At 44.9% G+C, this 109,856-nt stretch overlaps 3 protein-coding genes across 8 annotated transcripts; 1 reads left to right on the forward strand and 2 right to left on the reverse strand.

The window, feature by feature from the left end:
- Window positions 1–649: 649 nt before the first annotated feature.
- ADAM20 (ADAM metallopeptidase domain 20) lies at window positions 650–66,644 on the reverse strand. The gene is made up of 3 exons (XM_075151953.1): window positions 66,634–66,644; window positions 6,267–7,042; window positions 650–3,988 (listed from the first exon to the last, which is right to left on the reverse strand). Exon 3 carries the CDS (start codon window positions 3,901–3,903, stop codon window positions 1,546–1,548), a length of 2,358 nt encoding a protein of 785 aa, XP_075008054.1. The 5' UTR covers window positions 3,904–3,988; window positions 6,267–7,042; window positions 66,634–66,644; the 3' UTR covers window positions 650–1,545.
- On the reverse strand, window positions 4,241–21,128 carry MED6 (mediator complex subunit 6). Of its 6 annotated transcripts, none has more exons than XM_075151957.1 (9): window positions 20,992–21,124; window positions 17,085–17,244; window positions 15,947–16,038; window positions 13,298–13,380; window positions 12,467–12,575; window positions 11,899–12,014; window positions 11,111–11,138; window positions 9,395–9,433; window positions 4,241–8,492 (listed from the first exon to the last, which is right to left on the reverse strand). In XM_075151957.1, the coding sequence occupies exons 1-9, from the start codon at window positions 21,011–21,013 to the stop codon at window positions 8,380–8,382; spliced, it is 762 nt and encodes a 253-aa protein (XP_075008058.1). In that variant the 5' UTR covers window positions 21,014–21,124; the 3' UTR covers window positions 4,241–8,379. The 6 variants fall into 6 exon arrangements, with proteins under 6 accessions (XP_075008058.1, XP_075008060.1, XP_075008057.1 ...); XM_075151959.1 differs by lacking the exon at window positions 4,241–8,492 and adding an exon at window positions 18,674–18,790 and having other exon boundaries at window positions 9,258–9,433; window positions 20,992–21,024; XM_075151956.1 differs by lacking the exon at window positions 4,241–8,492 and having other exon boundaries at window positions 9,258–9,433.
- TTC9 (tetratricopeptide repeat domain 9) lies at window positions 41,455–70,423 on the forward strand. The gene is made up of 3 exons (XM_075151962.1): window positions 41,455–41,818; window positions 64,059–64,241; window positions 69,281–70,423. The coding sequence occupies exons 1-3, from the start codon at window positions 41,455–41,457 to the stop codon at window positions 69,358–69,360; spliced, it is 627 nt and encodes a 208-aa protein (XP_075008063.1). The 3' UTR covers window positions 69,361–70,423.
- Window positions 70,424–109,856: the final 39,433 nt, after the last annotated feature.

Genomic DNA, 109,856 nt, shown 5'->3' on the forward strand with positions numbered 1-109,856 from the left:
GTGAATCACATCCTTTGTATTTCACATCCAATCACAATGTAACCTGCCCTTTTTGGATGCAGAACACAATAATTTTAAAAAAACATACAGGAAAATGTCTATTCTAAAAACATAAATGTCATACTTGGGAGGCAGCAAGAGTTTACTGTCACCGTTTGCAGAGTCACAAACATCTTTCTTCCCAAATGTTCCAAGTGTCGGGGTACTTATCCTGCCTTTATAGAATGTTTGCTAAAAATGTGGTCTTTGCTTTCCAAATACAAATAATTCTTTTGACAGCAAAAAGTGCATTACAGCCCTTAACCCAGAAACACCAGTCCCTTAAAATAAAGTTTTCACTGTAAATCTGGACTACAGACTCCTTTTTATGCTGATCTAGTCTCTGCTATAATATAAAGAATAAAAATTAAATGTATTGAATGGTATTTCCACATCCCTCGTGCTTTTTCCATAAGTTAGACACATTTTATCTCCTCTTAAAAAAAGAAAAATACAATGCTTCTGCATGGCATTCCATAGAGCTGCAAGGACACATTCAGTAATAGCTTACGAAGCAATGACACAGTAAACCAAGAGAATTGCCCCCCCCACCCCATCCCCGAGATAGTTAGATAAAACATCTATCAAATATTGCAGGAATTCTGGTTGGGGAAAACTTGCAGAGAAGTGTCAAATATTTTAGAAATCCAGTTAACTTGTGCAGCCTCACAGACAGCTCCTCTTAGCGACAATAAAATACATAGCACTTCTCAGAAGAACCCAGCAGTCAAGGCATTGGAAAGTTTGCAGAAAAGAAAGACAATTTCTTCTTGTGAAACGTCAGGTTTGGTGTCACTACACTCTTGACCTGTATCTGATGGTTCAGAAATGTAATGCTTACTGGCATGATCTGGATAATACTTCTCTACCGTCTCACAAGATGAAGACCCTGTTCCCTGTGATCTACCTCCCTCCTCAAGGGCTACTCCCTGGGAACAGCTGGAAGGGCTACGCCACAGACACCTGCAGTCTCACTGCAATCCCTGTTTCTTGCCTGCTTGCGTGTCACAGATGTGAATTAAATGGAGACTGCACGAGCAATTTTTTCTCCTTGGTTATTAATGAATGACAGAAGCAAGATGTTCACAAACATCCCTCTCTTTGAATTTGAGAAAACATCAGATGAAGGAGTAACTTGGAGCAAATAATTTATTTACACCTGTTTCAAGAAGTTTACATTTGTAAACTGTTGATATGAAGCATAAAAGCTATACCTACAGTTTATCTAACTACTTCAGTTTAAGAGCTCAAGGTGCAAAGAAAAAAAAAGAACAGCATGCCTTACTGTCTGCATTTATTAACTTAAAATAAACAAAAATAACATTTACTCTGCATTTAATGGTATCACATGAGATTAGAACTATTCAGAATGTGTTGAATTATTTTGATGAGTTATCAGCTGGCTCTGCTTAAGGGAGATTTCCCCAGGAGCATCCAAAACTACTGCTTGTTGGTCTTTGGCAAGTGCTTTGTGGTGGATTTTGACTCACCAGCAGGTGTTCCCTTTTAGGAACCGCTGGGGTTTCCAGTATTTGAAACAACTGCTCTTTTTCTCTGAAATTGGGCCTTTTTCCTCCTAAGCCATTGCACTATTTCCCATTTATAATACATGGTAAGGGTTACTCCAAGCATACAGAGAAAAAGAAGACTAAATAGTGTCACTCCTATTTTTGCTCTCTGAAAAATCTCCCTGGCTGGAGGGGGTCCACTGTCAATGCTACCTCCAAATCCTTCGCATTCACAATACGGAGGAGCCCAGCCACGCCTGCAGTGACAGTTCTTACGATTGTTACACACTCCTCTGTCATGACACTTTGTCACATTACAGTCGTAGTTCAGCAGTGATACGCTGCTACATGTCCTGTTGATACAAAGCATATCACTACCACATGGCGTGCCATCTTCCACAGCCCCTGCGTCAGCTATTGGCATCCCTACGTGATAGTCGAGACCCCAACACTTTTTACCTCCAACAGGGGTTTGGACTAGCGTTACGTGGTTCTGCAAGGCAGGCAATTTGTCTATGTTTTCACACTGGATCCTACCACATAAGATATTCTCAATACTGCATTTTGTATATTGGATATTGTTACGAATACCACAGTTCCCAAACCGGTCACCTCGAGTATTCACTGCTTTGAAGCAATCTAAAGGAGCGGCCCTGGCTTGCTTGCCAAAGAGACGCTGGCACTGTTGACTGTGGGAAGAACATTTTCCTCGATAGCAATAAGCATTGTCTTTACAAGGGGTTCCATCTTGTACGTACACGTCTGGCGGGCACCGAGGGGAAGTCCCACTGCAATACTCTGGCAGGTCACAGTCGCCAGTACTTGCTCTGCAGAGCGTTCCTGCTGGAAGGACCTGACAGCTCTTACAGCATTTTCCAGAAGCACAGACTGAACCTGCAGTAAATGTACAGTTCGGGTGACAACAAGGATCCTTTCTGCAGTTTGATTCTGAACCACAGTCACATTGCTCTCTGCTTTCTACTCTCTTATTCCCACAGTATTCACGCCTCATGGTGTAGAAAGTCCCGGGTGCTGGTGGTTGACGAATGCAGCCGGCGCCATGCCCAAGCATGTCAAAGTAGTCTTTGTAACTGCAGTCACTGAACGCATTGGTGTCGACATCGCTTTCATACATAATGCATTTCTTTCGTCTGCATTTACAGCCCCGTTCATCATGGCGCATCCCAAGAGTATGGCCCAGCTCGTGGACAAATGTGGTAATAAATGAGGACAACTTCCTATCAGTGAAGGAAGCAACTGCTGATGACCACTGGTTATCACATATGGACCCTAGAAACGCTAATCCCAGGCTCCTTCCAAAGCTCTGAAATGCAAATAAGTGAGCAGTATCATGGCGCATCCGTGGAGACAGGTCTGACTTCCGCCATTTGTTAAAGTCATCAAGTACCTTGCCAACAGACTTAGTAATGTTTATAAGGTTGCTTTTGGTCCAGATCTCCAATCCCACAAGAAACAGCCGAACAGAAAGCTGTTGGTACAGAGAGTCCCCAATGTTGATGATTTCTATGACTTGCCTCAAGACTTCGGATTCGTTCCTGCCCGACTTCACAAACCGCACATTGTCCACGACCACTACTATCTTCACGTACCTGACGTGCGTCCACCAGTCCTTCAGCACCTCCTCCTCCTCCTCCTCCTCCTCTGCCGCCCGGGGGACCTTGAACCAGGGCAGCAAAGCCTTTTGGTGCTGCAGCTCCTCTGGGGTCAGCCCGCAGGTGGGGCCCGCAGAGTTGTTGGCCTCCTCCATGCGGTAGAGGATGTGCCGGAAGGCCGGATCGTCGGGGATGGGCTCAATCTCGTAGGTGCCATCCTCCACCCAGAGCACGCCGTGGAGGCCCCTGCCGCAGGTGCCGAGGGCCACCAGGGAGCCGGGGCTCCCCTGCACCTCGCCCTGGTAGAAGCAGTTGTCCTGCACGAAGGGGTGCTCCTCCCAGCGGGCCCCGTCCTTGCCGTAGGTGACCAAGGAGAAGGGGTGGGAGACCAGGCCCCGCCTGGGCCGCAGGCGCAGCACCCGCGGCCGCCCCTCCACCTCCAGCCAGTAGGAGACGGCCAGGGGGTTGGTGTTGGCCCGGGGTCTCAACTGCCGCGGCACCGTCACCCACGTGGCAGTGACGCGCAGCTCCCCGGACAGGTCCCCTGAGGCGGCAGGGCACCCCGCCAGGCCCAGCAGCACCAGCAGCCCCAGCAGCACCCCCATGGCCGCTGCCCGCTGCCGCCCCACGCCCCGCTTTGTGAGGGGATGGAGCCCGGAAGGGCCCTGCCTGGCGAGAACCACCCCGAGGCCTCCAACTGCCCCTCGGTGGGAAGGGCCGCAGCTGGGGAGGAGCGGCGGCATCGCGGCCCCCTTCGCCCTCCCCCTGCGGAAATGGCACCCCGCTGCCAGGGCAGCTCCCCTGCTCTCTGACCATGTACGGAGGCTCCTGGGGGGAGGAACAAATAAACTAGCCTACCACAAGCATATTCCCAGCTTTTTATAATCTTCGTTTTCAAATTAATGGGCGTTTCTCCTTCTGAGCAGACATAGCGAGGAGGGCCCCCAGCTCAGCTTCACACTCCTTGTCACGGAGGTTTGTGTTGAGCAAAGGGATCATTTGGTTAGAGCACAAGGGGGAAAATCTGTTTTAATAGCTCAAAGGATGGCTTTTGCTTTGTTCACTTTTTTTATTAAAGGATAATTTGTGAGTGGAGATCAGGAACAGACTATTTCAGCTCAAAAGAATATTTGGAAAAGCTTAGGGTCTGAAATGCAAAAGTGCAGAAGTACTAGTCTCCGCGCTGGTTACTAGGACATAGCACTCCTTGGTGCCCTTTCTTAGCATGTGCCTTACTATAGCTACTAAAGCTATATACGCACACCAAGAAAAAGGGTGGATCCAGGGAGGAATTCACTTCCACTACATTCAGTAATATAGAGGCAAACTAGTAGCACCAAGTATAAAAGCATAAAGCCTATCTACGCCACAGCTGCTATATATCTACAGCAACGTGCCTTAATTACAGACATCACTGATGCAACAGACATTGCCTTTCTAAAGGTTTGTGTTTGCAGAGCACTGGGAGGAGAGAGCTTACAGCTACACCTACCACTTGGCTGCCATCCCTGTTTTAGGGAACAGCTCCACCAAGACACAGCTGTAAGACAGTGATCTGGATTGTGGTAAGACAGGGTGCCCTGTGCAGCACAGCCATGCACGCTGGTTTTTTGGCACGTACTGCTGGGATTCAACATAGCCACAGCTGTTGTCTTTTGGGAACTCTTCACAACTTTCTTTTCAGCACTGAAAGCATGTCTGGGATGGAGTCCAACCTCCTATGGTCCTTACCTTTCTCAGCTGCAGGAAGATGCACTCTCCCACCACCCCATCTCCATCTCAGGGATCCTGCCTTTCGGCACCAACTTCTGGGTGCTGACCATCACCCTGGCACAGGCAGCAACACTTAACATTTCAAACTGCCCGAGCCGGGCACTGCCCCGCAGGAGGCCGAGCAGTGAGAGAAGCAGCTGGCAGAGTGCTCAGAGCCTCCCTCTGCTGCCTCATGCCCCAGGGTCCCGAGCCAGCTGGCACCTTGAGCTGGGCGCACGGCAGACCGATCCAACAGCTCTGGAGGTTACCAACAGCTGTCCAAAGGGGCTTCAGATTCTGTGAAATGGCATCTTGCACATCCATTGCAAGCGTGGCCAGCATTAGTAGCGTACAAGTTGTAATACAGTACCTCAGATTAAAGGAATAAAAACAGGAGGATACCTGCTTCTATTAGGATCTTCCTAGATACCCATCTAGAAAGATCTTTCTAGATATCTGCAATTGTATATTGAAATTTATTACTGCTTTACCTAAAAGTGAACAAACTTGTGACCTGTGTTAGCCTTAGATTTATTTTCTTGTTAGTTTTAATTTTAAAATTATAGAAACTATTTTCTGTGAATTCTTTTATGTGCAGTTAGTTGTTGAGTAATTGTCCACTACTTTTCAAGTATCAGTTTTGCATTCCAGGGCTGTGAATTACATCAGATTATGTCCTTTGAAATAAATATAACTCAGACCACAATAACAGAAAAATCCTGTTACATAATCTTTGTGTGCACTGTGCTATTTTTAAATGCATACTTCTGCTGTGTGATCACTCCTTAAGTTATAGAAAAGGTCCTACACTCTGCCAACTTGCTAGAGATGTCTTACCTGCCCCTCCCTGAAGTTGCCTACTACTTTCTTTCTCTTTTAATATAAACATAACTATATAGTTAGGACTAGAAAGTACTCATTCCGTTGTTGAACTCATGGCAGGTTATTCTTGGGGGGAAGTGTCAACGTAAGTTTGCAATACTGCGCTGAGCACCTAGGCAAGCCCTTCAGCATCGAAGTTACATAAAAAGGGATGATGCTGTTGTGTTCAGGTTACCAGTGCCTCGTACTTCTGTACTCTGACCAGGTAAAGGTCAAAGGGGAGAGACGGAAAGATTCCCATTATATGACAATGAACTGACTGACCCTACAGTAGAGCAGGGAAAAAATATTGCAGCAATCCGTAACTACTTCAACTGCAGAAACATTTGTTTGGCAGGTGTAATTGGCCTTCTCATGATTCATCAGTGTTTTTCAAGTTTTTTTTCAGTCTTGTAGCCCCCTAAAGTTTCCAGTGAAGGCGCAAGTTCCTATGGAATTGAGTCCTACCAGCAAGTTTACTTTTCTCACTTACCTTCTGTTGAGTCTTTAGGAACAGGTCACAGACCCCCAGCAGCCTTGTGGACCACAGGTTGAAATCCACTTTCCTGGCAGAAAGAAATGAAGCCTTCTGATTGTTGGGAGATCAATAATACATCATAACTCATCCCACTGGGAAAATTTCTCCTCACCACCCATCCATCTATGATCCACATTAGGCTACAGAAGGACACTTGTCACGTAAGTGACCATTTGTTTATTCTGTGCATGATTACAGGACCAAAGCAACACTTTATCAAAAATTCACCTTCTTCTCCAAGAAAAAATAAAAACTGTCTTGAACCTTGAATGCCTAGTTATCATCATTTGCTTTGCCATTGAAAAAATACTGAAAAAAATTGAAAAAGTGTATCAAACCAGCTTTTGTTCAGAAGCCATCTGTTGGTTCAGTGAAGCCACAATCTATTTGCATAACATATCTTTACCATTTTTCTCATAGGGAACCTCCATGTCCCAAAATAAAGCTAATCTCTCCCCTTTGCCTTGTCCCTCCTATTGCCTATACCCTTCTAACTTTGCTCCAAGTACAGCTTGCTTTAGCAAACACCACGTACTGACTGTCCAGACGGTATCTAACTTTCTTTGCTAGGAAAAGGTTACCAAAATAAGCAGCATGGGGGCCGAGCAGCAAAGAGGAATGGGCGAGAATAACACATAGCCAGGTCAGACCTTCCTTAGTGAAGAGTTGAAAAAGACAGTATTTCTGCTGCATCTGAGTCACCGTTAGCTTTACACAGTGAACTGAGGTAGCTAGACTGCTCCTCTTCCTACAATCTGGCTGGATTTTTGTATGTATGTGTATATATATGCACATGTATATACATGTATGCATATCTATTCGTGTGTATACACACATTTATACGTACATTCAGGCTGTCAGGAGAATGTTTTTATTAGAGTTCTAGGTAATTTTTAGCTCCTGCTACCCCATGATTTAGGCCAAGAAAAGCCCTTCTGAAGTCTGAACGGTTATTATCTAAGAGCAAAAGTAGAGATAGCTCTCCTGTACAACCAAATACCTCCTTTACGCAAAAGAAAGTGACGCACAGGGCAAATTTCAGAACTGCTTGTTTCGTTCCCTTTCATCTATAAGCTTTACAAATACTGAAGGTCCTTTGAAGGACTTTGGACTTCGGCGCTCAGGCTCCAAACCAAGAGACAATGTATAAATACCAGCGAGAAAAGGCTTAGATCCTCATACACTGAAAAACATTACTGATTAGAAATAGCTGCTTAACAGCTTTTTGACAGTAAATTACTTGGAGTTTAACAGTAATATCTGACATAATGTCACTTGAGTGAGTTAATAGCAAAGCTCACTTAACTGATAAAATTATTTTAGAAAATCTTGTCAGCAAGTAACAGGATCAGAAGATATTTCAGTCCCTCATATGGCAAACCTTCAGCATTGAAGGACAGCTACTAAGAAATCGACACACTCATTGGCAACATCCCTGCTTTATAATGTAAGTCTCTCAGGAAAAGATCATTCCCCTGGAAGAGGCTTATCACATTCGAATGCATTGTTTCATGCATGGAAACCTTTTTCTATCCTTTCAATAGCTTAGATGCTGGCACTTTAATTCAGATGGGATCAGACCAGACGTCCATCCTTTTAATGCCCTCCGACACCAGCCAATACCAGACATTCCCGCAGAAAGCAAAAAAGGCTGTTAAGAGATGCAGACGTGAGGACAGTCTGCCCCTTCAAGCTCCACCCTCATCTCTGAATCAGCTCAGTTTCTGAGCATGGAGTATAACAATTCAGTCTAAATGTAACTCCAATTCAGCTTCATTAACTTGTCTCTCTATTCTTGTATTATAAGACAGAACAAGAGTTCTCCACTTTCCTACTTGCTTCGCAGTACTCAAGTTTTATAAAGACTCAATATTTGTCTTTTCTTTCCTAAGGAACTAAAGTCTTGGTCCTCCCAGTGGCTTCATAGGAGAAACTTTCTCCGACTCATTTTACTGCCCTTCTTCAAACCCCTCTACTTCAGAATTCTTTTTCAGATATTGAGCTGTACAACACACTATTTCAGGTGAAGTCCAGTGACTGATAGAATACTTTGCTCATACTATGTGTTCTAGCATCCATTTTTGACCACAGCTGTATGTGCCTTCAGCAAAAAGCAACATACCTTTCTTCTGCTAGTAATGTTAAATCTTTCCTTGCTGTATAAGTGGTTAACTTTTCTCACTCAAAAAAAAAAAAGCCACCACTAGATCTTCATTACATGCAGTCTAGTCATCTTTCTTGCTTAAGTTTTTCCAAATGACATACAGGTTCTTAATAATGTGAGTAACTGCAGAAAAATTCAGCTCCTTTAATGGCCACTTCCAAGGACTTTATTCTGAACATCAAAAATCCAGCAAGGACTCTTGAGGTTCCTCACCACTCATGCCTCATTTCTGGAGATCCCCCTTTCCATCATGCGGATGGATGAGATAATGGCTTTGGTGCTTCTTGAGCTCCTTGCTTTCAGAGGAATTTCTTTAATACAAGAAAGAATCAAAACCCTTTTGTTCTAAGTGTATTCACACTACCTTGTAATTATTCAATGCTGAATAATAAGCTCCGTCTTGTTTTGAGCATCCCAGAATAACTGCTTTCTATATCTTCACTTGATTTAAGAGTTCACACTAGCTTATTATCTAGTTCTATCAACATTTGGAGAAACAGCTGTTCAAACTTGACCCACATGGTATGAAATAAAGCCAATACACACTTAAGTACACTGATATATGAATTTTAGGTCTGTATCTGCATCAACAGCAAACAGCTATTGGCTTACCTACATCTGTAATGTTACAGCTTTGGATTACAGGACAAAAACTACATGGGTCTTTCCACCATTCAATAGCTACCCAGAGCTGTTTATTAGTTACTGAAACTGAAAAAGAGTCTCTTATAACCTCAAAACAAATTTGACACAGCTATCTAAGCATATCTTAGTCTTCCTATCTACATTTTGTTTGCTATGTACAGACCTTTTTCTTGCTTACTACAGTTTACTATAAGAAAGCAGGTAACAGTTGTGAAAAGAAAGCAAGCTATTTTAAGGATTGCTCCATTACTCCAATGAAAAAACAAAACCAAACCAATAGTCATTTCTTTGCAATGGATGACTTCTAGTTTTTCTGCAAAAAAAAAAAAAAAAAAAGAAATCGTTTCTGTAAGCAACATGCTTAAATAGCAAAGTGTATAGCTGTCAGCTTTCTCTTCCACTGCCCTACCTCCTCAGGCAGGTGACTAATCAAGGTGATCAGGTGCAGCAAGAAAGTGCTAGAAGCGCAGAGGAAGAGATGTAATTGATATATTTGAGTTACAGTGAAAAAAGGAGAAATATAAACAGCTTCACTGAGTGTGCAACAGCAAGATATTTTAGCCTGTTTTATGCCATCATAAATCTCTCTCGCAGAACACTAGCTTTTATAAGAAAAAACCAGCTTAGCCATTAAGTAAAATGAGTGCCTAAGAACATTTAGAGACTGAGAGCAATGTGACATCTAATTACATGGATTTCATCCTCCAGTTATCAAATCTTTTATCTGTATCCCAAGCATACTAAAGGCACAGCAATTTATAGCAGGCAGCCAAAATCCTTTAGTTGAACTTTTTTTCCTCAAAATAGCACACAATATATTCCGATATCCAAGCAAAAAAATGCTGCTAGCACATATGGCATATTTGCTACTAACAAAGTAAGCACTTAAGAAAGGCATTCCAGCAGCCAGGAGTTTTATTTGCCAAGAATTCGGATCATTTTTTTTTTAATATAGCAAAGTTTTTCTTTTTACATAAGAAACAAAGACACAAGGGATGCAAGAGTTTGTAAAGATTTCAGGAGGCTGCAAAATATGTCCATGTAAAAACCATTCTCAGAAGCCAACGTTCAAAATAAGATGAAGACTGAAAACACCTTCTTCGAGGCAGCTCACATCCTGACATTAACATTCGCGTGACAGGTTTCTACAGGAAAAGCTCTTACAGGGACTTCAGTCCCCGAATCGTCAGTCTCAGTTGAAGAGCTGAAGAAAGGGGAGCAAGAATCTCCTGTTTTCCAGGTGCTGACTAATCCAGATGTGTAACAAAACTCCCTTCACTGGAGTCTCATCCGTTTTTCAGGTGGTCCTTTAGCACCAGCACTCTGCTGAGCATTCTTTACAGTCTCTTTTTCCTCTGGCTTGACAGCTTCCGGGGCTGGTTCTGGTTCCTTCTTGATTTGATCCACTTAAGAAGTAACAGCAAAAGAAAGTTAAGCTTCCAATTTTTATTCCTAAAATACTGTTCAGAATACTTAGAAAATATTGTTGATGCCAAAGGGGCAAAATTAATTTCAAAAGTATAACAATAACTAAGGACTAAATTCATACCTATACGGGTAAAAAAGTGGAATAGATTGAAGAGATACAGTTCATGATTTTCCTGTTCTGAGGTTGCTTACGATCAACTCAAGGCCTTCACATGCTTTCTCGAGCTTGTAGCACCATGCAAAATCACTAAGATGCTGGACTGACCAAACTATTCCCTCGTTCACCCTTTTACCCTCCTCCTGCTTTCAAAGACCATTTCCTGCAATTGGACCGTCAGGCAATACAGTTTTACAGACAGACAGGGCAGGAGTAGAATACACTTTTTTTTCCAATTTCACTCTGGCTGTCTTAGAGAACTCCTACCTAGTACTTTGCACAATTCGGCAATGCCACAATTCCTAACCACCTCAGTAGCAGCAGCAAGGAGCTTCTATGGCAACTGGAAGACACTGCTATATAGAGCCTATTTTTTTAAGTCTTGTGAGAATACTAGTGTTTTACCTGGGATAGGCTTTTCTCCAGGCTTTTGCTGTGGGGGAGGAAGAAAAAAGGATAAAACAACATATCAGTGGAACCAAAGTCATATTTCTTAACCCTTCCCACTATTCACTTAGGAATATAAACCAAGCAATGCACCCTTATACGTAAGAGGTGAGGGTAGAAGGGATCACTAAATACACTTTCAACAAAATCCAATTAACATTTTATAACATCCAGTTTTTCCTCTGACAGCTGAAAAGCACTAAAACAAAAAATACGCAGTTAGCCAGTCTTTCCCACATCTGAGGAGTTTACAGCATCTCACAAAACTGTTTACAGTATTTCCTCTGCTCCCAAGCAGAAGACCTGGTGGAACAAATGGCTATGAGAGACAATCAGAGGTAATCACAACAACTTCACAGAATGCCAAGAATTTCCACACTAATTAATAAGCCTCCAGAACAATGGAGTAACTGAAACGAAATAGCTGTGGTGGCTTGATTGAGCTTACAAAGCAGGAAACTGGAAGCAGCAGCAAAATCTGATAGCTGACAAGAACAGACCCTCTGTGATTAGATAAGGAATTTGTATAATAAAATTCACCCTCATAGTTTTGCCAAGGTCTTAATGACTCCTGCAATTACAAAGGGGAATCCTACATTCCAATCAGAGCCTTCCATTTCAAATTTATTATCTAATCCACGTTACCATTGCAGAAAGCACACAAAATTCCCATTCAGTTTCAGCTGTTCAAGTACTTACGACTGCTTTAAGTTCTAAGTTACAGTAATGGCTTATAAGTGTCATACCTGAACAAATCTGGGTGGAAACTTTTGTCTTAGGTCTAAAAGCAAAGCATCTACCCGTTGCCTTTGGAAAATAGAACTTGGTTCTTCTTTCTTCTTGGCTTTTGGTTTAGCTTTCTCTGCAAGTCACAGAAACGTAAAAGGAAGCTGTATTAAAAATTCTGTTCTCTTAGCAGCTCTTTGTTGTATGACAAGCTGGTATTCGTCTCTCCTCTAAACTTCACCTACATCTTCCCTTTGACATCAGTTATTTTTTTTGTGGAAGACAGATTAAGGACAATTCTTACCTCCTGACAAACTGGTTTGGCTTCTAAAAAGGTACTTTGGTGTCCAGTGGGTTGAAGAGTTGCCCACTTTGTTGACACACGGCTCACCATTTTCATTTCCCACCCACGCCTTGATGTTCATCCCCACCAGCAGAAGAGCAAGATTCCTGATCGGGAGCACTAACTTACCCTTCAGACAGAAAGACACTTAACCTCATCTCTACACTATCACTATGCATTGCCTCAAGCTTTTCCTACATTACCTTCCCTCTCCCAAAGTACGCAGGAGCAACTAGGAATCGTACCTCGTTCTTCTTGATCTTTGAAATGCCACCAGTAGCCCTTGGACGGGTGATAGCGACAGTACGACATAGCTTCTTCAAAAGCAGACTGAATTCCATGCACTGCAGTCAGCTTTCAGAACAAGAACATAAGGCAGTGTTCAGAATTTAAGGAGAAAATACAGTATAAATTTTTGAAAGCAAAAATTTTTGCTTTCAAATTTTTGAAAGCAGGGATTTTAAAGTTAGTATTCCATATTCATTTTTGTTCTGGGAAGGGAACTTGGGACATCTAGTTTTGGAGCAAGAATGTAATCTTTTTAACAGACCTTTTCTGAAGTGCTTTTCTAAACAGAAAGAGAAAAACTTGCAAAACTAGTAGCTTACTAGAGCAGAAGAAATCAAAACAAACCCGAGTATCCAATTTAAAAAGAAATACCACATTAAGTTAAAAACATAAGCCTCATTTAAAGACAAATATTACATTACTTTAACATTCCAAAGCAAACTTCACTGAATATGTGTTTAATTGCTATTTCATATGTATTTGTCATTCAATTTTTCCTTTGATTATTTGAACCTCATGTTGTTCCGGCAATTGTGTAGCTTCAGTTATTCTGATTGTTCATCCTTAAACAATGTCTCCTACTTTTTCAACCATGTTGCACTCTCCCAGGATCTTTCATTTCCATGTGGGATGCACACCATATTCATCAGAGGGGTTTGTTTTAAGTTACTGTATATTACACACGATCTTTCCTCAAAACAGTGAGGAAGGGATTGAAACAGCCTGAAGAATAACTAAAAGTAAAAACAGATACAAACTGGTATACATCAAATGTACAGAACACTTACAACTCTGGAGTTAATGACAGACCCTAAGTCAGGTGCCTGATAAATCACTCCAGCAATAATATAGTAGTCGGCCAATGGAATAACTGTGGGGAGGGAAAAAAAAAAAAGCAGGATCAGTTTAAAGCTCTGGCTGAAAACTCCGTATTTGTTGCTGAATTTCAGTAGTAACAGCAGAAATTGCAAAATTAATCTCATCACCAAATTTTCTCTTTTTTACTTTTTCCTTCAAGGTGCTTTATTTGCACCCTAGCCACAGACCGATAAGGGGAAAAAAATCAAGGTCTACTTTGCAGATAGAAAAGCATCAGCTTTAAGTCCTGTCCTACTGCAAACAAATAATTGACCTTACAAGAGTTGGGGTTTTAAGAGCTACACAAGAGGAGTCAAGTGAACTGCACTGGAAGTAATTCCATTTGCCTTTGCTACCGGTAGAAACCCACAATAACGTAAGATCTCATTCTTCTGGCCTCAGCTTTCTTCAACTTGTACAGTCCTCTTAGCTAGATTTCCCAGACCCAATGGCAGCTAAGCACACAGAGTATGCCTTTCTAAATTAATAACATCCTGCCAAAAAAAGACGACCTTCCAAAGGCATTTGCTAAATCAGATGACCCATCAAAAATTCTTGTTCATTAGAGCTGCACTGCAGAGTAACATCACAATTGCCTCCGTAATACTCTGCCAAACATTCTTCAGTTGAGAAACTACAGCGATGCTATCAGCTTCACATTCCTAAGGATCTTACCTGCGCACACATTTGTTCCAGTTCCTCCATCTGCATTAACACATTCTGTCTCAACCTTTTTACTCACAGGACCCAATTCATCCAGTACTTGCATTTTATGAAGCTTGGACACCTGCCTAAATTAACAGACCAAGACAGCTGGGTGCATATTACAGCCAGTACCCACTTCTCAAAAGAAAGAGGATTCTCAGCATTTCCTTAGAAGTGGAGCAAGACACAGAACAGCAGCTTTACTGTCTCACAGCTCTGTTCCGGAGCAGCCTACTTTCCTAGACAGGTAACTCTCCCTAATCATTGGATCTAAAGATTTTTCCAAAACCACTTCAAACAGGCAAAAACTTGGCTTAAAGAATTTAAAATATAAATATACTTTTTTAAAAAAACGTACAGCAGTCATAAGACAGGCCTGCACCAGTTCTACCTGAGTACTCAACAAACACTTGCTGTGAACTCATTGAATTTTAGTTTTCCATCCCCATTCTTGTGTCTCAAATACACTAATATTTGTACCATGATAAAATGAAACACATGGGTAACATCTGAGCTAGGGAACTATGTGACTCAAGCAAGGTATCTAGCACAAACTGTACAGTCACAATGGGAAAAATGTTAATAAACAAGTCCCAGTTAAGTTCCACCAAACATACATTTGCATTAGAGCGAAAGTCTGAACACACACATCGTGGATGCCCCAACTCTACTCTTGATTTTAAAAGTGTCAAAACAGGAAATTAAGGACTGCATAGTATTTCCACACTCACCTTTTGAAAGCTAGATTCAAAACCTTTAATAAAGAAACAACTCGAAAACCTATTAAAAGGAGGAATCATATATGTTCTTTTTCAGTATGAAACTGCAATATAGAGAGGCCATTACCTGATATAAGCAAAGAAGAAGCATTGCTAGACAAGGCAAAGTCCTGCACAAGACCAAAATGCATATGCAGAGCCTAAGTCACTAAAAAAAAAAAGTTAAGAAATAACTAGCATTAGCCCTGCCTTTCTTTTCTGTAAGGCTTACTCTGAAATAATCAGATTATTTTACATATACACGCACTAAACACAGAAGACAGTCCAATAACTATTGAAATGTGGTTACTTTTTTAATTAATCACACGCACAAACAAATTTAAGGTTAAAAAGGAATAATGAAGCCAGTTGCATGCAATTGGAAAAAAAAAGCTCAGGTATTTCATTTAAAACTTGGCAAAGTCACCAGTGACACTGTAAGAAGGAGTGGTGCTGTTGTCACAAGATTCCCTCGTGATTCCAAAATACTCAGTTCTCAGAGGAATAACCAAAACAACATGTATTTGCAGTATCTCATGGTCATTCTTCACATGGGTCATTGTCTTCTACTGACAAGATCCTACTCAGCAGTATAACCAATCCACAGTTGGAAGGTGGAAATAGCGCAAAATAAGAGAGTGACGTGACACAAAGAGAAGCATGAATGATCCTTCTCCCTGACTAATGGAAATCATGGTTCGGCAAAATAAAAACATAAATCACATACTAGCACTCCAGATGATTTTAAGCTTATCAGGATATCGTTAGCCTTATATTCAAATAATTAAAATGAAAACTCTTTTTCCTAACAGATAAATACAACATGGCATAAATGCTATTATCAATTTCCCATGGCAAAATATACCACAGAGCAGCATTTTCTCACTGCACTCTTCACATTTCACCACAAGATGGCAATCCCTGCTATTAGCACACTAGAGGTCACTCTGCTAGACAAAATATCTCCATCCCACCACAAAGCTTCATACCCTTTTATTTAGATTTAAGATAAAGACAGAAAAGGGGAACCAGAAGTGTTTAAACACAAATTAGAAACAGATAAAAGCGACTAACTGATCGGCCTTCTCAACAGTGACAAGAACTGCATGGCCTTACCTTGTGTTGGAGATTGCCTCTGCTGCTTCCGGATAATGAAGAGAATGGGCTCTTGAGCATGAAGAAGGATGTACTCCACTCCAACCATCTGGCTGAAAAAGAAGTAACCAGAATAAATATCTTCCTCAAAGTAAGATCCGTAGGATGTGAAGAGCCACCAAATGGCCTGGCAGTAAAGGGATGAAGTTCTGATGCTTTGGAAGCTCTTCTCTATAATGTGCAGTAAATAAAGGCATAGGATTTCCTGAGCTAGCCATCAAAACCTAGCTGCACGTACAAAGGGAGTTACAACAATCTGACACACATCTAAGTAGAACACGTTAGCAAACAAATAAATAGCAAGAAAGACAACATAATCTATCATCATGGAGATGTCATTTCAACACAGAAACAAAGGACCAGTGTATGATGTGACCATCTGCGTGTCTGATGTGAAAGCCTCTCCACAGCCACATCTGAGCGCAAGTGACTTCCCCCAATGAACCTTTAGCTCAGCTTGCACACTCCCTATCATATTGTGGAGTCTTTAAGTAGTTCTCAAATACCTCACTTGTGCTCAGTGTAGCAGATGGGGAACTGCAAAGGAAGTTAACTTGCGCATACTGCAATCTCATTACACAACCATCTGTGATCAGTTTATTTACAACACTCACTACTTTTATTATCCATACTAAAAAGCCATCTCTTTAGAGAAATTATGTACTAATTATGGCACATAGCCAGCAGGATATGGAAACACAAACTATTTATGAACTCTAAGTATCCCCTAACATAAGCCCTACTCACCATAGAAAAACATTTAACTACATTACCATTACTCAGGTTCTGTTGAGCTGGGAAGATGAGAGAAGACAGCTTCTCTAATTCAGAGAAATATCTAAAAGGTGATTTAGTGGTATCTCAGGATATATATAGAATCCTTCATGCTTAACACCTCCTTGAAATGGCTTAAGAGGAAGTAAAAGACATCCAAACACAAAAAAAGCTGGGCTCCCTGGCAAGGGAGGGACTAAAAAGCACAGAACAGAAGAGGTTTCCAGCATGCTTTCATTCAACCATCAAAACCTCTGGATGGAGGGACAAAGGACACAGGAAGCAGTTCCAACTGCACAGGAAGCAGTTCCAAATTACAACTTACTTCAAATGGTCCAAGGTCATCCGCTGCATTTTGACGACTTCATTGTTACATGTTCGGTCATAGAACGGGTTACTTCGCTCCGAGAAATAGTCCAACACACTCCCATTGTTTAATATTGGAATCCAGGAGCTGTCAACCCAGGAAATTCCCAAGAGATTATCTGAGAAGAGAAATCTACACTGAGTACCAAAGCAGCCAGAAACACTACAAATACCTCCAAGAGTAAATTGCCATCAGTCAATGATTATTGGAGGGTAAGGAGGTGGAACACAGCCTCACACAAACCAGTTTTAATTAAAAATGTGTTTCACAGAATTGAAATAATAATTTATATCCTCTAACCTTCTGCAGTTCTGTAGTAGGTACACAATTATTGCACTTTTCTTTCCTTGACCACTAGATGCTGGTATACCTTTATGTCTCAAGAATGTGAGGAGGGTCTGTGTGCATCTGTGTGTGCGCTCTGTTGGTGGGAGTTAATTAGCTCTGATACCGTATATAATATTATCATACTACATCTACTCAGTAGTATTATATACAGTTTATTTTATGAACCACATCATCAGCTGAGTAGAAAGACAATCCAAACTATGGTTCCTTTTGAAAGCTAGGTCTTTGGCAAGTAAGTTGAATTTACTAAACTAAGTTAGGATCAGTTACAGGGGGAGTGGGGGGGAAGTGATACACCCCACACTAAATCTGAGCCTGGTCATGTTTAAAACAGTTTAATTCTTACAAAAATAGTTTCCAAGCTGTAAACTATGATACTGAAAATAGGTAAAACACTGCAGAGATCTATTAATTAAGCCGAGAGTTTTCTTTTGTTAAAGCCAATGAGTAAACTACTGAGTGAAACAAAATAGTGGCATTGTTAACATTTCTAAGGTGTTCTGTTATTAAAATACGTATCTGTATGATATCATAGCAGCTGACACTGTTGTGTTTCAAAGTTAATTATTTTTGATGCGGGTGAAATCTGTAACAAACAAAAAAACCCGAAACAGCAGACACAAAGATGCTATCTGTGGGCAGATGTTTCCCAGTAGTCTTGAACAACAGATTCTATTCCTGACTCTACAATTAATCCACCAAATTGCCTGCAGCAATTCCTCATTCCATAACTCAAGTGGATATTACAGAAATCTAACTACAGAGTATTAACAATTACATAAAATTGCAAACTTTTAAAATGAAAAATACTCTACAACCTGCAAATCATTATATGCCAGATAAGTTCCTACAGATTTGGGGACATTTTAATTAAAATCCCTGGATTTTATATTCACACTACAGCAAAATGACACTCCTCAAGCAGACCAAAGAAACCAGTGTCAACAATTGGTTTCACAGTCAACAAATATGCTAATGTTGAATATCCATGAGGCACCTTGAAAAGCACCCTGAAATTCATCCATTTTAAATTGCGGCAGCAGCAAATAGAATTCCCAAGACATGAGAAAGCAGGAATCAAAGGCATGCATTGTTTAGAATTAAAAAATGATGATGAGAAGTCATTGAAGACTGAATGAAGAACTGAAATTCCCTTCTCACAGGAACCATTCCCTTACGTTCACGCATTATATACATACCCAGAACTGGCACTTATCATTCCACTGTGAATATTTTGCTTCTGTGACAACTCTGCATGCTCAAGGATGACTGGATCAGTTCCAAAAATGTCAGCTCATATACTATTAGCAGCTTCTCTGAGGAACAGTTAATAAAGTAACACTAGCTGCCCAGCAAACCAGGAAAAATGCAGCATAAATAGTCATGCGTAAATCATTTTGCCTCGTTAATCTCAGAACTGCCAGCCTCTCTTTCATAGAATGGGGGAAAAAAACATAAGTCTAGAGGCATTCATGTTATTTTACATACATTATTCTCTCTCCTCACTATAAAAGAGGAAGTCTCAGAAACACAGCACTAAGATCCATTATTAAGCACTTAAGTTGTGGTAGCGCTGATTATCCTAAATGCCTTTCAAAACCAAAAGACAAGCTTTCCTTCCCTGCAAAACCAAAATCTTACGTGCTTGCATTCTTGCCATAATAAATTCTCATATTACATTTCAAATACAAACTTTTCTTGCTTGTACGACTAACAATAACTACATTTCTCAAGAGGAATGTCAGGCAATCTTCATATATATATAGCTATAATGCTGTATATAGACTGATAAATGTATTGTAAAACGGAATATAAAGTTGGGCTCTGAGGCTCAATTATGCATAGCTGCTTAGTGCCAATATTTATAACTGCCTTTATAATTAGCAAGATTGTTCTCTTAAACTATTTTTGGAAAAAAGGTGAGGAAGAACAAAACCAACCATGAACCTGACATGCCTGTTATTCCCACTAAGAAGGGAGCACTTCTGTTTATTTTGGGTATGAGAAAGAAAGGATGGCGCTCCTGCTTCTCTGTTCCTTTCCAAAACAGGACATCTTGTTCAAAGCATTTTTTGTGGACTTTGCATCGCAGATGCAAACGTAAAGTGCTTGTGACAATACTGCCAATCTGCCATGAATGTCAGGACAATTTCGGAGACAAGCCAGCAAACCATGGCAAAAAATAAGAGGAGAGCAACTCACACAACGTGCTGTACCTGGCCTTACGGATGGATAGCCCAACACTAGGCTTTGACAAACAGAGGAACTGTAAAATAGTTTGATAGCTTAAAAATAGAAGTATGCTTTAAACTCAACCTAATATACAGAACCATGTTAAATACAAGACTTTGAGGGAGCTTAAATGATCTGGATTAAGGCAGAAGGTTCTCACACCAGCTAATAATTTACTACAGCACTCCTGTCATTAATTGTCCACATAGTTCCTTGCTACAATCTGAAACAAGGCAGTCAGAAAAGCAGTCAGGACTGCAGACATCATTAAGTAAGAATTTGGGAAAAATAAAAAAAGGAGAAAACGTCCGTGGCATTGTCGAAATTAATCCCTCACGAACTCTCCCTAAATATCTGCTCTTGGTCATTCCCTGAGACTCCACCACACAGGCTTTTGGTGTGATTCCATTCACACACTCTTATGGAGAAAAATAATTTCCTTTCTCACGCCCTCTCAACCCCCTCCTCCTCTCTCAAAGTTCAAACTCTTCACAGTAATTTAACCTGTATTTTGCTTACAATGTAAACCTTCTTTAATACTTCATTCAAATACCACCCCTTCTTCTTGAAAACATTCTCTCTTTCTATTCATATCCCTGAACTCTCACCAAACCTTTCTCGTTCGCAGTTACTTCAGCTTTCTTTCTGGCTTTTCTAACACCTGGCCTGCCTCATGAGATCCACCCGAAGCCCTGTTAAGATTACCAGCCTAACTCACTGCTTTGGTCTCGTGCAAGTCCAACACACACCAGTGTTTCCCACCTTCCGCCGCACTTCAGAACTAAAACTCTCTTTTTTAGCTGTTCCCTCCCGTCACCGTCTCACGCCAGGACCTCCTTATTCCACCTGAAAAGGCAGAAGCGTACCAGAAGGGAGGCCTGGCAAGGCCACTGAGCTCTCGTGTGCAGAGTTCTCAAAGACACGCCAGCAAACTCAGCAACTCCACTGAGCACTCACACAGGCGGCAGCTCTGCGTTACCCTCGCACCTGTGGCCACACCTCGTCGTCCGGTAACTCGGACGCTCCTTGGAGCGAATACTATCAGCACAGCAACCCCCAGCCAGCCAGGACGGTGGCCATCACGCCAACCTCCTCCTTCAGCCGCAGCTGCCCCGGGGCGGCCAGGCCCGCCGCGCTCTGCCCCACGGAGGAGCTCACCCCTTCGCGCTCCCGGCGGGGCTAGGCCCAGGGCGGTGGGCAGGGCCCACCGCTAGACACGGAGGCGCCCCGCCCGCCTGGGCCGCTAGCGGGGAGCCCCGACCGCCCACATACGCCCCGGCCCTACCTCGGATATCCACGGCCGCCATGGCCGCGCCGCTCACTTCCGCCCGGCGCCCTGACGGGGGGGAGGCGGCGAGGACAGGAAGCGGGGCAGAGCGGCGCCGGCAAGCGAGACGGCGGCGAGAGCGGCGCCACGCCCGGCGGGGCGGGGGGCGGGGCGGGGGCGGGGCCTCCGGCAGCGGGGCGGGGTCAGGTGAGGTGAAGGCGGTCCTCGGCCAGCCCTGTCGTGCGCTGGGCTGCGCTGGGCGGGGCTGCGCTGGGCGGGGCTGCGCTGGGCGGGGCTGCGCTGGGCGGGGCTGCGCTGGGCGGGGCTGCGCTGGGCGGGGCTGCGCTGGGCGGGGCGGAGCGAGGCGGGGCGGGGCTGGGCTGGGCGGAGGAGCGTCGTCCCAGCACGCAGCCGCTGGCCAGGGAAACACAAGCGTGAATCGCAGGGTTGTGCTGCCCCAGCCTTCCAACGCAACGGCGAGGTGACCTGCTCGTTACCCATGAGTGATGCATAACCAGAATGACGGCATTAATGACGAAAACTAAATGTATTTTTAGTGGTAATGCTGAGCTGTTTGTTCAAAAACAGAGATACAGGCGTTTTGCAATCATTTTCACCTCATCTTGGCCCTCTGGTAGTTGCCAGTCACTTTCAAAGCGAAAGAGCTGTGGGCCACAGGTTCCTGCGGAGCGTCACACCACCCTGGCCCAGCTGGGTGGGGTGGCCCTGATTACATGTGGGAATAATACATGGGGGATGTTTGAGATCACACCATCAGAACCCTGCACGGTCCCTTGTCCTGAGGTTTGCTCCTTGGCATTTTGACTCTGAAGTGATACCACCGGTTATTTACAGGGTGAAGAACACCCTTCAGTGGGTGGAAGAGTATCCATACACTGAAGATTAACAAGCTTTTTATCTAGACTGACAACCACAATTTACCACTCTGCTGTACAGAGCACCCAATACCCCCATGTCCCGCTAGTGTGGCTCCACCGCTCGTCTCACCCCAGCCCTTCTGGAGGGCTGCCGAGATCAGCCGTCCCCTCGGTGGAGCCCAGGGTCTGTGAACGGAGCCTGGGGGTTATCACCTCCCTGATGGCATGTCGGAGCGGTAACTGGTGATGGAATTTCTTCCCCTTCTGTTAGAGAGACGTGTGTAGAGTGTATAAAGTACAGGAAAGGAATATCATTATTATTGTACAAGAGCAATCAAAAAGTTAGGACAAACCACAGCTGATGCTGCTTATTTGCTCTTTATTCAGTCCTCTTGTACCGATGCATTACGAGATGGACTTTAATTGCATAACCACATACTCTTTTTTTTTTTCCCCAGGATTCCTGTCTCGTTCAGTATGTTAGAGTTGCTATATGACTCGCAGCCATACTGGGTTTGTTTTCTGTGAAGGAGAGCTGCCTGCAGAACACTTGCTTTATGTGTTTCAGCCGTTGAAAGATGGCAAGTATCAAATGAAGGTTACAGAAAGTGACAAGATCAAATAGTTAAGGCAGAAGAATGCTGCTTTGGAGAACTGGACTCTGTTCTTGCCGGTGATATAGGCATACGTTATATTAATGAAGCTTTTTCAACGAAACACTTCACAGTTGTCCAGTAATTTCAGTCCCTCATTTGTTGGAGACGGACACCAGGGATCTGATCTATAGATGTGCTGAGCCCTCGCTGCAAATGAAGTTATGGTGGTCGTGCTTTGTGTGTTTCATAATTGTCTGCACTCTAAGAAGTCGAGTTCTCTGAAATCCCTCTCAGATTAAGCACCCAAAAAAAGATTTTTGGAATCTCTGTGCCTCAAGACTGCATCTCTAAAACAGGGGTGATAACAGGTCCCTTAGCTCAGAGTGGTTTGTGAAAATAAATTTAATAATGTCTGCAAAAATATAATGATGGTGGTTAGCGTCATGAGCAAATTAATAATCCCTGCTTCAAACCAGGATTTGCTTAATGCACAAAAAATAAGTAAACAAGATTGAACAGCGTGGAAGAAGACAAAGTACTGAACAGGTGAGCACTGTCCACCCTTAACGCTGAATACCGAAGAAAGCCATGAAAACATGGCACTTGATAGTCTTTAATGGCACAACTACATTAAAAATTAAAGCTAACCTTAATTTTTCCATTTTCTCATTTCTGAGTGCTTGTCTATGCTACTGAGATAATATTCTGTATGACATACTTTTCCACCGGGTAATTCACGCTGCAGATCCCCATTCGTTAGTTAACTGCTACTTGTTAGCAGTTTCTACCTTTGCCAAACACACGTCTCTAGCGTTATCCACAGCAGAGTGTTTCCAAATCAAATTATGATAGGCTGCCATTCTAAACCCAATATTTAAATATCCCTGTCATGAACAATCCTCCCGGAGAGCAGAAATGCCGACAGACGTAACAGCCACCCTTCTGGAGCATCTCTGACGCTCTGTCTCATTCTATTTTTGTGCAAACCATTTCTCTCCAGTAGCAAATGGGAACTCAACCTCCATTTTAATTATTCATGTTGTCCATCTTTCCTGCTGACTCTGCACCTCTCCTCAGCAAGTATGTCTTCGGACGAGTGAGGGGCTGAAAAGCAAAGACTCCTGGATGGGAAATAACGGGGTTTGATGGCTTACAATAAATCTTCAATTACATGGTGAGACTAGCCGAAGCACTGCTGGAAAGAATTGTTCATCTGGTAACATTTTCACCTCTACTGCAGCATAAAAGTCTAGGGCTTTTTCACTCGGCTTCCCCTAAAGGGAGAGTCCTAATGAGCATTGCGGTTCCGTCCCTGTTAGCAGGAGGTGTGGATTACACACGGAGAGCTAATGAAAGCTGCCAGGTAAAATGAGGAATTTATGCACGCTGCTTTTAATGTCAAAGAAAGGCACCTTAAGCAATGAATATTTAGATGTATTCATTCCATTTGTGTGTTTTAAAAATGCATAAAACACTTGGATAAAAACTGGTACCTTTTCATGCCCTGGTGTTTAGACGTCATTTAGTGTCACCCTCCCCCCAGTGGAATTATTTTTATGTATTTCTTTGATCAGAGCTAATAAGGAATCTCATCCTACTATGCCCCCCTCTGCTAGGCACTACACATACATATACCAAAAGAGACTGCTCCTAATTACTATGTTCATTATCTCCAGTGGATGCAGGATTGGTAGCGCTGAGCACTCCAATCACGTTATGGGTACAGTGGGGACACTACCAAGGACTCCCTTTATAGTCTCAAATAAACAGCTAAATTGAGAGAACTACATCTACAAATGGAAGGAAAACCGTCTCTGTGCGCATCTCTAGCGGTCCGCGGAGACAGAACAAATAAACTAGCTATACGCCATCAGGTGAAAGGTATTGTTTACGCATCCTTACCATTATACCCTGGGCAGTTTCCAAAACATATTAGAGGCTGCTGAACAAGGAGATCATCACAGCTTTGGAGTCTGCCAACATGAGTTTGAACTCACAGATTAGTAGTAAAAAGCTCCAAGTCCCCTTCCGTGTTCTGGGCAAATCTAGTTCTGCAGTGAAGCACAGGAGATTTAAATTCCTATGCTAATGCAAAATTAGCTGGGCTTGAATTACTTATGAAATGAGCGATTTGCTACTGGTTTTATAGTAAATAGGAATGGGAAAATGTTCTTTTAAATGCTTATCTTCTGGTTTGGGGAAAGATATCAAAAAATGAACCAACCAGTGATAGAAAATTATGGGCAATGAAAGGAAAACACTGAAATCACAAAATTTTAAAGGGGGGAAAAGGAAGGTTTGAGTGGGCTGCTATGAGTTCATCCCCCTTATTTTAACATTTTTGCTGGTGAAGTTTCCTTCTTTCCACCCTGAAAACAGTGACGACGTTACCAGTATCTTCAGATGGCACTACACACGCAGTCATGTACAGAATAGCTTCCAGTAGGCCTCAAAAGCCATCGTTGAATCGTGCTTTAGAAACCCATAGCATGGCCAAATTGCAAGATTCGGGTTTTTAAATCCTTAATCAGGCATTTTTGCTGACTTCAAAGTCTGTTAATTTCTCCTTTCGTTCAGCGCATCTGCCTGTACTTTTCCTTTTCCTGAGATGCTGTTTTCTGCACAGTTTTTATAAATACCGCTAATCACATGCATTGACTATAGAAAAAAATAGCCAGGCTTGTGTGCTCTTTTTTTCTCCTGGAAAAATGCCACGGGGAAGATCTAACTAAAGCGACTGCAACGACGGCTGCAGCTGGTGCCCTCTTCAAAACTGGGTCCCCCCTCGTTGCTCTCAGCTCTGGGCTGCAAAGAGCAGAGAAGCTGGGGGACAGTGAGGAGAGTGATGCTCCCGGCGTCCTCAGAGCATTTCCATACATCTCATAGTGCTTTATTAGAGTCGCCTGTTCGAAGGGATGGGGAAAAAAAAAGAGAAAACCTTGCTAACAGTCTAAAAGCTTCCTGAAAACAATTAATCTCCCAATAAACTCCCAAAGGCTCTCTGTCAAGAAGTTAATAAAGACGAAATGTCAGGATGCCACATGGCTGCTAACAGCTGCAGGCAGGAGGGGAAATGAGCTCCCAAGCAAAGAAGCACCAGCTATGTCATCTCACGTAGTAAAACCACACCGAAGCTCCGGGTGCTGGCTTTTGTGTTTCTGCAGGCACCTCTGATCTTAGCATCTCTGCGGCTGCGTTGGCATTATCAACGCAAAAGCCCACGACAGAGAAGGATGCAACAAGTCCAATCTGCAGGTGTTGGATCACCCAGAGGGGACTGGTGGCAGAAGCAGAAGCTGCCCCGTGTCCCGAGAGTCAGGTAACCCCGGGCACGGCCTCCATCCCGCACGGCTCTGCTCGTCTGCATTTGTTTGCTGGATTGGGAGTCAACTGGTGTTTTATTTCCACCCGGTTTCCAAAGGGAAGATCGGGGCCCTGGAGCAGAGGGCCAGCACGCCCTGGAGCCAGCGAGCAGGCGGTGAGCGACCGCTTACAGCCAAGGCTTGCCCAGGAGAAGGAAGGGAAGAAAAGCAAAGCAGTCGCCTCCCCGTGCATCCTCTGTATTGCACATGCCTAACAATCCAATAATCCCCATCTCCAGACCGCACTACAGATGTAGCGTTTGTAGAATACCTCTCAGTAAGCTTTGAATGCCATCATTTTACCGTGCGTTATAAACCCTAATATGGCCAAATTGCAAAGTCCTTGATTTTTATGCCCTTAGTCAGGCACTTGGCTGATCTGAAAGAAGGTTTTAATAAAATAAGAGTCTCTCTAGTCTGATGAATGAAATCAGTATTTGCTTTCCTGGTTTACCGTATTTTCTATTAAAAAACAGGGCTTTGGCTTGGCAGTAAACCCCATGCTACCCAGAGGGAGGATGAAAAACATGGACAGGCTGACCAGATCAAGAAGTGAAAAAGAAACACTTCATTTCATTTTTTCGAGATTGGAGGGAGCTGCAAAATCCAACGAGCAGCGTTGGTGGCAGAACATGAACAAAACCTCTAAAAATCTCTCTGCTTGAACAACCCCAGGCCTTATAATGCTTAAAATAAAGGCGTTTATTTCATTTCAGTGAAGAATTTTCAGCTCTGCTCTGTCCATTTAGTCACACACCGTTTTTTTCTGCACCTTCTGTCTACCTAGAACAGATTTCCTCACCTATTATGGAATCTTAATGATCTCACTCCATCACTGTCTCAGGCATCTAATTGGCCAGGCAGGTCCTTGATTGGATCCCTTCTTCCCCGCTCTCTTTTCACATTATTTTTTCCTACTTCTGGTTGCCTGGTAACCCTAACACCTCTGCTTCCTTCCCAGGAATTTTACATGTTCCCCTCCAACAGGTAGCGATAAAAAAACATTATTTCCATCCTGACTGCTATGTCCCTTCTTCATCTGTGCCTCCACACTACGCGACATTGAAGGCAGACAGGCCACCCAAGCACTGACCCCAGGCTGGCTACCTCCGCAAAGCCGAGGCTGCTCACCCCCGGGCCCAGAGAAAGAGAATTAATGCTAACGACTGAGCTAGCCTCAGGTGGGGAACTTGGTGCATTTGCTGGGCCTGTGACAAATGAGCTGTAGCAAAGTGTTCCTTCTCTGCCTGGTAATTCTGTATTATCGAAGGTTATTTGCGAGGCATTGGGCAGAGGCAAGTTCCAGTTCGGTAGCGGCGGCAGGAGTTTATGGGGGCCTTTCAGATCAACAGCTACATGGGGCTTTTGCCTGCTTAGTCCGCACAAGGTATTTTCAGAGAGGGGATTTACTCGGTCACTGCAAGTGTGGCTGAGAAGGTATGGGTTCCTCTTTCTTTCCATTCAGAAGCTGCTGCAGAGAACATCACTATAGGCTTCACCTCGTTGCCCTGCAGCCTCTAAGCTACAGGGTCCTCTACATGGTAGGAAACTGCTAGTGAATCAGCGCTCAGCATGGGCTCTGGGAACGAATACAGGTGCGTAAGTCTGCTCAAATAGTTCTGGGCTGCAATTTGCAGAGGAATTCCATTCTCAGGAGCATCCACCCCTTCTCCTGCAGGAGTAGCAAAATTCCTATCACAGGCTGCATTAAAAAATGATTGGTTTTCCTCCCCAAATAGAGATTATCTCATCTTTGGCTTCAGTACGGTCCCATAGAAGCAAGGTTGATCCTTTATGTATCAGAAAAATATCAGCCCATCATGTTGGTGCTGCACTCTTCATCACCAGAGACTGAGATGAGTCTTGCTCTGCCACGTCACAGAAACGTGTGACCCTGCCCTCACAACGTACAAAGCTGGAAACAATCTACAGTCCGTCGTGCACATGAGAGAAATCTCCATCTGGGGATATTCTCTCGACCAGATCAGCCAACAGTGGGTCAGTTGTGAGTATTTTACATCAGACTTTGACAGGAAAGAGTAGGTTAAATTAATTAAGCTCACATCACAGAGATTCAGCATGTGCTTCAAACAAGTGACAAACCTGCACTGATACCAGAGCTTCATCTGTATAATTGAAAGTGCCACAGCACCACTCTGCTTTGCAGATCATACTGAAATCAGTAGGTATGTGGCAACTAACAGAATATGCTGGGATGGTTGCACGTCCAGCAAAGAACTAGTCATGTTTTTTTGTCGGTGCAATGGAGACCGGAGCAAGGACACTTACAGATTAACAAGCAAAATATATTATGTGATCATTCCCCCCACCCGCCTCTCCCCAGTGTTCTAAATATCCCTTTTGTTGAACAGGAAAAAATCAGGATAGCGAGGCAGGAGATACACGATCTACTGGAGAGAAGCCAAAACAGCAAAGCCAGGCATGTGTTTCTATAGTACTTAGCACAGTGGGCCTCCACTGGGACTCAGAAGCTATCATGATCCAGTGATAAATAATGATAATAGGAACATCAGGAGATGAATACAGACAAGCTATACATCCTACAAATCTGTCAAAAATTAACATTTACCATCAGCAATACACCACATGACTGACCTTCATAGCTTGATTCAGTGCCATGAAGTGCAGACTGCTGTCTGAGGGAACAGAAAGTAAGGCAGGGCAGGGAGCACCCTCCATCAATAGGGCTGTTTCTCCAGCACAGGCTTCCCCAGTATGGGACAAATCAGCAGCAAAGTGTTTCATTCACATATTGAACATTGCATCTGTAAAAAATTGCACCTGTAAGAAACTGCATTTCTGCCCAGCAGAAAATGCCCTTAACATAATCAGCCTGGGCTCCGTACTGACAAAGGGCATCATGAGCCTTACCAACCTATGTGGTCTTGTTCACCCAGCCCCAAAATACATCATTAACCCTTGTTTAGTCTCTGCCGCTTTACCAAATCTCTCCATCATGTTAAATTTTTTTTTATTCCAAGTTATAACAAGATTTGGATTTAAGGAAGGTTGAGCTAAATGAGTTTCCTTGCCTTTGTAAATCCACTATCAGAGCTGTGGCGAAAGCAGTATCCTTCAGACTTAAGCTCCAGGTTGACTGGAGTATCTTTTCCATCCATATTATCCATCTATGCAACTCAGGATGGTTGTTCCTTCCTAAAAGGGAAAGGTGAATGGAGAGGAACATTTTATGACTCCTGACTTACTAGCCTTTGAGACGAAACCTTGGACTCCATTTTGGGCAGAATAACTGGTCATTTCAAACTGTATCTCAGGTGAGTATCAAGGATACAGAAGCTGTAGCTTGAATTTTTGTATTGCTCATGGGTTTTCTACTTTGTCATCCACAATTACTTTTATGGCAGATCAAACGCCTCCTCTGTCTTTGAACATTTACAATAGTGGATGTGGAAAGTTGTATTCATCACACATTTCTCTCTCTGTATGAGTATCATTTGTTAAAATTCATATGCCTACCTATGTTTTATAGTCATTATTTATCAGATTTATCAGTATATTTTAAAATCTCTCTCAGTCTGTCTACAGGAAAAATACAGAATGTATTAAATGTTGTAAATTCTTAGTTTCACCCCAAAGATCTCAGGCCCTTCAGGTCAGGAGACATTGACTTTCCCATTTGTGAATACTATGTTTCTGAAGCCTGACTACCTTTCACTGCTGATGGAGTGGAAGTGACTATATACGGCATTTGTTTTCCAGATACTAACTGTATCATATCCCATACCAATTTTCAATGCAACAGCTTGTCTCAATGACATCCAGAACCTAGTTCTTTTTAGCAGCTGTGTTTCTCATTTCTGTAACCCGGAGACCTCAGTAAGTTGAGCAGATAAACACTGGATTTATGAGGGCAAGGGTATGTCAGAATATCACCTCTCAAACAGAAGAAAAGAAATCGTCTATGAAGCTACAAAGATGTTGCTGCTTATCCAGTCTGTCTACATAAATCAACCTTTTCATAAAACATTTGCTGTGATGTAAAAGTGACCTACTTCCTTCCAATCTATACAAGACTGTGTTGTACAATGATCTGATTTGTAACGTAAGCATGACAGTGAGTGATTGTATCAACTCCTATATCCTTAATGCAGCTCAAATATCTCATTTCAGCATCTATACTAATTTTAAAGCACTCTTAATGCATATGGTAAATATTTAGCAGCGAGTTTCTAAGTACTTTGTCCATGCCTGTCATCTCTTCATCCCCTCACTTACTAGTAAAACGCTAAAAACACATCATACATTGATAAGGTGGCTTCAAATGTACACTGACATTGGCCCTAATCCCCAGAAGTCTCATCCCAGCAGTCGGTGCTGCGGGACGTGGCAGAGGGGTTGGGTCACTGGGAGACGTGGGAGAGACGCAGGGGAGAGAGATGGGGAGGTAATTCGGCTGAGATGCACAAAGGTGTTGCTAAGAGGTTGGACTTTAACCTCGGGCCCCTGTCACCTGTCCTGGATCACACTCCCAAAGGTTTCTGCCCTGCCACGCCGCAGGGCTCGGTCGCCGAAGTCAGCAGCTTCGAGAGCTCTGTGCTGCTCGTCAGTGTGTGTTCGTCAGCTGCTGGGTTTGTGGCAGGGTCTCCTGTTCGCAGGGGTACCCATCTACAGAGGGCAACTCCTAAGAACAACGTGAGTAATCTGTGTGGCTTACGCGGAGCCCTTCGTATTTAGTAACGTAAGATATCTATATGAGCTACTGTAGGAGGAACTCTTAAACATAAAGAAAAAAGTGTAATCAATAAACTAAACCAAATACCAAATGGGTTAGTAAGTAAACAATACGAGGACAATTGCGACATACCCCATTACTCCCAGCAGACTGGCCCAATTCCCACCATCCCCAAAGCCTCCCAAAACAGAACGAGAGATCTTGCTAATAAGGTGAAGCATAGCTTATTCTTCTAACTGACGAGAGATCTTGCTAATAAGGTGAAGCATAGCTTATTCTTCTAACTGACGAGAGATCTTGCTAATAAGGTGAAGCATAGCTTATTCTTCTAACTGCTCTGCGTTTCTCAGTACTGGGGGTTCTCAGCTCAGCACTGTGGTGACAACACTCAAATAACTGTGCAAGTCCGTGAAGGAAGGCAACAGCCCAGTGAGAGATTTTTCTAGGCTGATCCTCATGAGCAAACCGTTCTTAATCGTAAACCAATGGACTAAGAATTAAATGAAATCTGGATGCTGAAGTCAGTGGGTAGTTGACGGGAGATGCAATCAGAGAAGCAAACACAGGCATGGTCAATGAGTAATTTCATGAATCTATATTAATAAAGATATTTTTGTTTTGGAGGAAAAGTGTCCATTTTCTTTCTGTTCAGTCAGTGTAGATTTGGTTAATATAAATTATGAGAATAATGAGGGCATTAAAAGATCGCATTTTAGTGCCAGGCCTGTTCTTGGCTTGCTGTCTGGTTTCAGATGAATTCCTCATATGCTGCATCTGACCTCGGCATGAGAAAAGCCTAGAGAGCTGCAAAGTCTGCTATCTACTGTAGATTTGGCAGGTTTACAGACAGGCTCTCAGAAAGTCTGTCCTACATGCCCACGTACTTCACTGGTATATGCACAGACCTCTGAATTTATGCAACAGGGATTTTGCAAGTCCATCTTCTGTGGAAGAAGTGGTGTCTTACTGACTTCAGCTGGACCAGATCAAGCCCCTACAACATTTTGTCCCTGTTTAGAAAATGAGTTTTCTCCTTAAGCACCTTTCTCCACTGTGCCCATCTTGGTAGGTTTGGTTACTCGTTTGGGAATAGTATCTCCTTTTTTTATTTGTAGAGATCCACGCCTTTGGAGTCTTGACTGCAGTCCACCTCTGGTATAATCTGGAAAACAATTAATGCATGTCACTTCACAGATTTGTCTGAAGAAACAGTGAGTCAGGGCTCAGACAAATTCTGTTTGCTATTCCTGTCACAGGCACTACTAAAAAAAGCCTGGCCATTTTTTAAATTAATTTAGGATTAAATTGGCTTTTCCAGAAAACAGTCATCTGGATAGCAAATGCTACCTGTAGGGTGATGACAGATAAAAGGGTTTTGCACATTTTGCCTGTTTATGCCTCAACATGGATTTTTCACTGCCACCGACATTTAGCCTTGCTTCCTCGCTCCTGTGCTGCTGTGGCCTCTGTTTGTCCCTGCTCCAGAAATCCTGATTCCTACAGGAGTCCCAGCCACCAGCTCATCTTTCAAGAAGTTGCACCAGCTCCACCTTCAAACATCCATTGCTTCTTCACTGAAGTGCAAAGGTACTGCTTTTATTGTAGTATTTTCCATTTTCTTCCTCATCCACGACATCCTTTTAGTTCATCGTTTCCTCTTCCCACTCTGTCTTTGTTCTTTCATATTCTCACTACCTCTGATTTCAAAGCTCCTGTTCAGCTCCTTCTCTGGAGTATCCACCCAATGCTCTAGACCACTGATTCTCCATTTTTCAAATCCCTGCCAGAAATATATTTTCTCCTTTCCCTAACTAGTATTTAACTGCTATCTGCCTTGAAACCACGTAGTATTTTAAAGAAACATTGGACTGGAATAAAAAATTATTTTTATTAAATAATAAAAATTATTTCCAGCCTCCATATCCAACATGTATCAGGACTATATCTCTGTTTGTAGTAAATACTATATATTGTATATACTGAAATTTTTAAATAAGACATTATGAGGGAGAAAACACATTATTGATGTATCAAGACAGGAGGCTCATAGCTGCAGTCCAAGACGAAGGAATTTCCAGCTTGAAATGCTCAAAGCAGCAATTTCCCATAGTTCTCTGACAACATGTGCTATATTTTTTAATGATTTTCATACTCTGATCCTCTAAGGCAAGTGCAGGGTAGGGAAAGAGGACCATGAATAGAGCTTACAGTGGCCCTCTGTTTTCAGAAATTTGGAAGCACTGCATTGAAACTACCTTTTTTCACCTGGTGTATTCTGACAAAATGTATTTTATGTTCCCCTAACAGTCATACACAAAGTATTTCAAATTTTCTCTCATATAACCTTCTATTATCTGAGGGAGACAACTTGTACAAGATACTTTCTCCAGAGCAAAACTGACCCATGTTACAGCTTGCCCACATTTCAGATGGCCTAATTTAGAAATAGCCCAAATCGAGCTGCATGAGAGTAATGCTGAAAATGATACTTTATAATGGCAGCTGTTTATTTTAAGAACCAAAGTCTTCGGATTGTATTCCCATCGCTGCTGATTTAGCTAAGGACTCTAATTCCTGCGTGTGTAAGTACACGTACACGTATACATATGCAGAACTTGCATTTTTGCATGCACCAAGGACATTTCATCAAAAGTCTTCACCTATTGCCTGTCAGTGATGTTTGGGAGCCAAGCCACCGGGCCAAGGATTATTTCACTGTCACACAAAATGCAGAAGTGAATTAGGAAATCATAAAAAAGGCACAGAGAAGGCCCAAGGCAGGCAGCAACAAGGAAAAAATCTCGAAACGTTAGAGAAAACTCAAATGCCAAGACGGCAGCCAAAACCTCCTCAGCACTAGGAAGGCTTCCTTCCCTGAGCTGCCGGGAGACTCCTGCTCAGGGCTAAGAAATGACTGTGGCAGTGTGTGCAGGCAAGCAGGGCCGTGGAGGCTGCTCTTCGGACTCTCCTCGGGGCGATCCTGCTGATATAAGCGGGGCCCAACAGCTTATAGGGAAAAACCTTTTCAAACAGTGTAACAGTGCAGCAACAGCGTGTTGCAGGAACCATTAAATCAACACTAATTTTCTGCAGTGAAATCCTCAGTGAGCTTCGATTAAATAGTGATAGTGGTACTCTCTACATGTCCACGCTTGGGACCTTACATTTGCAATATCACGCAGCCCCTCTAAATGAGTTTGAAAGGCTTTCAGAGATCAAGTCCATTAGAATTTCTCTTCTCTTTGCAGGATGAAGCAATGATGTTTCCTCACTTAAGGTTCACTTAAGCTCCCGGTATACACAGAGTTATACCAATACCAGACTGTACTGGCCACCTTCCATCACTGCAGTGTCCTGGGAGATGAGGTCTGGCCTGGAAAGCTGCCCGGGTGGGGAACAGAACCATTTTTGCAACAGAAGAAGAAAGCCGAGAACCTCACATGTGAACTGCAGGCCTGATGCTACCGGGATCACGCACAGACGGTAAGCCCGTGACCACGCTGCCTGGGGCTCTGCGCTCACCAGACCTCACAAATTTGTTTCTAGCAAATCTGGGATTGCATGTCCTCAGGAAAACGCCACGTGCTTCAGGATGATGAATGTTGGGGATGCAGCAAGAAGCATTCCTCTTGCAGAGCTTTTCTCTCTTTTTCTGCTTTCTTGTGAGCAGATCACCCATACACGTGGTAAATGACCTTAGAGATCTCCAGTTTCCACTGCAGCTTTCACTCAAGTGGTTTCACTCAAGCACTTCTTTAGAAACAAGAATGCCCATACTCAGAAATGGATCCGTCTCTAGGATGAAGTGAGCCATCTGCTTAGCTGCGCACTGCAGCACCCTCAAGCACATTAGGAGAGAGAGAAAAGCAAGCAGAATAACTATATCCAACTGGAAAAGCAAGTGGGAATGCATTTACACAGAAATCTGACCTAGGCCCTGCAGCTTACACTTCAAACTCAGTAACAGCACGAGCACATTAAAGGTCAGGAGCATAAAACACCTTCATCTCGCCTCTCTTCCAAAGACAGCAGAGCTAACCGCGCGGCAGGGCCTGCTGGTGGCGAAGGGCTCTCTTAGGGGAGAGCACCATTTACTGCATCATCAGCCGCACTCTCTGAAATAGCCTGTTTCTCCTTGGAGGCCACTCAGCTGATCACCACCTACAACTTGCAGGGACTTTTGAGACAAGGCAGGAAAACAGCAGAAGCTTTCCCTCTGACATCAGCCCAGGCAGGTACGTCTAGCAAGAGCCTTTCCAGAGGCCAGGGTTTGGCCACCCGTCAGGCACGACAAAGTTGGTAGGCACTGAATCTTCACCTTAGCAAAGATTGCCCCGTGACGTAAGACAATAAAAACAGATGCCACGTCCGTAAGCCCTGGTTTTCAAAGACGTAGCCGAACTAGGGACTTTCCAGACAACTCTGCTTGTGGTGAGATCTTAACTCCTTCGCACGTCACTGGGACAGATATGAAAAAGGCAGCCGCTTCTCTAGTAGGTCTGCTTGCTTGTAAAATTAGTGCTCAGTTTTCCTCTTGCAGTTCAGCTGTCAGATGGGTTGGAAATAGCTGTGCCTCGCACTACCCGGCTGTCGCACAAGGCAAGCAATTAGAAGCACAAGCGTCCCCATTTGCTCCCGCGCTTCATTTTTAATCTCATAAACAGAGCTTGAGCCACAAAACTGAGAGAGGGAGACGTTTTTTCAAGCTTAGGGGTAGTTAGATGCACATTTGGTGCGTGTCTGTATGTTACCATGGAAGGATTCAGCTGAATGAGAGTTACAGCCATATGCGTGAGTTCAACCCAGTGGTGCTGGTGTTAGTTCTGTGGGTAATGGGCAAGTAGGGATACATGCGCACATATCCCGGAGTGCGGTTGCAATCACGGCTCGATCCTGAAAGCGTAAGCATGACGTAAAGACTAGGTAACAGTCCTAATGTGGACATATGAACTGAGCAGGCTTTACTGCTGGTGGTCACTGGATGGCGTTTCTCTTCTGAATGCCAGCAATTCAAGATGTAGGGGGAGTCAGTGCATTTTAGGATTCTTTTTATGTTGTTCAGTAATTCAATCTCCAGTTACACTCACATACTGTCTGATTAGACTCAAACTCGAGTGACTCACTCCACACACCTGTACAGATCTGAACGCCAAGCGTCACCTGGTCCACCTCTTGGAGTTAAGCGATCTTTACTACCTTGAACTACCTGCCATTTACCTGGGCCGTAAGAGGATGCCAGACACCAGCAGCCCTGCAGTAACTGCTTCCGTGCAGTTACTTATTCCCCGCTAATGCTGCACAATATGCAGCCTTTCAGCGTTACAGGAATGAGTGTCTTCAACTTCATGAAGGGTCAGAGCAGGCACCCTGCCAGTCGTGGTGGAGCCGCTGATGCACAGTAACTCGAGTCCATACTGCCATGGCATAGCATTAAGCAGTTCTGCAGGTCTCCCTGGGGCAGTGGTAACTGGGACGATGGAGCGAGGATCTGCTTCCTTAGGGTCTCAGCAAAAGCATTGTTCGTAAGTCAGATCTAGGTCACTGCTATCTCAAAAACCTCACACCGTGCTCCTTCGCCTGGCGTAGATGTGCCTTCAGAATTAGGACAGCCTTGGATGCTGGTAGATAAGATAGAGGAAAAATGAGGGCTGAAAGATACAGGAGTGCCTACTTGGCGATTCTCAATGTCTGCCTGATAAGAGAGATGTGGGCGGGTTTTTTTCCAAATCTGCGCTTTTCACACACAACAGAGGAATCAACCTCGCTGCTCTCCAGTCCAGTCTGAGTAAAGTGCAAGAGCTTTCCCAGAACACCGGGGTTCACTTGAGAGATTGTAGCTGCAGCCTGCAGATGGGCTGTCAACAACTGATATTAAGAGATTAAAAGTGTTTCTCAAAGTTTGTCGGCAGCATTCCCTTCTAGTGCGACCGTTCTGCAAATTGGAGTACTCATTTTTAATTAAAGTGCAAAAAGAAACACTGGGAATGATGATAAATAGTTTTGATTTGGCCCATCCTGGCTCCGTTAGCCTCCATGGCTAAGCCTCTTAGTTAGCAATTTGCTATTGTCTTTATGAAAAAGAAAGAAAGAATCCAGTATGTTGAAAACAGAATTTGGAACAGTCATTTTAATTCTGAACAGCTGTTCTGTTTAACCATCTACCTCTTAATATTCTTTATCAGCAAACATTTCTGTGACCAAGATGCTGCTCATACACACGCCCAAGGAATGGCTTGTCACTGAGACACTCTTATTTGCCTGCAAACATTTCTGTTGACTATTCTTCCTTGATTGTATACTATTCCTGGGAAAGTCATTGTAGTCCTGATTAACCATTCTCAACCAGGCAAGCAGCAGGCATCAAACAGCCCAGCAGGATCGACTGATCACACAACCCAGACTGTGGACGAAGACACACGCACAATACTCTCTAAGTGAAGCATGTTGCATCTGATGAACCCTTGTCAACAAAGGATCTCTTGCGCTAAAAGAAAATGTTGACTGCTACAAATGATATGGAGAGATCGAAGGAATTTGTTCCAAGGTGGCAACCTTTTCTTGCATATGATTTTATTTCCCTTTCCTCCCTTCCTTGGATATAACTACATAAGACAATCTCCCAAGCAAAGGATTTCAGAGGCTTCTCTGCTTTTGTTTTCCCAGGTCTTTCAGAAGCTCTGTCTCTTCTTTCCCTGTACATGGACTAAAGGCTACGGTGCAGAGCTTTACATACAATTTGGAAATAAATAATGGATGATTGACTAAGCTGGTGACAGACTGTAGCAGCAGCAGCTGTGTATGCTGGAAGTGCGCTGCAGCTTGGGAATTCTCCTTCCAGCTGAATGGAGGCAGTGAGGGATCTCTTCTCCCGTTCACAAAGGCTTGACACCATTTTCATCACAATCTGGTTTTGGCCCGTTTAGAAAGGGGTGAGGCTTCTGGTTTGCCTCTATAAGTATTCATAAAGGACTTGATGAAACAGTTCTCATACGGCCAACAGTCCCATCAACGCCAATGAATGCACAAGAAGAGCTGGACCGAGGCCTTACAGCCTACACTGCTTTACAAATTGATATCTGTTTTTGAATGTATACAGACTTGAGTCCTCATAGCGGCCCTTAAATTTTCAATTTGTAAAAATCTCACCCAACGGCATAAACGCTGCAGCAAATTCACATCCAGCTAGAAAAATGCATCACCAGAGCCCAAGTACCCAGCCTCCTTAGCTCTCCTCGGAAGCCCTTCCAGTTTCCTTACAGCATTGTCCTGAAATGCGACGAATCTGTCCCACATCTATCTGTAAATTTATCATCCCATTGGGCAGAAACAAACGATCGCAGCTAGGGGAAGGTCTGAAGCTCTCACAGATACGTGTCCAATATCTTCCTCAATATTTACAGTTTCACCCAAGAACACATCTCCCCACCACGAAGAGGACCCAACAAAGACAATTTTCTTCAGGTAATCTGTGAGGAAGTTATGGTTTAGTGAGTCACAGATCCTAAAATATCACTAGGAAGCATGTGACCGCTGCATCATAATAATAATACTACTACTAACAATAATAATAATAATAATAATTATAATTGAGCAATGCAAGTGTACGCTTTTGGAACGTGCTAAGGAAACCTCAGTGTGGAGGAGGAGAGACAGGCACACCCAGGCAGTTTTAGACACTCACAGCACCTAGGGGCACCCAGACAGACAGGCACGCCCCATCTATTGCAGAATGAGACAGATAAGCACGTTCTGCTTCTACGGACAAAAAACCTCACCGTTGGACAAAAGACAGGCACGACAGCTAATACTGACCAATACCATGACCTCATCTCATGGCATACAGATACTGACTGCAAACTGGCTTCATTTTATCTGAATGTATGCCTTATTTCACAGTCCAGTGTACCTATATAATATATAAACCTACTCTTTCTGATGCTTTCGGGTTCCTGTCAGGTTTTCAAGCTGGATATCATGTTGACCATCTGCAAGGGGAGTCTAGTGGGCCCCAGGCAGCTGAAATCTAGATCTGGACATCACGTCATATGTTAATTGAAATGTGAGGTCTCTCTCAAGTACAAATCGTGCCTGACTTGGAAAAGCGATAGCTTCTCATGTTTTCCCTCAAGCACCATGTTCCCCTTGAAAAAGAAACAAACAAAAGCGGTCCCTTACAGGAACGGTCAATATGGTGACCCTATGACTGACATTGTGATGTTTCCTAAATATTTTAGTGCAGCCAGCACATCGCTTAGCTTCTTTCTAGGAGGAAGGAGCTGATGGGCTAAACTGACCTTTGCCAGTCATCCTGCACAAATCTTACGGCAGCTTTAAATTCTCTGGCTGAGGGATCCAGCTCTCAGCTGAGGGATACTGTTTGGTATCAACATAGAGTCGAAGTTGGCCAACAAACAGCAATCATTTAGACACTTCTGCTATCGTCTATTTTGGGATTTACACAGTTGTGACATTCCTCTTCATATTCACCAGCAATCTGTCAGGAAGAGAGCTTGGACATTTCTGGAAGAACTACAAGATGGAAAACTCATTTGGGTGCTTAGGCAACATTCAGGACTAAGCCACAGTTCGGTATGTTCAGTATAGTTCATAGTGCAAGGAGCACCCAGTTTTGTCAATATTTTGTGACCTTTTCTGACCACACCTACACCCATATCAGCAGTGACCACTGCCAGACACTTCTGTAAGAAAACTTCAGCTTTGCATAGCTTGTTTCAGGCATCCACTGTTGACCCCTAACCAAAGGAAGAAATCTCAAAGATTTCCTTAAGGTTAATGCATGGGGGGGAGAGAAGGAAAGTCACCTATGTCTCAGCGCCCCCTATACCATGTATGTCCATGGGCTCAGGCAAACTCGGAAAGAGGGAAGCAACATCAACTCCCAATGTCACTTTGCTGCACCACCCTCCAAGAAACCAGTCCCTTCTTCGATTGCTTCTGCAGCTGCTCAGATCTGAGGAATTAAACCTCTGTGGCAAGCTCCTTTCCTCTGGCAAAGTCAGTGTTCCGGCACAAGAGACGTACATTGTCCTTGTGAATTCTCCTGAACAGCAATCAATAACGGTAGGACAAAACCTCTGAAGTTACTTAAACTTACTTTGTGCAATATGACTAGCAGACAGATTAAAAAATGACCCAGCAGGAATTTTCCTTTCTTAATATTTAGGTTCCACACGTCAATTCCACTCTAGCTACTGTGACAAATACCCACCACACCCGCCCCCCAGGATTTCCTGATTCTAGATCACGCATACTTTGAGCAAGATTTGTAAGTAACTTATCTTATTCTTGGCTTGAGGTACCTGAAAATGCTGAGCATCCATTTTCATAAAGTAAGATTTCGTGAAGATGTGTCTAGTAGGGTACCTGGAAATCAAAGCACTTGAAGTCATGTAAACATTGCTGAATATCTTGGCTCTAATTTCTCTCATGCAAGTATTTTCAAAATTATACTTTTGTCACAAGTATGATGCTATTTGTTTCTCCTTGAGGCTCTGGCTCTTGGATTCAAGTGAGTAGATGTATGTCTGTACCACACTGTAAGCACAACCTTGGCAAGGTCCAGAAACCTAGCAGCAGCGGACTCACGTTCCCGATGCATAAAGCCCAACTTATTAGCCCTGCTTACAAGGAATTACCCAGGCACCAGTTCCAGATCTGTATTAATAACTTTATATGGAGCTGTGCTGCACAGCTATCCCAGTTTGCCCAGCACCACACCACCACATGCCATCACACTAGGCTGGACATACCTCAAAGAGAAACTCAAATCTCCCATTTTAAAATGTCCTCCTGGTTGCACAGGGAAGCTTGAACACATTGTACCACAGCTGCAGCTTTACCATGTAAAAGTTACATAGGTAATGAAAAGATGCCTCCCAATATGTTATTGAGAAAAAAACCTCACTATATTTTCATCCATCCTCTAAGTTTTAAGCATGAGGTATGACCTACAAAGTATCTTGTCACAACAATGCACCCAAAATACATCAAACTGCTCTAATACACAATGCAGACATGGTGTTTGGCCTAACAAAGCAAAGCCTGGTTCTAAGCGCAGTTCTTCCGCTGTTTGTCTGCACGAGGAGAGCCACTCCCCACTGATACCCCCAAACCAGGAAATGTTCCAGACAGCAGCGAGCATCAACCCATTTTTCAGCAGCCCATGGGAAAACCTGATTCGGAAAAACCTGATTCAGGAAAATCAAACTCCCCAGCCAGGGCGGTTGCTGGGCCTTTGCTTTTCCTGCCCTGATGCAGAGGACACAGCAGGCTTGTTTGCCGGGCGCTTGTTTGCCCAGAGATACGGAGTACACACACCACACCTCCTTGAGGGACCACGAGCGGGTGTAGGTGGCGGATGGCCACTGGTGGGACCTGGGAGAGGCGAGGGAGAAGGCAAATTGGGGTGAGGAGGGGAAAGGAGGAGATGGGATCCCAGCCTGCAGACAGGGACGTGAGATCCTAAGGTCCAGGAGGGCAAGGCACAGGGAGGGGAAGGGACTCGGCTACCGGGGGCTGGAGGGAGAGCGGGAGGGTGGGTGGGTGGGTACGTGTCCGTAGGGATGGCCAGTTCGGGGAGCAGAGGGGCCGGGCGTGCACTCGCCCCTTGCCGGGCCAGCGCGGAGAGCAGGGACCTCGGCCTCGCCCCCGCCGCCCCACGCCGCGCTGCGCTGGGCGGGGGTCAGGCGGTGCGGGGGGCGGCGGTGCCCGCGGCGGGCGGCTGGTGGCGGGGGCGGGCGGAGGCGGGCGCCCCGCGGGCTGCGGGCGGGGGAGGAGGAGCGGCGGCCGCCGGAGGATGGGAGCGAGCGGCGGAGCCGGGGAGCGGCGCGGGGGCAAGGCCGGGAGCGCGGCGGCGGGCGCCGCGGCATCGCCCGCGTAGGGCGGCGCGGGAGCCGGGCGGCGCCGCGGCCATGGAGAGGGCGAGCCCGGCGGCGGGGAAGCTGAACGCCGGCGGCCGCGGGGCGGGCGATGGGCACGGCCCCGCCGGGGGCGCCCAGCCGCGGGCGGCGGCGGGCAGCGCGGAGCCGGGCGAGCTCATCGGGCGGGCGCTGGATTTCAAGAGCGAAGGGGCGCAGTGCTACAAGGACAAGAAATTCCGGGAGGCCATCGGCAAGTACCACCGCGCCCTGCTGGAGCTCAAGGCGCTGCTGCTGCTGCTGAGCCAGGAGCCGGCCGGGCAGCGCCCTCCCGCCGCCGCCGCCGCCGCCGGGCTCAGCGAGGAGCAGCGGCAGGCGGTGGAGGCCATCGAGGTTGACTGCTACAACAGCCTGGCAGGTCAGCGGGGCCGGGGGGCGGCGGGGTCCCCCCACCTTCGCCGCGCACACCTCCCTTCCCCTCCGCAAGACAGCCCTGCCTCGCTTCTCCGCTCATTTAATCTCCTTTCCTTCCGTTGTCTTCCATTTTTATTTTCGTTCTCACGTCTGGCACAGAAGTGCTGCCGGTGCGCGGCTCGGTGCCCGCCGCCTTGGGTAGCGCTGGGGAGGGGGCGCAGGCCGGGCCGCTCCTTGCGCCGGAGCTCGTCTGCAGCCCCCAGCCCTTCCCGGGGCTGCCCCAGCCGCCACTGATTAATCCCCGTGTCCTCCTCCCCTGGGAGACAGGTGATAAGGCAGCGGGGCGTAGGTGGGATGCTCAGATTTGCAGAAATTGTGGCTCAGGAACTGGCCAAGATTGCATGCTGCGTTTTTCCCTTAGCCCGAGATGTCCTTCAGTCCCTTCACCACAGCTCCAATTCTGCTGCCTGTAATTAACAGTATTACAGAGAGGGAGACTCTTTCTGCCACATTTGATGTAAGGAAGGGGAAGGGTTTGGGCGCTGCTGCAATAGCTCCAAATAGTACTGGATATACAAAGAATTTTTTGGCCTCTTAGCAATGAAAGTTGAAAGCAAATGTCGTACTGGCTTTTCGCTAGCCGCCAGTCACCACTGTGGTCAGTAGACATTTGATCATCGCTCCCTTTGCTCCCTGCCATCTGTTTGGAAGTGCTGCAGGAAGATGGAGGGGAAGGGTGGGGGGTTTAACTACTTTGTAGTCTGATTCTGAAGTCCTTACAGAGACAGAACTCCTGGTGACTTCAAGGAGCTTTACCCAAGCAAGAACTGCAGGATCAGAGGTTATTTTTGGTCCCTAGCAGCGCATGGATTTTTTTTTTCCAAGCCTGAAAGCGTCTCTAAAACAAAAACTTGTGCCTAGGTACATACAGGGAAGTGAGTGTTCATAACCTGAACAAGGTGCACAAAATGACAACATTAATAAAGCTCAGCTGTTTTCCAGAAAGATGCAGGGTCACTCCTTACCCTTTATATCCTTGGGGGAAAAATGGCGAAAATCAGGACCTTGGTGTGTCAGCTGGCAGCATCACTTGGCTTTTGGCCTTCTAGACAGAGTTGGTTAGCTTTGTTTCCTGTTGTCTTGTGCTAAAAAAGATGCAGAATAAAGCAAATGGTTTGAAACACCAAGCCAGAATCTTCTCTTGTCTTAAATCCATGCCAATCTGTTATACTCGATATGCCTTTTGGGATGTAATGGAGAGCACAATTTAGCCCCCTTTCATCATGTTTTCAAATACTCTTCCTTCAAAAGCCTGTTGAAATCGCATAGAGGGAGAGGCAGGTGAGATTCCAGAGCGATATCATAATTGCACAGCTGTAATTTTGTCTCTCTCCAAATTTCTGTTCACGGGTTTATTAAAATCCATTGTATTTGACAAGGATCATTTAGATTGGCAGGGTTACACAAAGAGCCCATAATACTCTGAACAATATAGCTTGGCGAGTTCCTGGGCTTGAAAAAGTACTCACAGGAAATCTCTCTGCTATGTACAAATGAGACGTGGTAGGTAGAAGGTAAATGAAGTGGGAGGGAAGGACCCGATTTGCTTGTGGCGCTTTCTGCTGAGTACACGAGTTCCACTTGCTAGAAATGTGTCCGTTCCTGGTGACGGAGTTGTCCTGCCTAATGGTCATTGTCCAGCTCGTTTATTTACTGTTTCGGGTTTTTGCAGGGAATTTTTTCCACTGTTGGTTGTATTGGATCTTGTCAGCAGTAGCAATCAGACAGTGTGAGAAACGTGCTCCATCTTTAACCTAGATTTGAACAGATTTTTTCCTAAATTTAACCAGTGCGAACACAGGAGGAGATGAGTATAATTAACCCTGGAGTTGCAAGCAGTGCTTTTCCTGGGATAACCTCACAGCAGGTCAAGGTGTCATTTTGCACAGCCGGTTGTCACATGTTTTCAGTAGATGGCACGCACAAAGCAAAGAACAGCATTTGTCTCGGAAATGCGTAGCTTCATGTGTGTCTGCTGGTCTGTCTGCAAGCAATTTTAAAGAAATGCCCTGCATGTTGGAGAGGGGAGTGTGCAGTTAAACTGGAATTGCAGTGTTGCTACTCCTAGCCCAGTCCCAGAGCTCCCATTCTAGCAGGAGGATCTGTGAATTCGTGTCTGAAGAGAAGGGAAGAGGGGGGAGGGACTTTCCCCAGAACTGTCATAATAATTAGTATACCTTTCTAATAGCAACTTCAAGAGGTGCAGCAGTGGGACTTTATTTTCTAAGTGCGATGCAGCAGAAGCCGCCAGCTTCTTTACACAGTGGGCTCTAGCAGAGGCGCCAGCCCATAGTGTTAGAGTTGAAGTCAGTGTTATTCGACATGGGGAGGAGAGGAGATGCGGGGAGTTTTGCTTCTGAGCACTGAATGGGCGCCTAGAGCTGTTTTTAAGATAAATAAATCTGCATAGTGCGGAGAGCATAACAGCAGTACATCTTAATTCTAGAGAAGGCAGTTTTTCACTTAGCTCTGATTTATACCCGGTGGCATTAGCAGCTGTCATCTGAGTGTCCTTGTTACCAAGTTCTTTTAGCACCTCCACTTACTCTCTTAGCATTTAAGAAGCCCACCTTGCTTTTGCACTGTCATTTTTCCTGTGGCCACCATACATCCACCTGTCAGAGACGTTTTGCATCACAAATACAGATGCACACATACACAATTAGTTGTTTAGATGCAGCATACCAGCCAGAGGAGAGCATCAACTATAGATAAATATGCACTTAGTTAAATAAGGAGGTGAAAAATATACACCCAAAGGGGATTTGGGGCAACCTCATGGGTGAAGGCTGGGGTTGGTTGGGTTTTTTTTAATCCGACTGATTACATGGGTAAGAACACGTGGGCAAACACTAAACTGTTGTCTTGCAGAACGTAAATTTAGGCACAAACATGCACACAGATTCTTGTTTAGCTGCTTCTTTGGTAGAGCACCTTCAGCAGGCAATTCTCTTACTGCGAGGTGGGGCGGCCAACTCGTGTATTTAATCAGAGCCCCACAATATTCGGTGTGTTTTCTAAAGTTCTCTGTTGCGGAGCTGTGTGGCACCCCCACAACCTAAACTAATTAGCCTGTTTCAAAGGATCCCAAATCCGCCGGGTTTTAAATTCTTGTGATTTTTTAAAAATATTTTAAATCGGCCTAGGATTTAACCGCTTGCCATTGGCAGTGCTGCTCACATTTCTTTCACTAAGCTACTAGCTGGGCTTCAGTTTAAGCTCCAAGAGTTTTGCCTTAAAGGGACTCCCCCTCACATCTGCAAAATCCAGCGCTGCCGCGTTCTTACGCGGGGCTGCCGATACCCCTTCGCTTTACCACAACTCTCTCTGATAAAGGTCACCAGATGCAAGAGCAGCAGCGTGGCCGAGGCTCCCAGAAGTTGCTAGGGCAGGCAAAGGAAAAGCCTACCAACAGCGCGGAGCCGGGCGGAATGAATGCAGGGCTGTAAGGCAAACAGGCCGTCCTTTATGACTCACTGACGGTCTCTGACCTTGAGGCAGTCACTTGTCCTCTTTTTGCCTCTCTCAGCCCTATTGAAAAATAAAGAACAGAGACTACAATCTCATCCTGATGATGCATTCAACTGAGTTTCCCCCAAGTCAGTGGTTTCTGTTCTTTTAAAAAAAGATGAATGTATGAAGAATGCCTGCGGAAAAGCAAACTGGCCAAATCTCCCTCAGGCCTCAGTCTCCTTTCCACTCCTATAGCATCTTTCATCTAGAAGAAGCTTAAATGCTTCATGTACTGGATGCAGGTATGGATCATTTACCTACTACAAATGCAACCATTACTCTCATTAAATGCAATGATGATTTTATTCCAGCATTACTGCCTAAAAGTTTACAGGATCAAAAGGACTATGTCTGCTCTGCGGAGAGAAACAAGTCCGAAGTTCCAAAGCAGCAAAATGCTAAGGGTAAACATAGTTTTAAGCTGTTCTGGTGAGGGAATGTTGCAGTGCGATAAGCAAACCTTTGTTGGTTTTCCTAAGCACGCAGAAATGCTAGAGCTAATCCTGGCAGGAGAAGCGGAACCGGCGGGAGAGCTGGGGACGAGGAGTGGCACCAGGGGATCTGGGTTTCTAATCCTCCCTCTCTGCACTAACCATTATTATTATATTATTATTATCTTCACCATATCTTTTCATTCTTTGAACCTCTGTTTATCCATCTGCGTTTATGACCTCTTGGGAGTACAGGAAGGCTTTGTTAATTACGTGAATGTAAATTAAGTGTAAATGCCTTTATATACCTGTTCAGGTACATTTAGTTTAGTGTAGGAGTCTCGGCAGGAGGGCACACATAGCTGCACAGAGTATTACAAAATGTAGCCATGCAAGATACGCCTCAGCCTGGATGATGAGGTTTGGCCTCCTACACTGGCAGAAACGTGCACTGGTACCATTCCTGACTACGCGAAGGTCATAGCAACAGTCCCACAAAACGTGGTTCTTCCAGCAGCCTAGGAACCCCTCGGGCTCCAGACCAGGGTGTGGGTGCTGCTCCCCGCCATCACCAGTTGCACAGATGTTGGTGAGTAGTCCCACTGAGAAATCCAAGTAAAAATACTTACAATACTTAATCCAAGTAAAAATATAACTAAACATGAGGAAAGCTGGTAAAACTTGTCTCCACTGACCACCCACTAGGACTCCTCATGAGGAGTCTCTGCTAAAATCCCATCCCGGTATATAGCCGTTAACAAGTACAGACTCTAGCAGGGCACATGGTGCTGTGGGTGTTAAAGCAGTCTTGGATTGTTCCTTGATGTGAAGCTTTTTTTATGTGCTGCATCAACAAAAACCACCCTCCGTAAGGATGCCATGCAATGGGAAAGAGAGACGGCAGCAAACAGAGCGGGATGTGGTCTGCACTTTCACTGATTGCGGTGGGAGTTTCCCGACACTCTTGGTTTAGATACGTCTGTCCAGGCAGAGCGCATGGGAATATCTTGTTTTACAGGCCTGATGCAATTACTGCGCCAAGTAGGTGCAATTGCAGCAGAGAATAAACAGAGATGACCATGTGTGGTTTTTTAGTGATAGGCCCAAACCGTGACACGTATTTAAAAAAGAAATGGGATTTGAAGCCACTGTCATGAATTACTCTTTACAAATACTCTGTATTTACCTATTCCCTTTTATTTTGGAGGACAAATTTCTCCCTGTTCAGGGAGGAGTTTCTTGTGCATTGAGAGGATGGGATGGAAATACATCCAGATGCTGGGAGGGGCGGGAGGGAGCAAGAGAAAGGATAGCAAGCTGCCTCCAAACTTGGTTTAAGTGATACATGTCTGACAGCATCTCTCTTCCTGAGGCAGGAGATGCATTTTCCTCTATATATGTCACTATTCTTCCCAAGCCTTTCCAAAACTTGAGCCTCTGGTGGAGTTTTTTTGCAGCCACTTCTACCACATGTTTAATTCCCTTTGCATGAAGAGAAGCCTGTCCCACCTGACCTTGTCACCATTTGCCTGAAACAGAGAGTATTGGGAAGGTATAGAGCCCCTTGCCAGACTGCCCCGAGGAGCTGCAGTCTTGGTGAGCTGAGATCCGTCCAAGCCTAGCTACCACTTACCATGGGAGGTGAAGCAGGAGATGCCAAAAAACAAAAAGCTTCCTCAAGAACAGAGTGATGGTTAATTTGTTTACCTAAAGAGTACTGGTTGTTCTCCACCTTGAGGACACTGGTATGTTTTCTAAGAGTTCTGTAGTAGCACGTCCTGTCAGCTTTACTCCATCCTCTTCTGAAATGCTGTCCTGGAGTTTCCTCCAGCAAAAGTCCCACAATGAGTCACAGCCTCTTATACCTCCACAGGTTTCCATCAGTGCTGTGCTGAAAATGGTTCAGCTGGTTCAATAAAACCTAGCGTCAAAATCAAAGCTGGTTCCCAGTCTATTGCTAAATACACCCATGAGCTCCATGGTTACCTCCTTTTCTGGGAGCTGGGCCACCTCTGCATGGTTCAGCAGGTGGAGGGAGCATCCTTCTCTTCCTCCTGTTCACTTAGGTTCAGACCCAGAAATTTCTAACCCAACTCCAAATCTCTTTCTCCAGCCTTTCTCCTAGAACTGCTTATCAGTTCAGCAGCACATCCCCAGTTCCTCATCAGTGTCCTCTGAGCAGTGCAACTCATGCTCCAAGAATGGAGGGTCGTCACAAGTTTTCACATTGGGATTTTAGGATGAGATCTACTGCGCATCTGATAAAAGAGGTTGCTGTGAGGAAAGGAACAGTAAAAGTAAACAGTATAAACAAACAGGGAGGTCTGAATGTTGCCAGGTCCCAGTTTCTTCTTGACATTGTGCCACCTCACAGAAAATAACATACAAAGGACTATGAAACTGAGGAAACAAAATGAAGAAAGGGAGAAAATACATAATGAAGTTTTGAGAAAATTTACTGGCTATTTATTTTCTTCTTTGTTCTTTCACTTCATGAATGAGAAACTGATATAGAAGGAAGAGAACTGTTTATTAATCTTGTTTTCAGCTTACTCAGGCGACCATACCAGTGACTAATACTGAGAGTTAAAAATGCTTTGAAAAAGAGTCAATATTAACTATCATTAACTAGAAAGTTGTTACTAATGGCTGCTCAGGAATCTGTCTCCTTTTGTTCATTCTGCACTGCATCTTGGATGGGAAACAGTAAGCTTAGGACATTGATCGATGAATGCAGGTGAATCTTCTTGTGGTAGCGTGGAGCGTTACTATTCTGTTCTCTTTAACAAAGGTTGTAGAGTCAGTGCGGTTTCTGGAAGCTTTGCTGGAATTGCTGAAGGTGGCTTCAGCTGGGGCGCACGCACTTGTGCGAGGCTGGGAGGTGGTGGTAGGACACTGTAGCTTGCCCTGTTCTTATATGCTTGCCTAGGCATTGGCAGCCATTGAAGGTGGGGTTGGAGTAGAAAGTCTGTCTCAGGATAGCTGTTCGGAGTTTAGGACACTGCTAGAGACAATACTAAGACAATTCACGGAAATGAATTAGGCACAGTCACATTTTCTCTCTGTGATAACCCATGGCAGAAGCGACAGCTGGGAGCAATGATCTTTAGCTGCCATAGCTTGACGTGCCAGAGCTCATCTGTTACTACCCATAGGCAATAGCTAATGTCATGATCTTTACTTCAAAATCCACTCCGTTCTCCCCACTCTCCAAAATTCTTGACACACCATCACCCTGAGGCTCATAGGCTGGATAGCACCATCTGCTTCTCCTTGGCTTTGTCCTGTGTACCCAGTTCTCCCATCACGTTTCTCAGCTCAGGACTCGGGGTGCTTACACAGCCCGTGCCTTTCCCCCTTTGAATTCCTCTACCCACTCTCCCAGTTGCAGTGCAGCCATGTCAGACTTTTTGACCTCCCAGAGTGTTGTCCCTTTCCAGGCTTCCCCCATCTCTGTTCTGCCAGTGAGGTCCTCTCATCCCCTTTGTTCTCATACTCTACCCCACAGCACCTTGGTGCGCCCAGTTCCTTTGAGTGATTTTGCCTGCGGTGTATTAATTCAGGCTGGACCTTCTCTCCCTTCCTGGCTCTCCTCAAGGCCCATCTCTGCTGTGACACCTAAGTCAGTGTGTACATGTGCAAGCATGTGACTATTCCGTATCTTCACACCCCTTGTCATTCACCTTTATAGATTTCCAACTCTTCTGATCAGGGGCATGAATTTTAACACATGCTTATCCTACGTAGCCATGATCACAACTTTGCCTGTCACAGCAGCATGTCCTCATCTTTAAAGCCCTAGGCTTTAGTGTAAATCACTACCCCAGAATGGTTCTGCAACAGCCTCCCAACAGGAGTCAGCAGCTCTGTGCTGTTTGCAACTGTAGCAGTTGTGGATCTGTTTGCCAAAAAACCCAGAATTGCCTGACAAGTCCTGTGTCCCAAGCTCCTGACTTTATCACGACATCTGAGTCCTTTTCACTCATATGTACCATCAACGAGGCAGGAACTGTGACTCTGCACATGGCCCTGGGTGGAGAGAACCTTAGGCTGCTGCATAAGCCTTTCAGGATGCAACCAACAATCGGTGTCCTGCAAGGCTACAGCATTTTTCCTTCTCCAGTACATCCACACTTGACAAGTCAAATCCCTGCCCTACTAAAGCAAACACTTTTCTAGCCACTGCTCAGTATTCCCTTCCTTTCTTTAGCAGGAGCACTGCCCATTGCATTTACTTGCTGCCAGTTTAGGGGGCTGTCATGTAGATTGTTCTGCATCGATGGCAACTGCAACTCCTTTCCTATCAAGAGTGGCAGGCAGCAAAACTCTGCTAATCTAGCCATCGATCTACTTGCCTGGGAGCTGCTGGAAAGGAGCAGTTGGGTCAGCCAGCAAAGAGCCACCAAACTAGTGTTCCTCAAATTTTGATTCCAAAGCTCCTGTGATGCCCTGATTACAACTGTCAGTTTTCACGCCTCTGGTGTTACTCTGGCCTGCCCACATCAGGGACATCTAAACGGCTCATTTCCTGCTTGAGGAAACTCAAGTGAGGTATCTATCTACCTTGCTGTAAGTCACCTTATTCTGTAAAGCAAGAGGGTTCAGGGCCCTCTTGGTAGAACCTAATGAGGCCGTGGTGGAAATATGCTACCCCTCTGATGCATCTGTAAGGCTTAGCCTAACACGCAAAGACTGATTTCAGCTCAGCCCCGTTGGATGCTGCTTATCTGAGGTCTTCTCCAACTTGAAAGACTGAGCTCTTGACTCCAGGCAGCAGAGCTGTTTACTGCTATCTGAGGCAGATGGAGGGGAGAATTCAAAACAAGCAGTGGGGTATCTTGGCCCTGCACATTCCCCAGTGTAGCGTGTGGGAGAGGAAATTTACTCCTGGAAGCAAATTAAAAGCAGAGGAAGTGTCTGGGACTTGAAAATTTATGTCAGACCTTTAGTGGTTCCTTTGGCTATTCCTGGGCTGATGTGACTCATAAACATCTACCTCCGGTGTGCTGTGCTATCCCTACAGTCACCATCTAATCCATAAATTCACCCTGATATAAAAGCATCTTTGTGATATAAAGAAGGATCTTTCAACCAACTACAGGGAAGAAGCTGTGAGAATCTGCATTCCTCTGCTACACTCCTGCTCCCAGAGAGGAAGAGAGCAGAAAGATTTATGTTTCATCCATTCTTTTGGAGAATAAACGGCCCCATGGAATGGCCGTAGCCTTTCCTGAAGAGGAGCTGCCCGGGGAGGCCATCACCCCACGCAGTTGATCTTGCAGAAGCAGAACGATGAGAGGAGGAGTCTGTTACGATGCTCTGGAAAACCATCATAAGTCAGCCCTAGCCTTTGCTCTGCAAAGGCACCTTTTTTCTTATCTAGTGCTTCAAAAAGAATCAAATCAGAATCTCTGCCCCATGTCTGTAGCAATGATTCTCTCATCAAAGAGTGTGGTGCAAAGTTAAGCCTCAACTCCTTTAGTCACCATATTTTTTTAATACTAGCATAATTCAGATCCTAGATTACTATCCCCTTAAATGCTTTGCAGTGATTAATTGCTTAAGACGCGGTAGTGCATTCAAGCTGCAAGGAAACCAGAGCAGTATCCTCACCTATAATGGAAGTACAAAGAAAATGTATTCATTTTCCTTTATTCTCTAACTACTGTGATGGAGCTCAAACTGAGGTAGCTCAGGAGCTTTGCTTATAGGGTGGGGGGGTATATTAAATTAATTGATAAATACAAAATAATTTTTAAAACCCAGGGCTGATTAACTTGGAGTAGAGTGCCAGAAGGTATCATGGAGTTAAAGAACCTAATAAGGTTAGAAAAGAAGGCTTAGACATACAACTCATCAGAATATTCACTGCTGTATTAGATAGGATAAAACCTGTAAAGCAAATACTACATTTTCATGGTTGAAAACCACTGCTAACTGGTTTGGATTTATGAATAAACTTCTCTGAGATTTTCATTTCCCTGTCCACGGCCATGTCACGTAAATGACTCAGTCATCCTGTGATCAGCTAGCATATTCACATCCTTTTCCTCTTTGGTTGTTTCCAGCTCATGAGCTCACAAATACTACCAGAAATTCCTACTAGTCCCAAAGAACATGGTCTTAAATTTTATATTACCGACTTCCATCCCAAATAAATTTACTGCTGTCCACCAGGTCATGTAGTTCTTTTATATGACACTGTGGTCCTCACCTCTTCTAACAGTACCTTCCAACTTCGCACTGTCAGTAGGGCACTCTACTTTTCCATCAGGGGCATTAACAAAAACATTAAACAAGCTCAATTCTGAAACTAATTCCTGAGTTATTCTACTAGTCATCTCTATTTACAGACCAATATGCTCATCAGCAGAACCCATTTCAGCTTCTTTAGCCACCACATAATTCTTATACTGTATCTTCATCTTCCCTAGCTTAACGGAAAAGGCACAGTCAAGAGAGAGAATTGTATTCCTGGCCTGATCCAGCACAATGATTTGGGTGTTCCTGGTGCCTGAAAACAAGCTCCCTACTTGGGGTGGAAGTCACTCTCCACGTGCTCCAAATCAGACACACGCTCCTCCCTCCTTCCTCCGCTGCCAGCAATGCGTCGCACAGACGTGGTTTATGAAGGGTTTGGGAACGATCTGAGATCTTTACCTGAAGCGCTTTGCCACAGTTTGTATTAAAGAGAAGACATTAGAGGGCTGGTTTAGATGCTCCTGCATAGTTCAAACCCTGACTTTCTCAAGCAAATAATGTACTGAAAGATCCCTCTGGTCTGTAGTTTATCCGTTTTCAGCCTGATTTCCTGGAAATGAGTGATAAGCAAGTATGTTTTCTGTGGTCTGCCTGTCAGTCCCCCCCTCTCAATGACTTTCAAACCTCTTGGCCAGCTAGATTTGGTGGGGGGACAGATATCTCAATGGTACTAAGTTTACACGGTATAAATGGAGAGCAGGGAAGAGGCAAGGACACCAGAGGCCCAACTACACGAAAGGGTGATGCTTAAGCTCACTTCACATCATCTATCAAAGCTCAGCCAGGTGACACAGCCTGACGCAGCCAGGGTTGGTTGGCTCTGTTGCTGACAAACCACTCTTCTGTGTAAGTTTTGGTGCATTTTTATGGAAAATAAGGTTTCAAGAGCTTTGTTTTATACCTCTCTCTCTCTGCAGTTAGTTAGAAAACAGTTGACTCGGGCATCCTCTGCCTCTTTGATTCTGTCAGTTGTTCTCCTCTCCATCCCTCCCGCGGAGGCCATACAGGTTTCTCACTGTTTCAAAACATCATTAAAATGGAAAGGCTTTGGGCTACACTGGACCTGGATAAAACAAATGAATGGGTTATTATTTTAATGAAGGAAATGTTCCTTCCCGTTTGACCTCTCCATCTTGCCAGATGAGTCTTTTCAGCTAGGGCGAGTTCAAGGAAAAATGAAAAGCGTTTCAGTCCCTATCAATTATACATGCATGAATACACGAGGAGGTGGCCCCAGAGACAGCCTGCTCTCCACCCTCTGCGGACTCGGCAATTGCCAGCTCCTTCACGTGCCCTGGGAGGTGAGCTGTGAGCCCCCCCGGCACAGCACACGGGTCTTACGCACCACGTCGTCCTGCCCCGGCTGTGGTACAGGGCTTTCGTCCCAAATTGAACATGCTGTGGTAAGCCAGGCTTGAGGCAATCGTGGTATGCACAACTGTCAGTGACTTCATTTGAGAGCCCTGAGGCTGTTCCCGCTGCCTGTCACAGTGCTGCTGTCAGTCGCTTGGACCACTATGAGCAAAGGCTGCTTTACCCTTCAGTAGAGAAGGCAGCTTGAAGTCCATCTCTTCCTCCAAAGCGTCTCCCTGCTTACAGAAATCCCCTCCTTGCCTCAGATGGGTTTTAAAAAAAAACATCATTCCATTAAGACCTTAATTTCACTATGTAATATACTCTGGTAAGAATCATAAAATATTTGATAGCACTTGTTAGAATTGGACTGCTGTTGAACTCCAGGCACTTACCAGATGGTTGTCACCATCTGATGTTGCTGTTCTCTGGTAAAATTCTATGTACTTTTCCCTTGTGAAAATGATGCAAGAGACCAGATTCTTCCAGCGGGTGTCAACAGCAACAGGAGGCCAGAGGAGGAAAGGGTACAATGTAGAGAAGGTGCCACAGTGAGAGAGTAAAGCAACCCAAGGTGAACAAAAAAATCCAGCAAGGACGGAGCGGTGGAATAAACAGCAACGGGAACAGTAGATCTGAAGGCCAAACATATCTAAAGTCATATTGACTGGACCAGATGAGTACTGATTTTAAAAGATAAAGACAGGTCAGAGATTACTAAATAAATACAAAGTCAGAGAGGAGGAAACCTCCAGGGGATTTAACCTGGCAGATCAACAATAACAGCCTTGGCAAAAACAAACAGAAGGGACTTCCATCTCTTCTAATGTGGCTGCCCAGGAGCTAGTATTTATGGATATTATAGAATCAAAACGATCTAGTAGTTAAAGCTGACCGAAGCTCTTGCTCTACCAGTGCTTTGCTAGGACTTTGCTCCTACCTCTCCTGGCTGGGAAAATCAAAGGCACGAAGATTAGAAGATGCGATATGAAGATCATCTCCACCTTAAGCTCTTTATTTTGGTAGAATAAAGATTTGCTGGTACACAACTGGGGGCAGATTTTGGCTTCAGAAAATAATTCTTGTTTGCTTGACATCTAGGTTTTAACTACTTCTTTAGTATTACCATAGCTAAGAATTTTCAGTAAGCCTCTGGTTTTGATTTGAAGGACCACTAACTACAGGAACTGGTAGGTCAAAATACTCTTTCAAAACAGAAGCTATGAGGATCAGATGAAAAGTTTGCTGGAATTCCTTGCTTCTCAAAGCTTTGGCCCTTTGAAGGAAAACTGCATTATATCACTGGATTTGTGACAAAAAGAAGCATAAATCACCACAAACTTCCCTTAAAGTAGCTTAAGAATCATTTAGAAATAATGAACACTTCTAAAGAACTGCGCTCTTGAAAATTAAAAAAGTCTGAAATATGGGAACATAAAACACAAAGCAAAGGCAGAAGTCATTCATGCCTGCTCTTAAGTGCTTACATATTCACATCTGGCTAGGATGTTGCTCTGACATCCTCCAACAGGACCTTCTGATAGGAATTAGCACTAAATGGCAGCCGTCAAGGAGAACTGAGGACCGTTCATGCTCTTGAGTGTTAACAGGGCAATCAATAATGGGACTGCAGCAATTCAAGAGTCTTCTATCCGTACCCATGCGTGGTACACGGGTACAGATAAGACATATCAGTAACATTTGCTTAAGCTGTTCTTAAACACTTCCAAAGCTAGGATCCTTCACAACTTCCCCAAGCAGTCTCTTCACTGCTAGAAAGTTCCTCCTAGCTGAAATGTAAGCCCTCTTCTTAGTTCCTGGGTACAAGAAGAACAGATTGTATCCTGGTTATACCCTTCTTTGCATTATAGGGTTTTTTGGGTTTTTTTGTTTGGTTGGTTTTTTGGGTTTTTTTGGGGTTTTTTTACATGTTTGAACACTCTTAGCCTATCTTCCCTCACAGTCTTCTTGAGGGCTTATATTCTGTCTTCTCTGGACCACTTGTTATTGTCAGGGTCCTCCTGTGGATTACATCCACATTTTCTTTCAAGATTGGCATCCAGAACGAGACACAGTACTCTCACATGTCTTGCAAACTGCTTCTTTTCATACACGCTGGTGTGCATTTTCTTCATCAACGGTATAGCCTTGTTGACTTTAGCTGGTGATCCACTTCACTCCCCAGATCGTTCTCAGCAGAATTGCTCTCCAACAAACTGTTCCCCTGCCTTACTTACACAGCGTTGTTGTTTTTTTTTCCTGCTTATTTGTAGGACCTTTCACTTGCCCCTGTTGAATTGCACCCTATTTTTATCAGGACACCACCAGTTTGTGGGGATCCTTTGGAATTCTACCCGTCTTCCAACATCCGCCAGCTCCTCATATCTTGGTGTTATCTGCAAATTGACGAGGCAGTCTGCAGTCTGTCATTGAGGTCTTTATTGACAATACCAAATACCATGGGGCCTGGGACAGATCAGTGCAGAACCCTACTTAATATTGTCTTTCACTTTGTTAACAGAGTTAAGTCTATTAATTTAGACTGTTCTCCTTCAATTTGCTTAAGAAAATGTCACTAGAATTTGTCATTTGGCTAGTGTAAAAGCCAAGATATGTAACATTTACTGTTTCTTCTCTATCTTCAAGATTGATCACCCTATCGCAGACTGAAGTTAAACTGATTTGTTCTGACAGCTCACATTAGCCGTTACTTATGTCCTTGTTATCAGCCCTGGGCACTCCAAGGGATGGCAATAGGCAGAGTCCTAGGGTGGGCTGCCAGCCACAAAACGCCTGTCACGCAGGCTCAGCAGCTCCTTTGAGAACTGCTAGATGCCTCTTAACGTGCATGATGGTGGAAGCATCAGCACACTTCAGTCGCTACTACTGGCTCTCTCTCCTAGAAAAACTAATTGGAACTGTGAGGTCAGGGTCTTTCTTCTGGAAGAGGTACGAAGGATGCAAGAGCAGCAGAGAACAGAAGGAGACCGTGCTGCGTATTGGGAGGAAGGCATGGCCAAGAAGGCAGGATGGGAAGAAGGGGAAGGCGGCTTGGAAGAGGTGGCTCTCTTTGGGCTCTCCAAACATTTGTGGATCCACACCTCATTTAGCATTAATCCCTCCCTACAGAGAGAGACAACCTGTCATACAGTTTGGATTTTAATTTTCCACACGTTTCCCCACAAGCAGAAACATACGGGCATAGTTAGGCCTTTTTGGTACCTGGAGAGGAATAAATGAGAGCCACCGGCTGGAAAGTTGTACTGTCATTCTGATATTCCCTTTTCATCCCATTAAGGTTGTCCGGGAACTGGGAGTCAGCTGATCAGATTATTGCCAGACGTTACCAAGCTGCCTATAATTAGCTTTTTATTGATGAGAAGCCAGAAAATCCTCTTTGTTTGCAAGCTTGGACTATAGAGAAAGAAGAGAAATATTTCATGGAAGAGATTGTTTGGAAACTGCAGATCCTAATTAGTGTCTCAGCCTTGTAGTGAAACTGCATGTAGCATTTGTCTGGAAAAAAAATGCTTTAAACATCCTCTTTTGAGGAATGCTGGGTTGCATTCTTGAAAGGCACAGCATGCATGGAGCTCAGTGCAGATATGGATGCTTAACCACCTCTGCTCTGTTCCCTCGGTGTAGGCTTCTCACATTCCCGCGTGTTATATGGCTCCTTTTAGTGCCAATCCCGATTGAAAATTTAACACAGCTTAAAACATAGGTTAAAAATTGGGCTGTGCCATCCACACGTAACTGTGCGATCTGCACACTCAGGATCAATAACTTCAACTTCAGAGAAATTTGGATAAGCATTCCAGTGGTCCAGATCTTTTTATGCTGTACGTTAAAATTACAGTAGTTCAAGTCAAGGTGACTTTTATTCTAAGATAACCCTTTACATTTTTAGCGTCATCTTATGAAACCTGATTCATTTTAGAAGTTAATTACAATTTAAATTACTAACATATGGCTGAAATTTTCAATGTCATGTCCTAATGCTATTCCCTGTAATTCCTCCAGTGGACACCATAAGCTCCATGTGCGTGTTGTAAACACCATTTACAGAGACTGCAGCACGCAGAGATTAGCGATACATCCTTTAGTGGCATGGTTAGAAGATCACCGTCTGTTCCAAGACAAACATTTCCCTTTTTTTTTCCTCCTGTTTTTTTGTTATATCCCAATAATTTTTCTTCCCAAACACTTAAATCAAAACTTATCGCTATCATGTTTTCTCTTTTCTGAGGAAGAGTATCGCCATGAAGGATGCCAAGCCTTCTGAAGCAACAGCAGTATGAGACCCTCCTAGTCTGCCCTATTATTTCAACTCTTAAAGAGATGCGAGAACAAAGCCTGTTCAATGATATATAAAGGTCTTAATCAAATGTCTGAATAAAATCCTGAAGCAGTTATATCAAAGCCTCAATCATGTGTTTTCCAAAATAGAACCAGAGCAAGAATATGCACCATCTTCCCGTGATTTAAACAGATTTTAAGCGAGCTGCTAGCTGCTATACTTAGGGCGAGATCATATCAGAAAGCAAAGTATTTTGCAGAATTTAATTGTGGTTGATTCTGGGAATGACACTGTCACTTTGTGAAATACACATTGAGGTTGGAGTACCTAGCACTTACTAAGGAGTAATAATCCACATAGGCTGTTAAACTCCAGTGGTAGAATCAAGAACAAATACAGTAAAAAGGGAATATCCACTTCAGGTTTAAGCACTAATGGGTTTAGCTACTTCTCTCTGCCTTGCAACCAAACAAATCAATACAGGCTGTTTGGTTTTTTTAAACCATTGGTTGTCTGGAACAGTCTCGTTAGCCTTGCCCACCTCGCGGTAAACTCCTCAGTGAAAGTGGGCCAAATGCACCAACACGTTTTTGGAAGGCAAACCTAACATCCCCTAGATTTTCAGTCTGAGGGGTGGAAAGCAAAGGTCACTTGGATTCAGACCCTTTTGCATGGGTATACGAGAGTGGTTCAGCCACATGACTTACTGTTAGCTCTTGCCCAGGACACCCGCTCCAGTCTCCAGGGAATATTTGCAAGGGCTAGCTTGAAGCGTTGCGGGTTAGTATCCCTTGGTGAGTATCCTCAGCAGAGAAAAAGATGATTCAGAGCAGGAATGTGATTGTGGTTAAGTGCCAGAGGAGTGGGTATCTGCTAGGGGAGCTGCTCTCGTGCACGCCTAGGGAGGCTGGTTTCCTCTGCTTGGGTCTCACTGCTGTAAATGCTCCTCAGGCTAGCTGCACTGTGCCTCTGTGTCCTTAGCACCTTGTCCCAAACTCTGAACTCCACTCCTTTCCCCAGACTTTGCCTCCTCAGTAGACCTCAACTCCCTACTCGTACACCCCTTTCACCACCCCAGCAGTTCTGTGCCCCTGTCCCCATGTGTGTTTCAGCCCCGGTCTCCTCCCCTTGCGAACATCTGCCTCCCCGCCTTTCTGTCCTAACTAAGATAACCCCTCTCTGCTTGGTTTCCACTTTCTGCTCTTCTTTCTTCCTGTGGCCAGTGAGCCAATAAGAGAATTTTCTTGCTCTCTAAGTTTACAAAACCCCGCTTTTTCCTAGATTGGATTGTGCCCAGGGTGGACCAAATATTCAGTGGATTTGGGTACCAAATTCTAAGACATCTCTATTGGGTATTATACGCAGTACTATGGTGGTTTTATTTTCAGAAGGTTATCAGTTGGCCAGCTATAGATTACCCCAGGGATAACAGAAGGCACCTGCTTGACACAAATGATATCTGCCAGATTTCAGTTTGCAAAGCCAAACGATGAGAGGGCATGAGACAAATCCGAAGAGACAGTGAGACAGTGACCAGAGATCTTTAACAAGGGAGAAATAAGGTATGTTTCCTTAGCTCATTTTTCAAAAATACCTGAACAGTCTTGGCTGACATTTTCCAAAAGCAGACATCAAAGGCAGACATTGCACGTGGAATATTTTAGTCCAAAAACTTAAAAGACCAACAAAGTTATAAGCAGCTGACTCTCTCCTATGGTGGAAGGCACAAGTCAATCTTAAAAATAGGCAGCGCTACCAGCTTACCTGGGTGATAGCGAACCATAAACAAGACAGGAGTTTGTGAAATGTAAACTTGCAACCCAAGATATTTGTGTAGGGCAAGGGCATTTTCATCTCCCAGAACAACAGCAAATGGAATTCCTGTTATGAGTAACACAATGTGCTGAGCCCAAGGAACACGCCACGGGGTAGGGATATGCTAATGTTGTTTGCACAGTAATTTGGCTCACTCTTAAGTGTTCTGTAACACGAATAGGTCTTGAGCCTTGCCTACAGCGGGAATTCAGCCGCTGGTATAAACTGTGTCTGGAGGATTGTTCTGGCGTGCAGATTTACCCTTTGGTGAAAATTGCCAGGTGGGCAAGGCTCTTGATATTGTTCTTCAAAATTTCCATGTTAAAACCTACTTCCAGACTTAGTTCTTAGCTCAGCCAAAATTAGAAGCCGAAAGTTCGGGCCAAACTGAGGTATTTGCATAACCTGCAGAGGTACTCACACCGAAGAGTTTCTCTGGTAAGATGCTAACTGACAGCTCTTTCAGTTGAACTTCATTTTGAGAGAACAGCTCAGAGAACAGCTCTGAGAACAGCTATACAAGTGAGGAAAGCTGAAAAATACGGGGTTTTTTTAGTAAGAGACTCCAGGCACTTCTTTACGCAGGCTGGTAAAGAGAAGATGAAGGAGTGACTTAATCAGAGTCTCAGAGTAACAATGCAACACGCAAACACAAGGTTTTCAGGGTAGCAAGGTGTGGCTAGTAATTGCACCAGTGGCTAGTAATTGCAGCTAAACAAAATACCAGTATAGAAACGTAGTGACATTTCTTAAACAATGAAAGTAATTAACCTTTGGGAGAATAGGGCTGTCATGGATCCTTCCTCACTGGCACCTGTCAAGCGTAGATATCTTCCTGAAAGATACTCTGGAATTTAAAATTAATTCAGGGTGCAATAAAGTAGAATCCAAAACCCTTAACTGCCAGGATTTTAGTTACAACTTCCCACCATTGCTAACTACAGCTACTGGTAAAGGTTAGAGGTGTAGATGTATTTTGGCTCTACAGGTGCTTTAATCTTTGTTTAGCCTAACCTTGTGCCGAGCAGGGCCACACAAATTAGCTCTAACAGTACAGTTATCTACCGGTACCAGATCTGTACTGCACCTCTCAAATTGTTGCAACTCATGGAACTGGCTGGCATAGATTGAGTCCATAAATTAAAACTTAGAAATCTAGGCTTAACACTCCTCTTATGAAGGAAAAACAGCCAAACTTCCTACTTCCTTGCTTAAACATCAACAGTCAGTTGGGAAGTGTGATGGACAGGGCCCCTCCGTTGGAGCTAATAGCATTAACCTTCTCCCCCTCCCCATAGCACATTTCACCCACTAGTTTCAAAACGGCTTATTTTACAGCAGTCAGGGACTCTTCATCACCATCTGACATACAAGGATTTAAAAATTAGGAGTTACTTATTGCTTAAGCTGCCACAATAAATCAGCTGCCAAACTGAGAATGATAACCAAGTATGATGGATAACGGTCGCACGCTGCGGGGAAGCAGGACACCCTACATTCCGAGCTGGAGAGATGTAGCCAGCGGATGCTGTATTACAATGACAACGAGACTGCAGGGAATGGGTGACTATAGGTTTGCATCTGCAAACCTTCTAATCGCCAAAGAGCTGCTAGAGATGGTGCTGTGCGGGATCAAGCCCATTCGGTTTCGAGAGAGCAGGAGGAGGAGGAGCTGGATAAACCTCTCGATACAGTCTCTTTGAGCAAGCCCTGTTCCTCAGGAGGATTCACGGGGGGCCTATTATGAAGCGAGAAGGAGGGTGATGAGGTGTTTGATGTGGTAAACAAACACTCCCGGCCAGAGATGCACATGTCTGTTTGGGAAAGCAACATGTTTTCAAAACAGTTCTCTCCTGACTGAATTAGGTAGGAAGTACAAGGATTCCACGTCTCTTCCATTTCTGAAAGCCGAGTTACTAACGGTCTCAATATTTGCGTTGAATCCCAAATCCATTCAGATCATTTCAGTTCACTAAGAACTGAAAGCACGCACCTCTCAATATTTACAAGGGAGATACTCCCTCCAGGTTCATCTCCAGCGCTGGCTCCCCAAATGGCCAACTCTTCCAGCAGAACTGTTTCCTGCACATCCATCTGCTCGCTCTGTTCCGATAAACACGCGCCTCTCCTGCTAGCCACGTGGTACTGACTTCCCTCTGCCGCGTGCACGGTTAGTGGGGATGCCCTGCAGAATCTTTACTGTGAGCGTGAGTCACAGAGAGAACCCAGCTGGGTATCTGGAAGCCCATTTGGGTTTATGAATTAGCAGGACGTGGGAGACTTTTTCTTTTCTTTTAAAGCAATCCATGAAGCAAGTCCGATATGGAATTACTGAGTTAATATACATGAATAGACTGCCTGTCATTTTTCACAGACTCATTTCTATGACTCTAACTGGAAATACCAAGTAGTAGGTGAACAGAGACTGAAATCCACCCTCCCTAGTTGCTCTGAAAGGCAGTTTCACAGAACGTGAAAGGCTGGATCAGGTTGGCAGCATGCAGGAAGCTACTGCCACTGCTGTACGTGCTACCGGTCAGCAGATAAACAATGCAATCCCATTTCCAGGGCTGTGAAGCCAGCAGTAAGTTTACAGAGCCATCTTTTTAATCACTTTGAAAAATAAAGGAAAACAAGGCACAGTCATTTCAAGCTCCATTAGAAACAGAGTGAGAAAAATCAATGTTTGACAAATAGGAAGGGACAAATTCTGGATAAGAAAATGTTACTAAGCTTTTAGAAACATATCTGGTTTTTAACTGGCAATCAAATAGAGAGCAACAAGATGCCTTTGAAATACCTATGCACTTCAATGGCAGGAGCTGTTAAAATATATTGAGAGTCCATCATTAAAGCAAATGGGACAAAGCTCTCATTAGTAATTACTGCGTCGCTCCACCAAACATACCAGCAGTGGGGCTAGTTCTGCAGTCCTTGCTCAACACATCTGTACCTTGCTTAACACATCTGTACCATCAATTCTCTACTGGTTAAAGCCTGTGTATGATTGTTCCCAATTAGCTATTTAAGCTTTAAACGTGTACTTGGGTTAGGACCATATGCTGTCCGTGTTAACTGATCATAGACTCAGATTAATTTAGATTGGAAGGAATCTAGCCAACCTCCTGCTCATGAAATGTAAAGTGAGATACAGAGAGGGTACAGGGCTTACTTTAGGGGTGCAGGGGAAGGGGAGCAAGAACCCTATCATATTCCTGACCCAGCATCATACCCTCTCAGCTGTAGGCTGCAGTTACCATGCAAAAAATGAAGTCTGGCTGTTCATTGGCGACACCTGAACTGTGACAACTTGGATTTCCAGGAGCAGTGAGTCTCCTCCTTGCCAGAGACACGCTGAGTAACACCACCTGCCATGGGAAATTTCTCTCCATGCCCTGGCACTTGACACTGCCAGCCTCTGAACTGATCCTTGCAGCGGCATCCTGCCTTCCTTTCCCCTTCCCCAAATCCTGTCATTCCCAAAGCTGCCTCGGGTTGCAGCACCGGGTGGGCTTGTGGACAGCACAACTTTCTTCATTTCCCCAAAGACTGCGACTGCACCATGTCCTATTCTTGTCAGTGTTCCCCAAACCATTCCTAATGCCCAAAATGCTAATGAAGTTTAGCCCACCAGAGTAAGCACTGCAGTAAGCCACAAACAGGGCTGTAAACGTGCCTCAGGGATCTCCCCCTTTCCTCTTTACTTCACTCCTAGTTGTGGGAAACTCACTATAGGGATTTTCTTCAGCTCCTTGAGATTTATGCACAGTTGTCCTTCAGCACAGAGTCCTCAGCCTGCTGTTTCTTCACTGTGTTTACCTTTTCCTTTAGGAAGCCAGCAGAACTGACCTCTCGGGATGAACTTGCCTTGCAATACTTTGCAGAAAGCGCACAGCCCAGCACGTTTGTTCCCAGTACTGCAGCTCCAGGTGCCGCTGGTTTGCTAGCAGCGCATTCCAGCAGAGCAGAGCCCCTTGGTGTTTCCTATAGCAAAACTCCATACAGGACCTCCTGGATAAAAGGCAACTACATATTATTTGTAAATTGAACAGCCTTCTATTAAGCCATAATACAAAATTTGATCCAATTTAGTCCCTTTTTCCCTTGTTAGATAACTTGACTGCCTTTTTGTCCTTTCCTGAGCTCCAGCCCTCAGTCTGAGGAGCGATTTTACTACAAACGAAGCCAGTCGCTGCCACGAGACCGTATGGCGTTCCCGCTCTGCGGAGGGATGTTTACGTTCTCGCTCTCTCCCCCCGGCCCCCTGGAGCAAACACAATCCCTTCACTTTGCAATGCCGAAAATAGAAGCGTTGGTATTTAAATTGCAAACAATCGAGTTTGGCAAACAATCCGTATGACTGCACCCTTTCTGAATCACAGGTCTGAGTCATTTCCCTCACCTAAGCTGCTCTCTTCCCCCGTGCAGATTGCAGGAGCAGGGAGAAATACGGCACTAACGTTCTCCTGTCTGTCTGTCTGTCTCCCCCGCCCCGTCCCCGTCCCCTGCAGCCTGCCTGCTCCAGGCCGAGCTGGTGAATTATGAGCGAGTCAAGGAGTACTGCCTCAAGGTGCTTCAGAAAGAAGGCGAGAACTTCAAGGCGCTCTATCGATCGGGAGTGGCGTTTTACCACCTGGGTGACTTCAACAAGGCCCTCTACTACCTGAAAGAGGCCAGATCCCGCCAGCCGACAGGTATGGGGGGAGCGGGGACGTTGAGCGCTTTTGCATTTCTTTTCACGAGACTTAGTCTGTCCCTGACTGGATTGCATTGATTTCCACCGGGATGAGCATGACTCACGGTACCCTTAGCCGTACTCCCCTTCAAGCACTCTCTCGTAGTGCAGCAAGGTTGCAGTGCCCAAAGATTAACCGCTGCCGAGGCTGCGGCACAACCTGGAAGAGAACAGTATTGCTGGAATGCCATCTGTGCGGAGGACATCCTGCCTCTCTTTCCCTCCCTAGTTGATTTTTGAAGAAGGAAGCAGGATGGGGAAGAATGTATCCCGACCATTACATTTTCTGACTCTGAGAACAAGTTTTTTTCCCCTTAGCAAAGTCAGGACACTACTTGTAATCCCCACTAGCCATGCCTTCCACCAGCTCGGTAAAAGGTTAGTATTTTAATTTGATCAAAGAGACAGACATTTACTCATAAAACACTCATCAAGGATGCTTCAACTTTTGCCACGAAATCAGCCAAGTATCTGTCATCCATGTGTCAAAACCCAACAATTCATTTTGGGACAGCAAAGAAATTACATATTCAAACAACTTGGCCTTGCCAGAGCAACCACCTTTATGCTAACCTGTCCAACTTCGGAAGGTGGGTAGAAGGCCACAATGCAGAGATGGTGCTTTTATTTTTCAAAGGACTGCCTAATAGGGAGAGAAAACCATACTATTGTTTAAACCATTTCTGTTAAAATAAAAGAATTTTCTAATATTCAAAGAAAAATTTAAGGAGCACAAGAAAGCAAAATGGAAGCCATGTGCAAAGAAAACCCCACAGGGCCGCTCTTCCACCCAAACCTGAGAGGGAAGAGTGAGAACTGGGAACAGGAGTGAGCCTGGGCGCTGGCAGAGCACGGTGGAGCTGATGTTCATTGAACTAGGGGAGGCAAGGGAGGCTGAGCTGGCTGGGGCTGGTGCCCCACAGGCACTGGCCCCGCAGGGCTCCTGCGGTGGCTGTGCCCTGGAGAAGCACCAGGGAGGGTGCGCTTCGGGGTGTGCTGGGATCTCCTTCCTCTTCCACCTCCCGTAAGGGTGCCTGGTCCCATCTGCCGCGCTTGGCCATGGGCTCCGGGCAGTCTGACAGCACAGCTGTGCACCCCACACTCCCTGAGCAAATGCGCTTAAAAGCTCAGTTTAGCCTATTTTCGTTTACAGCGTGCCCTTCTGCTTTCAGCCCTTGCCAGAACCAGGAAATGGAGAAGCCTCTGCAAGGGAAAAAATAGACTGTGGAAAATCAGAAGTTATCCTAACCTTGAGGTTCTGACTAGGCTCAGGTGTGAAAAAGTCCTTTTAGCTGAACCACTTTGCTTCCATTTTTTAAATATGTATTTCTGTGCTCCCCACCCCCGCCAGTGATACAATTTATTTGGTATCTCTCATTGCTTCTTGAAATAAACACTGATTTATACAACAGCAACAGCTTCAAATACCACAGCTTGCTGCAAAAACACACCAGAAAGCGTCCCCAAAGGCCCTTAATGTATACAAAAAACAGTTCTGGCCTTCAGCTCTGCATCAGAAACTCCTCCCTGTTATTGTTAGACCATTCAAGGCCATTGTTCCGCTGTTTTATTTATGATTATGGAAAACTCAAAGGGTATTCAGGGGGAAAGACACGAATACATACAGTAAGAAAGGAGGCGGCTGTTAAAACACAGCAGTAGGAATCAGGTAGCACTATCAAGAACCATTATGTGACCTGGAATCAGTGAGTAACTCCACTTTCAGTGTCTCCATCTGCAAAATGGGATTTGTTTTCCTTTATCTGAGGTTTCACTAGGCTCACTGGTGGAAACACTTGGTTATTATTACAGTCATGTTCTCTGTGTTCTTTTTTTTTCTAATAAGGAATGGTTTTGGCACAAATCATTGGCAATTACTCTCTTTGGTGGGGAAGATTTTAAATGGTAAAGAGGAATTAACTAGCAAAGGGTTTTATTGTTCTAAAGGGCTGTCAGCACAGCAAATCCCTTATGGCTATTTACTGCCTGTCAAGGGTGAGGCTTAGGTCTGGCCTGATTTCTTATACTACCTCCAAACAAAAATCACAAAAGCAGATGGAAATAACACAAGAGAATTGTATAACCCTCCTTACCAAGGGAGAGGGAAGCCGCTGTTAAGTAAGTTGTGCAAAGCATATATGAACTCTGTGTCCAGAGGCTGGTGCAGCATGGGCAACCAAACATGCACCTTACCTTCAAGCCTTGTTCGGCTCCTTCCCACTGGTGGGGCTAGATCGTCGAGGTAGGTACTGACTGGGATTGAGACCGGACCAGCAGGTGACCTGGTAATAGCAAACACCCACGGTTAGTCTCTGCTGGCCCTGCGCTGGAGGCTGACGTTCGGACATCACGCAGACTGCCCCTACAAGCCAGATGTCCCACGCTGCGTGGAGCGGGCTCGCGGCTGAGCTCAGGAGCTGCCTTCCTGAACGCCTGCGACTCGGAAGTCCTGGGAACAAAACCCAGGCCGCGCTGTCTGCACAGCGGATAAGCAAGTGGGCTCTGAAACTACAGGGAGAAGCAGAAATGACCTTTAAAATGAGAGGAGGCCACTCTGCCCAAGGACACAGGAGATGTTCCCATTGCAGCTTTGCCAGCATCTCTTTGTATGGGTCTGACCAGTCACCTGAGTTGTCCTCACCTCTTACTCCCACATCAGCAGAAGGGGTCGACTTCTTCCTCACTGAGAGATGAGGGTCTTCTCTTCATTAACATTTACATTGAGCTTTGAAATACTTCTGCAGGCAGAGCTAGTATGGTGCAATGCTGTTTGATGGAAAAGACTTGACAAAGACAGGGCTCCACTTCTGTAAACAGTGCTGCTCGCATTATTTCTCTTTGGTAAAATAGTAACCCTCAAAAAAGAAGCAAAACATGCTAGAACCTGCCCAGGAGATTTATAACTCACTGGCAATGGGAGTATCTCCCGCCCTCTTATCAGGCGACACCTGATTTTGCCCGGGCTTCCCAGGCGTGTGGCAATCTCCCAGGTGAGCGCAGTTGTGCTATCGGCACTCGCTGCCGCGCCGCCAGCCGAAGGGAGCCGGCACCTTTCATTGCCCAATTACGCACCGAACCCCCCTCCGCCCCCTCCGCCAGGCGTGGGTCCCGGCAGGCCCGGGCAGGTGTGATTTCCTAACGTGCCCACGCAGTTACCACTTGCCGCCCGCACCGGGTAGACGTTGAGAGCGTGAACCTCCGCAGCAGGGACGCGGACCCAGGCAGAGCAGAGAGATGGCAGTGGGGCGCAGGCACCTGCCTGCCACCTGCACTGCTTTTATTTGAGGCCTAAAATTCAGGGCTAACCCCCTCAACTGAATTGCTTCACCCTGGGAGGCTGCACAACTAAAACCAATTCTGTTTTGAAAAAAGCTGCTTTAAAATTTGCTGGGCTGCTGTGAAGTGCTAATGGATGAACAGCCCAGGATGCTGGTGCACCTTGTCTAACACAAGCAACAGCAGAGCTTCTTGGCTCATTAAGTGCCCCAAATGGGGCAAGTAACTTAATCCCTGAATCCCACCCTCCGGACTGACTAGGATGATGCAGCTGGACTCGGTAGGGAGACCCACCTCACCAGGGACAGCTTGAGAATTCACAACAGCATTGCCACAGCCCACTGCTACCCCATGGCGTGTTAGTGGGGAGCTCCGGGTGAGGGGAAAGCGATCCGGCTCCTGCTGTCTCAACTCCGGCTGAGGGCGCAACAGAGATGTCCCCTTCTCGTGTTTAAAGGAAACTTTGCACCCCACAACTGCTTTGGTGGGTGCAATACCCACACTTGCTAGTGCTGGCTGTGTTACCAGTAATTTGCTCATCTCTCTGAAAGCTCAAGCACTTCTCATTTCCCTACCTGGTGTGGGGCACATCACTGTTTGGATGAGGAGGAGACACGTCCACTCTCTGTGGACTGCAGTGCGCTTCAGGTTGATTTCTGAGGATCTAATAACCTAAATGGACTAAGCTGGCCCTGGTTGGCTGGCTGAGTAAGGTTGTGAGCAAAGGACCATTTTTCAATCGATACATAAGTGAAAGTGGCTATTTTTTTGCTCGGTGGCTTCTGATACTGCATGCGTTTTGCCACTACGTGGGTGCCATGTGTGTGGGACGTCACCCTCGTGATAGTAAATCAACACGATTTGAGAAAGGACTGACCATGACTGCAGAATCACGAGGTCTGTCTGGAGATACGTACTTGTTGAGATCAACCGGTGCTTCAGGGTGAACAGGTTCCCTCACGGCTGGGGCCAGGAGGTAAAACAAAACTCGGATGTTCTGTGTGCTGTGTTGATGCACCGAAATACTGGAAGGAAAAAGGGGGTGCAGCTTACCACCTGCACAGTACTGGGATCTCACAGCTCTCTACAGGGGTGAAGCGGTGGTTCCCTGCCCCTAGGAACTTCATGAGGAGGGATTGACAAGGCAGTATGCAGCGTACCACATATGATAATCATGCAGATATATTGTCATGGTGGAAGGACTTCCAAATATGAAATTTAAGGAAAGCAAGGGTACAAAGAGAATGTGAAGGATGCTCTTCCCAATTCAACTCATATTGGAAAGAAAAAAAAGAGTGAAATAGGCTGTAAAAGGGACAGGAGGGCGAAAAGGCAGAGCATAACTACGCAGGGTGTCTTTAGGGGCTTGCATGCAGGCACTGAGGGAAGGGAAGCCAACGGAGGTGCCGTGCCACGAGAACAGGCAGGGATGACCTGGATAGTTTCAACTGTGTGAATTCAACTGTGCTGACCAAGAGTAATCAGAGACAAGGTAAAAACTAGCTGAGGCAAGATCGTGTGCAACAGGGTCGGTGAGCACAAATCAGACCAGGTTCTCCAAAACCAAAGCAGCAGGGTTTGGTTCAGAGCCCCTTCCAGCTGATGCTGTTCCTGCAGGCAGCACTGGAGCCACATTGTTCCCGAGGTGATGCACCAAGTATGTCTGTCTTTCACAGGGGGTTGTAACCACCGTACGTGTATGTGTGTGCTCTTTCCCTGCAGATACCAATGTCATACGATATATCCAGCTGACAGAGATGAAGCTCAGCAGATGTTCCCAGAGAGAGAAAGAAGCCGTGTGAAAATGAAGCTGCTTCAGCTGAAGTGCCCAAGGGGGAACATTTCCTTCTAGAAGCCCATTTGGTGGATTTTCCTGTTTGCTCTGCCTCATCCTCATCTCCTCATCCATCCACTCTCCCTTGCTCTTCATTGAATCCCAGTTTTGAAAAAAAGAGACTTAGACGCTGGATATGGCTGCTTGCCAACCGTGGTAATACCCCTTCCCCGTGGCAGGAGAGCACAATGGCTACAGCCAGCCTTGTTCCAAGACAGTGTCACACATCTGGAGTAGGCAATGCTGGGGGACCTTTCTGGTCCTGAGCTGACTGCCTATTACTCTTAGGGAAGCAACCCCCAGAACAACGACTTCCTGACCAGGCAAGTTGGAGACAAACAGTTTCTGCTCTGAGTGTTCGCTGGAGCTTGGAAGAGCTAAGAAACCAAGAGAGCCGCTGGTCGTTTCACAGGGGATAGCAATGCCTTTTTACCATCAGTTCCCTCTGCCTGCTTCTCCAGTGTGTGTTATCGGTCTCCAGTGAGAGCTCACGCGCTCCCAGTCTAATGCCAGTGAAAACTGTTTCTAAACATCCTCTTAACGAAAGCACAGAGCACCCTACGAACCCCCCGCAGAGCTGTCCCGGTGCCGGAGGAGAAGGCTGTGGGCTACCACAGAACGCTGAACGGACTGTGAAAGCATGGTGTACAGTGTGAGGGAAAAACTGTGAAATAATTCATTAAAGGCAAATAAAAATTATTAATAGGCAACAAGTCCAGGCATTGCTTTTCGAAGGGACCTCTTGGGTTCCCCAAGTCCAGACAGGCAACATTGTCTAGCGGGGCGCAGCATGGGGTGGGGAACAAGGGACGTCTCCATTCTTATCTTGGCTCTGCCAATGCCTTGCTGTGTGATCTTGGGCAAGTCACTTAGCCTCTCTGTGCCTCGGTTTCCCCATCTGTACACTGGGGATAATCATACTTCCCTACCTCGCAGGGGTGTTGTGAGGATGTATTAGTTAATGTTTGTAAGTAACAGTACAGTGCTGTACAGTGCTAAGTATTATTAGTACATTGGATCGAGGTCTTGATTCTCCCACCTTGTGTTGGTGCTTCCTGTGTCCTGTTTTTTCTTTTGTAGGAGAACATGGTGCTGACAAACAGGGCAGGGCCAACAGCTTTGGAGCCTATTTCAGCAGCCCACAGGGCCTGTTTAGACCTCTTCCAGCAGTCTGATCACTTCTTAGAGCTCAGGCTCCTTGGCTCAAAGGTCCTTTTCTGAAACTACCAGTAATGGGATCAGTAAGTGCCACAAACACATTTCCAGTGTGACTGCCCCATCAGGCCCACAGGGACCTGCTCCCAGTTGCAGGATGTACATGGGTGGTCTCATCCCATGGTGGTCGGTGTGAAGTGAGGGTACCCAGAGATGCTTCACTCGGCCCTCAGCTGAAACATGGAAAACACAGAGAGCTGAACAGACAAAGTTCAGCCAAGGGCTGCGTGCTTTGGTCCCAGCGGACGTGGTGTCTGCAGACAGTTGGCTATGGCATCCCACATTCCAGCTGTCGTATCTCTCCACATTTTTCTCTAGCCAAAATTTGAAAGAGTTGATAGAGAAACATCAAGAGAAAAGGCAAATCTCTATCATTGTCTCTGAAAAAACTGAAGTTGTATTCTTCAGTTCAGGGACACATCCAGCCCACACTGGGGGTGGTGAAGAGACCATCTTAAAGTGGCATATAAGTCTCTGAGATAAGGTGGACCTACATCAGTTGTGTGAAACTTATATTGCCTGTGATGGCACCAGAAGTTCATGTTCCTCAGATGGGTGGTGGAAAGCAGCTGCTTCCCAAAATTGGGAACACTGTGTGCAGCTATGTGAAGGAAAGGGCTGCGTCCTGGAGGCAGCACAGTCACCTTCTTCAGATGGCCCATGGGTCATACATCTGTGCCAGAAATAGCAAGCACCTCTGCCCACCACTACGCATGTCTAAGCAATAAATGAGGCTACAACTGCTGCTAGGACAACAATTGAGTTAAAGACAAAGAGGACAAATGAGGGGAATGCTGTAGGTAGTTGTTAACTAGACCAGAAAAAAAGGCTAGGCAGAGGTGTGCTTGGGTGCATGTGAGGTGTATCTGGTACTGTATAAAACACAAAGCTAGGAAGATCTGGCTCTCAAAGCGCATGCAGTCCTCCATATCCTAAATACATCACAGCATGCAGCAAATTCAAGCAGAGGTGACTCCCCCCTACTTCATATTGCTCATGACAGTTCACCCCACAGCTGCGTGTGTCTCTTCACTAGGAGTGAAATGAGGATTCATCCTGCAGGCCATGCGGGAGGAGAGGACACCACCTACACAAACAGCCTCTGCCCCAGGAAAGCTCAGGCAAGCAGAGGCAGGCTTGTTACTCATGACATTAGAGTAAAAGAAAGGGCATTTTCCAGTCACTGGAGATGTAGTCCATGGACTGTCACTTTGCCTGGAAACAATTTTAACCCGCGCAATGGCTTCACTGACAGACTGTCACTGCATCAGTCCCATGTATACATGAGTATAAAAAGGGCACAGCAGACTCCAAAATGCAGTCTCCTCAGTTCTCAGCCTCTTTCCCTCCAGGGAAGAGTGTGGGGGAAAGTGGGAAGTTTGTGAATGTGCATATGAAAAAGATCTCAGAGCCTCCAGGTGCTACATAACCTACTTTCTGCAGAAAATGGTTGTCCTTACGTAGCTTGACACTCAGGGTACCTGCAAGCAGTGCACACTCACACCAGGAGCTGGAAGAAGGACGTCACCAAAAAGAAAAGAGTTGGGGACTGTTTTGCCAGCTATGTAGCATCTGTATGTTTCCACAGTGACACAGAGCTTGAGCAAAACATGGACAAAACTCCAGATGGGGGCCCTCCACATGTCAAGGAGAGAGACAGCAGCAATGCCACCAAAGCCTGTGGACTGCACTCTCCCCATAGTAGCCAGCTCTGCCTTGCAGTATCAAACATCTCAGCAGAGTTTGCAGCCTAACTAGAAAGACGTGCAGACACATCACCACCTCTACTGCATGTGTCAGGGGAGTAGGGAAGAGCCTTTGAAACTTCCTAAAAGGCTTTGTCTTCTGCCGAAAGAAAGAGAAGGCATATTTGACTTCCAGCACATCAAGGGGCTCTTCAGCTCTAGAGGAGCAAGGCCCTAAAAGACCATGGGCAAGTTTGTCTCCTGGCCACTGCTGAATTTAAGAATATCCAAGGGAGAAACTTGTGGTTTTGTCCACGAACTGCCTTAACAGGAACAGAAGAATGAAGTAAGGATTGGCCATAAAGGGGAGGCTTTATTATCAAGCCCCCAAGAAAGAGCTCTATGTATACAAGACCCTCCCGAGTCCATAGTTAAATAGAGTTACACACCTTTTCCAGTGAGTGGTCCTTAACAGCCAGATGTGGAGGTGTGGGCAGAGGCCACCCAATCCCATCCAAGTTACCCAGCCATTGCTGTAAGGAGTTGGAGAGACAGAGAAGGACACTGTTGGAGGTGGTCATGTCCACTACAAGTTGATGGTATTTTTCTGTGGAGCAGTCAAATGGCAACATGAGAATACGCATCCTGGAAGCCAAAACAAGCAAACAAGGCTTTAGCTCAGCCAGGTGGTATATGCGTATGTCCTCAACACGCGGTACATAGGGGAATGAACACAGGCCCCTCCAGGTACCCAGCAGAGCTAAAATGTCTCCAGTGCAATGGGAAGTGAGCCCATTCGCCCATCCCATGTGAAAACAGCAGGAACAAAATGGCATGGCAGATGCCAGGCAGAGCAGTAGGAAAGCTAACAGCAAGCAAGAACTGAGGTTGAAATAAGAGAGGGATGGACTGATCATGGGATACAAAATACAAGCCAAACCCAGGTTCACGGGCGGAATGAGAACTGAACTAGAAAAAACCTGGCCAAAGGCTTAGCCACATTATTTGCAGTTCATAACAAGACCCAGTTTTAATTGGCAGGATGCACAGCAGGAAAAAGGGCAGTAAGATTAGAGGTGATTTTCCAGCTGGAGGGGGCAAAAGAGGGGGAGGCTTCCTTCCTCCAGCACAATCATTTTTGAAAGTGTGAGGAGAAGAAAAACATATGCTGGCCGCAGAATTTTTCCAAATGTGTGTTAACCATTGCAGTTGGTAAAAGTGGCCTGGACAGGGTGGAGAAGTCTTTCTTTACATTAAGAAGAGGGTATGACTGGTTTCCAGAACCGACAGGAAGGCAAAGGTCTGGCTATTCTTGCTTGCTACTGAACCCAGGAGCCCGTAAGATGAAGAGGAGGATCTTGAGTGCAGAGCAGCCCCCTTAACTGTGCATCTCCGTTTTGCTTTCCCAGAATTTCTCTGCAAGTTTGATCTGTGTAAATGTTCTCCCCAAACTACAGCCCCGCAGGCCCAGGAGCGGCTGTGTTCTTGTGATGCTTCACGTGACATCTCCAGAGGCTTTGTCTGCATTGTTTCCTTTATGCTCAATCCCTTGGTGATACCCTTTCTCTCTTCTTTTTTCTAAGGGGCAGGAGAAGGGAAGGGGGAGGGTATGCACTGGGCAAAGGGGAAATCAAACCAAATTCACACAGGACCTGCTGACAGCCCCTTTTTTCTGCTCATTTATTCACCTTTCCTTCTACACCCTGAAGCGCACTGATGTTCCGCCCAAGCTTCTACTGTGAAACTCCTTGCTCTGCACAATAGTTTAGAGGCTTGGGCAGGGGTTACTTAAACAAGGAGGAACAGCAGTGGGCCAATGTGCCACCCAGATGGGATGCTTGGGAGGATGCATTAAATGATCAGGTTCCTTAATACTATCCATGGGTTTGCAAAACCAATTAGTAGGACTTTGTATCGCTGCAGCTGGTATGAGATGGTTTCCAGAAATTGTTCCGAATTGATCTTCTTAGGAGTTCCTCAGCTATGAAACGCTGCAGGCTGTACTACCACACCAACCACAGCCTCGATGCTGCCTCAGTGAAGGTGATGAAAATCCAAGACACCCTCCTGGCTCCTCTCACAGCTACAATTTAAGGACGGTAAATTCATGCATACTTGTAAGAAGATGACAGGAAACCTGTGGCAATATGCGACTTTAGCAGCCTGTGAGGTGGAAGGGGGTGTAAGTGGTCGCACAGATGTAGGGAGGGGAAAAAACCCCTCTTTTGCTTCCCAGAGACAGATGCTCCCTCTGTCACAGCGAGGGGCCAGCTCAAACTGTTCAGCCGGGAGAGCTGTGCCTACAGCAACTGTTTCCAGTAGTGATTGTGGTGGGGAATCAGGAAATAAATGGACTGTGTAGTGCCCAGGAAATTACCTTGTGTATTGGGTTTGCATGGCAAGGTTTTGTTAGCGGGGGGGCTAAAGAGCTGGCTTCTGTGAGAAGCTGCTAGAAGCTTCCCCCATGTCCCATAGAGCTGATGCCAGCCGGCTCCAAGACGGACCTGCTGCTGGCCAAGGCTGAGCCCATCAGCGACGGTGGTAGCATCTCTGGGATAACATACTTAAGAAGGGGGAAAAGAAACTGGTTTAATTTCTCATTATCCTACTCTAATTTGATTGGTAATAAATTAAACTAATTTCCCCAGGTCGAGTCTGTTTTGCCCGTGACGGTAATTGGTGAGTGATCTCTCCCTGTCCTTAGCTCGACCCATGAGCTTTTTGCTATATGTTCTCTCCCCTGTCCAGCTTTGGAGGGGAGCGATAGAGCGTCCAGCCAGGGTCAGCCCACCACATCTTGTTACCCTAGTTTCATGGTCACTCCTTATCCTATGGAAAGCTCACTCCTTATCCTATCTGTTGTGTTACATGGACAGATAAGAGGGCAAGGGAGAGGAGAGGGCATGAGGCAGGATGGACAGAAACACAGGATATATTTTTCTTCCTCTTCCTAGCACAACTGTACCTGAGCAAATTCTCTGAATGGCCTCCAAATCTTTTTCACTTGCTAATCTGAGGACCCGTTTAGCAAGTTGCGTCGTCCACCATAAACTGGGAGCGGGAGGCTGTGCTCCTGAATTTCCCTCCTCCACTCTGCGATGAGCAGCGAGTGCCAGGGCTGCCTCTGTGCCGGGGCTGCCTCTGTGCCGGGGCTGCCTCTGCCGGGCACAGCAGCCAGCACCGCGCTTCTCCCTGCCCCGGGACCTCCTGCCTTCCCCGCTGCCTGCTTCGGACGAGCTCCGGATCTGCTTCTTGCGGGCACACAGGGCAAACAAGCAGATGGATTTTTCCTTATGTATCAAAACTACTATTAGTGTTTGCGGGGGGAAATGGTCTGGCTGCAGCCGCGAGCCCCGTGTACAGCACTATTCACCCACGGCAGTGGCGAGTGAAGCTGCTCTACAAGAGAGACTGACTTCGCAGGCCCTACCCACAGCCTTACTCCTTCCTTTATTGCCAGCCAAGTTTCATAAATAGCAGCAGCTCTGCAACGACTAACTTCCACAACTTCTGTTTCCTTCCAGAGGGCTCCCCTTCACTCCGTTCTGCCCGCCGGGTAGCGTGAACCTGTGCCAGCTCGTAGCTACCTCTGGCAACTCCCCATCACTGGTGAGGAAATAACCTGTAACGCAGCCAGGGGGAACTGGCAAGGGCATTAGGGAATAAAACGACAAATTTGGCTGGGGCTTTGGGGCCAGCACAGATCCTTATACAAGTAGTGCCACCAGATCTGCAGTGATTACACGTGCGCAGCCGCCTGTGAGACACGGCGCTCGCCAGAGCTCCCTGTTGCCCACCGCAGCCTACAGAGGCGATGGGAGATTAGCTCAGAGGAAGGGTGAATCACCAGTGTACTCTCTTCTTTATACTATTTTCTCCCCAGAGCTGAGCTGAGCTGAGAAGCATCTGAGCATATGTTCTCTTGTCTATTGTCAGAGCTGCAAATCAAAACTGTGATTCATATGAAACTGTACATTTTCCATATTAGACCCCAGCTTACCTCAGTACTGTAAAGGTTTGGTGTTAACTACTGTGAAATACTGACATCCAAAATGCAAAATACGAGCACTGAAGATGACAGAAAGTCTTTATATGAAGAACTCTGCCAAGAAAAAAAAAACAACACTTTGAAAGGAAAGGAAAAAGACCTGGTTACTAGTAACAGAAGCTAGATTTAATATGAAATCATCTCGACCAGCGACTGTTTGCAGCATTTACAGAGGCATTCCTCGGTCTATGCGCGTGTGGGTGTGCATGCGTGCGGATGCATGTGGGGTGCAGACCTGAGGGCACAAATGTACGAGGCAGAGCTGGACCAGACCTTGTCCTGCTGCCCAGTCCATCCCACAGCAGGACCTGCTCTAGCTCAGCCAGTCCTGACACCTTTTTACTTGACTCTTTCGAAATGAGAGCAGGGCAAATGTTTGGTTACCAATTATTGCTTTTATGAGTTCCCAATTCTGAAGGCTTTCATCTGGCCGTGAATCTGCAGTGAACATAACTGCTTAGACACATTCCCCATGGAGGGCGAGGAGGGACAAGATATCCAAAGGGAAGTGAGAACTTCGGTGAGTGTGGAGGCCAGCCTGAGTGAAAAGTCTCACGACAAATCAATCAAAGCAGATTCAATTCACAGCCCAGGATCCTGTTTGGGTGAGAAAGGAGAATGAGAGCATCTCAAAGGAGAGTTTAGGTGGGAAGAGAGGAGAAAGAGACACAGATACCCATAGCTGAAAGTCTGAAGGGCCTGGCAGGAGCTCTGACTCCAGGGTGGAGGAGGGATTTTTGGAATGGGAGACCCAACAAGCAGTGAAACACAAGAGAAAGAGGAAATAGAGAAATGGAATATGGTAGAAAAATGAAAAGATGGAGCTGGTAGGAAGCATTGCCATCCTTGACACAAGTAGGACTTGGGCATCTGGGTGACCAGACCCTACCGTAGCTCTGACCCTGGAGACAGATGGAGGAAGAGCGAGACCCATACCTTCCTGAGGACACAAGGAGGAGACCTCAGGCAGTGGCTGTCTGCTGGACCTTTAAATGCTGATCCCTTTCTTTTGCCTTTGTATTGCTTTCCATATGGTAAACCAAAAGATAGATCAACTGCCTTGCCTTAATGTATTTTTCAACATATGACAGCAGCATCGGAGTGGGGGGGATGGGGACAACATGCATAGGGTCATCATTTTAAGACCTGTTTTACCTGGAAGCGGTAACCCTTTGTTATGTGTTTTGGGGACAGAGTTATTTTGAGACCTGAAACAAAGCAAATGAGAGCTTTTTTCCAAGACTGATAAGGGAGTCTGATTTTCTTGATGACTTCAGATTCCAGCCCTCTGCCAAGGTTGTCCATAAAGCAGGCTGCTGTTTCAGTTTGGTGGGGGAGATTTTTGCTGTCAATGCCTCTGCTTCAGCAGTGATTCAAACTCAGATGCAGTCGCACCGTGTTTCTCCTGCAGCAGCATCTTAAACTCTTGTTCTGGACAGAAACTGTTGCTGAGCATGTGATACTACAATTAAAATGTATTCTAATGGCTGCTAGGAAAAAAAATTACATATTCAGATTACCAGAATGAAACAGATGGACTAAGCGTTTCTCTGATTTTGCTTAACAAAGACAGCTGGGGGATTTACAGTTGGGAACACAAGGATTTTCACTTTCTTAACCAACAATGGATGGTTTTCAGCTAGTCTGACTGCCAATGTTATTCTCATTTTGTGATGGCAGCCCAAAGAAAGCAGCTTAGTATGGCCTGGAACAACCTCAGGGGAAAGTCACGTGCTGGATGGACTGTGGTATCAGCTCCCCGAAAAGGGCTGGTGGTAGAGCTACAGACTCCGCAGACTTCCTCCACTTCACACAGCAGCAATACTGGGTTACAGCAAATCTTTTGGCATCAGATAAAACCCAGCTGTTTCATATTACCTCCTACAAACTTCTGGTTAGAAAAATGGCCACAGGCAGATGGCATATTCCTTCACTCAGAGCTGGTCTCCTGCATCTTGCTGGGGCTGAATTAGATCCAACCAACAGCTTGCTGAATTCAGTAGGTTATCTCTGAGGCTCGGCTGCCTGTTGGCAAGCTCTGAGCATTGACTCAGGGAGAGCACATAAGCCCATCCCCTGAAATAAGCTTAGCAAGCCAAGATGCAAGCCCTTTCATGGGGTCCTTCAGATGGCCTCTGGCTGAGCGAGATACGGGGGCTGAGCCAGGATGCTCACAAAAAGTCAGGTCTCGGCATCAGCCGGGCAGAACAGATGTGTGACCCATTCGTGGTCCAGAGGCCAATCTCTGACACCAGCTCCGCAAGCTGCGGGGGTGGCTCACGAAGCCAGGGCTGACCTCTGACTGGCATGTCCCCATTGCTAACAATCTCATGGGTTTTGACTCTCCCGGTCTTTGAGCTGGGAGTGCACTGTCATCCTGAGGTAGCGGTAGGTCCCTGTTTCCAAAAGCCCTTTAAAACCTGAGTAGTAAGGACTCCAAACATCAACAGGCAAACTGTAAAAATCCATGAGGTTTTTTAAGCTCTCATGATTCAGAGGGGCTCAGCTCATCACTTCTTAATGTTTTTGGCAGGCAATGCTGCCTGCTGATGTACCACACAGGCCTGGGCTTTCATATAAGCACAGAAAAATAGTTACCTAGCCAGTGGCCCAGCAAAATGGAAGGGCTGAGGGAGAGAAAAGCCACAAACACGTCACAGCCGCACCCCAAACTTAAGTTTTCACCTCAACCTGGCAAGCTCAAGTTACTCTTCAGCAGACTTAAGGCTGTCAGTCTGGGAGATTTGATTGACTTCTGGAAAATTATTTCCCTATGAGAGAGGAAGATGAAAAGCTGTACACAGGAATGGGGTCTGAATCTACAGATTACAGGTAACTGCACAGCTTGACTCTCAGAGCAGTGGCTGGGAATACAACACTGTCAGTTAGGAAAATCCTATAATTTATAGCATACACAGTCAGAATTAAAATCAACAGAAAAATGAGGAACCCCACAGCATCATTAGTATGGGTTCCCATTATAAAATGAGCTCCATTTTTCTTCCCAAGCAATGCATCTTCTCCTAAGACACATGCTGTTGTTGAGAGACATCTCTCTCATTTTCAGTGTTCTGGGACAGCCATTTCCCACTCCACCTGTTTTTAGTCTAGAGACTGACGTGGAGCTCTAGGGATCCCAAATGTTTACATCTCTGTGATCCAGTGTCAGATGGACTCAGATAACTAATGAAAGATGGCTGTCTAATAAAAGATGGGATCTCTCCTTTTCACTCATCACCAGTATAAATACAAATTCCCTGCAGGGACTTCACAGCTCTGTTCGTGATGAGCAAGCCAGACCATGTCATCTCACACCATAAATCTGAGGAAGTACCAGCTCTGAAAACAGGACTGGAAAAGATCCTCAAGAGAGCGTCTACATCACCCCATTGCCTTAAGGCAATGAGGTCAGATAAACTGCTCCTGAGAGATGTTTATCTAACCTGTTCTTAAAAGCCTCCTATGACAGAATACCACTGCCTTCATAGATGGAAAGTTAAGAGACTTTTTACTAAAGCTTAAACTAAGTCTCCTTTGCAGTGATTTAAACCAATTACTTCTTATTTCAGCTACAGTAGATATGACCAAAAAATTATTCTCTCACTTTGCAGTAATTCCTGATCTTTGTGAAAGGCTCTAGGACTATGCTCTTTCAGCTTCCATCAACATTTCTGCAACTCAGCAAGTTTCTTCTGGCTCCTCGCTTGTTCTCCTCACTCTCCTCTGGATTTCTTCCAGGTGGTTTACATCTTTATCGGAGTGCAGTGCTGAAAGCAGGACAGTTCTCCAGGTGTGGCCTTCCAGCAAAAGATAGAGCAGAAGCATTATTTCAGAAATCCTATATATGATGGGCCTACTTGTATATTCTTTGCACTAGCAAGACATCGTTGACTCATGTTCAAGTCTCGCCCCAGACTGCTTTGACTCGTCCCAGTTTTTCTTCTGTTGTGTCGCCATCAGATCCTTTTGTACCTGTGCAGCCAACGTTCCTTACTGAGTTGCATCGTATTTGATTGAGAAACGAACAGATTTCAGAAAATCAGAAATCACAATTCTTTTTCCACAGAAAGAACAGATCTGCATCTTTCTGCTTTTTAAAGGATACATGTGGTCAAATTTTAAGACAAAGCAAAAGTAAGACTCAGCATAAGGAACGAACTTTTGGGTGGGGGGAAATCAATATACCAGTTCCACTTCTGTAGAATTGCTAACAAGTTCTACTGCTGCCCAAGCTCTGCAGTTCTTTAGCAGCTAAGAAAAACACTTCTTGACAATTGAGGGTCACAGCCTGTTGGGAGCATCACTCACGCTTTTCTTTCACCAGGCAAAGCAACTCCTTCTGCTCTTTTAGACTACCTTGCACGGTCAGGCACATTCAGATCATCCAAAACAAGTAGGATTAATAATGCCTGAGCAAGATGGGAGCATTGAAGAAAAATGGCACAAATATCGAGAGCTAGTGCGTTATTCACCACACCCTGTAAGTTTTTTCCCCAGCATCCCCAAGTCAGACAGAAGATAGATGTTTCTTTCAAAACCTTCTAAGCAGAGGCAATGCAACCCATAGATTTGAATCCCCAGCTCTCCCCGGTGTCTTGGTTTTTTAGCAGCTCATGCACCTGACCATGAACAGAAAACCAGAAGATGCTCAACAGAAATGAAAAAGAAAATGAAATTGTTAATCTATGTCCAGATTCCAGTGAAGATTATGTTTTGGATACTCTTCTTTTCTTCATAGATTTTTATCCTGTACTCACAGGTAGTGAGTAGCTCATCCAGTCATCCAGAAAGACATTTGCTTGCTGTTTGCTCTTTACCAACAGTAGAAAGCATGTGCAACAGAGGACTTGGTTTGGTGGGTCATGGGATTTGAATGCACGCATTCCAGTGTCTCCTTCTTTAATAAACACTGAAGAAACGTGTCCCACACAAGTTGCAAGTTATGTGAAGTTTCTGAAGGCACTGAAGTGATGTTAGTGATCTCCTAACATCACTGAACATCTAATCCAGGGCAAAGCCAGCTTTGAATTGGATCTGATATTCTGTGGGAGACCTGTGGCAAGAGCAGAGTCAAATCCATAGCTGCTTGGTTACGTCGAACCAGGCTGTAGGATGCTGCTAGAACTCCCTACCCATCGCGGGCCATGCCCAGGTTCATGTTTAAAGGTGTTAATTGCTGAGACCAGATTATTGCTTGCAGAGTAGGTGGGTCCCTCACTCTCCAAGCCTATCAGTGATAGCATAAAGCCTATTATATATGCTGCTAGGTGAGAGCTTCAGGCAAGCACGGGTTCCAAGTGTACCTTTGAAGTGCAGGTGAAGTGGCCAGGCACAAACGTGCAGCATCCACCTTCATTGAATAGTGTGTTGCACATACAAACTCAGCCTGTCCTCATAACCCAACTTGGTGGGGTTCAGCTTCTGCCCAGCGAGGAAATAATCCAAACACTCACCACTCTTGGTGGCAGCAGTGAGCTAAAGACATCTAAAAAAATGTTTAGCATCCATGGGAAATCCATGGGAATTTAGCCTGAAAATGTGGGCTGGATCCAGACAAATGTTGGCCCAAGGCATTGAAGGAAATAATGCTGCTTAAAGTAGCTGAGGATCTGGCACATGGCTACATTGCTGAAAAGTAGCTCAGAGGGGAAGAAAAGTCGCGTAGAGCAGTAGAAGCTGGACTTCTCTCCTAGTTCTGCAGCTCCCTCTTTTACTTGGCCCATGTCAGAAAGCTGTGCTGAGCCTCATTTCTCACTGCGTTGTACTAGCCCCGACTTCTATAGCTGGATATGGAAGAATTCAGCAAATAATGTTTCCAGGACACTTTTGAAGGGACTCTATGAACATGAAGTATTGTTGCTGCTGTTGTGAGAAACAAGAACAGTCTGCTGCTGAATAATTCATTTGATGTGAAAAACAGCCAACGAGTTGTTGAACAAAAATGCTGCACAATAAGACATAATTACAGAGTGGACACGGAGAGCAGGATGCAGGTGGAGCTCTCGGCTTGGCTGGCGGTGATGCCAGGCCACAGGCAAGCACAGATGTGTATCAGGTCGCATCCTTCATTTTCTGAATTATTATAACACTTTGCCTTTAACCTTTGAGATATCAAAGGACTATCTGATTTGGAGGGACCACCTCTGGTGGAGAAAGGGGATTCAGTGTCCCCAGCTTCTTTGGTACTCGACCTTTCTGGTAAGAGTGTAGAAGCCGTAACTAGTGCTGACCGGGAGGTACTGACCTGTCACAGCAATACTGGTTTTCTTGACAGGAGGAATGGGGGGAGCTGCTCATTCCCAACAAACGTGCCATGTTGTGGACATCAAAGCTTTCTGTGGCACTTTTTTAAAATGCCAAAGAGATGCCTTACCTCAAAGAGCTGTTTGGAAAAAGACACCAGGAAGGACCGAGCCCAGCCTGCAGTGTGGGAGCTCTAGAGCCAAGTCTCTGTTCTTCATCAAATCACACAGAAAACCTCCCTCGGCTCTGGCTTGGGAAGAAAACCCATTCCTGTCCCTAAGGTTATATCCTTTCCTCACACATGGCTTGGAAATGGATACGAGACCTCAAAAACTGCTGCAAAACTGTATTGTCATTTATGTGCACAGAGCTGCGGTGCCCTCATTCTCATCCAGGGACTGTGAAAGCTTTCAGTGTACCAGCAAAAAACTAAAGCAAAAACTGAACCAGAAACTGAGACCTATTTCAGCTCACTCGTCATCAGAGTAAACAAAACCCAGAACAAAATCCAGATACTGCTGACGGATTCAAGCCTGGCTTAAGACACTGAAAGACAAAAGTCCCTCCTGCATCCCAGGTCTCTGGCTAATTCTGGCCTGTGAGCCAGATTCAAGGGATGGGGAGCCTGGAAGATATCGGGGGCTTGGAGCCAGGGAGAGAAAGTGGAACATGAGAAGAGGCTTTATCATGCATTTTCTTTATAATAGCCAAAATATCCTTCTGTTCTTTCTCATATATCCTAGAGAGAGCACAATGGAAGTGTGAAGAAGTGTTTAATGGATTTAGTCATAGTATTGATCTTCTGTCATTTAAAAAGGGACTCAGAGCTTAATCAGATCTGTAGAAGTGTCTCATTATTTACTTTGCTAAAGGAAAGGATTAGATATCAGAGAAAGAAAAGGCCTTTCAGCAGGGATAGGTTTGCTCTGCAGGATGAAAATCCATCCATTTACTCTTACCCATATATGTATTTAAATGGGAAAGAATCCAAACAACTCGCCATGAGATTCTGCCTGGAGGAATTAATACAGCAGCAGTAAACAGAGGTAGACTCAGCCATGCAGCAAACCAGCTCTTAGCTTTTCAACACCCTGATCTAGCTCCGTAATCTGGTCACCTAAGCACTAATGGTGGAAATCGTATTGCTGGTAACAGTCAGAGACAGACTGAACAAGTTTTCACCTTCTGAGGCGCCTTCCTGCTACTGAGATACAAAGCAATGTTTACTTGCAAGCTGAACACATCTGACTGGGAAACGACACTGAGAAGGAATAAACCAGAAACCTTTTTTTACAGTCCATTTTTACAGTCACCTTTGAGACAACAGAAAATTGGCTCATCGCGCCGGTGCCCGTAATGCCCCCTCAGGAAACCCCGAGAGAGTTCCATTTCCTTGAAGCCATAACTCCCCGAGGTGTCTTTCAGGGTGGCTGCAGATGAGAGGGCCGGTTGGTGTATCTGTGTCGTGGCACTGCTGAAGCCGTGCTGACGCGGTGTAGGGGCTGGAGAATCGGCCAGTCAACATGAGCTGGCTCTACCAGAAGTGAGCAAAATATTTCAGGTTGAACATAAAACAGTGACTTTGCAGTGAGAATTTTTTTGTTAACATCTCAGAAATTTTCCATATATTCCGGGATAGGCACACGCACATATATACTTGCAGGATAACTACAATGAATAATCTGGCTTGATTTGGCTTGCAGGAGATATACCTTAAACAGCTAATCCAATTTCATGCAAACTCTACACCAGTTTATACCACTGAATCCCACAAGCAATAGAGGGAATTCAAGAACCTCTGTACTTCCCATCACTGAAAAGATTTCTCATTAGTTTTCTTTCATGTACTTCTTTTTGGAGATTTTTACTTAAAACACCTCACTAATGTAGGAAGCTTGCAGGTGGCTTGCTTTCCTGGATCAATATTGATCTACCCTGATCAGCACTGCCGTTGTACTTGTTCATCCTGATCCACACTTGCACTTAGCCGTGGGTTTGCCATTGCCCTGGAAGGTTTGCAGAGAAGATAATGGGACCTGGAGGTTTTGGACATCCCCTGGCTCCTAAACACATATGTGAGGGAAGGAAGGTGCTCAAACCGAATGATCAAGAAGGGGTTAATCCTTTCATTTTCTAACAGTAAGGAGCTTTCTTCCAGGGCAGAGGTGGGTTAGCAGGTGAGCAGGGTATCTGCTTGGAACAGCGCAGGCAGGCAATCCCAGCATGGCCTTCAAAGCACGGGAACATCGCTCTCTGAATCAGAGGTAACTTCAGCATGGCAGGAAATTTGGCACTGCCAAATTTTAAGAGAAGCCTGAACGCGGCTGTCAAGCCCGCAGCCTGCGCCCAAGTGGCGGAGAGCAGCAGCGGGTTCACCGCTCTGCCCCGGGGAGCTCCGGCGTTTGAGACGTGTCCCCAGGCTGGTGGCCTGCTCCCAGGGCGAGCGGGCAAGCTGGCAGTGACTGCCGGGGAGGGGGGCGGAGGGCAAGGAGGAAGGGACAGTGGGAGTGTAAATTCTCACTCCCTGTATAACCAGTGCATTTCACCCGGCAGTCACTGACGGATGATAAATTTAGCAGAAAAGGAACACCATTTTTTTTTTACTGCTCCTATTAAGAAGGTGACAGCATTGGAAAGGTGCTATTTATTATTTACCTACACTGCAGTATGTTACATACTTTAGTCTGACCTTAGAGTCCAGTATCTCAGAGATATTTTAAGAAGCTTGTACCATTGAACTTCTGATGTAGATCCAAAAATCTCGCAGAGGCAGGAGTAGCCAGCTACAAATACATCTTCTGATTACAGGAGTCCCAAGTGAAGAACGGCTTTATCTAAAAAGGGAACCTTCCCCTTATGCTCAACCATCTATTTCGTACAATAATTGAATGTCTGCTGAAAAACTGTCCTGTCATCTGTTGCAATAAAAAGAATATGTTTGATCATAGCTTGGCTGTGCTTACTGAAATGCTGCAGCCCGCAGCCTCGAGGGCAGAAAGCATGGCAACTTCCTTCTCAGAGCACCCCTCGTTCACACAGAAGAGTTTTGGTCCCCTTGCAGGTTTTTCCCACAGTGCCAGAGCCCTTCCCTTCCTAAGGCAAAAAGTCTTCAAGCTCTGCTGGAAGCTCTGCTTCCACTGTCAGAGAATTTCTTACAGGGGTACCTTGGGCTTTCTATCAGGTTTGTAACCTCCTCCCCAGATTTCATGCTCTGTATTAAATCCACAATCAGTTATAAAATCAGACGGCATTTTTTGCTTCCAGAGTTCAGTCTGAACCCTACTGACGGAGCAGGAGTGGGGGACACGTGGTGAATTCTTCTTAGCTTGTATCGTCTCTGCACTGCACATTTTTAGCTGTAGGAGGACCCGCCATTTTATGAAAGCAAACTGCTGCAGCATGATCCAGAAAGCAGCTAAATGCTTTACTTCTATTTTTTCATTTGTCATCACATTTAACCTAAATGAAGTCTTACAGCCTGAAAACAGATATTCCCCAGAAGTGTAGAAAAATCAGCAAAAGTAAACTGCCTTTTTTTTAGAATTGTATTCTATAATAAGCAAGTGTTACTAGGAGTGTTAATATCATTAGGAGTGAGAGGGTTTTGTTTTGGTTTTAATTCATGATTTCACGATGCTGAGAAGCATACCACAGTTGTTCTGGGTTGTTCTTTAGTGGCTGCTGGGACACCAGCTATAACGCCCGCTCGGAAACTGTAAAGAATGGATGTGCTGTTCTGAGCTGGGTGCGGATGCCTCCCCAACACACGCACGCTTGGGTGCACGTGTGGGAAAGGAGGTGAATGCTCAGGCACATACACACACTTTAGAGGTATTTTATGTTTCCCTCAACCTTATCCCGCCTGCAAAAGGAGATTGTTGAACCCTGGTCTCTGAAGCTCAGTGCATAGCTATGCCAGACTTTCCCTGGCTATTTGCTCCCTCACTTAAACTGATTTTCGTTCTACATCAGACTTCCCCTCATGTAGATTAAGTTCATCAATTTTGGCTTTGATCTGGGGGGCCCAACGACACCCACAGACCCCTGCTCTCTTGCACGGCCCCTGCTCTCTATCTCCGAGCAGCTTGTCTCTCCTCAGCCATTTTTCACCAGCTCAGCTATTCCCAGCCTGCCCTCAGTCCTACCCTTGGGCAATATGACTGGATTGCCAAACCTTTTACATTTTGTTGTTCTTTGGTATGAGCCCGAGGTTGTTTATTGGAGTGATGCCCAGAATATCATCTGTCTTTGTTGAACGCACATAGGTAAGAGAGGGAAAGGGCATAGGGAGAGAAGGACACGCCCAGGAAAATACGGGATCTCTTCCTCCCCTTGCCATTCAAGGCGAGATGCTTCTCTCCTCTCCTTTAGTTTAAAGTGTGCCAAGGTCTTGACTTGCCTCTCTCTTTCCTGCCTACAGGTGCAGTTCGAAGAGAGGATGTTATCTAGCACACCAACCATCTACCTGTTAGGGGAGGACAGAAATTATTTTCCTCTCCTTGTCCCCAGCTGGAGCTAGAACTGCAAAAAACTGGGTATAAGAAGGATGTATTCACCCCATAATGCCAATCAGAGGGGCATTAAATGGGAGCAAGACTTAGAAATCAGCACCGAGTAGCTGTTATGAACACCTGGTACTTCACAAAGTGAAGCCCATCTCCAATGTGCAGAAGAGCAGGTTCCAGGGTAAGGGCAGCGCCAGGATATACTACGCACAAAGGCAAAAGCACCGTTAGTTCCCCGGGCTCCTGCCCCCTCACTCATTTCCCCTTCAGTGGAGGACACATTCACTTACACTGACATCTCGCGACTCCGTCACTCTCTCCTGCATCATTCACCCTCTTTGGCTGCTACGCTGGGCCCTAAGCGGTGTTGAGCTGCAGAGCAGAGCGGGACTTTTCTTCCCCGGGTTATGAAGGAGAGCCATGCCCCCTTCTCCACCAAAAGGTATTTTGCCATTTTCCCTTCTATGTTAGCATTCGTTGTTGATCCGCAGGCAACTCTATTTCCAGCCTCAGACCCTTTTTTGAGGTTGTGCTTCTCAACCAGCATTTCCTTGCTCCCTTCATGTCTGTAAAGCTTATTCCTTTCCTTTGAATCAATACAGCTTTATTTAGGATGGCATCTATCATAGAAACGGCACTCTCAGATGCCTGTGAATAACTCCAGATCATGGCCTGTATCTGGGACAAATTACTGCAAGCAGTAAATATTGTATGGAGTGAAAACATTCAATCACACTATATTTGTTTCACTAAACCTCATGTTATTGATTCCTTAGCTTTTCTGCAGCTCATAGATTTCATATGTGCATACTCTTCCTCTCCCCTCAAACATGCGATTACCCAGCTTTGCCCTTTATGCAGGTCTGATTACAGCCACATGAAATCATGAGGAAAGAAGATGCTCTCAATTAAAATATGTGCCCAGCCTATATTCGCAACGGGCATTTGAGATGCCCAGCTAGATAGCTCTCTACCTCCCAGTATATCCAATCTCATAAGTTTCACCTCATTTATCTAAAGTATTGCTTATTCAGAAGAGGTTCTGAGCATTGACCCCAGGATATCAGCGCTGGTGTGTAACATGCTACTGTAAGAAGTACCGGTATCGTACACTGAAGGACTGGTACCTGCACCGGAAAGGACACCTAAAGCCCAGACTTGTCTAGTCTTCCCAGGTCAGTAACATCAGGAAAATGGCCAAACTGTAGTAGGAAGAGGATAAAAGGCATATTGGTAGCCTCCTGGAGGGCATTAAAAGGAAAAATTATCGTTCTTCCCCTGCAAAGCTTCAGACCCATCTATATCCCCTCCCTATACATCCTATAGGAACCTCCCAGCCACCGTCCCCCTGTCTCCACACACGCTGATGCAGAGGTACCAATACTGACTTTTCCAGAGGCATCTCCTATATGCTGAGGATTGTCCCTTGGAAATGTGAGCAAAATAGAGGGCAAAATGGGAAGAAGAGCCTCTGGCATTAAGGTTTGGTTGTTTTTGTATGACCAGAGTGTGTGAGGTCAAGGATTTAGAGGTATTAGCACATGCGGTGAAAACTAGAAGCAGCAAAGACCCCACGTACTCTGATCCCACAATAATTTGGGTCCCCTCAGGACTCACTGATGTTAAGGCCAGGTCGCTCGCCCTGCCCACCAGACCGTGTGGCAGATAACCACTGTCTGCCACAGATTACCAGCGCCCGGCTGAACCCCCAGGTCTGGTGGGCTCAGGAAGCCCAATGCGCTTCTCCGAAGGGCTGGAAGACCCTGCCAGCCCCAACATGGGGGGGACAGAAAACACTGCACAGAGATCATCTCCGGTGGCGTGCGTAAGGGAACCCACGGCTTGGATTACGTGGGCTCAGCACTCCGGTTCAGAGATGCTACGTGTCAGTACAGCACCACTGAGGGATGCTGACACTCGCAGGATATTTTAAGCTTTGACCAAGAGAAATGCTTTATCATTCTGTACTCACACACCTGTCAGTAACTTCCCTTTTATTAGCTAAAGCCCACGAAACTCACAACAAATCGTTTGACTGATCCTCTGGGTAGAATGCAACATTGTCTTAGGAAACAATTATCGAAAACCGAAAATAGCCTCAACTTCTGTATGTCATTTTTCTTCTTAATGGGCCATTAAAAGGCTGGTTCTTGTGCTACATTACTCAGTACCTAGCTATAGCATTCATCACTTTCCTGGTAGAGTTGCTCTTACTGGAGCATCCTGTGCTTCCCTATGGACCTCTAGAGATATCCAGCCATTTTTTTTTAATATCATTATCCTTGCTAACAACTGAATGTAATTGTCCAAGAGAGCGAGCTAATGTATACCGCAAGCGAAAAACACTTGTAGAAAATCGAAGAAGAGAGCTGTGGCCAGAAAAGGGAATTAAGAGGCAGGACTCCCAGGCTCTACTTTCAGTCCTGCTTACAGCTTGCACCTTGGGAAAGATTTTTCAACCTCCTTTGCCTTAGTTTCTGAACTGTAGAATGACCCATGGAAGATGCTTGTTTGGAATATTAAACAGTGTTTGCAGAGATCCTGGATTTAAGCTGCTAAGTGAGCGGATTTAAGGTGCTAAGTGAGCACACAAAATAGTCGGCCTGTACTTCCTACGCCCCTTAATCACAGCACTTTCATCCCAAAATGGCGATTCTACTCATTTCCTTCTCCCACCCTCCATCCTCAAATTTTTCTTATGAGTTTTTCGTCCTTTTTGGTTATTATGTGCACTCATTTAAATTGCAGCCAGAGACATCTGTAGTGGATGTTAGGAAAGCAATTCTAAGAGAAAAGATAGCGAGGTGATGATCATTTTCCCCAGGAAATAAGCACGTAGAAATGCCTGCCCCACAATTACTCTGTGTAGTTGCCAAGTGTTCCCGATCCTCAGGCCACGTGGCTGGAAAGGAGGTCACGGCAGTGCACTGCCATGGTTTCCCGTCCTTACTGTCAGAGTCGCTTCGCTGCCGTCTCTCAGCCTGCCTGCCTGCAGCATATGCCAGTCATCTCTCGTCCTTCAGCACGCGGCTTTGCTTTGCCTCCACCACCCGAGGCCAGGAACGACGACGTGCTGCATCCCTTGCAGAGTCAGAGACGCCATCCTCATATAGATGTGTGCGTGCAGTTCCCTTCCTCGGAGCAACGCAACTTGCTTCAGCCATCTGCACTTATCTGGCTCTCTCCTTGAATCTAGAAAAAAACGAAAGTTCTTGGTTTTGAGATGGCTTTAACCACCTCAGAGATGTGTAAGGGTAGCCAAAACACAATTCACAGCTCACTGAGGTAATTTAGCCAGTGAACAACTTACAGAAACCAGAAGGCCAGGAAGACATTTTGAGGAGCTGGAAGCACATAATCTGCACGTAATTTTGCATTTGAATCCTGATGCTCGCTGCCAGAGGAGATCAGCACAAGTCTTAGCCTGTGCCTGGGACAAAACTGACAAAAGGCTGAGCCTTGATAGAGAGAAACAGAAGGAAAAAAAATCAGAAAGGAAAAGCCATTACAGAATCAAACGTAAGCAGCTGCAAGAACAAAGCCCAGTTCTGCGCGGTCATATGCTCACCCTGGTTATTATTTTGTACCTAGTTACCAGTCTGTGATTGGCACCTATAAATACAGAAAGTCAGCTCAGCTGGAAATAGATGTGATCTACACCAATTAGTGTCTCATCTGCTAGAAAATACAGAAAAAGGCACAGCCACATAAGCTGCAAAACTGAGTGCGAGCAGATGAGGCTCTGGAAACGCATCCAAGAAGGTTGGGTGGATATTGGGAAACTGAACGGGTACACATGGAAGCAAGAGGAGGACAGGAAGGGTATATAGGGAGCATGTGGGGAGCTCATCGCTCCCAGAGTTAGTGAAACCCAGGGACATAGGGTTTCACAGTGCCCAGTCACCAGACTGGGATGTGCAGGCATCCTTCTGTCTGACCTCTCACTCTTGACCTATGCGAAAGGCTGCTTTGGATGTGAGAACAGGGAACACCGAAAGCCCGGTGGCACCTGAGAAAGCTGGCATTTTGCAGCTTTTGAAGGCAGTAGGTGCACGCTGGCGAGCTGCTGAATGCCTACTGTAAAATTCAAGCCCTCGGTGAAATGCAATTTCCGCAGAAGCTGCATGGCGGGTGACGAGAGGGCAGCAAGGTGCAGGGACCGAGCGCACACCCCCTCCCTGCCGACCCGCAGCTCCCCACCCTGCCTGGGTGACACAGGCCAGAGCCCAGCCGATTCCTCCCCAGGATCCTTTATAGCATCGTCTCTTCTCTGCGGAGCCCTGCCCCGGTGTGGTTCAGAGTGCAGAACCCAGATGGGAGCTCTGGATGTTTTCCTTTCTACCCACAGAAGCCCTTTTATCTTTCAGCTGCCAAAGAGGCATGTGGATTCTGACAGGAAAACAATCAGCAAGTCTCTCTATCGGCCAGAGACATCAGGGACGCAGGCACGTTTAAGCCTCACTCCTCTTCCCAGCCCTTATCTGCCCGCATGCAGCTGTGTGACCCCTGGAAGAGCCCGAGCTGCTCCCTCATCCCGTGCTACCTCCGGGGTCGGGATCGGCAAACTGCCCAGATGCGCTGCGAGACTGCTGTCTGGCGAAACACCCTGGGAACAGCCCTGCCCTTGCGCCAACTGTCTCGGACGAGTGACAAGGGGTGTTGAACGGGAAGGGAGTTGTGACACCCGTGGGGCCCCTCGTGATTTGTCACCTGCTAGCGCTGTTCTTCCCACTTCCCCTTCATCTGCACTGAACTGGCACCAAGTGAGCTGTGACAGAGGCTGCTTCTTGGCTAATAATCATGCAAGAAACCCTTCACCTATTTTTACATAAAGGCTGAATACTCTGAAAGATGAGGAACCGGGTCAAGGAATATAACTAAAAACATAAAACGGGAAAGAAGATACACACGTGCTCCCGGGGTCTTCCAATACAAGCTCCAGAAAGGTTATGCAAGATGGGCACATCCACTTTCTGCTGACATTCAGAGCTGCTGCACAGTCCTGAAGATAAGGAGCTTTCAGCCCTGGGATAGATGCTTTCAGCCTGTCTGGGCAGCGTCCTTCAGTTCTGCCCAGGAGCAAGGCAACTAGCAGTAAAAAGAGCATGTAATCAGCTGTAATTAAACCCACCACCACCATCACACCTACCAGCAAAGGGAAAGGCTTCGGAGACAAGATGTCCCCTGCTCCCACAGAGAAGTCTCTGTCCTTGTAGGCCTCCTGAGAGGGGGCAGGAGCCCTTTGCTTGCAGGGAGGAAGACTGAGGGTCATGCGCGTTAACAAAGGGTTACCAAGCAATTGGGTGGCTGGGCTGGCAGCAGGTTTGTGCAATGCCCCGCTTGTAAAGCCCAAATAAAACATCCTTCAGGTGGACAACAGGTCTTGAATGGGGTGGTGGCTTCTGCCTTGTGACTGATGAGGGGAACCAAAGTTTATACAGCACAGAGCCACCCCGTGCTTGGTGCCCAAGAGTGGCTGCTGGTTACCACTCGATCCGAAGCAAATTAAACCCAACGGCCTGTCTGAGCAAGGCTTCTTTTCCATGTTGTCTAACGCCCGTGCAGTAAAGGAAGAGTTTTATTTTTGGTTTGTCACTGACACAGCATAGCACTGAGACGTAGCTGTGGTAAACTTTCATTTTAAAGTGATGAAATGAAACAGTCATTGCAGCAAGTTTTGTCCTTCAAGTTCTTAAGCAGGACACAGACCATCACAGCCGGAGCCATCCAGCCTCACAGCAGCACAAACTTGCTGTCTGTACCCTGGGTTGCCTTTTTACGGAAAATCCACCTTCTTACCAGCCTGTCATGGCACAAAGCTTTTAGCAATTAATAATACTTCTGCACTGGTAGGAACATCCCCTACAGTTTGAGGATGCAAACAGTTTCTTCCTGGCAATCCACAGTGCAGCTGCCAATCTGAGCCGGAGCCTCAGTGTTATTTTAAGCCCTGTTCGCAGCTGCAGCAGCACTGTGTTCGCCTTTCTTCTAGAAAGGAAGAAAACTATCCCAGCAGTATGGTGACTTTCAGGGAGATCAAGTGTCGACTCTTTCCCAGTGTGTCGTGAGGATAAAATTAATCCACCCTTTAGCACAGCTGGTGAAGAATCCTATACACCTTGCATGTTCAAATCCATGTATTTTGCCTCTCCCTTTAACCCTAAAATTAATACACATCCCTCAAACTCCAGCCTGATGCCAGGACCTTGTTTGTTCCTATCACAGAACAAATATGTGGCATAGTCACTGAGCTGTATTAAAAGCCAAAGGTAGGGACACACCTGTAAGTGAGGAGGAATGAGGTCTTTGAGGGGTAGGAGGTCGGTGTCAGACTGACACAGAGCAGAACGCCAAGAACAACTTGTGCGTTTCTGATTCACCTGTGGCTGGGTCGCCAGCCCCTCTGCACGCCTGCACGGACCCAGGTGTGGGCCTCAGAGGGAGTTCCCAGTTTATTCTTTTCCCGATTAGAATTGAGGTCGGGGTGGAGAGCTCCAGATGCACAGAGGCAGCGCTGATGCTATGGGGTCAAACTGTGGCTAACACTGACACCCCGGGAGTACAGCCCATGCCTAAGAGCGCTGCACGCACGCGTGTGCTACCCCACACGTAGGCAAGAGCAAGCAAAGGAAACGCAGACGTGTGCTGCACTTACTGAGGGCTCTGTACAGCTTGCAAGCTCGGTGGTGTGCCCACGTACCTGAGAACAGCGATTAAGACAAGGGCTCTGCTTCAGGGTCACCAAGCGCCTCTGGCCAAGTCCTGCTGCCTTTCTGCTCCCCTGCCTGTGTTGAAAAGCTCAGACAGGTCCTCCAGGTACCTCGGTATAACGGTAGCGGGTGCTTGAATGACAAGAAAAGCGATGCCCTCCCTGAGCGATGGCAGGGCAGAGGCTGCGAGCGCGGCCCCCCCATCCCTGCCGCCCACCCGCGGTACCTCCGCGCTCCCTCCCGCCGCTCCGCCCGAGGGACACCCCACACGGGGCGGGAGCCGGCTCCGCACCCCCGGGGCTCTCAGGAGCTGCAGGGCCCAAGCAGCTTAACCTGCCATCCCATCAAAGCCTCGGGGGGGATGAGAACAGACCCAGCCGCGGGTCTATTCTGCAGTCCCTGCAGAAGCTCTCGGGACGCCAGCGGAGAGGTTTACCTCCCCACGCGCACAGCCACCACCGACACAAACCCAAACAGCTTCTGTTTTAACTGCCCCTCAAGAGAAACACTCGACCATCATCTCAGCCAATTTAGCAAAGGGTCCCTTTAGGTAAAACAACACTGAATAAAGGTAAGAGCATTGTATAATCTAAATCACATTAATCCCCCCCACAAAGTAAATAAAAAATATCTGGTATATTGTGCACTGTAGCCTACTGAGAAGTATGTGTATAATAAACACCCCCATTCTAAAAGCGGTTAAAGGAGGGGTGTAATGAGCCGTGTAGGAACCACATCAGGAAGGTGAATCCAAGTGCTCGGCCAGCTCTAAGGTCTCCCAGCTTCAGTCTGCTTTCCTATGGTGGATCTCGGCAGTCAGCACTAGCAAACTGAAGCAGACCCATTGGCAAAGAAAATGCCTGTATGAGTTATAGGACTAGCTGATGGCACTTGAAGTGGTGGTTTGCATAGTGCTTCAGTCACAAAAGAGAGGCTGATGGGGATGTTGTTGACCAGCACGCCTTGCTCTCAGCTGGTTTTGCTTAGAATATGTAAAGGCAACATCCCGATGCATACCAAAACCTTTGGAGAAGAATAAGTTTACAAAGGGTCTGCCACAAGGTTAAGACTGCCAGCCTGAGATGGAGGCCAAAGCGGTAAGAACTACATCAAAATGAGGTCGTTCAGACATGCCATAGAGCCCCGAGGGGAATTTTCTACTGGATGAGAAAAAACAGGAGTTGCACAGAGCGGATCAGGTCCTCGGATTTCCTTAGCCACGTGGGGCCAAAGCTCTGCTCTTATTCTAGAAATCTGGTGTGCAAGCTTGCCAACTGTTACCCAACCACTGCATGGTTTAGATGAGGAAAGGAAAACCTTTTCCAACACCCTTACCAGTTGCCCATGCAATACTTAACATCATTGATGCTCAAAGGCTCTCATGGAAGCTTCTGCCTTGGCCCTCCCTAGTCCCAAAAGCCCTGTTTGTCCTGGGGAGGTACTAGATAGCACTTACATCCTCAAGACTGTGTCGATACAAGTCCAGAAAGGACGTGCATAAGTAGCAGGTTATTACAGCAAATTCCTAGGCTCTCCAGACACTTTCAGTTTTGCACTGTCCAGCAACATTTTTTTTTAAATCTCTTCCATGTTTTAGTTGGATGGGAAAGAATTTGTGATCAAGAGGTAGGCAACAGTTTTTGTGGCAGTTGTTTAAGTTGAGGAACCCTGAAGACTAAGTTGCTGTGATGCCATTTCAGAATCAAGAATGGATAATGTCGATTCCTCATCCATGTCTCTAGGCAGGAGGAGAATGATGGACACTGCTTGAAATAGCACTGCTCGAAGGTATGTGTATAATCAGGGAGAAAAAAAAGTGGCTGCCCTACCTTGCATGTAATTTGTGAAGGGAAAAATACTTCAGGCTAACCCAGAAGAGCTGACATGTGGCTGCAAGAACAGCATGGTCCGAAGGTCAGAACTGCATGCAAGTGAGAATCAGTTGGCAAACAGAGCTATGACAGACTGCTCCAGAGAAAGCTTTCTGATTGCAGAGAAGGAGCTTGGATTATAAAGATGGAAACTGCATGGAGGAGGAAAAAGCCAGCAGAAAATGGTTTTTAATCTCAGCTGCTCGTACTGGAGACACTAAGCACTGAGGGTGCAGGAGCTGCTTCTTCCACCAGACTTGGCAAAAGCCGAGGTTCTGAAACCCCAGTGGTAGTGAAAGCTCCGGGGTCCTGGCCCTCCTCTCTTCCTCTAACTGCACTTGATTACAGTGATGAACTACAGAACTAGACAAACACAAGCCGAGATAATTATCAACTATAACGGATTTGTCACCAGATAGGTGTCTGCCCCCCTGCGTACCCAACAGCCTCTGTAACTTCTTTTCCCCCTTTTGCAGGTTTGGCTGCCTGGGCTCAAGGACAGCTCAGAGAGATGCAACTTAATTAAGGAAAGCAACATGTTAGATATATAATCTTGATAGCGGTGAAGATAATTGCCACCAGAAGCAATGGCATAGACAGGCTCTTCAGAAAACCTTCGCTTGCTCTGTGACTATATGGATGGTTTTACTAGATGAGTAGAATAAAATTTTTAAATTAATAAAGCTATGTATGTATACCTGGAAGTTTTGCTCATGAGTTAGCAACATTACTGGTGCAACACCACCTAAGGAGGGAATTTGGTTTTGCCTTGGGCAGGTCTGAATTTAAAATTCTTTCAGTGCTGACTTGAGATAGTCCTGAAACTGCCCCAGAAAGAACAAATGCAAAAAGTAGCAGAAATTACAGCTGTGCTACAGAGCCTGCCTGAAAGGCTCTTCCTGCCCAGAGGCACCACTGACATTTGCTTCTTTGGAAGAAGACGCAGTGAGATAATTGGGCCTATGGAGACAAGGTTCTCACTCAGTTTGGCAGGGGCTGAGGCCTGAAGCTGATGATGGGGCATCTCTCTCTGCTGCCGTACCTGCTTCTTGTCACTCTAGTCATTTACGCTGCTCTTTCTACCCCCAAATACAGAGAGAGATGCAAATTCTACCTCTCTTTCACACCAGATAGGGTGTGCAAACCCTAGGTTTGGTCTTTCTTGGAAACCTCCTTTCTCTGGCTTCAAAACCACCCTGAGCAAATCAGTATTTCAGGGTTGGCTTGCTTTTCTACTCCAGCAGAGCAGGAACTGGACTCTCGTCCACCACTGCTGCAACACGTTAACATGGGAGTGGTGACCAGTCACCCATGGAGACAGGACAGCACAGCAGCAGAGGCAAGTACAGAGACTTTAAGGCAATGAACCTAGAAGGCTCCTTTAGGAGGGCTCTGGGAGCAGAAACTTTGGACAGCGTGAAAGATAGGAAATTTGAATTGAGTGAGTGAGGGTAGTCCTGGAAAAGGGCAGAGAAGCAGCCCCTATGAAAAGTGAGGGCTCTGTCTTAGGATAAGGAGGAAACTGAGACTGAGTTGAATGTGGAGGTCTTTGGGTCAAGAGCGATTGGAAGTTAGGACCCCAAGTTCTGTTTTGCTGGCGGAAACCAGCTGCATGATCATATATCAGCCAGCGTATTTCCTCTTCTGCGGCAACTCTGCTGGTTTCTCCTTATTTCCTGTAGCATCCCAGCAAAGCTCTGACTCACACTCTCCTCTGTGCTGGTTCCTGTTCCTCCCATCCCTCCTCTTCTGTGGGTAGACAAACATAAAGAAACCATCTCCCACCTTTTCCCTCCTCCACCTACCCTCCCCGCCCAAGCTCAAAACTCGTCCTTTCCCCCAGTTTTTCCAGTCAAAAGTCATCCTCACAAGCCATATCAAGAAGAATTCTCCTTTAGAACACGCACCAGCTTAGAAGATCCTCTTACCTCTAACTGGGTGGTCCTGCGAGATCCAGTCACAGAGATAGGGGTATCTGGAGAAAAAAACCTAGAGAGCCAGATACAACTGCAGGAAGATCACCAAACATGCCAGACTGCTGCAAAAATAGTAAGCGCTTTGTACAATGATCAGTTCTCCAACTACTGACTCAGGGTCCTGTTGGAGAACACGGTGGCATAAGACATTCACATCCATCAGAGCTGGTTCTTTTAATATTGTTTGCAATCTGTGACAGGTAACCCCATTCATGCTTTTTTTGAATGTTCAAACCCATGTTTTATTATTAAAGTTAAAATGCTAGAGCATGATTTTGGTAGAAAGCAATACACTTCAGAGCAAATTTTGCAGGCATGAAGTGTACAGGTTTTGGTTATATTTAGTAACGCGATTATGGCTTTGTTCTACTTTGTGTTGGAATGCTATCAGTTGATCCTGCCTCTTTTCATTCCACTTGGATTTGTTCTTTGTTAAACTAATGAGGACTTAACAGAAAGTAAATCACATGCCATTTAATAAGGTTTCAGATTAAGTAGTAAAGAGCCACAAAGCATGTTGAAGTGTACTTGAAAGCTTTGCTCATCCTTAGTCACAATTGTTTCCTGAGAAACGTGTAGTCTCAATTGTGTCCAAGCATGAAGATAAAGCTTGTTAACCCTTGTTAAGATACTCTGATGTTTGTTGTTGCCATGTTCACTCCAGCATTTTTTCTAAAGCCAAGTCTCCTTTGAGCCTGATGATACCAATTTGCCTGCAAACCTCTCATGTTACAATTAATTAGGTTCTTGCAAAGCCTAGCTTTAGTGGGACAGTTTTTCCCTTTTCTTCCATGTAAGAAGGGCCAAGCATGTCAAAATTTCACTAGAAACAACCAATTTATTTATCATATGAGCTGCAACTGCAATCATACAGGAAAGCCTGGGCTCTTTCCCCTTAACCTGCTTAGCCCTGGAAGGCTATCAGAAGTTTTATCAAGGTATGTGGTAGGCTTTCAGAGCACTACTTACATGTGCTATTCCAGGCCATCTGAGGAACATGATGATGTAACACATGATGATTTCCTCACTTGAGTGTATTTATACTCTGAAGGCCTATTTAAGATTTGTGCTGTAGAATTTGTATACCCAACCCTTGTCTACACATCAACAACTGAAAAACTACTCAGCCTAAAACATCTGCTGGTGTGTTTATTCTGTATCCATGCTGACCCTGGCAGCTCTCATTTAGGATTCTCCCTCTCTGCTAGAAGTGGTTAGGTTACCCCACTTAGAAAACTTCTAGTTTTATTTTTCTGTTCAGCCCCCTTGCCTTGTCTTCCTGCCATTTTCTACACATGCTGCATTCACCAGCAGAAATTCATCTGCCATGATGCATCTAGATTTTCGCTCCTGATGAGGCCAACTTGAACATTATGGTAACCTCATGGTTGTGACAGATGAATTGACCTAGAAAACCTGATTCTTTTCAAACAGAATCCTACTCTGCAAAACATTACAGAAGATAGAAATAAAATACTTGTTTTAGTTTGAGGCATGCAGGATTTGGGTGGAGGGAGGGGAAAGAGTTTGCAAGATAATCCATTGCAAGACACCTTTTGTTAAAACAAGTGAAAAGGCGATTCATTTTGCATGCCATTATTTCTAACTAAACTTAATTGACTGCCTGTCCACTCTCCTCCCAGCCTATCACAAAAAAAAAGAAATCACTACAGCAGTTTGAATGGAATATACGACTAATGCTACTCTACCTGTGCATCGTTCAGTCTCCGTGTCTGCTAGAAGGGTGTAAGATTTCTTGCACGTAACCACATTAGAGAAAAATTTATTTTCAAAGGAAATTATGAAACTTAAGTTCTTGCAGTGCATAGTCCTTCATCAGTGTAGCTGCATTTCTTAAAGCAGAGAAATCTGAAATGACGGCTTGGTGGCAGAGAAGAGCAAAGGCACAACCTAGGAATCAAACACACAACCTAGGAATCAAAACCGTGTTGTTCTACTTTCACACCGACAGTAGATGAAAGACAGCCTGGAAACATCCTTGTTCAAGCAACTATGTCTCACAGAATGATGTGTCAGGGACAAAGGCACAGCATCAGAAGTGAATCTAACCATCTGTTAAATGTCATCATGCACAAAACGTGTTACTGCATTAGCTCCAGATCCAGGCATTTAGATTCACATTCTGGCTGGGATACTAAATAGAGTAGAAAAATCTTAAGCTAACAAAACAGAAGTATTAACCTTAATAAAAATGGTATGCAATTAATTACCCTGTTCAGAGAAAAGCCAGAAGGGGGTTAGCAGACATGTACTGTGTGCCAAGACTGATACTAAGCTGTCTGGGATTTTGCAAAAACAGACTTCAAAAACCCTATGGAGGACCCAGAGCTGGAATAGCTGATCAGGACCGAGATGCCCAGCAATGTAAAACAAACTTCTTGTGGCACTGGGAAAAATTCTGAATCCCTCAGAGCAAGGTAATGCCACTGCTATTCTAAATACCTGCTCAAAATTATTTGAAGCACAAAACCAAGGCCTAAAGACGATCACTTTTATAACAGTTTTATTCAAGTCTGTGTGCTCTAGTGTTGAGACAAGGCCTAGATCAGCATTACACTGTAATACAATAATTTTAGCCATTGAACCAAGCCTGCTTGGCATCCTTGGTTTACAATTTACAGTACATCCAAAAAAAGAGCAAAGAGAAAAGAAATCCCAAAACGCCAACAACTTTCATTAGCTCTTTGTTTCGCTTAAATATTGTTCTATAACATAAAATAATTTAATACAAAAAAGAACTGTAATCCAAATACACATAATACATTGACACAGAACAGAGGAAAGATACAGTAGATTATGCACAAGAGTATTCAGTTGATGTGTTACCTACAGTGAAACAAACTGGACATTAATATAATTTAACTATTTAAGCCCAAGAGGGTCAGAGGCAACACGTCCGGGTCACAAATAAAGCTTTTTAAAAAATAATGCAATCTTCTTTTCCTCTAAACTTACTGCTGTACAGAAGTTAAAGGAAGGCTCCAACAAATCACTTAATTTGACAACATTTCATCACACAAACAAGAAAAACTTGGTGGCCTCCGTTATTTTACTCAACTCTGGGGTACATTACCATTTACTAATGTAACTGCTTCATTGCAGGTTCTTCGGGCAAAACATACCTTCAGGTGCTACTTCCATAGCCACAGACTTTTGAACACCATGAACAGAAGAGAAGACATACAGAGATCTCCAAAAACAGACTGAAATACTTAAGTTGTAAGATGAATCCCAGTCCTGCAGAGTTTGGAGTTCCTTATGAAGTACCCAACAACCTCCACACAGTGATTTCAACACAAGCAGGAACTATCCCACATCTCAAAAGAACAGACATGGGGGCATGATCTTACACTAGAATAACCTACTCACCTGGTTCTTCAGATTTACAACATTGTACCTAAGAAAGTCAGGTCACTCATTTTTGCATCTGGCTTTAAATAGAAGCAGGAGCAGATCCACAATTAATAAGGCAAAAGAAAGAAGTAGCTTATAAAGAGGGAGGAAATACATTCTCTGGCTGAGAAATTCTTGGACCTTCAAAGCCACAGAAGAGATATTTTTAAAAGCACAGGTATTTTCCCTGATTTCTCCACCACTGTTGCCCTGCCCACTCCATACAAGCCTCTCAATGTAAGTCAGGCAAAATATCTCAGATATTTCCAGCTTGTCCTGAATTTATGACAAAGAAATCATATATACCAGCATGAACTGCTGTGCCAACAGCTGACAAACAAGAACCCAAGAACTCTAGTAACAGTGGTGGATGTTGATCGCTGCTGAACTTGTCAGGTCTGTCCACCAGCCGGGAGGGATGCATTTTTGAAATGAGAAAAAACACACCTGAGAAAAGGCCTCAGGTTAAACTGACATTTGCATACAACCTCCCCGCACCACTTACTGCCCCTTTACAGCTAACAACCTGCTAATGCAGAAGTCGTTGCTCTTTCCTCCTGTGTCAGAAAACATTCTCAAAGCTTACCCTGTTTATGGTAAGAATTAGCAGTCAAATAGGCATGGCATGTGCAGTCATGGAAAGGCCACAAGAGTCAGCAATCAAACCAGCATTTACCCAGAAGCTTGTGAAGGAACTCTTTCCTCAGGTAAACCGACTCTTCCCTCTGACAATCAAAGTCAAATCCTCTGACAAATCAAGAGCCTGGTCCTTCATCATTAACCTCTACAGGACAATCCCCCAATTTAGATTAAAAGAGCTTTGCTGAATTGGTGTCTTGTGCATTTTGACCCACAGATACATTCCACTGACTTCAGTGATGTTTAAATATGTGACGAAGAGCTTTCTTGAATCGAGGCCTCTTCCCTTTCAAATTAAAAATATGAACTTTTACTACTAGATGTTCTTGGCTTTATGTGGTTTCTTATTACAATTGCCAAATACAAGGGGCACTGGTGCCTACTGACTTTAAGTGGATCTATAGGTATATTCTCCACTTCAAATTTAGCCATCCCCCAAAGAGACCTATGTTGCACAAGGATGGATTTTACTCTCTGCAAAGATCACTGGCCAAACTCAACCATTCAACTGGCAAACACTCGTATGCTTTCTTTTTTTCTTCCTTTTTTTTTTTTTTTTTTTTGCTGTGGCTTTATTCTTTACAGTCTAGGATTTCTGGATGTTATGGTTGTCAAGATAACCTTGAAAACAGAGCAATGGCAGAACTGAGCCAGCAGCAGCAACGTCTGCTTGAGATGCAGTGGGAAAAGTCAGCTCAGAGGTATTAGCTGCCCTATTCAGATACAAATGCTAACCCTGTTGACATTGTAAGAGCTGCTCACTAAAGCATGCGAGAGAGAAGAACAAGCCTACTATGAATATCTGGGCAATCAGTCAAGGGTGACAACTCATTTTGTGACACAGACTGGGCCTGGGAGAATACACATAACCCAAGTTGAGAAGTGGCCACATCCACAAATTCCAGAAGAACCCAAGGGAGAAGCTCAGTTCTCCTCCAGCTGTAGTTAAACTCAAGAAACTCAGTATGCAACTGAGCTATGCCAAACAGTAATCAGAGGCCAGGTTTGTTCTGAAACTCAATGAGGAGAAACCAAGTACAAGGGTTCCCAAAGAACTTGTTCATTTATATACTGAAATCTGCTGTTAGCAGCATTCTTATCAACGAAGCTTGGAAAAACACCAGCATGTCTTCCTGCTCCATTACAACCTCTACGGCTAAGACAGCAAGAGACGAAAGTGTCAGGGCATGGCTAGAACAATGTTTCTTCTTTCTCAGACTCGTATGTCCTCCAAGACAAGGAGGTTAGCTTTATCCACCCTCAACATCTGTTCTTTAGAAAATGCTAAATAGGAACAATCAAAGTAGAACAGGGACACAGTGTCAATCACTCTGAAATAGCATATATAAAATGCATTATTCTGGTCTTATGCTGGGGTTTCAGCCTACAACTTTTGAACACAATGTAGGTTCTCACTAGCTATCCTGGAAGCTAAAATGTGAGCACGGACAAGATCCTAGAAAAGTATTCCTGAATAATGAAGGGCCTTTTTTCCCCCCAACATGATTATTTGTCAAATAATTTATTTTAAGCAAATAAAACTTTGGCATTCCTCCTAGATTTGTTCTAAGCCTCCTTTTGCTAGCTGTGCATCCATCTGACCCACCAGCTACAGACCTAACAGTAGCCCACTTCAAGCTGAGCTTATAAATCCACTACGCTACACACTAAAAATTTGCCATGGTTTCTTAATATTAGCTATATTGGGCTGTCTCCACATTATTAGCATTCAGATACAATAAGGTCTGTATTAGGATCTGATACGTTAGGAAAACAATATTGCAAATACAGGGAAACAACCAGGATTGTGTGTAGGTCCACTTTAAAAGCACAAGAGATTATTAAAAAAAAAAAAAAAAAATCTGTTTTTAAAAAACAGACCTTCACTTTTAAAAGCAGTAGTGACCAATATGAAATCACCACCTTTTGGTCTGTGGACAATCAGCTCTTCCCCACGTCAGAAACCATCAAGAGAAATGCCCTCCCTTGTCACTTATTGTTTATTTTGGAGACATACATAGTAAAAGCAAGTATAATCTTAACTTAAAAAACTGAATTGCTGGTTCTATTTTTCCATCAGGAATTTGCATGTCAAAGAGCCAAATACAAGTGTTTGCCTCTGTCCTCCCATCATTCCAGCCTCAACTGCCTACCTAGAGCAATTCTTTATGCTTTCTTCCCACTCCATCTCTACAAGTGAGGTAGCTCAGGGTAAAATAAAATAAACCAACCATAAATTAAGCGACTACACATTCCTCAAATTCTTCTTTAGGACCCAATTTACCTATAATGCCAAGAGATTACCAAGTAGCTAGTATCCCTCTGTCCTCTACTGCTTATTACATTAAAAAGGATAATTTCACTCTTTTATTCACTATTTCCTGCCAACCTCCACTCCTCCTTCTCCCAGTTACATCTTATGCTTCTAGCTTGGAAACACTTTTGGTCAAAGCACACCTAAAACATGTATTGGTTTCTGTCTTAGGCCCGCGAGTACTATGGTAACAAGAATTAATAACTGATAAAGATGGGATAGGGGCAGAATTCTAATCAAGAGATAAGGAGAGCCAGTGATAGCACACTTCCTTCCACAAGGGTGTACACACATCAGTAAATGGGAGGACATGAAATGTTTACTGTGCTGGTATTTGGCTTGATGTGTGTGATGAAGAACACTACAGTACTGAAAGCTACAACCAGGAGTTCCCTCCAAAAAACAACCTCAGGCCCTAGCAAGGAGGCATGTGAGATAGAAGGCACCTAGGATTACAGGATACACCTAACACATACATATGTATTTCACAAGCTTAAAAAAAAAACCATAACAAAACCAACAACAACAACAAAACCTACCAAAAAAACCCCAAACAGTCCAAGAAGCCATTCTCAGTAGGAAAATTATGTTCCTGGTCATTTAGAACCAAAGAAAAAAAAGATTTTTCACTCATGTACAGAAGGAGATGAAATGTGTTTCTTGTATACAGACATTGATGAAATGCTGAGGACTTTCCAGTTGCAAGAAAAGGGAGATCCTTGTTAGAGAGGAACAATAATAATTCTGGTAGCTACATCAGACCCCCCACCCAGTCACCAGTGGGAAATTACCTTTTAATCAAGCGCACACACCTCTCAGCCTGGGAATGACTATTTTTAACATACAAAAATAAAGCTGATGTAGGTCATTTTAGAAGCTGTATTCATCTCTGACCAATGGCAAAGCTGCTTAAAAAAGCTGGGCATGAGAAAAAACAAAAGCAAATGCACATTTTAACTGCAGCATGTGACTTTCTACTAGCGCGTTCAATAGAGGGAGCAGCAGAATAAGCCATAAATGCGTTTCTATACTGCCTCGCAAAACTGTGGAAGTAGGGCTGAGGAAACAATAAACATAAGTTCTTCTTAAGACTCTCTTGTTTGTGAACCAAACAAAAAAGGAAAATCTAAACCACAAACTGGATTGGAAATAGAGAAAAAAAAAAGATAAAAATTTGGTTAAAGATCCTTTCTGTCCAGCTAGATACAATACCACTGGCTGTGCAAACCACCATACTCTAATCTTACAATAGGAAACTCAACAGAAAAACATAGGAAGGCATTCTTTCCTAAAGATATCTTAAATATATGATCAACCAAAGGTTTATGAAATCTGAAAGTTATCCTTTGTGACAGCATGAGTATGTTTTGGTTCTCTTTGCACGTACATGCTGTATTTAGTGCTTGTTTGCAAATATGTTTTAACACATGCCTATCCCCTCAATCTTAATGTCCAGTTCTGCCCAAATTATAGCTTTAAGTGAGTTATAAATACGGAAGCTAAGAAACAGTTCTGCAGCAACAGAATAAGGATCAGAAATCTTCATTTCCAAATACAGGTGTCCTTGTTTCATACTGAAAGTCAAAAGGAGGACCTGTATCACTGTGCAGGATATAAGCCTCCTTATTTGCCACAGAGCTGGTAAGAGTTCTTGAGAATATTTCCAAAACGCATGGAAAAGGTTAGAAAGCAATAAGCATTTTTCCAAGACGAAAGGTTTCAAAAAACCCCGAAGAAACAAAACAATTAATATTAACTTAAAATTACTTACAAAAGTAACAGGCTATCACTGAATTTTGGGATACAGGATTAGATTTGGTTCCATACATCTAATGGGACTCCAGCTCCCATATTCATCCCACAGAGATGAATTAAGTTTCAAATAAAAGTTAAGCTCAGGATAGAAAGGTGACTCAAGACAGGCGGTTTCCTGTCATTTTCTGGAGAACACTCCAGATGGCAAAGACCTTTCTTTACTTGACCATTACTGCCTTACCTTCAACAGAATGAGAGGTACCTGGTTTCATGACAAATCGAAGTAACATCTCTATGCAGCATTGTCTATAAAGTCTTAAGATAACAGCATGCTACGAAGTGGAAGGCAACTACTCCCATTCCTAGAGGTACAGAAAAATACTTCATCATAAAAGTATGCCAAACAAGAACAGGTCTTTCCACATCAATAATGAAAAATTCACTTTGAAAATACTCATTTTGTTAGAAAATCATTACAAAAAGAATATTTTCATTGAGGTTCCCTGCCCCATACTGAATATCAAACCATTGCAATAATAATCTGAAGGAAAAAAAAAAAACCCAAAACCTATTAAAAGTTACATTTGCACCTCTGAAAAGGATTGAAAGGAGGTAAGACCTACTTGCTGGCAGAACAGAGCATTGTGCAGACCATAGGAAGCAACAGTGTTAGAAAAAAATCCGTAACTATTACCACCTTAGTTTTGACACAAAAATCTCAATTTCTGTGAAACCAGTAGAAATTTATCAAAAAATTTGTCATTTTTTGCACTGGTTTCTATGTCTGTGCTTTCCCCCCACTTTTACAGGAAAAACAAACAGGCTACAAGGATAGCATATTTTGAAGGGCTGGCGAACTTTTTTCTATTCCCTAAATCAGCACATCAGTTACATAAATTAGTGATACATACTGCCAGCTGACTATTTAAAAGAAAATACATATATATTTCCAGACCAGAAAAATTTCTCTCAGCAACAATCTTTCTACTATTACCACCAGTTAAAAAATTTGTCACTTCCTCTTTGTGAGCCCTGTAATTACTTTAACACATTTTATCCCATTCTTTTCTCATTATGTTTTAGACTGTTCAGTGATTTTGTGTTCTCATGTTACCCTTTGCTCATTTTCTCAGCAAAAAAAAAAGTGCGACTTATTCAGATATTTAGGAAATGATACATTTATTAGATTTTTTTTATAGCAAGATTTTCACCATCTTCCTCAAGAACACTGCTAGAAAGGTGTCAATCAACAATATTCTGAAACTTTTGTTTCCCTGACAAATGGGAATACTAGTAACCAGTAGAAAAAAAGATTTGTGAGCTGACGGGTTCATATCTTCTCAGTATCTACTGGACTACAGCGAAGCTCTCCTTTGGAGATTTGGAGCACCTCAGCTCCCACAACTGGGAAGGAAAAAACCCAATAGATTAAGAAAGGAGATGAATCAAGCCAGGATGGGATCGATGGATATAGGGAGAGGTTATGACATGCACATAGCCTCTGGGCATCAGGACACCAGTTGCAACAGCTTTTGGTATGCGTAAGGTAAAACACCTGACAACTCTTTGCCTTGAGAGCCCCCTCTGCCTGTCAGAGAATACCCCACCACCTGCTAAAGCCAATAGCTTTGTTTCTACAACAGACTCCTCCTGCCTGATACCTCAGGTTAGTCACAAGGCTCCCAACTGGAAGACAGTTACGGGTGGATGCTCAAAGACTACTTCATTTTATTTCACATGCTAGATTCAATGAAGATAACTGCACCCAAGGAGTGTTTAAAGAAGCCAAATACCAAACATTATGCTTCTATCTAGTCTTTCTGGCAGCTTTGTAATAGAGAATATCTGGATTGGAAACCCTGATCTGGATCCTTGACTCCTTGTCATTTGTCCTACCCAGTTCCTTTGTTGTAGCAATGTTCATTTTAGTGTTAGGGAAAATGCTCTTCTAATAGGTCAGCCACACACCACTTTCAGAAAGTGATTATCTAAAACAGAGAGGGGGGAAGGGTTTTGATACGTCATCCTCAACTTTCCTAAGCAAGAGGTGACAGAACAACTTGGCTTTACCGCTGTCTTGCCTGCTGGGAATTTGACAGAAACTTTACGGTTCACTTGGTGAAAGCAACTGGCCAACTATCAGAAAGTTTAGTGGGCTGAGTTAAAACAATGTGACACATTCCATGCAAGTAAATGGATTTTAAAGATTTCTGTTCGAATGGAGCTATTCCAGGTGATGTCTTTGTAGAGCAGATGATGCCTCCTATGACATTTGTAATTATACTTTTTGGATAAAAAACATTACATTTCCGAACAGCTGATCCAGTTTTGTTTCAGACTTTTTAAAATGGTAAGGGAGACTATGAAAAATAGTTAGTTTTAATCTCCTGCTTTTAAGTCCCTCTGACACAGCCTCTGACTAGGCTTTCCTTGAGTTTGTTTTTATATAGCACAATTGAAATTAACCATCTGTTTGGGTGGATTTTGGTTTTTTTTTAGTCTCTGGATCACAAACTGAGTTTTCAGGAATGGAAAGCAAAAGGATGAAGGTTGAAGAAATCAGTAATGCTAAAGGTTTACATTTAACAAAAGTGTCAGTTTTCTTTTTAAAGTATCTTAGCCCCACATCAGAATACCTTGCTTACAGTCAACAGTTTATCCAGCTTCAGCAGCTAGGGTAGCATCATTAAGGCTAGCTCTGGAGCATTCAATGGGGAAGGCAGCAAAAAGTAATTCTGCCATTAAACACGTTTCATGGAACGTGATAATCAAGAAATGTGTGACCTTTCTACACGAAAACATACTGTAATCACTTGAAAAAAAGGGTGCACTTGACTAATGGCAACTTGCTGGTTTTAGCCCTCAAACAGAATTAAAAAACCTTAAGTACAGTACTTCCCCACACATGCTGGTTTTTAACATCAGGTTACAAACATCTAAACACACAGGTTCTCTGTGCTGACAGCTGCGAGAAAGTATTTGGCTACACTGCCTTCACAACAGGACTGGACTGCCTAACAGGTTGAGCACTGCATTGGCAGCACTGTCAAATCAATTATTTGCACCCAAATGGTCAGTAGATCAGCAAAATGAGCACAGATCTGTAGAAAAAGAGTAAACAGATATGCTGTACCCTGCAATAAGCAGACTACCCTATTACACTTATATAAAGGCCACATCCCTTATTTATAATGCCGAAACTGGGGAAGAGTGAAGCTCTCATTAAAGCCAGTAAGATACACCTGCAGAGGCACAGACACACTTGCAGTCTCAGTACAGAAAATTGTGAGCACAGGCACACCCTATTTGTGTGACTTCCTCCTTCAAGACAGGGGTCTGTTCTTGCTCCAGAGTTAGGAGTTTTTACATATTTGAACAAGAATAAAGTTTTACATGTCTATAGTGCCTTTCACTCAAAGATCTCAAAGGACTTCATACCTATTACATATGTCCCAACCCCTCCCCCTGTGAGGTAGGTATTATTCCTATTATTTACAGATGGGGAAATTCAGGCACAGAGGTTACATTATTTGCCCAAGGTCACACAGTGAGTCAGTGACAAAATAAAACAGAATCCAGATGTTCTGATTCCTGTTTGCACAATCCACTACTAACAAGCCTCAATTTCAAAAGAGCCTTATACAAGTATCAGTGTGCATAAGAACAGTCTTGGGTTTCAAGAGCCACTCCTAAAAAGCATAAGAAAGGAGGAAAAACAGGAAGAAGAAAAAGAGCAAGGGGACATATAACTAACTTCTGCAAGCCAACACTGCTAATTCCCTTCTCAAAGCTGAGGCAGCTTGACTATGAGCCTGGGATACAGGAGGTGGAAAAAGGAGGCTGATGGAACCAAAGTTTGAAACAAAAAAGCAAGCTAGAGTAAACAGCCATACCGTAAGCCTTCATCTTTCTGAAAGCACAGGGTCATAGAAAAATAGGGCTGAGAGGGACCTCAAGAGCCAGGATCCTGGGCAGGATCAGCTACACCTACTCATTCCCCACAGTCCAGCTAGTCTGTTCTCAGAGACCTCCATCAGTGGAGATGCCATGCCCTTTCTCTGCAATCTGTTCCACCTTGCACTATCACAT

Source organism: Calonectris borealis, chromosome 5, assembly GCF_964195595.1.
Source record: "Calonectris borealis chromosome 5, bCalBor7.hap1.2, whole genome shotgun sequence".
Classification (NCBI taxonomy): Eukaryota; Metazoa; Chordata; class Aves; order Procellariiformes; family Procellariidae; genus Calonectris; species Calonectris borealis.

Bases quoted from the DNA above. Each gene is read 5' to 3' on its own strand.
- TTC9 (XM_075151962.1), top strand. From the start codon at position 41,455: ATGGAGAGGGCGAGCCCGGCGGCGGGGAAGCTGAACGCCGGCGGCCGC. The intron at 41,819-64,058 runs GTCAGCGGGGCC...CGTCCCCTGCAG, and splicing joins CTGCTACAACAGCCTGGCAG to CCTGCCTGCTCCAGGCCGAG. The intron at 64,242-69,280 runs GTATGGGGGGAG...CTTTCCCTGCAG, and splicing joins CAGATCCCGCCAGCCGACAG to ATACCAATGTCATACGATAT.
- MED6 (XM_075151956.1), bottom strand. From the start codon at position 21,013: ATGGCGGCCGTGGATATCCGAG. The intron at 17,245-20,991 runs GTAGGGCCGGGG...TTCTCTTCTCAG, and splicing joins GGCGGCCGTGGATATCCGAG to ATAATCTCTTGGGAATTTCC. The intron at 9,434-11,110 runs GTAAAACACTAG...TTTTTTTTGCAG, and splicing joins TGGAGAAAAGCCTATCCCAG to AAAAACTAGAAGTCATCCAT.
- ADAM20 (XM_075151953.1), bottom strand. From the start codon at position 3,903: ATGCCGCCGCTCCTCCCCAGCTGCGGCCCTTCCCACCGAGGGGCAGTT.